Raw genomic sequence first — 144,179 nt, forward strand, 5'->3', positions numbered from 1 at the left:
CACTTCTCATAGTCAATGACCATACCACAAAACTACCCTAAAAAATAGGGACAAGCCAAAAAATGGCACAAAAGCCATAAAAGGCACAAAAGTGATAAAAGACATCAAAACCATCAAAAATACGTACAAAAACTAGTAAGAAACTCTTTGAATAGCTAGTAAAAAGAAACAAAACAATAAAAATAATAAAAATAAATAAAGAGTATAATTTTACAACACTAAAAGAAATACAAAAGCAAAATTCTTTAAGAAGAAAAAAACATATAATGAATTTATAATAAAAAGTAAAAAAGTTGACTTTTAACAAAAACTATAAAAATTCAAACGTGCCTTAGAATCCTTATAAAAGGTACCATTAATTGTTCTTAAATATATGGTAAAAGCAATTAGGAAATTAAATTTTCTTAAAAGATTAATATAAGGTATCAAAATAATAATCATATCAAATAAAGAAAAAAACTTTAGTATTCACTAAAAAAATAAACTGAATCATGTCCAAAAGAATAAAATAAAAAATTGAATTAAACATAAAAACAATAAAAGAAAATGTTTAAACTAAAATTACACCATTAAAATAAAATAAATATTGCAATAAAAACAGAAAAATAAATAAAATAAACATAAGAAATCTTAAGATACGAAAATTTAAAATAAATTGCTGTAAAAATGTGTTTGAAATAAATAATTAAAAAACGTCATATAAAAGGAAATTCATAAAATAAAATAAAAATAAAAATTAATTATAAAATTAATACAATTAGTAATATAATAATAAAATAATTAATGACATTAATGTACCCACCATTCACGGAATATAATTTAATATTATATAAATTGGATTATATAGAAATTAAAAAATACTTATGCCGAGATTTTTGCAACCATAAAAACTTTGACGTGAAACTCGCACCGCTGGCTGAAACGCGCTACCACACTCAGCCATGGCAGTCTTGTGTCACTATCTTCAACTAAGATGGACCGAAGATGGGAGAAAACTGATCGGACTGAGAACCGAATGAGAACCTTCCAGTTTGTGATCTGAATGTAAACAAAAGAACAACACATACTAAAGAATATAGAACCAAATCATCTCTATAGACACACAAAGAAAGTAAATAAATTGCCACTGAAAATCATCCCTAAAACTCTAAGAAATTAAAATTTGAACCTGTAAAGAAAAATTGAACCACCGAACAAATGAATAACTAAATATATATATATATATATATATAGAGAGAGAGAGAGAGAGAGCGAGAGAGAGAGAGAGAGAGTACGAGAACAGCCATTCCTGTATCTTTTGGTGTGATTTAATAGTAATGGAGCCCAATCTTTGAACACCAAAACTTCCGGTAAAGACGTGGCAGGAACTGACTGAACGAAACTCGGTATGGCGAACTCAGTGACGGAATCGTTCGCGAACTCAGAGGGATCGACGCCATTTTCGTAGCGGAGGGCTTGGAAATGGAAGAGGAGACCGAGACCTCAGAAGCGTAGTAAACGTAGCTAGGAACCCCAAACACCTCGGCCACGACCATCATCGCTGTACAGATTATATCGATGACGAATCCGGCACCCGAGTCGACTGAGATAACTCGCACAAAAGCAGGATATTCCTATGGAGCTTATTGTAGTATCGAATCATACAAAAATTCCTAAGAATTTCTAATAATTTGCTCTAATGGATCTGTGGTATCAATAATATTTTGCACTGCATATAAGCGGGTCGTTTGCAGTTAAGGAATATAAAATTAAATATGCAATTAAGATTTTGGTTTTTCTTTTTTAAAAAAGTAATTTTATGAAAAAAATTCAAGAAAAAGTTAAAACATCGAAAGTCAAGTAAGGATAACAAGATACCCTTAGGGCCCGTTTGGTACGCAGGATTGGACTGGATTGGACTGAAAATGATTGGACTGGACAAGATTGGATTATGCTGAAAGTAATCATGTGTTTGGTTTAAGAATGGACTGGACTATTTTATTTATTTCCTTTTAGAAAAAAAAAAAAAACTTAAATTAAATAAAAACATATAATAATAAATTAAAATTAAAATATATAATAATAAATAAATAATTCGTAGCAAAAAAAAAAAAAAATAATATATCATATATAATTAAGAATATATCATAAATATATAATAAAATATTTTGTCATATTTTTTATTTAATAAATAATTAAAATAGTAAAATAAAAATACTTGAATAATATAAAATTGTTTATCTTAAACACTAATTTAATATAAATATTAATTTTTTAAAATATTTATATAAATTTTTTAGTAATTTAAAAATAATATATAATTTTATTGTCATATCTTTTTTTCTTAGATCAATTTAAGTAACTATTATTTAATTAATAATATTCTAAATTTTAAAAACTTATGTATAATAATTCAAAATTATACATTTTAACTAATTTTAATGAATAAGTTTTTGATAAAAAAAATGTATAAATAAATGTGTGATAATTATTTCCTTTAAATTCTAATTAAATTTAAAATATATTAATAAAATTTAAATTAAAAAAACGATAAAAAAAAAAAAATCTCACATGCATGGGATTAAAATTTACTAAACTGGAAAAAAAAATCAGAATTTTTTAATTTTATTTACATAACTTTGAAAGGTAATCGAAATGTTAAAATTTAGCTAAATTGCCATTATTAAAAATATACTTGTTTTTTATTTATAGTTTTTGAGAAGACATATTTTCTTTTAGTTTTGTAATTAAAAAAATAAAAATAAAAATAAAGTAAGTTAAAGGGAAAGACATTCCCCATAAAAATAAGAGGAGAACCTTTTTTTTTTTCTAATTTAAGTAGACCTCTTATTACAAAATTAAGTAAACAAGAACAAGAATCTGTATAACTGATTTTGATTCTGACTCCCTTAAGTAAACATGCCATTCATAAAAATGAAATTCCAAACCCACACCATGCTCACGATTTATTATTTTTTTTTTCACTAAAAATGATGTAATGAGCTTTGTTAAAAATGCGTAGGCATTAAAATTGTATGAATTTGCACAAAAACCATCAGAAATCAGTGTTTTGATGGCCTAAGCCCATTTTGATGTTCATTTTTGACAATAGTGAACTCTCACAAACTAATTATATAGGCATTACGGTGTTGTATTTCCAACAAGGTCGTTGTAGTATAGTGGTAAGTATTCCCGCCTGTCACGCGGGTGACCCGGGTTCGATCCCCGGCAACGGCGAAAATTTTGAACTTTTTTCTTTATATTTTAAATTCATTTTAGTTAGTGCAAAAAAGATAATGATTCACTGGTTAACCGACAAAAAAAAAATAATTTATAAAGTCCACTAAATTCCCCTTCAAACTGAACATCACTTTCTCAATCTTTTAACATTTTTTTTCTTTACCATAGGATTTATTCCCATGGCTTCTAGTTCAAAATTATTTGAAAACCAACTCAAAAAAAAAAAAAAAAAAAAGTTTCAGCATGATTATATGAAAAGATGAGAAGAACAAAACAGAAGATCCAATCTTTCAAATGCAAAAAAGCTTTATGCCTATCATGGGACACCTTTTATTCCTTTATAATATATCCCCATCAAACCAAGCAAATCTCATAATAGTATTTCAAGCATCGGAATAACTATGTATTTTTTTATTATTGCTGTAAAAGCTCTCATAAGGTTGAAGCTAATAAATAAAATTACATCCCCACCGAAATGCAAATTCAAGAGTTGACCACGTGGGTCCAGTACATTATAATAAAAGAGATACAGTGACTTTGTAAATAATTCGAATAAACTAATGTGAAATAAGAATGATGGGATTTCAAGTTAACCAAAAACTTGTCAATTATGCACTTCCATTGGCCACTTTAGCTGAATCTCCAGCTGGGTTAAGCTCATCCCAGGCCTCAATCCATGTGACCATGGCATCTGCCAGCTTGTCAAAGTACGGATCCACCTTGCTGAGCTTCTCTTTGACCTGCTTAGACAGTTCAATATAGCACTGTTGGACAGTAGTGCATTCTTTCGAAAGCGTAGCAGCTTGGAAGAATGGAATGATCTCCTCCTGCCAAAAGATGCCCTTATATTCCTTCTTCAAGTTCACAAATGGGTTACTGGCTTTGCTGTGCCAGATGTATGGCAGACCTGTCTTCACACCCAATCCCAAATGATCACATATCACCTGATACAGCCATTAATCATAGATCTATCACTGTCAGTAATTGAATAAAGAAAATCAATTTTCTTACTTTAATTATGAAAAAGAAAAAGGTTCAAGATTCAACCTTGACACACCACCCGGCCCACATATCGTCGTAACGTCCAATTGGCTGACCATCACCCATGAGACCAAAGTACATTGCAGGGCCAATGAGTTCACGGTCAAAGGCCAAATTCATACCACACATGGGGAAAAGGGTGCCCTTTGGAATGGTAAGAACAGCATCAACGTACCTGATAAATCAAAACAAAACATAGAATTGAGACACTGCATCATGTGAAAATGGTAAATTGGTTTTAAGAAACTGTTTATGTTTGTTTACCTGGAGTTTCTCTCTCGAGGTTTCACTAGCTGAGTGGGAGCATCATAATCAGGGATGTTGAGCCAGAGGCCATGAGAAACGGCAGTGGGGACTCCTTCACGGAGACTGAATGGGTAGCCACGAACAAAATCTGCCCCTTCCCTGTATGGATCATAAAGGGTGTTGTAGAAAAATGGGGTTGATGGGCAGAGAAGGTTCTTGATGTGCTGCTCAAGTGCGTTGATATCATGCCCTGTTGGGTCTTTTGCAACCTATAAATATAATATATACAGATATTAGAAAAGATTTGGTAACATAATCATATCATATCAAAACAAGTTATTCATTTTCAAGAATGAATGATATCAAAACAACTACATTACCATTGAGGCATTAACTCAAACAGAGAGAGAGCTCTCGTAGTCACAAACAGTTTTGTTTTGGATAATAATAATCATTGAAAGGTAAAGATCGAAACCAAGAAAAACAAAAGACGATCTCAAGATTTCAGATCCAAAATAAAAAGAAAAAATCTTACAAAGCAGTCATCGTCAATTGTGTAGATGTACTTCTTCTTGGAGACCATGTATCCAAAGCAACGACAAGCAGAGTCCTTAAAGGAAATACAGGAGGACTTAGGACCCAGAATCCTGTTAATGTCGTTGCGGTTGTACAACTCGTAGTCGAAGCCTTCTGGGACATGAATGGTCTTGGTGGGATCACCATCTTGGACGATGATCAGATGGTATTTCTCAAAGAATGGTCTCCACATCTCAAGGAAATCAAGGTTCCTGATAGTGGGAATCACAATATCAAGTTCATCCGTCAAAAGGGGTGTTGCAGCAGTGGACGCTGCGGCAGCCATTGTTAGAGCAGAGCAAGAGAGATAATAAGAGTGAGAAGAGTCGGTGGAATGGTGTGTAAATGGGCTATGGAAGATGGAAATATATACGGTAGAGTACGTCGTGGCACGTGCGAACCCGCTCAGTCCGGCACGAGTGAGGGTTAACGTTACGACGTGTCGGAAAATTGAAGATTTATGAGACTTTTTCCAAAAAAAGCTAACCGATTAATTTGTCACTTTTTTGTATTTGTTTATTCTATAATTAATTGTTATAAATCAATTGTTCATTCCAACGTGCTATTATTTTTATTCCAAAATTAAATAAAATAAAAAATAAAAAATCCATCCCAAATTCGAAAAAAAAAAAAGAGAAGAAGATATTGGGTGAATTAAATATGGTTGTATTTGCTAAATCAGTTGATTTGGTCAGCTTCACCACTTGAGCAAATGGTAAATCAGATGAGTAATTTAGACAACAAATAAAATAAAATAGAAGTTTTGCTGAAATTGAGATTTTTTTGTTGTTTTTTTTTTTAAAAAAAATGGTTTTGGATTTTTTATTTTATTTTGTTTTTTTAAGGAGAAATGGTCTTGTATTTCGGTTACCATAATAACATTCATAAATGTGTTATGTGAGAATGTAGCAAACTTTTATATATCACGTGAGAATCATTAAAGAGGAAGATCCAAAAGAATAGAAAAGGTAAGAAGATCTAAGAATTTATGGCTTAATTGGTATAGAATTAAAAATAATTTTATTTTTTTTGGAAACTTAAAAATGTAAGATCTAAATATTTTAAATACTAAATCCATATTGTTTAAAAAATATATATATATAAAAACATAAAAAAAAAAAACTTTAAAAATATAAAAATGATGTTTGTTGTTTTTTTTTTTTTTAATTTTTTGAAAGGATGATATTTTTTTTTTTTTTTTTTTTTTTTTTTTTTTTCATTAGCCAAAATAACTCAAATATATGGATGGATTTAGTTTTTTTTTTTTTTTTTTAATATTTGTTAGGAAAGTTCAAATTTTGTATGGTCATAGCCAAATAATTTCACACTTCACCTCATAAAAGAAACCTCAAGTTGAAATCCTCACCTCAAATATATATGTTTAACCACTTTAAATATTCTCAACTTTTAAATTAATTTACTAATTTTCATAAAACTTGCTCGTAAATATCCAATTTAAACTTGAGTTGGTTATAATTTATTTTTTAGTAAAAAGTTATGTTAAGAGTAGGTGTAGGTGATGAATGGTTGGACTAATAAATAATAAGTGATATAATTATGAGTTAATTAGTTATAAGTTGGGTACACCCCTATATTATTGTACCAATTAGGGTTGTGTTGTACAATATTTTTTTTAATATTTTTGAGCTTCTCTAAAGTGCAATTATTGAATTGGCCCACTAAAATATCTCTAATCGAGCTGTACTCTTACTAGAGGTTGATGTCTAAGAGCACTCTCATTAATTTTTCACTTTATCATTTAAAATATATCACTAAATTTAATTTTTTTATTTTATCTATTTTTTTCTAATAATAATATATTTTTTAATATATATAATACACATAACAAACTAAGAATAAAATACTATTTATATATTATTATATGTAAAAAAGCACTATTACATTTTTATATAGTTTTTTAAAACACATCAGCTCTTAAAGTAGGAGTGAGTAGTAGTAGTAGTGGTAGAAGTAGTAATTTTGTTGAGTTGGGTTAGTAATTATCTGTAGAAGTAGTAATTAGTAAAACAGTAAAAATGATGTTTTTGTATGAAATAATTTGGTGCGGAGAGAATAGCGGAAAAAAGAAAGCTTAATGAATTAGAAAGTTACAGGTGGAGTAAAGAGCAGAGAAAGTTGATAGAAGAGGTGATAAGTAAAGGGAAGGTAATTAATTATATACATTTTCTTTTCTTCTTTTTCTCCATCTAACTAAGTTTTAGGCTTTCCGATTATTCTTCGCACCTTTTTTTATGCTAATAGTATTATTAGTATAGTATTTCAACTTAACCTTAATTTTCGCAAGTGATCTTGGTCTTCGGAAATGCCCCACGTGCCTTTTCTCTTTGGGCCTCTACAATTCATTCTTATCCACGTGTTCTATCTGTTTTGGGCCTTAGGCCTCTTTACTTTTGGAATAATTACATAAGACACTATTTCTTATAAAATATTTACATTCTTACGTTCAAAGAATGTTTTTTTACATTTTTACGGTTTTCCAAAAAATAACACGAAAACAACATAAAATCAACAAGAAAACAACATAAAAGTAACATGAAAATAACATCAAAATAACAACAAAAAATAACATACATATAACAAAAAATTAACAACAAATGAACAAAATTTCAACATAAAAAGACCGTATTTTATGTAAATAAAATCAAAAAAATCATAAAAATGTTCAAAATTCTGTAAAACCGTATTTTTGTTGTTTTTGTGCATTTGTGAAATTAACCCTTTACTTTTTCAGAGAGGGCGTTAAGCCTTTCTTTGAGAATATGCAACTATAGTACATATGGGAGTTTTTTTGATTTAAGCGTTTATATATTATACCAGCATAACCTGGGACTCGAACCCAGGACCTCCAACATACACGCACCCCCTATGGCCACTGAGCTAGCCTACATATGGGAGTTTTATAAAGTGTTAATATCACTTAAAATAATAATAATAATGAATAAAGTGTTTCTACTATTTTTTTTATTTTATATTTTGATTAATTCCTGTATTTTTGTATGTATTGCAAAAAATTAAATTTTATTTATTAAAATTAATCTTACATTGCTAATATATAAAATGATAATACTATATATAAGAATGAGCTATTCTTCTCATTTTCATTTTTTTTTGGGATAAGTTGAAAAATGCCTCTTTTATTAATCAATTAATCAAATTTACCTCTAATTTTATATTTATTTGAAACATACCTCTTTTTATATGTAATGTACCCAAAATACCCTGACATAAGAGAGTCACATGGAGAGTATCTTGAAGTGACAGGGGCAAAATTGGTACAATGTTTAAAAAAAGAGGTAAAATTGATAGATTTTAAAAAAGAGGGTAAAAATAAAAGAGGACAATATAAAAAGGGTATAGAGTGTAATTTCCTCTTTTTATTTTTTTTTTTTTTTGAGATGAAACTTCATTTACCCAATTCGTCTCAAGCCAATTGAGGGCCTTAGGCCAAAAATTTTAATTGGGCTTTTTTTTTATCAAAAAATTTATTAGGAATTATTTCATAAATACACAAAAACATAAAAAAAATACAAAAATAGAATTGTATAGATTTTATATACTTTTACGATTTTAATGATTTTATCATAGAAAATACAAAACAATTTACAACACTATGAGTAATTCAAGGATAATTTTGAACGTGATAAAAAATTTAGGGGCATAATAATGTATACATTCATAGTTTAGGTGTGAAAATCTTAAATAACCAAAAAAGATATATATTTATAAATAGAATTTTTTTCTTAAAAAAATCAACTTTTTTCGGGAGAATTATCCCATATATTATTATTTTTAATTTTCTTTTTTCCAATTTACAGTTTGGGTTTTTTCGGTGGCTTTTATGTGGCTTGTTATACGAATTTCGGTTGCAATTTAGGCTATTCCGTTAGTTGCTATATGTATTTATGTGTGAAATCTGTAAAAGGGCCAAAAAAAAAAAAAAAAAACTATTTTAAAGTATATAAAAAAAAAAAAAAGCGTTTTTTCTATGAGATTTATTTTTACAACAAATCTCATGTTCCTACAAATTCAACAATGTATAATTGGTCAAAAATATAATCATATATTCAACACAAGTTCAACAATGTATAATTGCAAGAACAACAACAATATAATCATATATTCATATTCAACATGAATATGAATTGAATTATATGTAACCAAATATCCGTTCATATTTTCCAGGGCTGACATTGTGGCCTTCCTGCGCATAGACCCACACCCAGCCCAGGATCTCCCAAAAAAAATTAAAAATTCTCTTATAATACACATATTTTTTTTATCAATTTTTTAAAATACCACACATATTTGAAATAAGGGCCCAATAATATATTTTTTTCGAAAAGGCCCCACAAATCTTAAGGCTAGCCCTTCTCTGGCAAAAATCTCTCCACAATTTTGGTGGCCCTTCTAATGACTGAGTTTTGTAATAGAAAAATAAGAAAAAGAAAAAAAAATTAATCGATATGCAATTCCAATCATATAAATGAATACATACAAATTGAATATGCAAATATTTTTCAAAATGTGGAAATCACTTCATAGTAACCATCTGCTAGTTTCCTTTTTTCAAAGTAATTAAAAATGTAGAAGAGGTGGTGCTAATTAATTAACTAGTAATGTATTAGTAACCACTTACTAATGTTTCAAAACATGGCTAACAGAAGAGGTGGTTGAATAATACTAATAGGAATCTCTTGCTAGGATTTATAAAGGGAAATTTCAATTTTTGGCCTTAATAATACAAGCCATATTAAAATTTATACCCTTCCTTAATTTGTACAAATTTAGTCCATTAATTACATGAACTTCCCATTTTACCCCTTTTTTTTTTTTAAAAAAAAAAAATAGCTAAAATTTGAAATTGATATTTCTCTCTCTCTTCCCTCTTCCCTCTCTCTCGTGCACCACTCTCTCTCTCTAGAAAAAAACTGAAAAATTTATCAAAAAATTTCCCTCTATCCGTCCCACTCTCTCGTCACTCTCTTTATTCCCTGTTGAATGGTTGTTTTCTCGGTGGGTGTTGGTGGAAAACCGAAGCACAACTCAATATCACTCAAGAATCTTACACCATTATAATGGGTAAGTTGTATTTTAAGCATTTTGTTTGACTTTATGTAGTTTAAAATTGTTATATGTGTGTTTTTTGTTGGAACTGCTGTTTTTTGGTCTGAAATTGTTGAGATCTGGCAGATCTGGTTTTCAGTCGAATTCTGGGTTTTCCAGTGTTATCGATGATATATCGATACTATGTCGATGGTTTGTCGATGATTACAAAAGGAAAGGTCAGTGACGACCATTATCGACGTTATGTCGACATAATGTCGACATGTTGTCGACATCATGCAACCAACATGGTATTTACTATTTGTCGACATTTTGTCGACAGAATGTCGACAACAAGCATTTTTCTTTTTTTTAGAAGTTGTCGATATTTTGTCGACATGATGTCGACAAAATATCGATGCAAATGAAAAAAAACCGTGAATAAAACATAAACATAACATAACATTAACATTAAATAAAGTTCATTAAAAACATAACATAACATAAAAAAACATAAAAAAAAAACAGAAAATAAAGTTCATAAAAAAAAACAAACATTAAATAAAACTCACCACAAGCCATAACATAAGAAATTATTTTTTTTTAAATTCTTTGGCTTGTGGGTGAGCCTTGCAATACTTGCATAATGTTCCAGGCTTCACCTAGGTTGTTAAAGATGCCTAGTTTGCAACGACGGCATCCTTCGGGGAACCCTGGTGGTGGAGCCGGCCATACACCAGTTTTGCAAAAATGTGCTTCAAGTTGCCTGAACCTGAACTCGTTTCCACATCGTTCTCTTTCGAAAGCTCTTTGGGCGTCAAAAACTTTCTGCATTTCAGGAGTAACTATGCCAACATCAGGCTCCTGCTTCAGCTCTTCAGGAGTTAAGATGGGGAATTTGCCGTTCTTTCTTGGGGCCATATTTAGAACTTAAGAATAAGAGAAATTTTTAAGAGTAAGAGAGAAGTATAAGACAAGAGCACTTATGAATAAGAAAGAGATTTGCTTTTATAGAGCTATAAACATGTTGGGAATGTATGAAAATTTAATGGTCATTAAATGCGTAACTGTACAGGTATAACGCATGAAATGGTGTATTTGTCGACTGAATGTCGATACTATGTCGACATCATGTCGACAACATGCCAATTTAGTGTCACTGCTAACACATTTGTCGATGCCATGTCGACGTCATGTCGACATTTTGTCGATAGGACACGTGTCTGACATGCAACGTGTCAGTTGGGAAGGGTTGTTGGGAACGTAGGTAAAATTTATTAACATTAAATGTGCAACCGTTGTTAATTGTCGATTGAATGTCGATGGTATGTCGATATTATGTCGATGGCGAGCATGCTTGGTGTGGTTGTCGACGTTATGTCGACACAATGTCGACAATTAGTGCCCTAATTTCTGATGTTGTGATTATCGACATTATGTCTATTGATATCGATGGGATGTCGATTTTTATTTTTTTTTTGGGTGTTTTTTCCTTTACTCACCTTATTTTTTTGGTTTGCAATTGCAGGAGACAAAGTGTTCCTTGTTGTATCGTACGATGGTGTTTTTTCCTTGGGCGATAGATACAACATCATGACGAGCAACGCTGCTGAAAGCTTCAATAGTGTCACAGAAGAGTTCAGGAAATATCCAATAACTACTTTGGTTGAATTTATCAGGTTCACACTCCAATCGTGGTTCGTTGATCGCCTCGAAAATGCTGACAAATGTGCCACCCCTTTGGCCACGCTCTTCGAAAAAAACTTGGCAAAAATTCATGAAAATGCAAGGTACAGGCGCGTCCAACGAAATGGAGCCAGTTTGTATAACGTTGGTAGGGGACCTAACGGTGAAAGAGGTGGTGATGTGAATCTAGTTGAAAGAACATCCACCTGCGGCGTGTTCACGTTATTGAAACTCCTTTGCCTTCATGCATGTGCCGCGGCATTGAAAACGAACACAAGTGTGTAAACGCTTTGCTCACCTTATTATTCAAAAGAAACGTGGAGGAAGATTTACGATGATACCATCAATCTTGCTGGTGACGAGGATGATTGGGTTCTCCCAGAACACATCAAGAATATGAAAGTTGGGGTACCTGTGGAAAAGAAGCCTGTAGGTCGTCCAAGAAAAAGCAACGCTGGAAGAAGACGGGAGAACCGTTTCCCGTCTGGTGATAAAAAAGGTTCTGTACCACGAAACTGCAGCCGCTGTGGCAGTTCAGGCCACAACAGAGCAACATGCAAAGCCCGCATCTGCGGCGTCTTGTACGTATTCGTTGGGAAATTTGATATATTGTAATGATGCATATTTTGTCATAGTTATTTTTGTTGAGGTTGAATATTTTTCAAATATTTTAATTATTTTTAGGTTTAATAGTTATTTTTGTTGAATAATATTGATATTTTATATTTGAAACCACGAATAATTATCAAAATTTGAACGAAAAGAAAATCTATATATACATAACTGTAATGTTAATTACACAAAATATACAATGTCCCAATAATTACACATATAATCAGCCGACATTTTGGTAAAATAAATCAACACATCACCGTTGACGAAACATAGCTATCCGGTCTGGCGTCACATCGGTCAATCCACGCTGCATCATGAGATGCTCCACATACTCAATGCAATAGACGCCACAATCACCACTAAATGCAAAATAAAATGTAAAGTCAGTCTAACGTAAAACATATTTTAATACTATAGTACTTTTTTATCGCTATGTACCTGGTTGCTGACTTCGGAACTAAGTCGTGAGTGGCTCGAGTCGCGTGCATTTTTGGAAGCACCGTGATGTCACAGTTAGCTAACGCCATGATCTGGTTGTTATGTGGAAATTCCCCGGTTGCAAGGATTAGCAAGGGCGGCGGTTCGCCCAAACCTTCGTGATGGGTTCCAAGGCGGTCCAATGACGGACGCCGGAATCACGATCTAGACATTAATTTTCCACGGCTCTATGTCGACTTCAACTGTGACCCAGTGCCTTGCCTCGGGAAGGTTCAGAACGAAGTAAATAAACTCGTTACCCCTCCATCTCTCAAAGACTTGGGACTGTAATTACAGAGAACAACGAAACAATTAACAAACCATATTAATCTTCCCAAACAATTAACATTTAAAATCTTACTAAAACAATACCTTATGAGCCCCTCTGCAGTAGTCCAGGATATAATCCTCCCTTTTAAAGTTTTTCCTCGGACCCTTGTGGCTCGTCCATGCACTGCTCATCATGGCGGTCACGAATGTGGAGAGAATGATACCCTTCTGAGGAAATGTCAGTGGATAGTCGGTGCGTCGCCTCCTCAGCATATGAATTGCTGCATCTATATGCTGCATATAAAGGGAAATGTCAGTTAGACAAAAAAATATATTAATTGCACATAAAGTTGTAAAGTGAAGTAATATTATAAAATACTTTACTTACGTCATCTGTAAGCCATTCCTTTGGTGTGAGCATTATCCAAAAGAATCCTGGACCGTAATCACCACTTCTCAAATCCCGAAGTCGGTGGTTCGGAATGAGTCCAACACACCACTTTCGGAAAGTGGTTAACAATTTCTCATCCGGTGGCTCCAGGGGATCAAAAGTCGAAGATGGCCTATGTCTCCTCTTCATCTCCGTATAGTCACCGAACCATACAGGAGGCTTTCTCTTCCTCTTCCGACTCTTAACCACTGCAGGTTGTGCCTTTATGGACAGAATCTCACCCTGCGACTCGGTGTCATGTACATGGATAAGAGGTTGTGCCTCGATCGGAGTCGCTGGAGCTCCCTCATAAGGATCGTAATCGTCGGGGAATACCTCATCCTCTTCTACTGGGGGTGAAGCAGCTGGTGGTGGGGTAGATGGATCTGCTGGGGCCTCCGGTGCTGAAGCTGTCGTTGGCGGACGATTCAACATGGCCAATATGTGTCTGAGCTGCTCCATAATTACGTTCTGACCACCCTTCAGCTACATGGCCGGTCTCGTATGCCTTCTTCGGCTCGACATGAGCGGCATACGGACACGAGTGTCAGCCTCGATCCTATCCAACCGAGCCACTAAATCAGTGTACTCGGCACCCCGAACGCCTGATGAAGATGGTGCACTGGGCTGAGGTTCTGAACCAGTGGCCTGAAAAAATATATATAAAAAAAATACGGTAAGCATACGATAATTCCACAATGTAACAAATATCACAAAACAAAAACAATAAAAAATAAAGACATAAAAAAAAAAGTTCTAAAAATTGGTACCTGAGTGTCTGTTTCCTGAGTGTCTGGGACCTGAGTCTCTGGTACCTGACTACCTGCCTCAGCCTCTGTGTCATCCACAACATCATCAACCAGGTTCTCCACACCATCGTAAGATATGGTCCTCACGAATGCCTCCTCCTCTGTCCGTGGAAGTAGCCCCTTCACCACTTCAAGATTCTGTTTATGGTTCAAAAAATATCAAAATAAAACCATTTAGCATTTATTACAAGCATTTATGTTAAATTATTATTCTGAACATAAGTGAAAATCATACCCGTCTAGAAAATAATGCGCTGACGTCTTTCTTCCCAATATCGCCTTTGCTCGTCCAGCTAAGCATCCTGAGGAACCGAATCCCGTGGTTCGTGCCATACCTCTTCCCAACCTCCAAAATGGCCTCGTACGCCCAATATTGTACTGCAGGTGCGAAGCCATATGCTGTGTATTTGCACTCGTGCTGAACATCCGAACTCAGCTTCTTCTCGTAGTTGGCCTTCTGTTTCAACATGTCTTTCTGAAGCGAGTGCATGAGTCTGGCGAATGAGTGCTTCCCCCAAGGAATCCGGAAGAAGAACTCGAGGTCTTCCACATATCTAAGTATGTGAGGCGTAATCAGCGCGTTTGCCTCGCGGCCCAGAAGCACTGACTCCACAAACAAGCACAAGCCGAGCTTGTACAAGTCTTCCGGGTTCTGGCAGTTTGTGAACTGAAGTTGGAGTGCTTCTGTCTTCACACTATCAGACCGGTTGAAATATCTGTTGATCAATCGGTCTGACCCCGAGCGCGCGACCTGCGCAGCCTTCTCCTCTTCTGTTGGCCCCGAGGAGAAGTCCAAACCCGTAATGAGTGCAAACTCCAGCACCCCGAATCGGACCTCCTTCCGACCAACATAAAACCTCATCCTCAACTCCTCCTGAGCATCCACTTTCATTTTGTGGAGCATCAGCTGGTGAAATAACACCGAGGAGAATGTCAATGGTACGACATTCCAGAAGTTCCCGAAACGACTTTCCTTCGCCGTGTTATTAAGGTTGAACTCCTCAAACCGAGCTTTGATTTTTGCAAAAATTCCAGTGCCCCTATATGTGATGCGGCCAGTAAAATGCTCGGGTGCTGGAATAATGAGTCTGGGAGCCATCTGAAAAAACAAAAAACAAATCAACATAACTGCCAAAAAAATAAAAAAATGGTCGACATAACATCGACATCATGTCGATATTCAGTCGACATTACCAAACAGTAAGTACACAAAAATTTCAAAACATGTCGACATTATGTCGACATTATCAAAAGCAGACACAATACTATTATGTCGACAAAATATCGACATCATGTCGACATTCAGTCGTCAATTCAATCAAATAACAATTACACAATATATCGACATACTGTCGACATACTGTCGACATTCAGTCGACAATACAACCTAACAATCAACAAGTTAATTTAATCGACATACCATCGACATACTGTCGACAAGTCGTCGATAATATAGGGCAGAAATACACTTAAACTACCAGTCGACATCCTATCGACATACAAGCGATATCCTATCGACATACAAATTACAGAAAAATTCAAACAGACACTCAATCTATCGACATCCTATCGACAACCTATCGACATGTCATCGACAACCCTGTAATATACACAGATTTCATTGAAACACTTACATCTACAACCTAAAGATCACAAAAGCTACAAAAAATCCACTAATCTCAACAACATGCAATAATTGGCATCCAAATCTATGAAAAATGTATTTTTTTCTCAAAAATAAACATTACCTTTTAATGATCACGGGTGGTGGTGGCGACGGGTACTGCTCGTGGTGGCGATGACCTCTGTTCGGTGTCGACGATCACGGGTGGTGGTGATGGCGACGTTTTGTGGTGGTTCGTGGTGGTTCGTGGTGGTTCGTGGTGGTCACTGGGTCGTGGTGGTGGTCACTGGTCACTGGTGGTTCTGGTCCGTGGTGGTTCGTGGTTGGGTCGGGGTCGTGGGTGGATGGCCGGAGTGGGTCGTGGTCGTGGTGGGGTGTTGTTGGGACTGTGATGTTGGGTCGATGTCGAAGAGGGAATAGGGAACGACAGAGAGAGAGATGGAACGACAGAGAGAGAGAGAGAGAGAGAGAGAGAGAGAGAGAGAGAGAGAGAGAGAGAGAGAGAGAGAGAGAGAGAGAGAGAGAGGGAAAGACGGAAAGAGAGTGTGAATAGGAAAATTAAATTTGAGGGGTATTTTGGGTAAAAATGAGGAATAGTGGAATTGTTTTGTACAAATTAGTGGAGGGTCTAAATTTTGATATTGAGGATTTTATTAAGGGCAAAAATTGAAATTTCCCTTTATAAACGCTTCAACAAACATATATAATCTCAAATTTAATCATGTGAAAATCCTAAATCATATTTTAATAATTTTTTTTGTTTAACTAAAAAAGAAGAGTATGACAAGAGTAAGGTCTAACTAATACATTTTACCCATTTCATCCCTGAAGTCACAATACAAAAAACTGCTACTTTTAGTGACAAATTTTTAGTCACAACATAAATTTTTTGTAACTAAATGTGACTTTTAAGCACAAAAAAAATGTTACTTGTGACTAAAACGTAGTATTTAGTTACAAGTTGTCACTAATTTAGTTTTAGTTAAAACAAGTATTGTGACTAAAAATACATTTAGTCACAACAAATTATTATTTTTGTGACTAATACTTTTAGCCACAGACTTTTTAGTCACAACATAAGAATCATGATTTATAATTAGTCACAATTTTTTCACTTTTAATCACAAATTTTGTTGTGACTAAAAGTAAAAAATTTTGTAGTGCCACCCACAAAGGAAAAGCCAAACCTTTCTCTCCTTTTCTTACAAACTTCTTGTGAGAATTGATGATAAGTTGGGAATTATTCTTTTGAAGAGATTGTTAAAGTTCAAGGGATGTCTTACTCTCCTTTGATTTTTAATTTTTAATGAAGTAAAGTTAGGTTTCATTAATATTTTAGAAGTGCAATACTTATTTTTCCTTAGTGTTTGAGTAAGGAAATAGCTAATTAAGAAGATTAAATTTGTTGGAACTAAAGTTCATGAAGTATTCAAAGCTTTATAGTCTAAGGTCATTTATGGTAAATTTTAAAATAATGAATAATAGTCTTTTAAGTTCATAGATATACTTAGAACTCATTAATATATTGTTAAAGTTATAAATTGATCAATAAAATGATTTGATCAGGTTAAAGAGGGTTAGAACTCGAAAATTTTTGAATTACAGAAATTGGGCAAAATCGGCGCCCGATTGGTAGCACCGGGCGACTGCTTGTGCTGGCAATGCCCAAATATTTGGGCACCCAATTGTAAATTTGATTGCCTAGTTGAGGATTTTGGGGAGTACCTCAATTTTTGTGTTAATTGAATATTTAGGGCATTGTCACCTTATTTACCGACAAGAAAACTTTAATTATGAATTTTAGTCTGAGAAAGTATTTTAGCAAGGCACTTACTAGCACGTGACTTAGGGTCTCCGATCATCGAGTAGATTTCTACTCATGTTTCTCAACACACATGATTATGAATACTAGGTAACAAAAGTATTCAGATGCACATGTTTAGATATACATTTTTTATACAACCAATTATCTAGTATATTAGAGATACAAGTATGAATGTACATAGAGTTCATTTAGACACTGATATCTAGTGATATTAGAGGGTGTAAGACAGTATGATACTGCCATATAGCTAGCATATTAGAGATATAAATATGTTTGCACATAGAGTTGCACCAGGATACTGATATCTAGTATGCTAGGTAGTATGGAATATGGATTAATGTTATACCAATATCAATACGACTAGAGTGTTGGAATTATGTTGGTATTATGGCTAATTATACTAAGGTGAAAATTTCATGAAATAGAAATCTAATATGAATTGATGCTGGTTTGTGAAAATTAACTATAAATTTGTCCTAACTAAGGAGTGTCCTAGGAGACCGTTGCCAATGTCTCAAAAAATATTCGGGGACAAATATGACTTTTGGATTCAATCCAAAAATAAGGCCAAATGCTTCATGCTTGTTAGCATGGACAATGTTCTACGTAAAATGCATTGACAAATAGAGAATGCATCTCAAATAATAAATTCTCTACAAGCTATGTTTAGGCAACAATCTAATCAAACAAGACATGATGCTACTCGTAGCTACATGAATCGTAAGATAAAGAAAGGCGTCCTTGTAAGGACTCATGTATTGCATATAATTGAGCTAATGCATGAGGAAGAGATACATGTGGCTATCATTGACGAAAAGATTCAAAGTGAGTGTGATCCTTGATTCGCTATCTCCTTGCTTCAAAGCTTTCACTACTAACTATGTGATGAACAAGCTAAAGTTCAACATGACTCAATTGTTGAACGAGTTGACCGTCTTTGAGAACCTTAACAAGGACAAATGCAAGAAAGGTAAATCAAATATTGTTTGAACAAAATCTAGCCCTCCTTCTTCTTTTGATAAGAAAAAGAAATGGGACAATAAGGACAAAAGTAGTGGCAAGCCCAAACCAAGAAGAAAGAAGGCCCTTAAAGCCAAGAACAACAAGGCCAGTCCTAAGTCCAAGGATAAGAAGGCGAAAGGCAAGTTTTTCCACTGTGGCATAATGGGACACTGGAAGAGAAATTGTAACAAGTATCTCTCCGATCTTATGAAAGTTTGTTCTTAAAGCTAACTTAGTGGAACATGATAAATATTTATGGATTATTAATTCTGGAGCCATTAATTATATTTGTTCTTCTATGTAGATACTTAATTTGTCAAAGGAGCTGGTTGATGGAGAGGTGACCAAACAATGACCTCTCTCGATAAACCAGAATTTGGTTGTCTATTGGACCCTCTATAATCAGCCAAAACTGTGCACACCAATTCAATACACCCATGTTCCTTGGCTTACTTCCACCATGAACAACACTATTTCGTACATGCCGCATATGCCAAGAGATAATTAGAAGATGTTTAAAGGTAGACTGATCTCATACCTTGTCTAATTTGATTAAAAAGGCTCATACATCTTCCTTACCATGTATATTTAATATTGTCTTCCACTCACTTAATTTTCACACCTCTTTATTTGCCTTGCATCCCCATATGGCGTGAAACATATTCTCTGATTTTCCCATTACACATCTATTAAAAGTAGAATCTGTCCCAACACTTCGGTGAAATTTTCAACCTCCACAACTGCCTCCACCATTGCACTCTCTCTTTGTCATCTGACTGTGCTGGGTCTTTATTGAGGGAAATAGCCATACAATAGCCCCTCTTCACTGTGTATTCCCAATTTTTGGTGTCGTGCCACATAAGTTTATCCTCAAATTCCAACCCGAAGCTAGCAATTTTTAGTACCAACTTAACATCATCTTAGTTAAACACTGCTCTAATAAATTTCTCATCACATGTTCCATCTATGTTGGGATTTAGGGTCCAGGTCTGGGGTTCAAGGTTGGGGTTCGAGTTCGGGTTCGGGTTCGGGTCCGGGGTGGGGTTCGAAGCCCAAGGTCCGAGGTTCGGGGTTTGGGGTCTGGGTTTTGATCCACGTCAGGGCTGGGATCTGGGTTCGGGTCTAAGTCCATGTTTGTGTATGGGTCTAGGTCTGGGGTCCACGGTCCGTGTCGAGGTTTGAGTCTGGGTCTGGAGTCCAGAGTCCAGGGTCCAAGTTGGGGTCCAGGTCCAAGATCCAAATCCAAGTATGTGAGCGAAAAATATAAAAAGAATGTGTTTGACAGAAAAAATGTAAATTGTTTTGCAAATAGAAAATAGTATTTTAATGTTTTTTATTTTTTAATTTTTTAAAATTCAGTTTTCAGAAAACTATTTTTAAAAAAATTAATCAACGCTCTATTAATTTTTAAAAGCTGTTTTATGTTTTTAAAAATTAAAAATAACTTTTAAGTTATAAAGTTAAACATTCTCAGGGTGTATGTTTTATTAAGGACTTCCATCAAAAATTTAATTAGTCTAAAATGACAATTTTTATTTATTTTTTTTTTTTTTATTTTTTAAAGTAATACCACATTTTGATCGGCTGTCAATATACCGAAGATTCGTTTGTAAATTTCGATGTATATTTCTACCTAAAATATAATCGAAAATGTAAATTTCACTCGTGTCGTGTTTATTATTATAAGGTGGGCTCTACCTTCCATATAAGATCCAAAAAACATCAAATTATTAGTAGAAAAAGTAAAACTATTACACACTCTATACAATTTGCTGCTCATTCTGTCTTCATTATTATTATCATTATTATTGTTGTTATAATGATAATGATGTGTTTTGCTCGTGGTTGATCATGAATATTCATTAGACATTTCTCTCTTTTGACTTGTTATTAAAAAAAAACACTAATCTCAGTCCAAATTTGCAATGTATTCTTGAACTTCATATAAAATTCAAGGTTACATAAAAGTTGACAAAGATGTACCATTTTGGTCAAGTCAAGTTCACCAAACTGTGTATAAAAGTGAACAACAAAAGAAAAAGATTGATTCTGCCTTTTTTTTTTGCTCTTGAATATAATTTACAGCAAACTTGGCCGACAAAAGAAAAATGCTCAAAACTCCTTCAATTTCCACTAACTTAACTTGTTAATTAGGACCCGGCTTATTCTACACCAAATCTCCCTCCTTTGAATAATACTCTATACTTTTTTTTTTCTCTGTACATAAATATTGTTGTTAATAGTTAGTATGATGAGACTCTAATGTGTAGTCCATTGGGTGCCTCTACTCTTGGAAATTTCATTAGTTTATCTCCTCCAACTTCTTCCCACCTGAGAATAAAATTACAAAATATGTTAAAATTACAAAGGTAATTAACAAAAAGGCCTTATTAAATCAATAAAGTGTTGGGAAGTGAAAAATCATTACTGACCTGTATCTAGTTACAAAGTAGTGTAGGAATGTGGAGATTTCAGCTATTCCAAGCTCTTTTCCAGGACACTGTCTAGTGCCTCCTCCAAATATAAAGAAGTAATTTTGAGACTCCAACCTCTTGTCCTGCATTTTAGTTATTTTTAATATTTATTAGTAACTTAAGTACGTAAATAAACGAAACAAATTGATTATAAGAACTAAGAAGAGAAAAAACAGAAAGAAATGTGTCACCTCTAGCCATCTCCATGGATTGAAAATTAAAGGGTCTGGATATAAAAACTGGTCGTAGTTGACTTCCCTTGTATATACATATATTCTCCAGCCTTTTGGAACCAAAAAACCTGAAAAAGTTAAATCAAAAAAAATTAATTTACGGGTATGAATAGATAACAATGAAATGACTTATGGTAAGTTTTTTTTTGGTGATGAACTTTAATGTGTATATAGCTAGCTATGGCCCACACTATCTAATCAATAAATCAGAGCCATTGAAAGAAAGTCTTCCATGTACAGTAAATCACACTGTAGAGTCTTTCTCCTCGTGTTAAGGGAAAAAGGGACATTCCCTTTTGTCAAAAATTATTCTTTAACCGAATGGTCTCTCTAGCTAGATCATGGGATAATTCTACGTAGATGATTATATATATAGGTTGTCTGTGACTGTGAACGGTTTTACTTATTAAAAAAAAAATGGTCAAAAAAGTAAATAAATGTCATCAGCAGAACAGTTCCTTGAGCCCACCAAAAAAAAAATGTAAGGAAGCATTAAATATATGGCTATGACCTATGAATCTAGGCTTGAAATCTTCCAAACTCACCATTTAGTTCCATGTCTTTAGTGGTTTTTCTAAGAACACCATTTACAATCGTAGCTAATCTCGAGGTTTCAAAAATCACCTGCAATTAAAAAAATTAAAGCAAAAAGATGTTAATGCTTTAAATTCTTAAGTGTCTGAATAAACCCAGATAGAGCATCTTTAAAAAGGCATTGAAATCTCTTACCGCACGAGTAAACCTCATTGATTTGAGATCATTTAAGTCAATGGGGTCCTCTGGTTTTTTCTTTTCTCTAATTGCCAAGTGTTCTTTCTGCAGATTGTAACAAAACAAATTAGAACAACAATGATGAGCAATAAAACATTAATGCTTTTTTTTTTTTCAAAATATATATATTATTATTAAACTTTACTCATGACTTAGTCCATTATTTAAACTTACTCTGAGTTCTTCAAGAACTTTAGGGTGATCATGGAGATACTTTACAGCCATCATGGAAGTGGTGGAGACAGTTTCATAACCAGAATATAAAATTGTGATTATTTGATCAATGATTTCATCATCAGAGAGTTTATATCTGTTTTCTTCAGTTCTCATTAGACCAGCAAGCATGTCTTGATGGACTTCTTGTGAAGTTCTTCTCTCCTCTATGAGCTGCCTTAACATGCTCACAATATTTTTCCTTGCCTGCATAATAGAACATTTTAATCAGTAAAAACATACCTTAAAAAAATTAAGACTTGCCAAGGGAAAAACGAAAAGAAAACAAACCTGAAATCCACGACGATAATTTGTACCAGGAAGATCAATAGGCAATGACAAAGTCCCCAAAACCAGCTTAAAAAATTCAGGCTTGAATGCTTGAGACATTGATCCAGATTCAATTCCTGCTAACTGCTTAAGCGAGGAGAGAAGTGCCATCTGGATTAAATAAGAGAAGAGTGAGTAAAGACTTGATTTTTAATGGAGATAATTTGATTACTGGAAAAGATGGAAAGAAAAAAGAAGAAGAAAAAAAGAAACCTCTTTAGTCTTTTCTTGAATGTTGATGACTTTGTCATTCCAATCAGTGAGATGGGTTCTCATAAAATGGTCGATTTTAGGCAAAAGCTGGTGCCTGATCATGGTGGGGCTAATGAGAGCAAGTAAGGCACCTCTCATGTACTTGTGGGTGGAGCCATGAACGGCTGCAATGTTGCATTTTCCCAAGATATCAAGCATTGACTGAGGGTACCCAGGAACGAGGCCTTTGGCTTCATTCATGAGGATGTATCTGTTGAGCTCTGGATCCATGGAAACAATGGTAGGACACCCAAGTATGTGGGATTTGAAAACACTACCGTACCTGTTACAAACCAAAGAAAGTGATGAATCAGATGAGAAATCTTTGCTGGTGATTGATGCAATATAGTTATCTCTTTTAGGGGGTTATCATGGGTAACCCTTCCCCTAATCATGACTACTCCTTTCTCTTCTCCTTTTCGCACCAAAAAGCTAGAAATAATGACAGAAAATAAAAAATTGAAATAAATAAAAAAAAAAAAAAAAAAGAAGACAACTCTTATTGGCTTAAGAAGGAACTTTCTAACCACTGAAATGAGATTTGCAGGTTTAGTTAAACAGTTTAAACCATAAACAGCAGTTGATTAGTATAATCAGTTATCAGACCTTAAACCAAAAACTAGACTAGAGACCATTAAAACAGCAAAAGCTTACAACCCCTTTTTAAAGAAATAATAATTTAAAGAAAAAAAAAAAAACAGAGCAATACCAGATAGTCATATAAAAGAAAAATAAAAAATTATGAAAATAATCACCTTGCTCTTTGGTTTTTCATGAAGTTTGGACCTTGTTTAAGAAACTCAGTGGTCTCTCCAAAGACAGGCCAGCCCATTGTGCCAGGAGGAAGACCTTTCTTCCTGTACCTAACTTCATTCCACCTTAACAAAGCAGAGCAAAAACAGAGCACAAAGATCAGACTAAGGACAACTATGAAGAACGCCATTGTTGTTGTTGTTGATGATGATGATGATGACAAAACTCTCTAGAAGTTCTAACCCTTCTACTCCCTCTAGAGAGCTGTAAAAATGTTTATGGGCATGCTCTAGTTTTGAACTTAGGCCAAAAGATTGTGCATATTTATAGAGGATGTCTCTGAACCACCGTATGAAGAAGAGAGAGAAAGGCACATAGGCCAAACCATGCACCCTACAAAAGGAGGAGGGACCCCAATCTATTAAGACTCTCAAGTAGTAAAAGCACCTCTCTTTCAAAATTTATTCAGAAAATAAATACAAATAAAAATTAAAATCTCTGTTTTTTTAAATATATATTTTTACTTTTTTTTATTTATTGATTAATTTTAGATAACTAACCAAACCGCGACTCCAGGCTTGACTAGACAAAGATTTGAATTACCGGCGAAATTAATAACCTTCCAATTAATGCAAGTTTATGTATTTAATTAATTAAACATGTTGTTAAAAGAACCCAGATAAAAGAGCTATATTATATCACTATATTATAATAAGAATAAGAGAGAGAAAGAAAGAAAGAGAGAGACAGAGAAGTTTAGTTGGAAGGACGTTGATAGTAACATGGGAATGAGTGATATGAACAATATACTGCTATGATTTTGTTTTATTTCTTTTTAAATTTATATTAGGTTTTTGGGCCATAGGGGTGCATTGTTATTTGGAATGAAATGATTAAGGTATTATTATGTATGGAAAAGAAACTATATAGGTGGCTAAACTCAAGGTATATAAATTCAAAGTTAAAAAGGAAAAAAAAATGAAAAAGAAAAACACAAATGCACATGCCTACCACCCCATTGGACCTAATAGAATAGTGACTCTAAAACAGAGTCTTTCACATGTTTATCAATAAGATCTACAAATAGAATTTACAAAAATATATTTTCACTAAGAGACAGTCCTTTTGCAACGTGAACAGAAAATAGTTTTATTTTACTTTTTTTTTTTTCAATTTTATTTTTTCCTATTTGGTTCCATTCTAACTGCAAGTTTGGAATTTGGACTACCCTTTGGAGAGAGTAGTTTGAAGCTGTGGACAGTAATTCCTTGAAGACCATCAACACTCTGTCATTGACTTTTTTGGACTCCTTATGATACGGTAAATAAAAATTGATAAAAGAAAAACATATTTTATTAATAGGAAAAACATGAAATGAAGGCCAAAACAGCTAACTAAGCCCACGTATTACGTATATATATGATAATATTTCAATCACTACATTTCAAATACAGGAAATTTTTTGGAGGCATATGTGAGAATGAGATAAACCTTATTGACTCTTCAAATTATTGCTTTCTTTTTTTTTATTCTTAATAGATGTATTTAATTAACTAAAGTGAAAAACTTTATTAATTTTCAGGCCTAATAAGATAAATACTTACCTTTCAGCTAATCACATCAATATACTCAAAATCATTAGAAGATTTGTTGGATTTTTTTTTCTTTTTTCATGTAATAAGATTTTTTTGAATTTTCTTTCTTTCTTCCTTTTTGCTTTAGTACTGTAATAAAATTCAAAAAACAACAAAAGTATATGCTAATGAAAATAATAAAAATAACCCTTTTTTTATATAAATGGTTGAGAAACTTTTGCAGCCCCATACTTCTACAATTATAGTCCAACCGACTTTATATATATGTATATTACCATAATTTACTTTGTCCTGAAATCATTGCGGATTCCCCTGATCAAGTAGCAATGAAAAGAATATTTATTAATCCCAAATTAATTAATATGTAATATATATATAAATACATTTTATTATTGCATGGAATAGAATATGCATATATATAGCCCTTGTATGATCATTTTTTTAGTACTTGAAGCTTTTTTGGACCCACACTTGGATTTTTTTTGAAATGATATTCATTGCACATACAAAACCCCAACTATATACATCGATTGTTAACTAATTGTTCTGCATAGGAATTAATATAGATTAATATATGAGGCATCTATATATTCTTGACATGATCATTAAAATGTTACGCACGTTGTTTAATAATAAGAACTTATAAATGTTATATAGCTAGCTCATGCTTGTCATTAATATTCTTTTGAGGGTCAAATTGAAAATTATAAGAAAAACAAAAAAGAAAAAAAAAAGTGCATTGGTTTGTGTGTATAAAAGATTGTCTTTTTTTGCCATTAAAGCACATAATAAAATTATGACATAAGAGTGGGAAGGGGAAGTACATATCTCTGTAGTGTGCTCTAAATATAAGGAACAATATCCCCTTTTGTAATCTCTTTTCATGGCTTAGGTAAAAGTCTTACACAAAAGAGTGAAAAGCAAAAAAGTAAATAAGCTAGGTAAAATATGTATATGTCATATTTATAGATAAGATTATAAAATAATAATACTATAGTTTTGTGTGTGTATATATATGCACATATAAATCGCAATAGTGTAGATGGATCATAATATGTATAGGTTTCATGAGTCTTTCATTTTAAATATCAATGTTTGGAACATTAATGTGTCCCACTAGTATAAGTAGCTATATATACACAATATATATATATTGTATATTATTAAATAAAATTGTGAATATATAGTACAAAAAAGGCCGGGGCTCAATCAATAGAGCATAGTGTTGTGGCAAACTCTCTCTCTGTCTCTTTCTCCCTAAAAATAAAATAAAATAAAATAAAATAAAGAAAAGTGTGTGGCAAACTAGGGTTTATCGTCATGGCGTACATACTACACCATTCATCTAAGTAAGAGGCTTGCATGGGCGGCTCCGTACAGTAGTAGCGTACATTATGATGATGGTGCAGGCAGTGGGTCTAATTAATCATGCAATCTTATATGATTGATTATATTATTTGTAAATAATTAATTGGTACATTGGCCTTTGTAATTTCTCTATATCTCATCTCATCCGCTTCTACATATGTTTCTTATATATATATAGACTACTATATATCTCTCTCGTTTTGCTTGTTTTTTTGACTTTGCTGTGGAAATTGATGGCTTTGTCTTCGAGTGCTACAAAAGATGGATTGGATAGCAACTTGTACAGAAGCGTGGATCCATGGGGTGATCCTTGGAAAAGGATTTGACACAGAAGGTACACGTCACATGTACACAAAAATATAAAAATAAATAAATAAATTATTATCATGAATTGGTTATAACATCTTTTCCTAAATCATATTAAGATCAAATATACATATATAGATGATAGATAATTATTGTTCAAGCAAGGTTATAGATATAGCCAAGAGAGATGTAATAAACGTACCTATATATAAGCCAGATAGGGCAAAAGAATATATATGGAAAAAGGTAGATGTGTCCTTTTAATATGTTTGAAACTGTTTGCTTCAAATTTTGAGCCCCCCAAACCCTAATGAAACCGTGCAATATTTCCTTTTTAATTGACACGACAAAGCCACTTCGTTCATACCTATGAGTCGTTCTTAGTTACCCCTGATTAATTAAATTGGTTTGTTGCCACGTCAGAGATTCGCTCGATCTGACGGTTGAAAATTCATGCATGCACATGATCATCATCTTACTTTATTATATATAGGAGTCGTATTCAAAGTCTCTTTAGCAATTAATGTAAGCCTATAGAGTGAAGCTAAAAAATAAGTGTAATCCATCAATGAGCTGTTACCTACGTATATTGAAGTAAAAGAAGACAATAATTAATGTTAATAGGATGAAATCCTCAAACCCAAAAAAAGAGTTGGGTTGTTCAACTTTCCTAAGTTTACAAAATTTATCAAATATATATATATGAACTTTTGTGAGGGCACTCATCATATTAATTATAAATTGCATGATACACGGCACTATATCTATACATATATATATGTTTGTTGAGAATTATGGGGTTTTATCTCAAAACCAATTGGCAATGAGTGAAGTAGTCCATGTTCTTATATATGGCTCAATACTTTCACATTTAATCCATATGTGACAATATTCTTCAATAATGTTATATATTATATGTAGTATAGCTCGAAACTTCTTCGAATTTTCTTACATATCTCTTTGCATATATTTGGACATGTGTACGTGCTTGTTGTATGTGACAAATGGCGGCAGAGCAGGCACCAATAAAAAAAGTTATAATTATTATTTTGAAAACGCACCATTTTATAAAATTACAATTAAGAGATTTTATCTTTAAAATTTTAAATGTTTTTTTTTTTTTGCTATATATTCAAATGATTGAAATGTATATACATTAAGGGAGAGACTTTGCCGACACAGTTTGATATCATTTGACTTTGTTTTGAGCTCCCGCTAGAGTTTGACATATATATAGTACATATAATATACATATCTATATAATTTGACTTGTACGATCTCAAAAATTAGATTGAGAAAACAAAAATCAATGGAAAATGATGTATCTACATATATATAATATAACAAAATAATTATCTAAGGTAAACTCTTATTTACATCATAATAAATAATAAGTGCGCGGAGAGAGAGAGTGGGGGCCATTTTGCCTTAAAGTGGGACCAAAAAGAGAGAAGGAATGTCTACCCACACGCACACATGCAGCTCATGCCCTCTGCTATAGCTTTATTAATTTACTTCACTAATATTTATAATACAATAATGGAAAAAAATAATAATATTGAAATAATATTAATAATTTTAATGAAAAATAATAATAATAATAATAAAGTTGTGATGTACATTGAAGCCCTCCAGTTGCACGAGGGCCTCTATTTTGTTCTTTTCTACTTTTTTTCCTGCCAGAAATGGGTGTCCTAAACATTATTTCCTCTAAATTATTGATCTTCCATCCACTACACCAAGATATGCACTACCATTCATTTTGGCAAATATTTATATTTTTTTTTTCATTTTTCATTCATGCACATATTTATACTTTTTTTTTTCGCTTTTTCAGATGATAAATATTAATGAAACTCTCGTGGAAATATATGATGTGTCCTTTTTTTAATGATAAAAATATATATATGATGTGTCAATTTTTTTTTATTAATTGACAAAATATATACATATTTCTTTTTTGGTGGAATGACAAAATATATGATATGTCATCTATCATCTATATGAAAGGATAGTACTAATTTACCTTGACAAAATTTTAATCTAAGATAACGGTTAGGGAGAACCTTGACGGGTTTTCATGTATTATTGTTTTATATTCTTTAATCTTTGTCTTGTCTTATAATATGTGTAAAAAACAAAGGGTTGGTTTTGAATTTCTTAGGAGAGACTAGGACAGTACAGTATTTCTATAATTATAATATACAATATATTATTTTAATAATATTATGTTTTTTCCTTTGATTATTATTGCATTGCATAGTACATATATATAATCCAATGTCATGATATAAATATTTTCAGCATATTTATCTAAAAGAAAATTATCATCTAAGAAAATGCATTAGCAAAATTAATACTCCTCTCAAATCGGGATTCAATGTTTCACATTTATAACATGTTTTACGATATTGGATAGTGTAATTAGTAAAACAAAATGTACTTTCCTAATAATATATTTTAAAATTTTGGGGGAAAAAACTACAAAAGGGTAAAACAAAATCATGGTCAAAAAGTTCAAAATAAAATTAAATATAAATAGAAAAAGACCACCTTGGGAATAACCTTCTGCCATAACTTAAAAGAGTGATACATTCAATGAGACCCTTCTTGAGACTCACAATCTCAGTTCCCAAACTCTTGAAAAACAGAAGAAAATAATTAAGCAATTAGCAACAAAATTCAGAAAACATAATAATTGTTTTCTTTTTCATTAAAAAGAAAAAGAAAAACTTGGATGGAATGAGAATTTACTAATTACATTAGACTACCTAATAGCTAATAGCTAAATAATTTAGTTAAAACATAAAAATTGAAAAAAAAAAAATTACTCTATCAAATGAGTTACTTTAATTAAAAAATTAATTACATGTAGAAAAATACTATTTATTGGTAGAAAAAATATTAATATAAATTAAAAATATATATTTTATATGAAATAAAATATATTTATAATTTATTTTATGAGGTGTAAATAAAACTTTCTAAAGAAGAAGAGTTCTATTTGCACCCCATAAAATTATAAATACACCTTATTATTAAAAAATATAAATTTAAATAATTTTAAAAAATTACTTTTAAATTTTTTTTAAATATTTTTCCTCGCATTATTTTATGTTAATTTCAATACTTATTTTGATTTTATTTTTATATTTTTTTAATTCGTGTATATATATAATTATTTTTTTTAAAAAAAAATTATATAATTTTTTATTTTAATTTTTTGTCATAATATTTAAAATATAATTTATATTTATTTAATATGTATATATTTTTTAAGAATATAAATTGGAATAAAAAATTAAAAAATTTTAGTATAACTAAAAATATGAATTTTAAAATTTCACCTTTTAAAAATATAAAAAATAATAAAAACTTAGGAAGAAGGAGTTGAGGTTATTTTTTTGCGGAAGGTAAAAAGGGGTTGAGGTTTTCAGAATTGACCGATAAAGATTGAAGATGTGTGGTTATTTGTTGTTTAGTTCTTGACGTCTTTATCCTAACAGGGAATGATGATTGAGTGCACGTGTGGTAGGTCTGTCCACGTGCATCTGTTTTATTCACTCAATTGATTGATTTGTCTCTTTTCTTTTCTCTTTCTCTCTCTTTATTTATTTATTTATTTATTTTCCATTCTCATGAAATTTCTTCTCTTTTCTCCTCTTTCACCAATCAACCAAACCAAACCAAACACCCCTACCCCTATTCTCTCTTTCTCTCTACAGAAACTGAAAACCTACAAAGCTAAAAGTAAGGTAACTTTTAAATTTTTTTGAACCTTAGTTTGTCGTTAACTGTGGTAAAATATTAGTGGTGAGACTACTGAGAATTGAATTGACAAGTGAACTGAGAATTAATTAGTAAATCTCTAACAATTTTACCAAGGGTGGTCACAACTACCATTCCTCTATAAATGCCTCTTTTTCTGTTTTTAGTATATGATCGAAATGCGTGACCTCCTTCCATTAATTCTTCTTTCACCCACCTTTTGTTTTCTTTCTCTTAACTCATTTCAAGAATATGCATTTATTAGAAATTTTAATTTAAATTAAATATTTACTTTCTACAATAATAATAATAATAATAATAATAATAATAATAATAATAATGGTAATAATTAATTATTATATTTAATAATTCGTGGCAAAAAATAATTAAACTTTTCAGTTTGTAGCACAAAAACACTTGTCTTTCTTTTAGTAGTAAAAATGAAAAGTAAAAATATAGAGGTTTTTTATTTTTACACTTTAAAATAATTTTTTTTTACATTTTTATGAAATTCTACCTAGAATTCTCTATTGCAACTGGCGCTGCAACCACTTTAGAAATCCAAACCATAAATTTAAAAAAAAAAGTTAAAAAAAAGTATGTGAGGTAATTTTCCCTTACAATTTCTTGACAGTCGTAGATACTTAACGTTAACTGGCTGGTAAATACCTACGTGACAGACTCTACTTTGTCCAAAACTAAAAAATTAAACAAAACTTAACTCTAATTTGAATATTAAACTTAAATTCAAAAAATAATTCATTACGAAAATACTTAAATTTTAGACTTTCACTATTATAAAATTATTCTTTCCTACAATATGAAGTTTAAATATTATTTAACTAAATTGAAAATTTTATATTAATTAACGGTCCTAGGCACTCTACAACAAAATAGTGTAACAAAACGCTGCAATCATAATTTAATAGAAATAGTAAAGTGTATGCCGAGTTACTAAATTTTGCCAACTTATTTTTAGGGACATGAATCGAGACTGTTAACAAAATTCTTAATGTCGTACCATCAAATTCTTATAATGTTAGAATGGACGTTAACTTAATTTACGCCATTATAGAGTTTAATGATGTTATGCTCATGCCTTCAAAAAAAAAAAAAGAAAGCTAGAATCATGAACTAAAGTTTGTATGTCTGTAATTAGTTATCCTAATAGGTAAAATATAATAATAATTATAACTATTACCTATAAGAATGTCGTTAGCAGCCTTGTACGATTCGACATAGGGCTTGCAACAATTTATAATTGATGACAAAGACCAAGTGACGATTGTAAACCAATGCGAAAGACCAAGTGGTGGTTATGCCTCATTTTGTAGTAGTGTTTGTGTCACTTAAATATCTAAGTTTTTTTTTTGGCGAAAATGACTTCCATACACTTTCTTGATAGTCGTAGGCAGGGGCGGACCCACATTGTAGTGAGGGGGGCAGTCGCCCCTCCTGAAAAAAAAAATCGAGAAAAAAATGTATATGCATTTTAATTAGTTACAACATATATTTGTATTAAAAGATGATATTTATAAACATAATAGTAACATTGGTGTAATGGTTAAGGTAGTTGGTAAATAAGTTAGAGGGTAAAGGTTCAAATCCTACTAACTACACTTTATATTTTCTTTTTAAATTTATTTACGCCCCCCCTCAATTTAAATTCTGGGTCCGCCACTGGTCGTAGGCACCTTGCCAGCTGCCACACAGACACATATGTGGGAGTCATCAATTAGTTCTGTTAGGTTATTTTTAGTATTAATTTTAGATTAATTTTAGTATATTTTTAATTAAGTTTTAATCGTGTTTGGAGCATTTTTACGCTTGTTATCTTTTATTTGTGCAGATTTAAAATAGAAGAAGATTAGAAAAATATCAGAGAAAAAGATGGGAAAAAGATAAAAATATCATGATATTTAAAATAGAGAAAATTGTGCAAGGTGAACCTTCAAGCCTGAATTCGACGGTGTTCTGTTTAGATTTTGGAAAAAGTCAAAACATAAAAGTTCTAGATCTCTCTTTTATCTTTCCGGAACATCTTGAATCGTCCAATTCCGAGCAATATCGAGAGAGTTATGACCAAAATATTATCAGTCGATGCAACAGAAAAAAAATATCTCGTTTGAGGTTTCCCAAAAATTTAAATCCGAATGGGAATTTAAATATTGCGTTTTTTCATATTTTTAGGCCTTCAATGCCTATATAAAGGGAAGAAGGGAATTGATTTCAGCAAGCAATTTTAGAGAGAAAAACAGAGAGAATACAGATGCAAAGTGGAGAGATCAACTGTAATATTGGAGGCATTCTTCAGAGGGTTTTCAGCATTCTTCTCTTCTCTATTTTTATCTTTTTTCTTAAAGTTAATATGTGTGATTGTGCTCTCATGAACATGTGTAGCTAAACACTTTAATTAGGATTAGATAGATATTGTTTAACATTGTTTATGGTTTTAGTATGATTAATTTTCCCCCTAATTTCTATGTATTCTATTTTATTTGTGCTTAATTACTTTTAATTGCCTGATCACCAATTAACTGTCTATGATTTTGATGCGAGATCTGAGAAGTGAGTGTCAAATATGCTATAGTAGAATAGAACTGAATTTCGATATAGGACGAGAGTACCTATATGGTTTAGATAGCTTATAGGGTTTCTGTGTTTAATGCCTGTTGCATGTTAAATTTATCACGAGAGTAGAAAGTTTGCATGTAATTGAGATTTATATATCTGAGAAGACTATAAATTACCTTAGTAAACCTGCTATTGCATAGAAATTAATATTAGGAAAATAATCATATTAGGCCATATTCAATAGAAACAATTGAAATCGAAGCCCTAGTTTTTATTAACTTTCAATTTTCTTGTATAATTGTTTCTTACTAGTTTCTTATTCTTAATTCTTTCTTTATTTTTTATTTAACCAAATAGAAGTAAGTTTAATTTTAACGTACTTAACTACACTCCCTGTGGGATCGACCTCACTCCTAGTGAGTCTACTACTTTAAACGATACGTACACTTGCGTGTGCAAAAATATCGCAACAAGTGCACATCATTTAATTTTATTTATTATTTTAAAATCAAATTTATTTACAAAATAATAATAAAAAATTGATGTTAAAACCATAATTAGAAAGAAAAGAGAAAAGAGTGAGAACCCTTAGGACTCCCTTCTCCCACACTATCTTTCTCGTTGGCTCTCTTCATGTGATGCCTTTGCCTACACCAATAGAGAACATTCTGGCGTCCATGGGCTAAATGGACCTCGAAACTATGATGCCCATACCTGTAAACATATAACCTCGATCTCCTCTCACTCGATTCCTCCTTCTTATCCCCTTTCTCAATTTCTCTTTCTTTGGCATCAATGGTGACTACAGAGGGCTCGCCTCTGACGGGCGCACTAGCACCAACACCACACAACACGACTCGTCACTTTCTTTGCAACCAATTGAGACCCCAAAAGCCTAAGAACCATGCTTTTGTTGGGGTTTGCCCAAAATAAAATCTAATTTCAATTTAATTTTATTTATATTCAATAAAGTTCAGAAATCATACTTTAACTTTGTTAATCGCTTGGTTCACATGTTTATGTTTACATGTGATAATTTAGAAACTTTCCCTAATGACGTAAGCATTAATATTTGACATGTGGCATGAAGGATGATGTCACGGAGCTGAGTAGACCCAAGTCATAGTAGGCAATCAGGAGGGGACCATAGCCCTGTGCCCATGTTGACTCCAAGAGCTCTGGGATAGAAGTACAGACTTTAATAACTTGAATCAAACTCACTATCTTTCAGTATTCTGTACCATGAAGACATGGAGTAATATAATACAAGGTCTTGGAGCTAAAATTACATGAACCTGCAACCTGGAAGCCAACTTGGGCACCTAAGGTTTTCACCCAGCGTCTAAGTTGACATCGTCAATTAGGGTTTCAGTTTACGGGATCGTCTTAGTGAAAAGTGACCAAAACTTACATTGAGACATTGACTTGACACACCATGAACATACTTGAGGCATCGAAATTATATTCGGAGCAAGTTGATTTTTGAGCACTCGAGGACCCGAGGTGTAATATCCTAAGGTTTAATAACCAGATTAGCAGCCCTAGCTAAGTTTATAATGTATTAATAAGAAATTATTATAGTTTATTGCATTTTAAGAACCTGTTGGTGTGTTAAGGGTATTTTCGTAATTTTGACCTGAGAAGGGTAAAATCATAATTTTTTTGATATATTGTGATTATTGAGTATAATATTATATAGTATGTTTATTTTGTCTATCTGCAGGTATTTTTTGACAAGTCGACGTGGTATAGTCACAATCGAGTATTTTGGGCTGAACTTGGTTCGGGGCCCAAAATACATTTTTCTGGATTTATTTATAGTATTTATATGATAAATGAGAAAATTTGAATTATTAAGATATATGTATGTGAGTGGTTTTGACCAATTTACCCTTGTTATGTTTATGTCTATATATATGCCATAGGGACATTTTGGTCTTTTGACCAATTATACATATATATATATTTCAATAAAATCTAATTTTTAGCAAATAAACTTTTTTTTTTTTGGGTTTTCTTCAGTCCCAAACTGCCCTCTTTCTCTCCCTCTTTCTATGCTTTTGTTCAAATACAATTTTAAGAGAAAATGCTTGATTTGGTGTGGATTTTGTGTGAATCTTTATTAGAAGCATGAGGAATTTGTAGTAAAACTTTCTAATCCCTTTTGCTTATGTTATTTATGATTTTATTTGAAGCTATAAAACCTTGTTCTTGTTGTTCTTAGATTATAGATGCATGTTGTGGTGATTTTGGTGGATTATGATGATTTTGGTGTGGCTAGATTTTTGTGTTCTTATATTGAGCATCTAGATTGAAGTAGGAGGCTTTTGATTTTATTTTGGGTATTCAAATTTTGAGAATTTACTTTGAAGTTCTGAGTTTTGGCTTTGAAGATTTGAATGTTTGAAGTGTCAAAACTTTTGAGATTTTGTGTTATATATGATTGCGTAGCATGCTTTGTGTATGATTATGAATTATGTGAAGTTAGGTTTAAGTTTGGGCATTTTAAGACCTTAAAAATAGGATTTCTGGGTTTTCTGGACCAAGTCGCCACGACCAAGTTTGGCAGTGAGCATGCCTGTTTTTCCTGATTTTATTTTGGCCATAACTTATGACTCGAGACTCCATTTTGGACGTTCTTTATATCGTTGGAAAGCTCATTTCAAACTCTATCTATTAATATATAAATGGAATTCAAATTATGTGTATATGTGAAAGTGAATTTAGGATTAACCCTATTTGTGTAAAATCTCGAGAATGTGTGACTAGGATTACCGACGCTTCCTCAGGAACACCTGAGATTTAGAATCTCCACGTACTTGGATTACCAAGCAAGACAGTAAACTAGCACGTAGAGAATAGTGCAGTGACGCTCATGTACGTTGTTTATATATTATGCGAGAAATCGAGATTAGGGTTATTATCCTAAGTTTAGTATAATGTGGTCTAGGGTTATTATCCTAGAATATATGTGAATGTGAATGCAATAATATACAATGTGATTAATTAGATGAAAGTGTGGAATTAGGATCATTACCCTAAGTATTTATTTTGTGGATAAGGGTCATTATCCTAAGTATTTATTTTGTGGATTAGGGTTACTACCCTAAGTAAATATGTTGTTGTGAATTAGGGTTACTAATCTAAATATATATGTATGGTGAATTCGGGTTATTACCCTAAATATGTTTTGTCTTGAGCGTGCTATGATATATTACAGGAGTAAATGATTAGTTATGCAAGTTAGGATTATTACCCTAAAACTTCATATATTGGAGTGTATATTGAAGGTATTGTATGTATTTATATATGGTAAGAGTTATGTGTATAAGATACAACTGGGTTACACCTGATAAATATCATCTGGATAAACTAATGTAAGAGCATAATGTATGGATTATGTAGTTATGCGGGTAAGGCATAACTAGGTTAGACTCGGTAATTTTAATTGAGACAAACCCTAGTAAGGCCTTAAATGTAAAATAGGCGTGTGAGCGTAACATGTGGGCCTATGCTATATAGACGCTAATAGACGTGTGAGCATAATACGTGGGTCTTACTATATAGACGTTCATAGACGTATGAGCGTAACACGTAAGTTTATACTATATAGACATTAATTATAGTGACATTATTATATATGGAATAATGTAATATAAAGTGCAGTGGCACAGTTTATATGCAGTGGAATACTGTATGAAGTGTAATTATTATTATAATTATCATATTGTATTATTATTCTGTCTTGCTGAGCCTTGGCTCACGGGTGCTCTAATGTGCAGGAAAGGGTAAGTCAGTTGTTGATCAACCATGAGGTTGAGGGCTTTCACGGTGCACTGTACATGTTCAGGCCAAACTAGACTATGAGGGTTGGGTCTACTAGTAGAAATTTTTTTATAATCTCCACCTTTGCCACTTAGGTTGGCGCGTACTAATAACTTGTAATATTTTGAAAAGTTTTATGGGATCCCGAGATAAAATATACTCTTTTGGATTTATGTTAACGTTTATTAATTACAAGTTAGTATTTTTATTCTGTATTTTTAAAGTTTAATTCTCGCTCTTGGCTTTGGTAGATTCCGATTTAGTGGGATTATTATATGTTTAGTAGCAGTATGTGGCGTTCCTTTTGTAAGGACGTTGCACGAGGCCCCAAACCCAATGCCCAGGTTGACAATCTGTCAATCTGAGCGCCTTCCAAGCATCCAATCGAAGATTTGACTTTTGCTTTGAATCTGTCTTCATACAAAATGAAAAACATATCCTTCTCGAGAAAAAAAAAACAAGCTCTTAGCATAAATAACAAGGCCCATCGCCCAGGTTGACACTTGGAGCTGGCTCTGGGCCCAGGTTGACACTTGGGGCTGGCCCTGCGCCCAGGTTGACGTTTCAACACTTAGGCATCTCAAAGGACTTCCCTTGGACATTTCAACACTTTTACAACATCCAAGTTGACGTCAGATGTCAACTTGGGCGATGGAATGTCAACCTGGGCGTTGTAACCTAAACTACCTTCAGTAAAATGATCGTAACTCACTCAATTTTCATTCGATTGACATGACTCAACTAGAATTTTGAAGCTATTTAAGCCCTCTATCAAGTCATGTCTCACACACGTGGCATAATTCTGAAGCTATCATCACCAAAATTTACCCCAAGTGAGTTATAAAAATAAGCTCTGGGTAACTCAGAGCGATACCCGCCAGATATAAAAAATTAGCCATCACTACCAGAAGCTAATTTCCACACCGTTAGATCATCATCAATGGTGAAAATTAATTTGTATGTATTTAATCTCCTTTTTTATGGGCCTTCTTCACTTATAAAAGGTATAGCTCTTTTAGTTCATTTTTTACACTCAGAAAACTACCCACAAGGTCAGAGCTTCTCTCTCTAGAGTCTGAAGTTTTGATACTTAAATAGTTGATGTAATTACTATCTCGTGAGAAATAAGAACTCAAAATAGACGTAGACGCATTACTATCGTGACATAGGGGTGAACTACTATAACTTGTTGTCTCTCTCTTATTAATTACTTTTTACTTTTCATTCTCGTCAATCTAGCGAGCGGGTGTGGCTTAGAAGTCTAGTCCAAATTTTTAAGTCAATATTTTGGTACATTCATTGAGAACCACATCTCAAGATAGTCACTAGTAAAGATAGTTGCAACACGTTCTACAAGTGTTGACAGACAGACTCCATTAGCTGGCTAATCAACTGGGGGCACACTGTTGATCGAGCTGCTCCTGAGACTACTTCTGTGCCCCATGCACCAAGAGTCGACCTTAGAACCATCTCCTTAACTCATCCTCCAAGGCCACTAGCAACAGCTCCTCGGAGTGGCACCAACAACCAGATCCCACTTGGGGAGCCACGTGTGGAGATAGAAGACCCTGAGGAGGCCATTCCTTAGGTAGCTCAACTCAGCCAAACTGTGGCTGACTTGCAACAACAACTGTGATACAATCTCGATAAGTAACACGAATAGTTTCAACATAAGTTCATGGAAAACTAGAAAAACATTGAAAGTCAATGCTTTGAGCAGAAGCATCGAAGAGCTAATCGTGGAACTGCTTCTCGAAGAGGTATTTTCGAGTTGGTGAGAGAGACACCCTGTTGACCAGCTGGTCATGTAGGAACTAGTATCCAAGGTGAAAAGGTGAATGCTCGGGCTACTAATGCTACACCTGGTAACCGAGCAGGCACTAGACAAACTTCAGGCATGGAGAGCTCTCGAAGGGAAAGTACCATCAATCAAGAGCCTAAAAAGACTCAAGCTAAAGGGCGCCAACTAATAGGTTCTCAACTTGATGTTGAACGACCTTGCAACAACAAAAGAACCATTAGGATTCCTCCACCAAGTCCTCCTCAACATTCTCAAGAGACCAAACCTTAAGACCCTACAAGGGGAAATGTACCTGCTACTCATCTTGATGGAAGTATGTAGGAGACACTACTTTAAAACTGGAGGCTACAGAATCGGACAAGTGAGGACCAATGCCCTGCTTCATACTCGAAAGTAATTTGGAGATAAAAGAGGGGAGTTGTGCTGGTACTTTACCCGTGGCCCCGATGGCCAACAATACGAATATTTTTCTCGAGTACATGGAGAGGAACTGAACTTGAGGGACCAATTCAATTCTCTTTGCATTTGTGATCCTGCTGAAGACTACTTCGAGGGAAGTAGCCACTACAATGCTCCAAATGAACACTCTTATAGCGCGTTGTCCTGAGACGATCCCGAGTTCATTCCAGAGGCTTCACCAGAGCTACCTTTAAGACCCGGTGCTCAGGACACAAATACAAGACCCTCGTTGATCAGAGTACATGATCGACTTGGAAGACAAAGAGACCCGTGTGACCTCTTCAACAATATAAGAACGATTGATGTTGGAACTTTTAGAGAAGACCCTATCCGGGTAATAGAAGCTCCATCTGAGACACAGAAAACCATTCACGGAGTTAATTGGGCAGAGTTTGGCACCTTAGCCACTTTAGTAAAGGGGATCACGACACCTGAGTTGTCTGAATTCGAGCTCGACAGAGAACAGCGCTCACCACTCTCCTAAAGAATCAAAACCTTCCTATTTCTCCAAAGTTCAAGAGCCCTTAACCTGACATCCACACACAAAGAAAGAAGATACACTGTCTCCCATCCACTACTTCAAAGTGCAGATCGATCTACAAGGTGTTAGAGACGACGTCAAGTGTAGAATCTTCCTTGCTACACTAACAGGCTTAGCTCCCTTCTAGATCAATCGACCTCTTGGAAAGATCTAGTGGATCAATCGACCTCATGGAAATATCTAGTGGATGCTTCTGGTAATTAGTAATTTGCTCATTCCTGACAACGCCAGATCAAGCCTAATGATTTGGTGGATGTCAAGTAACAAGAAGATGAGCCCCTCAAGGACTACATCCAACAGTTCTTAGAGGCAGACGCTAAGAAAAAAAGTCTTAGTGATGATGCAAGGGTTATGGCACTTGTAGTCGGGCTCAAGGAGATGAGTCATTTGTGGTCTGACCTTTGTCTCTAGGCGGTATACACCATGAATGACTTCTCAATAGAGCATATGGCTTTATCAAACTTGAAGAAGTCGTCACCTAAGTAAAGGGCACAAAGGGTGGTAAGAAGAAGTCGCCAGACACTAAAGCCCCTACTACTGAGTTGCAGGCCAATGAGAAAAAGGGAGGTTTGAATAGGGGAAAGAGAGCCAACAATAGTGGCAAGCAAGGAAACTCTCCCAAAAGAAAAAAGTCTAAAATTAGGGGCAAGCCCTTGAGAGATTATGAGCCTCTCTTCACCACCTACTCTATTCTTTTTACTCCAAGGGAGGAGATATATATGGCCACTCAGTCAATAATGTCGTATCGTAAACCTCTTCCTATCAAAGAATTAGGAAAAAGGGACATGAAGAAATTCTGTTGTTACCACAACAACTAGGGGTGTTCATTGGATCACATCCAATGAATTTGTACCCATCCGATCCAATCCAATTATTTATTGGATATTGGATTTTTCCATCCGATCCAATCCAATTGAATTGAGTCATCCGATCCGATCCGATCCAATGGATGTATTGGATTGGATCGGTTCCATCCATTGGATGCTTTAACTGGTTTTTATTAGATTGGATTGGATCCATCCAATGAATTCCATGGATGAATCCAATCCATTTTAACCACTATTTAGGCTAATTTCGTTAAAAATATATATATATATATGAAAAAATATAATTTAAAACCTAATAAATAATAAAATAATATATAAAATATTAAATAAAATAATTAAATATATAAAATTATAAATATTAAATATGATTGGACGGACATTGGATGATATTGGATTGGATTGGATCGGTTATCCATTGGATCGGATGTCTCATCCAATATCCGATCCGATCCAATTGGATTTTTAAAATTTGCATCCGATCCGATCCAATTATGATTGGATATCCGATTCTATTAGATCGGTTGGGATTGGATCGGTCGGTTGGAATTGGATTGGATGACTTTCTGCACACCCATAACAACAACTACAGTCATGACACAAATGAGTGTAACCAGTTGCGAGATGAGATAGAATTTCTCATTAGCCAGAAACATGGTTCTCTTCAGTGGTATGTATGATTGGAGACCCTCACTTAGCTTGGAATTCAAGGAAGGCTTTAGAAAGGTATGCTAGAGTAATCCGACATGAACCAAGAGCTAAAGTCCTAGAGGTGAACGACCTCCAACGATACTAAAGTGAATTGATCACCTTTGGAGAATCAAACTCTTATCATGTTAGTTACCCTCACAACGATCCATTAGTTGTCGAGGTCCAAATAGCTAATATGATGGTGGATCGACGATGGAGCGTCATTAAACATTCTGTTTAAGCAAGCCCTACTCACAATTTGACCCCACCTTCCATTAAAATCATATGCTGTTGAGGGGTTGATCCCCTTGATGTCGGCCAATGTCGACCTAATGGCCTTCATGTGGTTTCATAGAAATCTCAATAATTTTACTGTCTCCACATCAAAATGTGAAGCTAAAACAATAACTGGAAGTGTCTTGTTCTCACCTAAGAACTCATATCGAAGTGACCAGGAAAAACTTTCAATTCTAATTCTAGTGGCTTCTCAATATAGGGCAATGTTATTTATGGAATTACCCTAAGTTCTTCAAAATACTTTCTGTTCAAACGCCCATAAGAATCGAACCACATAGTATACTCCATTGCTTCCTTTCTATCGTGGTCAACCACTTCCTCTTGCACCAAACTTAGATTAAGAGAGCCTTCTATAGGCTTCCTGGTTTCCACCAATTTCTCCACCACATCAACCGAAAAATAGGTTTCACTTACTTCAGGATAAGTTATAGCCTTGAGTACGTTTAACAAAATTTCATCTCCTTATAGTACTTTTAGCTTTAACTCACCCTTTTCCACATCAATCAAGGCTTGGCCGGTTGCCAAAAAGGGTCTCCTAAGGATAATGGGAACTTTGCTATCTTCCTTCATGTCAAGCACAATAAAATCATCTGAAAAAATAAACTTGTCCACCTTGACAATGACATCTTCAATTATCCCCCTTCGATGAGCCAAGGAATGATCAGCTAGTTAAAATATTTTTGGCTTGGCTTCCCCTAGTTACAATCTCTTGAACACTGACAAAGGCATCAAGTTGATATACTCGCCCAAAATCACATAAAGCATTAATTCCCTCTATCCTTCAGATAGGGCAAGGTATAGTAAAACTCCCAGGATCTCTCAATTTAGGGGGAGCTTCTTTTGTAAAATTGCACTAAATTCTTCTATTAATGCCATAGTTTCAAAGTCTTTTATATTTCTCTTCTTAGACAAAATGTCATTCATAAACTTGACATAACTTGGCATTTTCTCCAAGGCCTCTACAAGTAGAAAGTTGATATGAAACTTTTTAAATACTTCCAGGAACTTACTGAATTGCTTACTTTTACGGAGCCTTTGAAGATAGGGGATCTTAACATGATGCTCAATGCTAATTGGTGGAGAAGCTTCTTTTTGTTTATAGACCTTCAGTAGTCTTCTTTTCCTCTTGTGCTGATGCTTGTGCCTATTGATCTTGATTCGCATCTTTGATTGACTTCTATTCACTAGACCCAACATATTCTTCCCACTTTTCAAGGTAATCGCCTTGCAGTTTTCTTTTGGATTCACTTTTGTGGTGCTTGGCGAATTTCCTTGGGCTTGATTAGTCATTTGAGTAGCCAACTGCCCCATTTGAATCTCAATGTTTTGAATAGAAGATCGAGTTTCAGCCATGAATTGGCTTATTGCATCAAATTGGTTCTCAGAGTTTCCACCTAAAAATTGTTGTTATTGATTAGCTGGTTAAAAATTTTGCTATTGTTGTGGCTTATTTCTCTACTCGAGGAAACCTTGTTGTGGCTGGTTATACAACTCCCCTTGATAGTACTGACGACATCCATCCACAAAAGTATACTCACTATCTTTTGAGTATCCAATGGCTTAATCTTGCTCCATAAGTAAATTATTCACATCAACTTGGCAACTGTCGTAAGGGTGAAGCCCTCCGCATAACTCACAAATCACTTAAGCATGTTGCACTTGAGTTGTCATCATCTTGGTCAAAGCTTCTACTTGGGCTTTTAACTTACTGATGGCAACAACTTCATGTAAACTCACCATTCTCTTTGATTGACTTCTCTCACTTGGCCATTGTTGATTATTCATGGCCATGTCCTCAAGTAATTCATAAGCCTTGTTAGCACTTTTCCTCTTAAGAGCCCCACGAGAAGCGACATTTATGATTGTGCGGTTATTACTAGTTAACCCATTGTAGAGGTTGTAGACTTGCATCCACTTCTCAATCCCATGATGGGCATACATTCTGATCAGGTCTTCAAATCTCTTCCAAGCCTCATAAAGAGACCCATTGTCATGCTGGATGAAATTGTTGATCTCTGATCTCAGCCTTAGGCTAAAGGAAAGAACTTAAAAAAGAATTTCAGGGCCAGATCCTCCCCATTGTTGATTGAGTTAAGTGGCAGAGACAATAATCAAGTATTTGCTCGTTCACTAAGTAAGAATGGGAACAACCTCAAGTAAATAGCAACGTCATTAACTTCATTCATCTTGAATGTTTGACAAAGCTCCAAGAAGTTAGTTAAATGCATGTTGGGATCTTCTGACGACAGTCCCCCAAATTTGACTGTAGATTGAACCATTTGAAGTATGGCCGAATTGTATCAAAGTTAATGGGAGGCAGGTGGTCTTATACAAGATTGGACCCCCGTTAATGTCAGTAATACATAGTCCCTCAGGCAACGGTCAGGTGGATTGCGACCATTAGCCTGGTCTTTTACAACACCTTTATTATTGCCATTATTTACTGTAAACACTTCTTGTTCAATCGTTTCAACAACTATTTCTAACCTCTTGTTTTTTCTATTTCGTCTGTAGGTCTTCTCAATCTTAGGATCAATAGGCACCCTTGCGCTTGGTTCTTGGCATCGCATAAACCAAAAGTACCTAAAATAAGATAAGAAGAATTTAAGAAAAATAGGCTGGAGTAAAAAAAGAAACCAAAGTAGAATTTAATCTAGTTATTGTAATATCAATTTACATAATTCCTTGGCAATGGCGCGCCAAGCAGTGCTCACACATGTGAGATCGAACCATAAGGAATTGAAATTGAATATGACTAAATTAGACTTATATTTTTTTGAGTTAACCAAAATAATCTTATAAAGAAAAATTGATAGAAAATTAGAAAAAACGATTAACGTTGTTTAAATATGGATGAGAGATTAGGAATATGAATGTCGTCATTTTAATTACCTAATTGTTAATACTATTTACTAATCTTCTTTCTTTAAGTGATGACAGATTATATAAATAACCCTAACTCTTCTCAGATCATTAAGGTCCTAAACAATATATCATCTATTGCATCTCTAAGAAAGAATAACATATAGTTTGCATTATGAAATAATCTAAGGGTCATATAATCTATGTGAATACTCTCGTTTCACATCAAAATCTTTGTTTCTTTAATTAGGATCATAGGGTCATAAATATGAATAAACCATGTTAAAGTGGACAATCTAAAACTTGTATTAACACAAATATGAATAAACTACAAAGATCCAAAATAAAAAAATAGTAAATCACATTAACAAATTAGAATAAAATCAATCGAAAATAATCATATTCTTAAATTTAGAAATTAGTTCATAACTTGATCAATTAAATTCGATCCATGTTTAAACTAAAAATAGAAATTAACATAAGAATTTAAAAAGAGAAAAGAAAGAAACTAGATGGAGAACTTGATCAGATCGCCACGCTCGTTTCTCAAGCCTTCTTTTTTTGTTTCTAGGGTTCCATTTCTGAATCATTGGCATAAAAGTTTGAAACTTTCTTATATAAATTAATTTTACACTTCAAAACGGCTAAATATAGTGACACCCTCGAGTCAAAAATTTAGTGTTTTCGTTGATGATCTCGCCGTGACCATAGGGTCTTCTCATCGCGGCAACAATTAGTCGCGACTAAATTAGTGCTCGCTGCGATGAGCTTCAAGCCTTTCAACTGATATTTTCTTCAGTTAATTCAATACTCATCTCATCCCTTCTATATTTGATAGATTTTGCACTTTAATACCCCAGGAACTTGAAATCAAGAAAAAAAAAAGCATAAAATTATCCAAAAAGTAACAACAAAGAAGAAAAATAACTCTAAAAAGGGACCCAAAACTTAGGCTAAAAATAACCTAACATATGTCGACGAGAACAACTTCGAAATTAACCTCCTTCTCGTAGAGGCCAACCACACCTCGTTGGAAGGCGGTGGAGAGACCGAGAGAGAGTGGAGGTGGTTGTGGTGGTTCGTTTCGTCAGGGAGGGTGGTCGACGGTGGAGTTTCAATGGTGGAGGGATTGAATCTATGAGAGTGAGAGAGGGAGGAGTGAGAGAGAAGATTGGAATGAAATGAATAGATCTATGAAACTTTGTGGATTTTATATTAGAAAGGGAATTACCGACACTTATTAAATGTTGCCCCGTACGTTTTAATTTTTGAAGTGTTTTAAATCATTAGCTATTCTCAATTACTATATATTTAAAACCGACAAGCCGTGTATTTTTAACACTCACTTAATTTTATTAGTGACAACCCTTAAAAAATACTAATTTTATATGTTATAATGCATATACTTGATGAATTTGCTTTTTCCACTACAAGAAATGTCATTTTTGCTAGCACATTTTTGTGCTGGAAAAAGTTAGTATTGCGCTGGTAAAATAGAATTTACCTATGATGTGTTGGCAAAAGGGGGCTGGCAAATCAATGTTGGTATTAGAACTTTTGCCAGCATAAAATGAAAAGCGCTGGCAAAAAAGACTTTTCCCAGCGCATAAATGCGCTCGTAAAAGTTAGATTTTAGCCACTGCAAATGTACGCTGGTAAAACTTTGATCTCTTTGCCAGCGCAGTTTGCGAAATGCGCTGGTAAATGTTACTTTTACCAGCGCAGTAGCGAACTGTGCTGGTAAAAGTGATATTTCTTGTAGTGTTCCTTTGATTAGCCTTTTCATTAGATCATCCACAGATGTATTCTTAACTCCCCAATCCACCTACTGCTTGATTTCTTTTAAACACTCATCACTCACATGACAATTGAAGAACACATGTTTTTTGCTTTCTCTGTGAGAGCCATACATAACACAATCTTGATGATCTTGGACCATTTTAAATATGAATATCAATTTAACCATGAATTATGAAAACATGAATATACATGTAATATTTGTATGTTTAATGTGAAAATAAACTAGATATCAACTTAAAAATGTTAATTAGACCCTTGTCTTGCCACTATAACCCCTGATCATATAATTAAATTATTTTTAAAAAATGAGCAAAATATAAGAAGTGGGACATTTGCAATGGTTTATATAATTCAAGGAAAGTTTTGAAAAAAAAAATATCAAGGCAAAACTCTAAGAATCATATAATTTAGGAAAAAGATTATATTTATTTTAATAAGTAATAAACCCACCAGTTATGGAGTCTATCTGCATTGCACTATAATTTGGCTTATATATCCATAAAATTTTATATATTATTTATAAGAAAATCATTTAATTAAATGTAATAAGCTTTGCCAGCCTAACTAATAAGAAGTTATAAGTAGTGACTTTATAAGGAAGTCGTAGTGCTATAATTTAGTTGAAGAAAAGATCCAATTATTAATTTCAGTTGACATTATAATTATGCAATATTGTAGTGGCTGGCTCTCTTATGAAAGTTTCGAAAGGTCGATCATATAGCTATTGCTAGCTAATTTGTACACTCATCATCAATGTTGTTTGTTGTCCTATACAACTTTTCCTCTATATATATTTTATATATGCATATAAATGTATTAAAAATTAAGCTTTATAGGATTCTTCAGACAATGATCAAAATTGGCAATCATGATCTTATCGACTTTACTTGTACAACAAAGTATAGTTATATTTATATGTATATATCATAATTTCTTCTCGTGTGTATCATCAACATGCATTATAACATTTTTCCCACGCCATATATATACAATATACTTGATATTGATGATTCGATCTTATGTGCAAGTTCTAAAAGATAATACCACATATATACATATGAATATGAAATATCAGAATATGAATAGAATGGATATATTATTTATAATATCCCTACTACATACACTTTAATAAAAAAAAGGGATATATGTATTGTATATAATTAATATAAAAATAATGGATAGATAATCGAGAGTGATGATATATATAGGTAGGTTTTGCCCCCAAGTGTGTGCTTCCAACCAACATTTTGCAAAAAGATTCTTAACTTTAAGTTGGCTCCACTTTCAGAAAGAAAGCTCTTTCATTTCAAGTCTCAACTCAAAACCTCTCTCAAGGGCATCCCCACCCCATGTGTTAAGGTCCCCCACATTTGCCTTTTGTTTTCATACAACAACAACTACTACAACCAGTGCTTGTCTTTGCTGTTGTTTCTTTCATTAATTCCTCCCACTCTTTATTTCTTTTCTCTTCTTTTTCTCATTATATTATTAATTAATTATATATTATTATGAATAAATTTCAATAAGCTCATGAATTAATCTCCAAATATCTCAAATAATCCCCAGATTATGCATTATTAATATATACATGAATACATGGGATACCCAAAATTAAAACCCCATGTGATGTGGTGACTACTACTACTGCTCTTGGCCACAACAAGAGATGAAACTTAAACCTCCTGTGGGCTCACTTTCTAATGTTTTTTTCTGCCTAACCAAACAAATTAATTTACAAACGATTCTTTCAAATTTCAATTTTCGATTCTTCCATGTTACCCCCTCGTGCCTATATCACATACATCTATATATATTGGTCCATTTCGAAATTTTGACAGCTACCAAACTGTTTCACTTTCGAAATTTCACCCCAAATAACTCTGTCTAACACTCCTTGAGTTTTCTTTTTTGTTTAAATTACATGATATTTCATTTTCTTAAATTCCCTAATATATATAGAGAATTATAATAATAATAAGAAAAAAAAAACAGATTAATCAATTATCTCAGAAAGATTTAGCCGGGTCAAGTTTGGATATGCGCCATTAATAAATTATTCCTTTTATATATATAATGTTGTCAACTTGGGCAAATCTTTATTTTAGTTAGCTGGATATATATATATATATATATAGTTATATATATACTGAAATTATTTTTTAATTAATAACAAATATGTTGGACGTCTCTTATCTTTTATGGCATTTTGTATGTATGATGAAGTGGGGGACCAAAAAACATGAAGAGCTGCTTATTTGGGCTTGTGTATATATTATACTTTGATGTAAAGAGTCTTCAAACTCATTCATTTACAAATTAATCAATGAGTATATATACATATAATCTTTCATGATCTTAATTAATTAGCTTATTGTAATAATTTGTTTTTCAAGAATAAGTTGAAAGACTCGAAATACAGCGATCACTGTTATATACATAGAACTTTGTTAGGCCATGGATTGCATGCACACAAAACCACTATAGAGTTTTCCACTCGTCCATTATTATTATTGGTGCGTTTCTTATCGATCCCTAGCTTGAACTAATAAACCTTATTAATCATTATATATATATATATAATATGTATACATGACCATCGATATTCGGAATCAATCTTCCTTCTTAATGATAAAGACGACAAAAGTTTTATTACAAGTTACAACTATATTAGTCAACCATTAATTAACAAACTATATATATTTATTAAATAAAACAAAAGTAGTGTAGATGATAATGAAATCTCCATTATATCCCTTTATTAGATATAGGGCTATGGAATTGGACTCAGTACATAGACTGCAATATATATAGTTCACCTAACTAAATTAGCGACCTATATATATAATTATATATAGCTTTAGCATAATACTGCTGTGTCTTTATATATATATTATTAGACCATATAACATGAAGCCCATTATTCTCGTCCGAAGCAACTTCGAAACATGTAATTATATATAAAATTATATCTATATATGTAAAGTAGTACTACTGATGTAATTAGTGTTTCATTAATTAATCATTTTGATTACTTGATTTCAAATCCTCGATTGAATAATATACTTAATTAACGACATTGATATTGTAAATATAATTAATATATATAGCTGCTAAGATAGCAAACATGTGTTAGATACCATCTAACCCACCAACTCACATGCTTCACACCAATTAATTAGCATGCACACTATGATCGATCGATCAGTCAATTGTGTGTATATATATATATATATATATATATTTTAAAAAAAAGCAAGGGCTATGAATGACACACACTCACTAATATTTGACCAAATTAAAATAAATCCAAATCTCTCATAAGTCACAATTACCTATGTAGTCGGTGGCATTAGAAATCTTGTTTATGACTAGTCATTGTTATTAATAACTCTTTTTTCTTTGCCTCGAGACATGCTTGTTAAATAATATGCCTAAAAAATAATTAATAAGCTATTTCTGTTTTTCCTCTTAAAAAACAGAAAATGAACATACTAGGACTTGACTCAATATTAGTCAAGGAATTTTTTTTTTTTTTGATTTATTGTAACTTTGCACATGGTGATGAAACTTTTATCGAGAGGTTAAGGAACGAAAATTTCAAAGTTTTATGGCCCTCAAAATGTATAGCCGATCACCAACCACAGAATTATCTGCTAATTTTCTAGGCAATCAATTTTTTTTTCTTTCTTTCAGAGAAAAATCATCACACACGATCTTTGATGATCATGTATGTATAGTAGTGGAGTTACGTCTTCATCATTACTTTCAAAAAAGTAAATAAATATTATGATTGGAAAATCATCAAACAAATATGTTCATGTATCCCAAAAGCATTTTAGAAAATATTCTTTCTCTACATGTACTTTTGAAAACTCCTTTTTTTTTTTTTTTTTTTAACATTTAGTCAAAGTGTAGAAGTTATCAATATTAGCTAGCTACTTGTTACTCTAGAGATAATAGATAAATACTATTGGAGCTGTCATTGTGGAAATTTTGCCATTTGAATGTGACATATCCAACATATGTATTTACATATTGATTATGACTAGTGATATGATTGTAGTGAGAATTATAATGAGAAAAGTGTTACACACGAGGACCAGAAGACACCATGCATGAAATGAAGTCCTATATATATTGTGATAATAACCAAAATATAATTCGAGTAGGAAATGATGAGCATGTATAAAATTAAGTACTATTTTAAAAAAAGAAAAAATCGACAAGTATAATAGTTATTGGGTATATCGACTATATAAATTAAACAATAACTCAATTATTTGGATCAGGTACAATCTCTTCTATTATTTAATTACTCCCACTCGAAATATCAGTCTTCCACTTGTAGCCCACTGTTCAAACATACACCACGTACGTATATCTATAATAGTAATTATATAAATAATAATTAACCTCTGAGAGAGATAGTAGAATGGTATTTTCTTTGCATAAAACGTTAAGCAAAACTTATTATAATATAATATAATTATTATTATACACAATAATGTAAAATCGTGCAAAATATATATTTCTTTTTTGTTGTCTTGAAAGTTGCAACATATATACTTTCCATATATTAGTGCTTGAAACCTGCATTCCATTGGCTCTTACAATTGATAGTACTAGCAAAGAAGAGTGTTAATTATATATATAATCAAATAATTATTACTTAATTAATATAATAATTAAAGCATAAACTAATTAATCTAAGAAGGGTCCAGATTTTCAACTTTTTGATTCCATGACGAGGCAAAAGAGCACTAAAAACTAAAGAAAAGGTTCCAAGTACTGGGGTTTTTTGCATCTGGATTCCATATTCTACTATAAATATGGTATATTAGTTGCCAAGGATTAATGAAGATAATACGACAAATCACATAACCATTAGCCATACCAATGCATGTTAAATTGTGCTAAAAGTATATAAAATATCTTATCTCAATTTATATTGTTGATTAGGTAAGCATCAAGTTATATAATAAGGCATGATTATTTATAGACCTCATATATCTTTTTCCATATTATTAACATAATCAAATTCTCACTGACACACATCAACATAAGAATATTTATAAATTAAAATTGCTCTAGCTAATAATATGCTTACGTATATATATGCAAAAGTATGAGTGGAGGCATAATTAAATATAATTAATTAGTTTGACGCATGAGTGAAGCAATTATATGATCTTAATTTCTTTGCTAATTATGGGATTACAAAGATCTGCGTGTTATTAGTCATATGTGTAGTATAATGCACAAATTATATATTTATATTATAGGAAAATTCTACAACGCACCCCTTAAAATGGATACATTGATATACTCTTATCTATTTTGGCACCCGAAATAATGTTTTAGTCAAATTTTTTCTCATGGTCATGTACGTTATAGTTATTTAAGACATCCTGCAAAATTTTAAGAAATTTAAAAAAAGTTTAACACGTCGAAAAATACGTTCAAACAGTGTGTTGCACGCGTGACTATTTTATTTTATACGCGTGTAAAATAGACTATTTGAACATTGTTTTCTATATTGTAAATTATTCTGAATTTCTCAAAATTTTGTAGGTTATTTTAAATAGCTATAACATACATGAATATGAAAAAAAAATAGACTAAAAAAATCTTCTGGATGCCGAAACAAGTTAAGGGTGCATCAGTACATCCCTTCTAAGGGGGTGCATTATAGAATCACCCTATATTATATTATGGCAAAATATTACTCGGGAATTATATTTACACCAAAAAATTGTATATATACTCCAGTATTTTTTTAAAACAAAAAAAAAAAAATCTACTTAAACTAATTTTAAAAATTCACGCTTATTATTATTTTTTTTGTTTGATTTTGTAACATTATTTATGTTAGTTTTAATAATTCTTTATCTTACTAAGATATATTAGTATGGAGCAGGATCATTAGAATTCACTGGGTTAGCAGGATTAGCAAGATTATCGGTATTGGCAGAATTTGCAAGGTTTGCAAAGTTTGTAGGATCTGCAGGATCTGTAGAATTGGTAGGATTGACGGTATTAGTCAAATTAGTAGGACTTTCCATAGTGGGAAGAACACGGACATCGGGATTGATTGTCATAGGATTTTGAGGAAGACCCGAGGAAGTGGAGAAAGTGTTCCTGGTTATTGATCAGAATGAGATGGATGAAAATCAAATAAAACTCTCAGTGAAAGCACAAAAATATTGACTTGAAATTTGGTCAACTAACAACGGAGTCTTATTAATTGCTGATAATCACCATGTGTAAATAATGATTATAAATAATAAAAGTAACATAGAAATTATAGAGGTTTAGCCTCCTTAATGAATAGGTAATGACCTACTCTCTTTTTTTTTTGTATTTATTCTTGAGATAATACAAGGCAGATTATAAGCTAATTAGACATTATAATTTCTAGCTATGGCTCTCTTCAATATTACAACAATGAGAATTGAGTGTTATAGATTCAGAACTTATAAGACTTTGTGAAGAAAATAGACTAAGTGTCTAGTGAGTGACGAAGCGTGAAAGACTGAGAGAGAGGAGCCATGGGGCGTGTGAGACTTAGAGTTCAAGTCTCTTTTCATGTGATCTAACGCCTTTTATATAATGTAGGGCTTACAATATATTCTAACTCAAAGTAATATCCCCTTTAAAATAAGAAAATAACTTTTTTTTTAATCTTATATTTAAAATACAAAAATAATAAGCAATAATAGGTTGATACTAGTTTGAGGAAGAATCCTTATTTTCATAAGCAGTTAAGGCTGTTCCGTAACTGAAATTTAGCTTAAGGACCTCACTATTCATCCAGCCTCTCTTCGAGGCTATCTGCACATGCTGGCCAGCCAGCTCTATTTTTAGGACCTAGTCGACACATAGGACTTCATTGGTCAGCCTGGTATGGTCCGGCCAAAGTTCCTTGCACCTCCAAGAGACGTTGTGGTGTGCCTTGGCTACGAGTCCCAACAGGAGATGACATGGGTAGTCATTCGTGAGCTAGTTTGCATACGCGCATGGGACAGATGCACCATGCTCGATAGACAGAGGTCTAACATATGGTGCCTTAAGGGCCTAGCAACATGCGTGGAGGGCTTATCTCGAAGGCCTACCAACATGCGTAGAGGCATGGTGCCTTGAGGATTGGACCATGGACGTATGGGAGTGTTCAAATAGTATAGAAAGGGGCATGATTAGAAGTGTTGGCATGTTAGCTTAGTGTTGGTATCTTGCTACACATGTTACCTTGGTCACGAGTGACAAGGTGAGTGACGGTGTTGGGGTTTTCCTTATCATAGTGGAAACCTATGGACAAGGCGAGTATCTTGGCTAGAGAGCCTCGATGCATGGATGCACTCATGGATGCTTGCGAGCATGACTTGGCAAGAGTTGTTCGAGAAAAGGAAGTGTGCACGAGGCATATACGGTCGCGCGAAAAATAAACCTATTGTTACTTGGATAGTTGGAAGGCTGACCTTGGCTTAGAGAAATCAAGGTTCCACATTGGTATTCCGCTGCCTGAAAAGGTGAGCCTGTGACACCATCCAAGGTGACTTTGTCCGCTTATTGAAAAACCATACCCCACATGGTTTCAGTTGTCTATGTGGACATGCCACGTAGGTAAGAATTAGGATAACAAAAATATTAGCTAAACGCGACTTGTGTTTTGAAAACTTTAAAATTTATTTTTTGTTCTTATTTCTAAAAATACTTCAAAACAACAGAAAACAATATCAAACATGCTCTAAGTTTTTCTCCTGATGCGAGACCCACAAATGCAAGTTGTATTCCCCTCCATACTCCCATCCACGTGTACATGAACGACACAGTCACACTTGGGCTTTCTCTGATATTCACGGTCATTGTTGGATCAACTTCCATCTCTTTTCGTGAAAGAATCTGCTATTATATGAAACAACAAAATATGGGCTCGTTTGGTACGCCGTATAAGAGTCGTACTGTATTAAATAATTATAACACTATGTTTGCATAAAACAATGTATTGTATTAATTATTACAACCAAATTTTTTAATACAATGTATGTTGTATTATTTAATACATAATAAACGGTATGTATTAGCTTTTATTATAATATTTACAAATGATTTGGGGTCAACACCAATCCAACCCGGACCCGGACCCAGACCCAGACCCTAGGGGTGTACATCAAATCGCTCAAACCGCCCACACTGCAAAAAAAATACGATTTGAAATTCTTCGCGGCGCAGTTGCGGTTTGAATTTTTCCCAAACCGCGCGGTGCGGTGCGGTTTGCGGTTTTGAATTAATAAACCGCGATTCAAACCGCACCGCACCGCATGTTTTAAAATTTCAATTTTTATATTTATTTAATTAAGCCCATACATATGAGCCCAACTCAAGCCCATAAATCTTAGGGCAAAATCCATAACTCTTCACAAACCCTCTCTTCTTAGCAACAAACTCAAGCCCATACATGTGTATTGAAATTTGGAGTTGGAAGTTTGTGTTTATTTTATTTTTACTCTATTGCTAAAAGTATGTTAGTTGTACATTTATATTGTTGTTGGAATTTAATTAGTTTCAAGTTTGTTATTTTGATTTAGGTGTGTTGTTGAAACTTTAAAAAGATTATTGACTTATTGTTGTTGTTATAACTTTTATTAGTCTCAAGTTTGTTGTATTTTTTTAAGTGTTTTGGAATAATTATATTAATGATAGTTTAATTATTTTATGATGATTTCAAAAAAAAAAAAAATTGTGATAGTTCAAACCGCATAAACTGCAGAAACCGCACTGCACCGCATCTTTTTTTGCATTGCGGTTTTTGCGGTTTTTTAGTATCGCGGTGCGGGTGCGGTTTGGAATATTGGAAAAACCGCATGTGCGGGTTGGTTTGAAAAAATGGTTAAAAACCGCACCACCCGTACTGCGAACACTCCTATCAAACCCAAACTCGACGTGGACCCGGGACCTAGACACGGACATAGACCCAGACCCAGACCCAGTCTGGGACCCGCACCCCGCACCCGGACCCAGACCCCGGACCCTGGACCCACACCCGGACCTAGACCCAAACTCGGGCCCGAACCCGGGACTCGGACCCGTACTTGAACCCAAACTTTGACCCGGACCCGGACCTAGACCTAAACCCAAACCTGAGACGTGGACCTGAACCGGGACCTAAATTTGGACCCAGACCCGAGACACAGACCCAGGACTTGGACCTGGACTCGGACCCCGATCCGTACCCAGACCCCGACCCCGAACCTGGAACCAGACCGAGACCCCAACCCGGACACGAACCCTGGACCTAGACTCAGACCCAGGACACGGACCCGGGACCCTGACCCAAATCCTAGACCTCGGACCTAGACCTAGAGCAGGACCCAAACCCGGATCCGGACCCAGACCTGGACTCAAGACCCAAACCTGTAGTTGGTGTTGAGATTGAGTATATTAAAAATATATTATAACTTTACACAATCAATTAATACAAGTCAATACCACATATTGTATTGTATTAAATAATACTAATACAATACAATCTAACACAATATAATACATTACAATACAGCGTTACAAACGAACCCTATATGTACATTTGAATGTTTCTCTTTTAATTGGTCCAAATAAGTTCTGTATGGCATGAAGAAGAATGCAGCCGTCCTTCATATATAAATTTCTTCCGATTGATAATTTTAATATTATGAGGAGACGTGTCATTACCCAACATATTCTCTATGCTTTAATTTTGACTGTTTTTTAATTCAGCGACGTCAACACACCTGTGTATATAAATTAACTCTGAAAGAATATATACCCACCCACCTTATGAGTATAAATTTATGAATTATGAACCCACCTTATGAGTATAAATTTATGAATTATGAGTGTTATTTACCATTAACACCCAATTACAATAACTAATGCATACTATTTCTCCTAGGGAGTACAGGCTGCTGAAGATGATCCTGGCTGCAACCAAAAAAAAAAAACTTGTTTAGAAATTCGATCTAATTAACTTAAAAACTAAAAAACAACTTAATAATTATAGATAAGACATTTAGTAGTGACGCTAATTTTGTCTCTACTAACTAGTAGGAGCAATTTTGTTTTCGTACTATACATACAAATATATATGATGTATTGAAGTGATGAGAAGAGACATTCCATCCATTTTTTAGAAAATAACGTCAAAAATAGCGCCCAAGTATAAAATTGCCAAAAGATTATATACATATGATGTGTATATAATTACAACTACATGTACAAGAATCATTATGAGCACTTACCACGCATGAGTGGACATCATCACATCCACATAAGAGCTTCCCATTAAGCGTATCTACAGCCTGAAATGATCCTCCCCCCTCACTCCTCTGCACATATACATAATAAATGAACAAGACATACAATTTAATTACCAGAGATAAAAAGAAAAATCAACATGAATACGAGTGTGTGGTGTGCTCAAGAGTATGACCTTGTAATAATCGACTGCTACGAAATTAGCCCATCTGTTTCCAGCAGCACCGTAACAAGTACGAATCATGTTAATGAGGTCCCCTGAATTGTGTTTACAAGTGGTTTGTTTAATGGGAACTGACTCAAAATAGTTAACCAACACTAAACGTTTACTCGTGTCATCAAGTGCTGGAGATTCTGCTCTGTTGGGACAACTTCCTGCTTTCATTCCTCCATCCCCATCTAAGAAATTATAAACATAATAAAATCAGAAAATTACGCTTCAATACTTTATCTAATTAACTAAGTATACAATGAGGATTACATTGATTTTCAACCATGTAGTTCCACTGGTATGCAATTCCTTCAGTTTGTTCCTTTGATTGAATTGAAGTGAACACTATAAGCCTTTGGCTATTAGACACCATGTCACTGACTAGTGGCCAGTCTTGACCATTTTTGGGCATGTTTTGTAAGGGAAACCAGTATTTCATTAGCCCAGCTTGGGTGAACACATTACTCAAACCTTTTGGGGCTTTAACATAATCTTCTAAGATCAATGTCACAATTTCTGATGGGTTGGCTGCCAAGAATGCTTCTATTTCATTCAATGTATCTATAGCTGGTCCCTACACATTAGTCTTTTATTATATTATGCAAATAAATGATTTTACATATATTTATCATTATCAAAAACTTAATAATTGTACATACAAAAGCAGTGTAGTCGTAGCATTTTCCTCCGAAAGAATGGCACATCCAAACATCTCCTCTAAAATCATAGGTATCAAGCATTAAGGCTCGTACTCCGTTCTGTAGGGATGATATTGTAATAAAAGTTAAAATTGGGTCTAAAATGAAGAGTGAAGATAAATAAGTTTATCTTTGCTGAGATGAAATGCTTATATTTTTACTTGTTACTGTGTGATATTTACCGTACATTTAGCTGCTGAGTAATGGTATCTTCTTGATTTGTAAAAGTGAAGCGAGGGACCCCAGTGTGAGATGGCTCATTCTCAATTGCGTAAGCGTTGTGGGTTGTCAAAAAAGCATATTTGTTGAAAGGAAGAGAATTGTTCTATTCAAATGTACACAAAAGCTAGTAATCATTTTAAGGCCTCAAATATCCTAACCCAACACTATTTAAAAAACTCTCACCAAAAAAAAAAAAAAACACCACTATTTAAAAAACATATTACTATTTGTTATTAGGATAATTTTATATCAGCTCTAGCTTATTTTAAATTAATATATAATATAGAAAAAAATTAATCACTTATAAGTTATTATTGGTACCTACTAGCAATGCTTTAGATATAAAGATACATTCTAATTTGCATTAAGAGATTTGTTACAATAATAATTAAAAAAAAAAACCTAAAGTGCACCACGAATAATCATAATGAGAACTTAGAAAGTAGCCAAACAAGTAAACGTATATACACTAATTTATCAAGTTATTGGTTTCTTACAAAGATCACCAAAATGTATATTCACTGAATTTGGAGCAATCTTTATTCTCTTTAACAATTTTTATCACTTATTTTAATTTTTTATTTTTGAAGTAAACACTTATTTTAATTGATAACTGAATACTAAACTAATTTATTGACACTTGGTTTACTTGTATAATTTCCTGATTTATTTGCATTCTCCTAATATGACTAAGGTCTTTTTATGATTAGTTAGCTAGTAATCAAATTAAGCTTCATCTCTTACTGTAGAAGCTCAAAGGCTAAAAGAAAAATTGCAGAGCAAGAGAGCAAAGTGCAGAGCACAAGAACAGAGAATTAGCCAAAAGAGCTTAACCAGAAAGTGGTTAGCTATGATCTTATTTATATTGAGGAGAGTTACAAAGCAAGAAAGGTGTAACAGAATCTGTTACAAAACTAATTACAAGAACAACTATCTTAACAGAAAGCAGAAAAACTAACTAATGGAATTTACACACGTGTTCTGGTTTACATCCCCCCTCAAACGGAATGGGGACACTGCCATATGAAGTTTGCTTTTGAGATAGTTGTAGCGATCTGTAGTGAGAGACTTGGTAAGAATATCAGCAGTTTGATCCAAGGAAGGAACAAACCGAACTGCTAACTGCTTTGTAAGAATAAGATCACGAACAAAGTGCAAGTCAATCTCTATGTGCTTGCATCGAGCATGAAAAACCGGGTTGGCAGCCAAAGCTGTTGCACCCTGGTTATCAACCCACAGAACAGGAGCTTGAAAAAGAGGGACTTGAAGTTCAGAGAGAAGGTGAGTGATCCATTTGATTTCGGCTGCTGCATTAGCCAAGGCTCTAAATTCACTCTCGGTACTAGACCGAGCCACAACCTGCCGTTTCTTGGCAGACCAAGACACCAAGTTATCACCAAGAAACATTGCATACCCCCCTGTCGATCTTCTATCATCCATACAACTAGCCCAATCAGCATCACTATAACCATGAAGTGTGAAATGATTAGAAACTTGAAGTTTGAGCCCATAAGGTATAGTCCCTTTGAGATAACGAAGTAACCGTTTGCAAGCTTCCCAATGAATGGTTGTTGGGGCATGTATGAATTGACTCAACTTGTTGATTATAAAGGCCACATCAGGTCGAGTAAGGCTAAGATATTGTAGAGCCCCAAGAGTACTTCTATAGAGAGTAACATCACCAAATGGATCTCCATCATGTAAGCTTAGTTTAGTAGAGGAGCTAGCTGGATTGGGACATGATTTTGCTCCTTCCATGTGAAGCTTTGTTAATAAGTCAGCAATGTACTTGCTTTGACTTAGATACATGGAGTTGGCATCTCTGTATATCTCCACACCAAGGAAGTAGTGCACAGGTCCTAAATCTTTAAGAGAAAAGGCAGAGTTGAGATTAGTGATAATAGAATCAATAAGAGAAGAGTTAGGACCAGTTATTAAAATATCATCCACATAGACTAGGAGATAAACAAGAGTATCATGAGAGCCACTAATGAACAAAGACGTATCTGATTTGGAAGCTTGAAAACCCCAACGATAAAGAGTTTGTTTAAGCTTGTCATTCCATGCTCTTGGTGCTTGTTTGAGCCCATAAATGGCTTTGTGTAGTAGACACACATGATGAGGTTTGTCTTTGTCAATGAATCCGGGAGGTTGTTGCATGTATACTGTTTCTTGAAGTGTTCCATTAAGGAAAGCATTACTCACATCGAGTTGTTTGACTGGCCAATTGTGAGTGACTGCAATACTCAACACAATTCGAACAGTTGCAGGTTTAACCACCGGGCTGAAAGTATCCTCATAATCAATGCCAGGAGTTTGGAGAAATCCCTTGGCAACCAAACGAGATTTGTATCGATCTAATGAGCCATCCCTGTTGAGTTTAACCCGATGAACCCATTTGTTAGTAATAACATTCATATGGGGTTCATAAGGAACTAGAGTCCATGTCCCTTGTTTCTTTAAGGCAGTGAACTCAACATTCATTGAGGCAAACCAGTGAGGATGTTGAAGGGCAGCTTTCAAAGACTTAGGTTCTGTAGGGAGTAATGACTCGGGGAGAGGGTGTTTAGTGGCTAAGTATGCTTTAGGTTTGTGAATGCCATTTTGAGACCTGGTAGTCATGGGATGAACTCTGGTTTTGGGATTTTCAGTAAGGAGAGAAGGGAGTGATGGAGATGTATTAGTAGGAGTTAATGTTTGGTGTAGTGGAGAAAGTGATGTCGAGATAGTGGACTGGTTTGGCTCAGTGACAGGAACAACACCTTGTGATATGTTGGGTAATGGATTGGTGGGTGGAGAGGCTAATGTTTGGACAGGTGGCTGATTTGGTGTTGTGACAGGGACAACACATGGTAGTGTTTCGGGTAATGTATTATTGGGTGGGGAATTTGATGTGTGAACAGCTGGCTGGTTTGGCTCAGTGAAAGGGACAGCACATGTTGTTATTTCGGGTAATGGTGTAGTAGTAGCATGTGTGTCAATGTGTGGTAGACAAGTATCACTCGGATGTATAATGTTGTGTGATGCAGCAATAGTACCAGGAGTAGGTGAAATAACATGCTGCTGTCTATGAGCATCAGAATGGGACAAACCAGTTAATGAACCAGCAGGTATATCCTGATTTTCAGCATTGGCAAACCTCGACACAGCAGGTACAGACCCAGTATGGATGTCCTCAGGTGCAGCAGTGGTACCAGTATGAAAAGTAGAGTTAGCAAATGTACTAACTGAAGGATAAAAGGATGAATTGCAAGTAAAAGGTGTGGGATTAGGTGATAATACCTGCGAAGTTGCTGCTGATGTGGAGGCAGAGGCAGCTTTGTGAGGATAAAAATCCTCATTAAACACCACATTTCTAGCAATATAAATCCTTCCTTCAGTAGTTTCACATAGGTACCCTTTATGATGAGAAGAATACCCAAGGAAAACACATTGTTGAGTTCTGAAGTTAAGCTTATGCTTGTTGTAGGGCCTGAGGTGTGGAAAGCAAGCACACCCAAATGGCTTGAGAATGTTGTAATCAGGCTTGCTATGAAATAGAGTTTCATAAGGAGTGACAAAGTCCAGAACTCTTGTGGGGAGGCGATTAATAGTGAAAACAGTTGCACTAAAGGCATGCCACCAATATGACAAGTCAAGACCTGCATTTGCCAATAGGGTAAGACCAGTTTCATTAATATGACGATGCTTCCTCTCAGCACGGCCATTCTGCTCATGAGTATGAGGACATGGACTTTGAAAGTGAATCCCTTGATCAAGTAAAAACCTTTTGAATGGCCTATACTCACCACCCCAGTCTGCCTGAACAGCTTTGATTGGTAGATTGAACTGTTTTTCAACTAAAGCTTTCCATTTAATAAAAACTTCAAAGGCTTGTCCTTTGAGAGTTAGAGGAAATATCCACGTGTACCTGCTATAATCATCCAAAACATGGACATAATACTTGTAACCATCTTTGGAAAGAGCATGAGAGGGCCCCCACAAATCAGTATGTATTAAAGCAAGGGGTTGAGTGGCACGGGTATTTGATAATGGAAAGGGAAGGGAGTGGCTTTTGCCTTGTTGACAAGCATTACAAAAATGAAGATCTTTTAGAGTGCCAGTATGGGGAAGATGTTGTAATAGCTTGGTCAAGACTTGGTCATTAGGATGACCAAGTTTACAATGCCATGTGTTAATATTTTTACTAACTGCAGTATGGAATATAGATGGATTGCTAGACATATAAGGAGAAGGAGGAGTCTTATTATTAATATCATCTGAAGTACATGAGTTGGTTACATCAGAATTGAAATTGGAAGAATTGGAAAGTGAAAAAAGTTCACACAGTAAGGCTTGTTTGGGTTGTGAAGCAGACTCATCTCCAAGCATGTAAAGCCCATCTCTAACCTTCCCTCGAAGTAGAACCTGGCCAGTATCCTTGTCCTTTACAAAGCACCAATGTTTGTGAAATTCAAGAAAAACATTGTTGTCTGCAGTTAGTTTAGAGACACTCACAAGATTTTTAGTAATAGATGGTACTTGAATAACAGACTGTAAGTTTAAAGGACAATTATTAGATGATGGTAAAGATGCTGAACCAATGTGAGAAATTAGAAGTCTCTTACCATCTCCAATAGCTAGAGTGTCTTGGCCAGAATATGGAATAGCCGAATCCATGTTTGTGAGAGTGGATGTAACATGATCAGTTGCTCCCGTATCAGCAAACCAGATGGAATCATCACCAAAATCAGGCAGTATAGTGGTGGATGAGGGGAGAGAGTCAGCTTCTGAGTCATGTTCAACAAGAAAAGCACGATGTGTGGAGACTGGAGGCTTCGGGGTGACCCAATTCTTGTCGAATCTGTAGTGGCATACAGCTGCCGTATGCCCAGATTTGAGACAAACTTGACAGATAAGGCGAGAGGGAGGGAAAGAACCACGACCTCTGCCTTGCATACGATTTGGGGAATCACTAAGAGAACCACGACCAGGTGGTTGGTAAGGACGGGAAGAACCAGAACCAGATCTTGAATTGTTGTACGCAAGATTAGCTTGCATTTTGATGGTAAGATCAGAAATGGAATGATGATGCTCGAGTCGACTTTCGTGAGCAAGAAGGAGAGCTTGAACCTCCTCGAGACATAATTGGTCACTTCTTGAGGTAATCCCAGAAACAACGGAGTCATAATCAGGTCCGAGGCCATTAAGGAGTTGTAAAATAACATCTTGTTCATCAACAGATGAACCAGCGATTCCCAGGGAGTCGGTGATGGTCTGCACTTTATCAACATAGTCAGAGATTGATAAAGAACCTTTACGAATGTTAGAAAACTGACCTTTGAGTTGCAACAAACGAGCTCGAGACTGACTGGAAAATCGCTGTTCCAAAGATCTCCAAACAGAATATGAGCTTGTGAATTGGGCAATAGGAGTTGATCACGGCGTTTCCATTGCTGGTAAGCGGGGTTGGGTGCTCCTGTAACCAAGTTCTGTGGTGGTGGGATACCAGCAAAGAGGATGTCGTCAAGTTCATGGCCTATTACAGTGGGAACCACCTGAGATTTCCAAGCAAGGAAATTGGTTCTGTCAAGTTTAATGGTGAGGGAAGCTGAAAGAGAATTAGAAAAAGGATTCCATGGTGATGGGGTATTAGTTGCAGGAGCAGGAGTTGGGTTAGGGGTTTGAATGTCGGAAGCAGAGGCATTATCAAGGGAAGCCATTAACGACGGCGGTCAAGGGCATCTGATACCATGTAGAAGCTCAAAGGCTAAAAGAAAAATTGCAGAGCAAGAGAGCAAAGTGCAGAGCACAAGAACAGAGAATTAGCCAAAAGAGCTTAACCAGAAAGTGGTTAGCTATGATCTTATTTATATTGAGGAGAGTTACAAAGCAAGAAAGGTGTAACAGAATCTGTTATAAAACTAATTACAAGAACAACTATCTTAACAGAAAGCAGAAAAACTAACTAATGGAATTTACACACGTGTTCTGGTTTACACTTACTCCACTTTTAAATAGAATAACTGAAGAAAAGTCTTTCTAGTAACTATTTGGATAGTCTATCTACGTGGACATCTACCCATTAAAATAGCCTTTTAACTCTTAACAACCCAAAAAGTAATTTTAAAAAACTATGCAAAAAATTATCCAAATACTCTCTCAAGTAAGCTTTAGAAGTGCTTTCAATTTCAACGGTATGCTAGACAAATCCCTAATATGTGGTTTCATTTATAATTTACATTTTATTTAGAACACAATTAAATTTAGATTCTATAATTTTGAACTTGGTGAAGTAAAATCCAATTCAACTTTTGAAAAATAACACACAAGCCACCCTAAATGCTCTATGCCCAATCATTTTTCCATAATGAGCTACATAGGAGTTGTGGGCCATGGCCCATAATAGCCCAACCAATAAGATTCGATCTCCACACCATCACCACACTGTTTTTTCATCTTTATAGTTGAGTCTAGTAATAGATAACCAACAACTGAGCATCACGTTTGGTTTGTTTTTGCACTTTGCAGTGAATACGTCACTGTCTACTTTGTTATGTGAAAAAGAGAAACTCAAAATTTGTTTTCATTTATGAAAGAAAGCCATATGCATCTACTGGAATTTTCACAAAGAGATCGAATATCAAAACTATAGCTATATCATATGAGAAGATTTTTAATAATTAATTACCAGAAGCTTGAATTGGTCTGTGATTTTCGATCTCACACATCTCAATCCTGAAAATCCTTCGATGCAAGAAAAACAATACAATCCAGGAGCACAGTCTCCATCACTTGAGCATTCATCTAGTAACTACAAAAACAAAAACTATGTATATATTTATATTTTGTTTCATTTGTTTATATTCAATTATAAAGATTTCAATTTTGTTGCAATGGGATTAAATAAATAAAGAAATAAATAAATAAATCTTACCTGGCACTGCCCATCGGAACATGAAGCTGAGGCAACAGTGAATATGAAAAACAGAGCAACTATGACCATAACAAAGCTTGGCTGAAAACCCATTTAAAGAGAACTGAAAGTTCAAATGGGTTTTGGAGTTTGAAAATGGCGAGTTTATTATTTTGATTTTCCGGGAAAATCCAAGTATGGGTTTTGATTTTTGTCTGAGAAAAACAAAGAGGAAACTCTCTATATGGGAAGGGAATAGCAGAAAAGAATATGAATTAATAGGATAATTGGGATATTACTATCCAAAAAAGAGGAGAGGAAATAATTACAAGGATAAATATTAAAATGGCTCGTCGAATTATAATTAATTTTAAACGACGACGTTTGGGAAAACTAGAAGCCAAACGACGAAGTTTCAGATGAATAGTTGGTAAGTGTAGGATTGACTCTATGCTCAGATATGGTGATGTACTTATATTTTGCTCATACAATTATACAAACACGTAGCTGGATAGTTATTATCGGCAATCAAGAAAGGGAATAATCAAATGTGATTTAATACATTGTTTTTTTGCTAATTAACTAATACTCTACCATTGTTATTCACTATAAAGTTTTGTATTATTTTTTTTTAACATATACTTACTATAATTAGTTACCATAAAAAATTATTACTCAATTAGATGATGACATCCTATGATAACTATTGTAAACGGCCCCCAATCCTTGTATATTTATATATTCGGTAAATACTATTTTAGACTATATATTTTGTAAAAGTTATTAATTGAACTCTCTATTTTATTAAATGACAAAGTGAGTCCTGTATTTTCTAAATGTACAAATAGGACTTTGAATTGATTTTTTGTCAAAACAAAACTTAATATTAAACTGATCTAGAGATATTGTGATAAAATTGGTTACATTTTCTGTATCTGTTTGTGTTAGAAATTGTCTTAAAATTGGTTATATTAAAAAAATAAAATTGTTAAAAATTGAGCTCAGAGTCCTATTTTTACCATTTTAGAAAATATAAGGTCCATTTTATCATTTAACAAAACAGATGGTCAAATTGATAACTTTTACAAAACACAAGTTTTAAAATAGTATTTACCATTATTTAGACTAGGAAATTAATGCCGAAAATTCCACAAAATTAGCAATATGATTAATCATAATCTTCCCTATAATTTCTGATATCAATAAGAATATTCACTATTATTATGGTAATAATATCATTGACCAAATTTACATTTATTAGCAACTATCAATAGACAATATTTAAGGTATAAATTTTTTTTTCTTTTTTTTTTTTAAAAAAAAATAAAATAAAATAGCAACTTCATTAAAATTTAGTATTCAAAGTACAAAAGGCCTTAAAGATCAGGCGGTAAATTCTAAACATGAATGCTATAACCAGATAAAAATCGAGAGTGCCTAGCCACATAGCTAGTGGGCAACTTGACTAACTGATCGTTTAAGATATCACTTGTCGGGAGGTTTAGAAATGCTGGAACCGTGTGGGAATCGGCACCATAGTGAATGCTGGTGCGAGTTTTTTTGACTGGTGTGCTGCTACTTTCTGCAACAACACGGCTGAGGTGAACTGCAGAGTGGTGGCCATCTGTTGGGCCGTTTGGGGAGCCAGAAACAACCTGGTTTGGAATAATAAACCTTTTGTTTTTGAAGATGTTGTTGCTTTTGCGTTTTGCTACCTTGATTAATGGAAATCTGCTCAGAAATCCTCGGATTCATCTTGGCCAATCCTTATGGCTACTGATGTTTGTGAGCAGTGGACACCCCCGGTTGATAATAGCATCAAGGTTAACGTGGATGCGGCTATCTTTGAAGATGGTAAGAGCTTTGGTTTGGGCATGGTTGCCCGAAACTCTGTTGGTTTTTTGGTTGAAGGAAGGTTGAAGCTTACCTCGGCTCAAGTTGATGTGGTTGTTGCAGAGGCAATTGGCATCCGTGAGGTGCTGAGTTGGTTAAAAGATAGACAATGGCCCCAAGTCTTCATCGAAACTGATTCCCTATGTGTGGTGCAAGCTCTTCATAGTTCAATTCATATGATATCCTTGTTTGGTAGTGTCATTCAAGATTGTAAAAATTTGCTTGCTTCTTTTCATAATGTTGTTGTGTCTTTTGTTAAGCGATCAGCTAATGTAGTGGCTCATACCTTTGCCAAAGCTGCTAGATTATATTGTACTTTCAGTTTGGAGTCTATTCCAACTGAGTTGCTACCTTGTTTGGTAGCGGATGTGAGAGTTTAACTTTTCAATAAAAGATGAAATTTCCATTAAAAAAAATATAATTTTTCCAATAGTCAAATAGCTAAATAGATTATCGTGATGTAAATATATTTGTGACATGCAACCACATTAAAAAGTTAGTAGAAAGTAACAGATATAACACTACATTGTAATACTTTCTAATCAAATTTTTTTTTTTTTTGCAATAGAACAAAAATTCAGGCAATAGAACAAAAATTTAGAGGACCAAATTTAACAAGTGTAGTAGTATTGGGGACAAATTCTTATTTATCCTATAAAATTATACTATATTTGTATGTTTTGCCTACAATTTACTATTTATCACTTAATTGAAAACTAATCAAAATTCACTCAAAAAAAAAAAAAAAACACTATATTGTCTATTGTCAAAATATAATTAAAACATCAATATAGTTCATAAATTTTATTATTAAAATATGAAAAAGATTAGACCAAAATATTTGATAAAAATAGTAAATGAAATAACATTATAATCATAATTGAAAATTAATTATTATTTTTTTACAATCAATTTTATTATAATTGTATTTTCAAGTAGGATGAAGTTATTTTTATGATATTAATACTATTATTTTAATAATTTTATTTAATTACTATTTTGTAATTTATAAATCATATTAAATATGTTGAACTTTCCTAATTTTTTATTATTATAAAAAAATCAGTTCATGTGATACTGTTACTAATGATTTGGTTTTTTGGTCACAAATAATAATAATAATAAAAAAATAAGTCTGCATTTAACTATTTAAATATTATTTTTGAAAATATAAATTATTGAAAAAAACTATTAGATCTCTACTATAATTATAAAACATATAAAATTAAAAAATTATGTTATTGTAATTATGGACGGTCATGATTTTTTTTTTAAAAAAGGAGCCACAAAATTATTATTAAATACATATTTTTCTATTCACTTAATTGTTATAGTTGCATACAAAATTATAGCATATATAATGTTGTGCACTTTAAAAACAACAAATAACAACAACAACAACAACAACAACAACAACAACAACAACAACAACAACAACAACAACAGCAACAACAACAACAACAACAACAAAAACAACAACAACAATAATAATAATAATAATAATAATAATAATAATAATAATAATAATAATAATAATAAAAGTGATTTGCATAGAACAACCAAATTCTTTACATATTAATGAAACAGTAATATCAATTCTTTCCTGTATGAGGCCAATTTTAATTTTAAACGCAAATAAATGAATAATATTACATTACATGTGACGTATATTCTATACAAAGAAATGAAATACTTGATTTGTAATCAGTCTTAAAGGATAGATAATCCCTGGTAATGTTATCGTGCCTGGCGCCATTAAAATTTTTAGGCTGTATTACCTATATATTATACGAAGAAATATACATAATTTTAATCTCTTCTTATTTACATCATATTATTAAATATTAAAAATAACTTAATAGAAAACACATATTTTAATATTACCATAATTTCAGAAATATAATTAATGAAAGAAAACTGGAACAACATGGAAAACAGCTAATAAAAAAAACGAATTAGCAAAACTATAAACAACTTATATATTCTAAAAGTATTTGAAACACATAAATTCTTAATAATTTGAGAGAGAGTAATAAAATTATCAATATTGATTAGTGTTTGTCTTGGGAGAAGAAGTGATTGATGGTGGGCATGACTTCTGGGGGCCTTGTTCGAAGGAACCTCCTCAGACTATGCTCTGCATATTTCTCTCCTTCGTCTTTGTTATCCAGTACTCCCATGCTTCTATTAGCTTTATTCACCCTGAAAATACACACGTGTTATATATATATGTAACAATATCATATATGTCACATCAAAATTTTCATTACTAAATTTAGAATAAGTGCACTCATAATATTTTGTATTATTATTACTTGATGTAAATTAATGAAATCACTGTTGAATTTATAAATTGAAAATGTACCTGACATCAGGGTTCATAAACACATTCCTCGTAAGCTGAAATACGCACATGCTTGTGACGAAGGTCATTGCAGCCATTAATGGATAAACCTATAGTAAAATGAAACAATATTTAGAGGGGAAAAAAAAGAGAGCATAAAATTAAATAAATGGTTATTCGTTACCTCTGGTCTAACCCAACGCCCCATGATCAACAACAGCAGCAAAGTATATATTATTTTAAACCTTAATTTTGTCTATGTTTATATATATCTTATAAACCGTTACACTGAAATTCTTTGCATATTATGTATATATAGATAATATAAGGAGCTAACGTATTAGAATAATAACGACCTGTAAATTGAATTACAGTGGGCTGCATGCGTTTAGCAATTGACTAATAAAAATATGAAACCAGGGGCTTAGCCACTTGTTTTCTCACCCATTGCCCAATGGCCTTGCCTTTTTTGATTTGGAATGTTCTTTGGTACTTGTGACTTCTGTACAGTACGTAAAGAATGACTTGACTCTTTAGGATTTGACTTTTTTTTCTTTTTAAACTATACAAAATGTTGTTGTTTCTAATCCGACTTTGTTGTAAAAACCAAAAAAGTTTAAGCATATCGTGTAAGTTTTGTTGTCTTGGTCAATTAATGCATAGTTTGAATTTGTAAAAAAAAAAATCTATACATACTTAAAAATGTATAGTATAAACTTAATAAAAGATTCAAATTTGGATAAGTATGTAATATATATATATTTTTTTTTTGGGAAAAAAACAAAAAAATACAAAAAAGGAAAAAAAATTACAAAAATACTTTGGGCCGGCCCATTAAACATTTATACAGTCCACATACAAATATTTACAAAAATACCACATGCACTAAGTCTTCAGCTGTACAGAGCGAACCATGAAGATGAAAAATACGCGCTCGTTTCAAAACTGCAAAACAACCAAAATGAAACCAAAACGAGAAAAATACAACTATTAATTCAATTGATCTGATTCAAATAAAACTGATGAAAAAGCACAATAACCACAACTATATTAAATTGAATTAAGTGTTGTGGTTTTTCAAGTTGATTTACAGTTGCATCATTATTTTATATTAGTTTAATTCAATTGTTTGCAAGAATTTATTTTGGAAATAAGAAAAGGAGAAAACACTTTGAGAAATAGTTAGTTTCTGAAATAAATTTAAACGTTTCTTAATAGTTTCATTTTAGTTTTATTATAGTTTATTAACAGCAATAAATATAAATTGTAAATAAACAAGTATACAAACTATAATAAAACTATAAAAAAACTAAAAACAAACTGACAAGCAGAAACAACTCTACGAATATAAACTACAAACATCTAAATCGAATTGTTACCTAAAAAAGAACAGCAAACAACTATACCTAATAATATTCCCAAAACACATCATACATAAACATATTAAACTATTAAAAAACTAGAAAAAAAAAAAACTAAAACCCACTGATTAGAGACACTAAAACAAAAACAAATGTTTCAAAATATCTAAAAAAAACTAGAAACACAAACAGAACATAAAACACAACAAAAATGAAACGAAAGTAATAAGAAACAAACTAAAATGCCAAACCCAAGAACAAAATAAAATTGATTAAACAAAATTAAAGTCCTAAAAATCCAAAGAAAACCAAACGAAATTTTAAAATGAAAAACCTAAAATATCACAAACCAGAAAAAACCAAAACGATGAAATGGAAATACAAGAAAATGTTTAAAATGGGGGGAAACGAAAATGAAACCGAAAACAAACCTCGGTTCGAACAGCAGCACCAACATTATTGTTTTTCCCATAAACATCTTCAGCCATTTTTTCTTGCACACGGACCTTTGTTTTCTTCTTAGGAGGAGCTCTCCCACGCTTCGTTAATGGAGGAGCAAAATTAGAGTCTTCCTCCTCAATAAAAGGACGTTTTTCCTTAGCTTTATTAGCTAGTGATTTCAAACCCATTTTGAATTTTTTTTTTGAACAGGGGAAGGAGATGAAGAAGAACGGGTCACATCCATTTTATATAAAGATTGGGAAACAAAAAGAAAGAGAGAAAAAGGTTATGGGATGGTTTAGTGGGAGTTGAAAAAATTTGGAAGAACAAAAATGAGAGGGAAAATGGTTGAGGAATCGTGGGGAGTTAAAGGTTCAACAATGGAGGTTATTTGTTATTTCAAAAAAAAAAAAAACTGAAATGAAATAAAAAAATCAAAGGAAAACAAAAGAAAAAGAGAGAGGGAAGTGATTGAGGGATGCATGATGGTTGATAGGTGAGTTGACGTGACTGGTGCATAGATGTGATGTGTATGTGGTATATGTGTAATAAAATATAAAAAAAAAGGTAAAAAAGTTGCTTTAACCGTGTGTAGGTTTATATGTAATAAAGTGTGTAATTTGTATTTTTGGTGTAAATTTTTTTTTTTTTTGACGTGGGATAAGTATGTAATATTGAATTATGATTAGATGATAAACAATCTCTTTAACTTGGTAAGTAATTTAAAAAAATGGATTTTTCTTTTCATCTATGCTATAAACACTAATAAAATACAATATGATATATATAGGGACACGTTCAATGGATACAAGTTTTCTACACAATTTTTGACATCATATTTTGACCATCGAGATCAAACTAAATTAAGGGCTATGATTAAAACATGTAATAAAAAATAGTAAATATAATAAGAAACAAAGTCAATCTCATTTCATTTAATTTGCACGACTTTCTTTCTTCATTGATATTGATTAATAGAAAACCCCCTATATATATATATATTAAATTTAATAGGTTTGATTTCCCGTTAATAAATAAACTCAATAATTAAACTCAAAAATTAAAAAAAAAAATTAAATTAAAAAAAATCATCCCACATATCTCTCTAACTAACAAACGTATATATATATCCTTAGTTATCAAATCCAATTCTCTCACTTTGGTTTACGATCAACCAAACACAGCTATGACTAGATCTCTCTTAACGGGAGGTGCATATAATAACACAGTTCAATTATCCCGTTGACACTATGTAGTTCTTGGAAACGAATCCTGAATTGGGAAATAACTACAATGAAGTAATTGCGCCACAAGATGTTGCAATATACGGTGGGCTTTGTGCACTCGCGAGTTTTGACCGGACAGAGTTGAAGGCATTTAATTTTTCTTCTCCTGGGTCTACAGATGCTGAAGCTTTTATTTTCTAAATGTTCATTTTTAGTTTATTTTGTAATAGTTGATGTTTTCTCTGATTAAACTTTTTGTCCCTTTTCTGACAGAACAAAGTTATAGACAACCTTAACTTTAGGAATTTCTTGGAGTTAGTGCCTGAGGTCAGGGAGCTTATCAATGATTTCTACTCAAGGTAATGTAGTGGTATCTTGTAGCAGTTTAGCTATTTACTTTCACCTTTCATTAAACATGTCGTTATTGTGAGTCTTGAACTTGTTACTTCAAAGTTGCTCTCACATGTAAAGTATTTTAAATTAAGCTTATGTTATGTATGAATCAATGATTCATGTAATGTTTTGTGTACAATATGGTTAAGTGTATAATATGTAATACTATGAAGAATTTGATAAATCTTTTGTATGCATTTGTGTGTGTGTTTAGTGGAGATTCTTCACCAGTGTAAACCTAGATTTTATGATCATGCATTTGGATATTAATTTTTATGGTATAGGTTTTTCCAAGATCCTCGTCATAGCCGGAACATGTATTATTAATTTCATATCATATTTCACACTTGCTTCCCCATTTAAAAAGACATATCTTTCGATCTTGTTAATTTCTTCTCTTTAGGGTACACTGCCACTGTTTTGCTCAATAACCATAAATTATCGGACTTGCTCGGAGAGCTTCAGGTACTCTTTTAATTTTCTTGTTATTATTCTTAATTTCAAATTTAGCTTCGTATGTTAAATTATTGAAGCTTACGTGTTTGTTAATCTACTTTCTTCTTATTGTTGGGTGGACTTGATTAATTTCGATTTTGTAGTTTGGGTTTTCAAGTGGCTTTGTAACGATCCTATGGAGTTCCACATTAGCATATAGGATGAATTAGGTCGACAAATCTATAGTTTCTGCGAAAATTTGAGCCACCATAAACTTGATAATTTTTTTAGTTTATTTGTGTATTTATGCGATTTTTTTTTTTGATGAATTACTCCTTTTAAAAGTAAATATGTTTATATAAATTTAAATTTAAACGATCTATATAAAATAATACATTTTTTTTTCTAGAAACATAAAGCTACAGACTAATTTCATTAACAATCATCAATATAAAATTTAAACTCTATATTAAAAAATACCTTTTTTTTCTAGAAAAATAAAACTACAGACTAATTTCATTAACAATCATCAATATAAATATTCAAGCATGAATAAATTAGAACAATTCAAAATCAGAACAAATAAATATTCAAGTATTTCAATAAATTCATAAACAAATAAATCAGAACAATTCAAAATCTCAAATCAAGAAAATTAAAAGTTCAGATTTATAATCTTTACAAATATGAAAAACTTAAATAGATCTATCTACCATTGTTGTTATTGTTGCTTAGTTATTGAATTCTTAAACAAAAACCACTAGAACTTATATAAAACTAATATTTACGTGGCTCGCCACGTAACTCTCATCTAGTATATGTATATGTTTATATAATGAATGACCTTTAATTATTTTAAAAAGTCTAATTAGGATGTTTGTCCCTCAAACTTTGATATGTACTAAATTGTATCTCTTGAACTTTAAAGGTCATTAAAAATACCTCTCAACTATTAAGATTGTTAGATTTAAGGACTTTTGTCTAATTTTAGTAAAAAAAAAGTAACATGGATGAAAATTCAGGGGGCACGATCATTTAATATGTATATGTCAAATTTCGAAGGGCGTGATTTGGTAGATATCAAAGTTTGGGAAGTATGGTTTAGTACATAAACAACCACTGAAATAGTAAAATATAATGAAATTAGACAAAAGTCCTAAAATCTAACAATCTCAATAGTTTAGGAAAAAAATTATAACAGTCAGAAAAGTTCAGAAAACATAATTTGGTACATATTAAAGTTTAAAAAAAAATCCTAATTAACCTTTAAAAAATAAAAACAATATACATGCTCGTCCACTGCAACAAGATAAGTCTCAAATTCAATTTTATTTTTGGTAAAGAAACACGGGCAATGTAACTTTGTGGTTTATTAGAGTCTAATCTATATATATATATATACAGGCCCGGCCCTGGACATAGGCGGGCTAGGCCTGTGCCTAGGGCCCACTCAGCCCAGGGGCCCAAATTTTTTTTTTCCTCTTTTAAAATTATACATTTTTTTACCGATTTTGAAAAATACCACATTTTTTCTAACATAAGAGCCCAATTTTTTTTTCTCTATGGCCCACTTCGTTTCAGGACCAGCCCTCTATATATATATAATAGATACAATATTTAGGCCAGAAATATATGTGTTAGAGTTTAATCATTATTACATTATCTTTTGTATAAATGTGTGTTTTGCAATTAAAAGTACTATATAGTTGATTAGGTTTTGCCAAAAATGAAAAAGTATAAAAACATGCTATGGTTCAAAAACAATTTTTCATATTCTTTTTTCTATATATATTTTTTTTGTATTGCAATCAATAACAATTTCAATAAAATACTTGGTGTTTTTTAATATTTTGTTAAATATATAACTCTATGATAATATTTAAAAATATTATTTATAAATTGTACTTTTTTAAGGGATTCAATTTTTAAAATTAGAATAGGGCCTCCACGACCCTAATTCTGTTACACTTTGTTATAGTTTGAAGATGATCGTAAAAGTGTTTACTTTTTGAACCATAGCATGTTTTTACTTTTTCATTTTGGCAAAAACTAATCAACCATATAGTACTTTTAATTTTAAAATGTTTTCAATGCAAAACACACATTTATACAAAAGATAATGTAATAATGATTAAACTCTAATACATATATTCCTGCAAATGGCGTGAATATTGTAACTAATATATGTAGCTTAGACTCTAAACCACAAAGTTACATTGTCTGTGTTTCTTTACCAAAAATAGAATAAAAAATTAAAAATTAAAAATTGAAAGAGATAATTTCGAGTGTAAGATTGAAAGGTAGAGAGAGAGAGAGAGAGAGAGAGAGAGAGAGAGAGAGGTGCAGAGAAAAGAGAAAGATTGGGTTTTGGGATTTGTATGAAGAAGTTTCTGTAGATGAAGAAGCTTCTTATGTAAGAGTGTGAGAGATAAACACTTTGAGAGAATTCTAACAGAGAATTGATATTGACTTTGTTAACTCAGAAACTAGCCCTAATAATGTGAACATCAATGCTTGACATGTGGCAAGAAAGATGACATCTCGGAGTTGAGTAGTCCCAAGTCCTAGCAGGTCAACTTGGGAAGGGTCCTAGCCCTGCGCCTAGGTTGACTTCAGGAACTCCGAAATGGAATAGTTCAGACTTTAATAACTTGAATCCAACTCACTATCTTTCAGTGTTCTATACCATGAAGACATGGAGCAACCTAATACAAGGTCTGGGAGCTAAAATTACACGAACATGCAACCCGAAAGCCAACCTAGGCACCTAGGGTTTCCACTCGGCACCCAAGTTGACATCCTCAACTAGGGTTTCAATTTTCGAGATTATCTTAGTGCAAAGTAGCCAAAACTTGCATTGGGACATTGAATTAACATACGACAGACATGTTGGTGGCATCAAAATCAGATTCTGAGCAAGTTGATTTTTGAGAACTTAGGGCCCCGAGGCCCCGAGCACCCAGCGCCCAAGTTGACAATATGTCAATCTGATTGAAGATCTGACTTTTGTATTGAATTCGTCTTCATCAAAAATCGGGGAAATGGGTCATTTCAGAGGGAAAACAACAATTCATGGGTAGAAAAAATGGGGCCCAGCGCCTAGGTTGACAACTTGCCAACCTGGACCTCAAAAAATGGAGTTTTCCCAAAACTCTTTCGAGCATCATCTCCGTATTCAGAAGATATTGAGAATCAACTATTTCTGGGGACCAAATAAAACTCCTGAAAGGGCAAAAGAGGGACCTTGCGCCTAGGTTGACATTTTGTCAACCTGGGCTGTTTCTAATTCAGATCAGCAAAAAGTGCTATGGGCATCTTCACCGTCATAAAAAATAACTAAGATCAAGTAAACTTGAAGAGAAAAACACAAACCCAAGTCCTTGGAAACAAGGCCCAGGGCCCAAGTTGACTTGGTGTTGGGCCCAGCGCCCAGTTTGACAATTAACTTGGGACGCTGCCTTCAATTGCTCGAGTGCCAAATCTAATGCAACCATTAATTTTGAAATGGTCAAAAATAGGGGGAGAGACCTCGTCCTCAAGTTCAAAAACCTTGAAAGTATCAAAAACAGAACCCCATAAGCTCGGTTTGAAGGCCCCAGCACCTAGGTTAACATTTGGCTTGGTTCGCTGGTTCTACTTATCCAAACCTGATGCCATTTCAACTATCTATCAAATTTTTCACAAGTGCAATGATCCATGAAGTCATATCAATCAAATTCACAACTTCAATTTTGGCTCATTCAAAATTTGAAAGTTTCGAGTCTTCTATTTTCGCAAAATAGCAACATCTCTGAGAATGTGTGACCAGCTTCACCAAACATATAAAAGGTTTAAGGGATGTCAAACTATCACCTAAGAGTCTCAAAGGACTTTCCTTGGGCGTTTTTACACCTTTTTAGCGTCCAGGTTGACGTTAGATGTTAGGCATTGGAATGTCAACTTGGGCATAAGGACCTGGACTGTCTTCAGTAAAACGGTCATAACTCACTCAATTTTTATCTGGTTAACGCAATTAAACTTGCGTTTTGAAGCTATTAAAGCCCTCTATCAAGTCCTATCATACACACTTGATGAAATTTTGAAGCTATCATCGTCAAAATTCACCCTCAAGGGAGTTACGAAAATAAACTCTGGATAATTTACAGCGGGAACCACCAGACATAAAAAATCAGCTATCACTACTAGAAGCTAATTTTTCAAGGTTAAATCATCATCAACGGTGGAAAAACTTTATTTGTATTTAATCTCCTATATTTGTGGGCCTCCTGAGAGCTCCCTTAGCTTATTTTTCACATTCAGAAAACTACCCATAATGTCAGAGCTTCTCTCTTTAGAGTTTGGAGTTTCTTATACTTAGTCTATTGCTATACTCACCATCTCGTGAGAAATAAAAACTTGAAGTAGACGTAGCCCCATTACTATCACGACATAAGGGTGAACTATTATAAATTTTCTGTGTCTCTCTTATTAATTACATAAACAACCTATTCATTCTCGTCAATCCAACGAGCTGATGTTGACCACTTTTTAGCGTCAATAACTGTAATGCACCTTTGTTCTTGCTCAATCAATAAAGACATTTTGGTAGTGTTCCAGGAGTGGAGTAGAGTCATAGATCACATCGATCTATAGGACTTAAACCAATATATATCTTGATATTGTTTTTGTTGTTTTCGTTCTTTATTTGTTTATATGGTTTTAATTATTCTGTTCTACCCTGTTTTATTTCCGATTCTTACTTCATCATTTTGTTAATATTGTTATTACTAATTAAATTTTGATTTATCTTTAAGTTTGACTTGATTATGCACGTTGTAAATTTTCTATAAATTCAATTTATTGTAATATAATATGTGTACTAAGCACATAATGTATCAATATGAAATTTTATGCCCATAAAATTATCAACTAACATTTTTTTTCCATATTTATAAATTCCCCTCTCTCGAATAAGTAGTGTACAACGTACCACAAATGTGTAAGTTCTTCCGTCTAGTCACAGAAGTATGATATACGCTATAGATACACATTAGAAGAAAATGAATTGTTACTATAGAATTGAGATTAATAGACATTTGATGGTTAAATTCCTACTAATTAAGATAAACTGAAAAACAAAATATTTAATTAATTAATTAATGTGCATTTTTTTTTTTATAATTTATGCTTGGTTACAATATTCAGCATTTGATAGCTAATTAACACTTGCTTATACTGTCTGTCCCCCAGTGATAAATATAGGAGAAGCTGTTTATTATTTAGAATGTTATTATCAACTTAATTCAATAATTTATGCCTTTAAAGTTGTAACACAGCTACGTAGCTAGGTTGATGTTACGCCTCAACATCCTTTCATTAATTACTTTGGTTCAGGTTTGAGGCTGAATCAAATTTAAAGAAATGTATAATTGAATTGTCATCATATCATATGTATGGAATGCATTTATTAATTCGGTGTGTATTCAATATTCACTTTAATTATAATAAAAATAATTAAGGTTGTTCATTTTACTAATTGTGTCTATATAAAAGTCCATAATCACATCTGTCCCTACACAAAATTATCAACTAAAAAAAATACCTAGTAATTTACACTAAGAAACGAGTCTACCTTTTTTTTTTAATTTGGGTATTATTATATCAAAGATATGTTCGTTACTTTGTACGTAATTAATCTCACATATACAATTAAAACTAATATATTATCTAAGTAAATAAGCCTTTTCAAAATAAAATTAAAAAGTAATAATAAACGAACTCTAACTAAATATTACATTTTTTTAGATAAAGAGATAATTAAGTGGAAGACATAGCAAAATATAAGTCACACTGCAACTTCTTAGAGCAGATCACTAAAAGAAACAAAATGACAATAACAAAGAAAGGAACAATATCTTAATTATTAATTAGTTCAAATCCGAATAATAATTAATTAAAAGAGAATCGTTTTATATATATATATATATATATATGTTTTAATGTAAGTTGTTATGTGAAATAAAATTGTGATTTAAGTTGCTCTCTGTTAGTTGTGTTGTTATATAAATTTTTGTAAAAATGCAAAAAAAAAAAAAAAAACTTTAAAATATAAAAATAAAAAAAAAAAACTCCTTAATTAAATATATTATATATCTCGTTGTGCTGTGCTGTGTGTGGATGCACCATTAATCACTACACAAATCCTATAGAAAATAAATTGAAATTAATGTGAAGAACAGTGTTAAGAAACATAAGCAAATAAACTTACAGAGTACTTATTTATCTTTTCTCCTTTTTCCTCATCAGATGGTATCTATTAATCTTCTTGTTTTTCTTCCTACATAATAAACAATGTTGAGTAGTCAACAAGGTTAATTCATTCATGACTGATGGTATTGGTAAGTAACTATAAGGGTCGAATGAGTCGAGGGCCAAATAATATATCATGAGATGTTTTACTGTGTAAGTAATATAATAATTAAGCATTTGATTTTGTTCAATGCCAAGCTGTTGGGAGGTCTTTCTTTCACAAGAGGTAAATAACTCACTACTACGTGTCTCCCTAGCTACTTTCAGTTGTTTGCTTGCTTCGAACTCATTCTTTCTGACTCAAAAAACGTGTAAGGACTCCAAAAAAGCTAAACGTTTTTAAAGAACCACTTTTGATGTTCCACCATTCCATGTTAGTTGGCAAAACTCTTCATGACCATCAACCTAAATTGACCATAATAACCTTGGTAGACGTAGTTGAATAAGGGAAATATTGACCAGGGTTATCAAGGTAATTTCATTATACCCGTCAACTTCGCTTCCAACTAAGAGGTTGGTATGTAGTTCTCACTTCATATGTATCTCCCGCCAAAGTCTAACTTAGCCGTTGCTTTAAGATATGGAAAGTACTGTAACTCTGCACCGAGAGAAATTATAGAGACTTGAGAGAAAAATATATGTATATATATATAGTTGTAACAACCATTAGGTAAACCATTCTAAAAAACCCAACAAGGAATTTCTCTGCGGTCTTTTTCTTTCTTAAATACACACCAATTAACATAGTGGTCTCAGAATGCTTATGATTGATCTCCCTCATCAGTTGTTTAGCATTGAATATAACTAACCTCTAAAACCAAAGTCACCAAAAACAGGACAAGCTTTTCAAGCCTAAGCAAAACAACTAAGTGCAGAGATGAGATTTTTCATCTCAGCTATCTTCTTTCTAGTCATATTTTCTTCTGCAGGTAAAGATTGTTTTTTTATCTCAGCTCTCTTCTTTCATCTTTAATAATAATATCTTGTATTATATATTTATGTATATGTATACACTCTATGCAGCTGCATACGATCCTCTAGATCCAAATGGTAACATAACAATTAAATGGGATATCATGTCTTGGACGGCAGATGGCTATGTGGTATGTCATTTGTTAGCTTTCTCAATTAAGTGAAAAGTGTAAAAACAACACATATAAAGACACTGTTTTTGTTTTCCTTACTTTGCAGGCATCTGTGACAATGAACAACTTCCAAATGTACCGACATATCATGACCCCTGGATGGACCTTAGGCTGGACGTGGGCTAAAAAGGAAGTGATATGGTCCATAGTTGGGGCGCAAACAACCGAACAAGGAGACTGCTCGAAGTTCAAAGGCAACGTACCTCATTGCTGTAAAAAAGACCCCATAGTTGTGGACTTGTTGCCTGGAGTACCTTACAACCAGCAATTTTCAAACTGTTGCAAAGGCGGTGTTTTGTCTTCATGGGGTCAAGACCCTTTATCCTCTGTCTCAGCCTTCCAAGTCAGTGTTGGCTTAGCTGGAACTACCAACAAGACTGTGAAGCTCCCCAAGAACTTCACTCTGCTCGGTCCAGGACCTGGCTACACCTGTGGCAGAGCCAAAATTGTGCCTCCAACCACTTACTTGACTCCAGATCGCCGTAGAAAAACTCAAGCTCTGAGTAAGTCTTGTTATCTCTGCATGATTATTTTTGAAGTACTTTAATCATTAGAGATTGCTAACATCTTAATATAATTCACTATGCAGTGACATGGAACGTTACATGCACTTATTCACAGATTCTAGCCAGGAAAAATCCCAGCTGCTGTGTCTCTCTGTCATCATTTTACAATGATACAATCACTTCTTGTCCCAATTGTGCCTGTGGTTGCCAGGACAAGGGAAATTGCGTCAAGTAAGTAATAGTACAAATATACATGCCGAAATGAATCGAATCAAATTCTGTAGAGAAAAGTGTCTAAATCATTGTGATGAATATGTTTGATTTCAGAGCTGGGTCAAAACTTCTCCAGAAATCTGGAATAAACACTCCAAGGAAAAGCAATGCTCCATTACTGCAGTGCACACACCATATGTGCCCCATTAGAGTTCACTGGCATGTGAAACAAAACTACAAGGAGTATTGGCGTGTGAAGCTTGCTGTTACAAACTTCAACTATCGCTTGAATTACACCCTTTGGACTCTGGCCATCCAACATCCTAATCTCAACAATGTCACCCAAGTCTTCAGTTTTGATTACAAACCACTTGTCCCCTATGGATCCATAAGTGAGTCTCTCTCTTGAAAGTATTTTCTCCCATCTTTTTCATATATGATAAAACGCATATCTCATATAAGAAATTGTTGTTTGCAGATGACACTGGTATGTTCTATGGCTTAAAATTCTACAATGATCTGTTGATGGAAGCCGGGCCATCTGGGAATGTTCAGTCTGAAGTGCTTCTTCAGAAAGATCAGAACACTTTCACTTTCAAGAATGGATGGGCATTTCCTAGAAAGGTCTACTTTAATGGTGAAGAATGCTTGATGCCTCCACCTGATTCATATCCATTTATGCCCAACTCTGCTCGTCAGAACACGATCGCCTTCTCATCACTGATTTCTTCTTTGATTTTGTTGTTGATAGTTATTCAGTGATTGGTTACCTACAATTTTTCAATTCTTCATATGTGCTTTACAAAATTTTGAAAAACTGAGCACGAGGATATATACTTATACATGTTGAAGAAAAAGAATCCTTATTTTTGCCTGTGGAAAGAACAATACTTCTAGGGTATGTTTATATGTGTCTATGGAAATAGAGAAATTTAAGCTTTGAAAAAGATAACGCTAAGTATTTGGTAAGATTTCCATGGCTGCTATAATTCTAACTTCAATATGAAAACTTTCGTCCATATGATTTGATTGAACAAAGTAGCAAATAGAAAAGATAAAAGGAAAAGTCTGTGAAAACCTCAGATGGAATTCATTTTCAATATAATTTTTAACTTCTGTCACATATACAAAAATGAAACTTGATCAGCACACTAAAATTTCTTGCTCAAAATTTGCAACTATTTCGGTATCATGGACTATGAGGTTGAAAGTCCTGAGAAACCAGAACTTACATATTTACTAGTACACTTCAAGCAAACACAATTATGAAAACCAAAGTTGTCAAAGAAATTATTATTACAGTAAGCAGTGAGAAATATTGTTTGGAACCGGCATTTGGAAGCCATGGATAGTCATCAGGGGGTGGCATGACACAATTTTCGCCATTGAAATATATCCTTCGAGGGAAACCCCAACCTTTCTCAAATCCAAAGCTTGACTTGTCCTTCCGAAAAAGTAGCTCGGTCTGCACATTGCCATAAGGTCCAGCTTGCATGAGCAAATCATTGTAGAACTTAACTCCCCATAGCATACCAGTATCGTCTGTAGGAAATAACAATAAATGTTTAACAGAAAAAATTCCAAAAGGAAAATAAACAAGAACATCTAAGTAATTAAGAGTGACTTACTTATTGATCCATATGGTGTTAAAGGCTTGTAGTTAAAACTGAATATTTGGGTCAGATTGTCAAAATTGGGGTGTTGTGCAACTAAGTTCCACATCGAGTAATTCTTTGCATAGTTGAAGTTTGTAATTGTAACCTTTACTCTCCAATATTCTCTGTAATTGATCTTTAAATGCCAGTGAACTCGAATTGGGCACATATGGCTAGTACATTGCACCACAGGTGTATTCTTTTGAGAGCCTGAGACAACTGAAGCTATGTATGGTGAATCTGGCCTGTAAATTTACCATGAAAATGAAGCATACAAAGAATTATTTTACAATTTAGAATGAAAAAAGTGAAAGAAAGTAATAATGTTCTGGAAGAGAGAAAGAACTCACTCAACACAACTTCCTGGTTGAGTTATGTTCTTTTTACATCCACATGAACATGTAGGGCAGGAAACTATTGTATCGTTGTAAAAAGATGAAAGAGAAACACAGCAAGTTGGAGCCTTGGAAGCTAGAAATTGTGAATATGTACAAGTAACATTCCATGTCTCTGCCATGACAAGAGAGGAAAAATATTAGTCCAAAATCTCACCAATGGGGTTACATATTATTATCGCCAATTAAGTTTTTGCTCCCGAACTTGACATGTACCAAATCATAACCTTTGAATTTTTTAGACCGTTAAAATTCTCCCCGAGCTATTAAGATTGTTGAATCCATAAACTTTTGTCCAATTTTACTAGTGAAAGTCTAATGTTGATGAAAATTCAGTGGGCACGATTTTGTACTTATCAAAGTTCGGGAGGTATGATTTGGTATAATCAAATTTCGGGAGGCACAATTTAGAACATGGACAATCGTCACGTTAGTAAAATCAAACAGAATTTTAGAGAAGCATTTGAATCCAATAATCTCAATAGGCTTGAAAAGTTTAGGGGAGATTTGTTACACGTAAAAGTTTAGGTGGCAAAAATTCTAATTAGTCTATTATTATTATTATTAACGGCTTAATAAAGCTGAAAAATAGTTCCAACAGTTAGCATTCAACTTACTCAAGGCTCGAGTGACTCTCCTTTTGTCCGCAGAAAGAAATTTTGTTGGTTGAACAACTTTTGCTGGTCCACAAGTATAACCAGGCCCTGGTGCTTTAAGAGTGAAGTTCTTTGGCAAAGTGACAGCCGAGCTTTTTGTTCCTGCTTGGCCGACACTAAGCTGGAACGAAGCTGCAGCATTGGCAGGATCTTGCACCCATGAACTAAGTACTCCCCCTCTGCAGCAATTTGCAATCTGTTGATTGTAAGGAGTCCCAGGCAATAAATCAACTATTGTGGGGCTTTTCTTACAGCAATGTGGAATGGTCCCTTTAAACTTTGAACAATCTCCTTGCTCTGTGGCTTGGCCTCCAACCATGCTCCATATTATCTCCTTTTTGGCCCATGTCCATCCCAATGACCACCCTGGTGATTCGAAATGACGATATGCTTGGAAGTTAGTAATCGTCACAACAGCCTGTTCATTCAATGACAACCCAAGTTAAGTGTTCTGAATCCAATCCAAGGATAAATGAATCAGATAATCACTTAAAAGATTACAACAAAAAAGGTACTAAATAATATACAATTGAAGACTAATTAACAATTAAACAGATATACATAAACCACAAATCAAAACTTAGTTCAAAAAGCAAAATGTAGTATCTGTAACATCAAATTTTGAAGAGCCTCATGTTGCTTTTCAAAACTTATCATTTGCTTGGTATATGAATCATACTTACAACATAGCCATCTGGGGTCCAGCTAATTATGTCCCATTTGATTGTAACATTTCCATTTGGGTCAAGTGCATCATAGGTCTCTGCCACAGAGAAGGAAGGAAGAAAAAAATGTTAGCATATATTTCTGATTGATAATTTAGTACTTTTGACTAAGGGAAAATGGATGCACGTGCAGAAAGTATAAAACAGACTACAGAGGAAGTTCCCTTTGGTTTTGTGATCGTTCAAACTTCAAAGCTCTTAATACAGTGCTTGAGTTTATGGACCAATCAAATTATATAACAGGAGCAATTTTCAAAATAAATAAAGAAATAATGCAAATTTAATTCAGCTTGGGGAAGATTCAAAAATTAATAAATGGCAAATCATTTGAATCAAACCAAACGCCACGCCAAGACTCAGAAAGAGAGTAAAAAGTAAAAAAGTTTAAATAAGAAAAAAAAAAGGTAAAAGTGTCTTCTGGAGACACGGGCACTTGTTTGTAATACCATAATTTAAGGTTTAAGCGTTATATTGATTTTATTTTATTTGATCTCTTCTAAATAAAAACAAAATTATACGAATTACAATCAAAACCTATATGACCAAACTTGGCTTTTCATGGTTGCCAAAATAATAATAATAATCATTAATTTGAAGAAAAGAAAACTTTTCTTCCCCAGGTAAACTTTTTGAAGGAGTCTTTGGAAGAGGCTAAGTTAAATAATGGTGGCATTTAATTTTGAAGGAGGACTGAAAATCAGTAATGCCCAAGTTTCTTTCAGAAAAAAAAAAAAAAAATCTCAATTTCTTCAGGAAAGGAAAACATTTTGAAGAAGGATTGCAAATATCAAAATTCTATAATGAATATATATATATATATATAAATAATTATTTCATGCAATGACCAATGAGATGATGGCCTATATGTCACTAAGTAATAAAAATTTGTGACAGAAAAGGAGAGAAAGCTAACCTGTTGAAACGAACATGATTGAAAAAACCATGATGACGACGAGGAAAAAACTCCAACTTGATTCTTTCCATGCCCAATTCATCTAGGATTGTAACAAAGCAAAAAAAAATACCCACTTCAGGCGTCGAGTTTTCTTCTCAATAGAATGTTTGTTCTTCTGTTTCAGTCTCTGGAAGAGAGAGAGAGAGAACAGAGAGTCTATTGCTTACAGAATAAGGTGAGTTTGAGTGGATTAGTGGACTTTTTGAGGTTGAAGCACTGTTAAACGTATATATATATATATATATATATATTTATAAGGTTCCACGCCAGTTAAGCAAATGGGGATACTTTGGTTACTTTCCCTTTCGTTTTCCCTTTTTTTTCTTGGTTAGTAACGTTTATTTTAATAGTTTATTACTTTATTTGTGTGCTCTGCTTGTACAAGTTTTGCTTTTGTTTTTATTTTGGGGTGTATATTAATGAGAGAGAGTTAAATACGGCTAATATAGTGAATTGGAGACAGTTGTAAGGATATAAGAGGAAAAGATGTAGCAACACTTTCTAGAAAATAACAACTGTGCCATTAGAGTTTGACTGTGTCTGTCTCTGTGTTCTCGAGAAAACTAGAGTTAATACAAGCACTTTCCCCCATATAATGCAAACTCACTCTTCAATTCTTCATGTCTTCTTCTGCAATGTTAAAACTTGTAATTCTTTTACATTTTCACTTCAAGTGTTTTGGTGTTAGAATTTGGTGTAAGATGTCTCGGTCCCCTTAAAATTAATTAGTAATAAGAATAATAGTCTCGATAATTTATTTCCACATATTGGAACCGGGACTAAGTCTATAATATTTGGTTCTTTGTATTTACTTTTACTTTTTCAACATCTCATTGCTAAGATTAGGGGAATGGAATGATGTATATTTTTCTTAATTTCCAATATAGAGATAGAGATAGTCCAAGCTGTTTTGGTTGATTGATTTTTCTCCTATTAGAAAGAAAACGTGGGGGTCATTTTCTCCAAAATCCCAATGTTATAGAAAATTGCTCTTTTTTTTTTCTCTTGCCTAATATTTTGTTAGGAATTTTTTTATAACATTGGCCAGTGGCCACTGAATAGCTATTGAAAAATAAATTAGAAAAAAAAAAAAAAGAGAGAAAGAAGGAAATCTTGAATAAATAAGGAAACGCGGCGATTATGGAGGTCTTGGGCCAAATGAGTACCACACAAACAAACAAACAGTGGAAACAGCTCATGTGAATTGTGATGACGTGTAAATAAAAGCGCCGCTAAACTCCGGTATTTGCCAAGTGTCATTCATATAGTGGTTATCTATTTGGGTTTGCCTAACATATACTAGTGACCTCCCTGAGATCCTTTGTCCTCAGCTTCTCAATTCTTGCACTTGATTATTATTATTTTATTTTTTGTGTGCTAAGCCTAATTACATTATCTTTCTATATAGTTGGTTTATTACTAATTAAATAATAAAGTCAATTTATGATATGCTTATTTTTAATTGGGTGCTAGTTTTTTTTTATGTTTTGATTTAAATTATTTATGAATTTACAATGCAGAAATTTGTAATTATTGTAAGAACCTTCTCAAATCAAAATAACTCATCGTGTAACCGAATGATATGTTTTGTCAAACTATAAATTGTTGAAATAAGCGAGCAACACGAGACAAAACTCCTCTAAAAAATTTTGACAATAAAATTATAACATTCTCTAATAGTACATCAAAAGAGATAGAATTTCGGCTTATACCATTAAAAAACTACACTTCAAAATAAAAATTAAAATATAAATTGTATTAGAATAGCTATATAAAAAAATATTACTCTCATAAAATACTAAATTCTTAACTCTAGCACTTGATTCAATCAACTAAAACATAAACTAATCAAATTAACTTAAAATAACTAGCTAAAAGTGTTACTCTTTCGTTAATTCTAATCCGCTAAATTTAATAATCATACTATATTAACCGCTCGCTAAAATAAGATAATTTCCTAAATTATAATTAAGGATTATATCATTTCCCAAAAATAAACAATTATTGTCTAAATTTTTTTAATGTCTCACATTTTGAAAAATACTAATTTAATTTGAAAACTCAACCTAATACAAATTAAAGTTTGAAAACGGCCATAAAAAACGGGAAGATGTATTTCAACAAGTTAGGAGCGTTGTTTGAAGATGTTATAGCTTTATTATCTAAATTTTCGGGGCAGTTTTGTCCCATGTAGCTCGCTCTGAGAATTTAGCGGCCCATGGCTTGGCAAAACATGCTCTGCGGTTAGACGATGAGCTATCTGGGTTCGAGGAGGTTCCAGCGCCGATGGCGAACGTCTGCATCGTAAATTCATAAATGATTCTAATCACTTTGTCAAAAAAAAAAGAAAAATTTCATTATTTTTTATTTTAATTATAAACATATATATTTTTTTTTTTTAAAAAAAAAAAAGAAAGTACCATAAATTACCTTTAGATCAACTCGACCTGCTTGTTGATTGGTCTATGTCACCTATTGAACCCTTGGAGCTTCAAAGGGTACGAAATTATCTCTGTTTTGCAGAATATAATCCTCCACATTAATTAGCTGTTTGTTGGGTGGATGTACAAAGTGTCTGTCCCAGTTTCCTCTCCTACGATTCAAATCGTCTCAAAGATTAGCCATGGGCGCCATCCTTTGGAAGACAGAGTCGCCTAGAGCTCTTTTGTTTGGTTGGCTTGTAGAGCGAGGAGGATTAGCACCATGCAGAGGATTTTTCCAGTTTCTTTCATGGGTATGTCGATTATTACGATGACGATTGTTGTGCTGTCCATTATCAGCTTTGTCATCATTCTTACTCGTGTACGATTGTCTACTATGAGACCTCGTTTGGTCTTGTCAAGGTTGTTGGTCGGTACACTGAGTCTACCTATAGACTTGGACCCATCCATTTTGGTTGTATGCTATCACATGTCCTCAAGACCGCCCAGTTGGTCGGTGAGGTACATCGTCTCTTCATCCTTCAGGCTAGGGATGAAATTTGGGTTGATCATTCATTCCAAGATAGTGACCAAGTAAGACTTGGTTGTCTATTGGGTTGCCAACAGTTTGACCTTGGTACCTAGAGTTGGAAGGTCTGTCATGCTGGGGTGATTGCACATAATTACTTGGGCATGCTTTCGGGTCGTATTCTTGTGTCCCGCTCGGGATGTAAGGTGCTTTTCCCTGATTAAGATCTCTTCTGAGCATGAGTTTTCTAGTACCCACACTCTTAGTTTGTTGATGGAATCGCTTGATCAGGTCAGTAGTTTCCCTTGATTGACGATTGATTTTCTCTTATCGAGCGCACATGGACTCAACCTGTCTATCATTCTATTCTTGACATTCATGCCTCTATTGTTCGAACACATAATTCACTACAACACGTGTTTTTTCCTGATTATGGCAGAGAACATTGGTATGATTCTGAACTTAACCTACCCCTTATGGTCTCTATGATATAATTTTCCTCCAAATTAATTTGATATATTTTAGGATCGACCCTAACTATATACTAGCAATGCTATCAGTATTTTTTTCCTCCCCAAAACCCAAGATTAAGTCTATAGTCAAACAAGAGACTTTTTGTATCAACTATCAAGTATATCACCCCTTAAAACTGTTGGAAAATGATTTTTATTTATTTTTTTCATTGAAGGGGTAATTGAATTCTTCTCCGTCCTCCTTTTTATTTATTTATTCTGTATGATGAAAATCGGCTTATTTCATGCAATCAACTCTCACTAGTTCTACAATATAATTATCAAAAATTCATAGAGAGATTGTCTTTCTTATTTCACAAATTATTAATAATAAATATGGTGCACTAAGTCCCACCACCATCAGTTACGTAAATGTGTTTTTTTTCTTTCCTTTTTTTGAGATAATAGTTACGTAAAAGTGTGAGTGTATAGGGTTGGACATATAAAATTCTTACGACTCCAAGAAAAAGAAAAGGACAACTAATAAAAATTGAGTTGGGTTTGGGGCTATTTGCTTAATCACATAACTATATCCACTAATTAGTTATTGGTATTAGAGTTGTAGTAAGTTTTAAGTAACAAATTGTATGACATAATTAAGAAACGCGGCTCTAATTCTTATTACCACAATTCGCCGCCGCCAAACAAGACCTAATTTTATAACAACATTACCAAAATATTCACAATTCTCAACCAGCCGCGTCCACACCACTTAAATTACAGTCAAAACCCAATAGAGAGTTTTTGTTTTGTTTTGTTTTATTTTCTTTTTAAATTATTATTAATTATTTTCCCCAAAAATAATAAAAATAATTAATCAATAATATTTTCAGGGGAGACTGGATTTAGCTCCAAGAAATCTTGAAGAGCCAAATCTTGAAGAAACAAAAACCCATAATTTGGCGGTTTCAGATTTAACAAATTGATTTCAACAAGGAAGTGTGTTACCAAAGTTTCTTCTGGGAAGAATGCGTTGTTGATCTTCATTTCTGGATTCAGTTTTTCTTGGTAACCAGTGCGATTAAGGGAGAGAGTCCATGGCTGCTACATCGAACGCTGGAGCCCAATCGTTTAGTCAGACCGAGATTAACTGGGACAAGTACGATTTTCCATCTTCTTTTTATTGGTTTGGAGTTTAAACATTGTTTCTTAGCGCCTAATCGCTGTTTTATTCTTTCGGTTAGGTCTCTTGTATGGTGCATTTTAATTTGTTGGGTTCTCTTTTGTTCTCGTTTTCTTGTACGAAAATTGTTGTCTTGCTATCCTTTCTTTGAACCCTTTTTGGGTTGACTTTAAATTGTAAAATTGCACCTTTGATCGATTTGAGACGAAAAATATTAGAAATGAATGAAATAAAAGAGAAGATTTTCCCCCAGTTTATTTCGCTTATAGCCATTGTTAATTACTTGCGAAAATTATGAATGTTTTCTACCTACTTACATTACATATACTCTTAATATAAAATAAAGTTAAATTCAATTATATGGTTGTTTCCTTTGAATTTGTGGTTTCTTGATTCTTCTTCGAGTTTGATATTTTGCTATGAGAAACACTATGTGTACTTGTGTAGATAGGGTACAGGGGAAAGGATGCTTAAACTTTTGGTTGATGTTAATCGTTAAAATTTATGATGTCTTTTCTTTTTGGTCATTTGGGAGCTTTATCTTTGTTTTGTTTGTTTCTATTTCCTGTGTTAGTGTGTCCTTGTTATTTTGCCCGCCCTCTTAATGTTAGTTTCAGCCTCTTGTGCAATTGATTGATTACTGTGCCTTTTTGTTGGATTATTTGTGTTCCTGATTTTTGTATCTTTTTCATCCACTTCTGCAGGCTTGACAAAACTAAATTTTATGTGGTAGGAGCTGGTCTCTTTACAGGAATTACAGTTGCACTGTACCCTGTTAGTGTTGTGAAAACCAGGCTACAGGTTGCTTCAAAGGATGCTGTTGAAAGGAATGCATTTTCTATTGCCCGTGGCTTACTAAGAAGAGATGGGATTCCTGGACTTTACAAAGGCTTTGGCACAGTGATCACTGGTGCAGTTCCTGCCAGGATAATATTTCTTACTGCTTTAGAGACTACAAAAATTGGAGCCTTCAAGTTGGTGGAACCAGTAAAATTGTCAGAACCAACCAAGGCAGCTATAGCAAATGGCCTAGCGGGCATGACCGCTTCTCTTTTTTCTCAGGCTGTCTTTGTTCCAATTGATGTGGTAATGTGTTTATTTGTTGCTTTATTTTTGATGCCATCTCATTTGGAGTGCTAAATAATATACCTAATGCAATGAAATAAAGAACAACCAAAATAGTTAACAAAAGAATAGAAAAAGTGGAAAAGTGGATGCCTGTGATATGCATTGAGAACTAATTTGGATTTGGTGTGGTCTACTAGGATCTTTTGAGCCACCACCATATTCAACATATGTGAGAAGTAAAAAAATGGGTATGCTAATGCAATTTTTATTATGGTTACGATTCTTATCAGATTAGTCAAAAGTTGATGGTACAAGGATATTCTGGCCAAGCAAACTATAATGGTGGTTTGGACGTTGCTCGTAAGATTGTGAAGGCTGATGGCATCCGAGGATTGTACAGGGGATTTGGTCTTTCCGTTATGACTTATTCCCCCTCCAGTGCTGTTTGGTGGGCAAGTTATGGTTCAAGTCAGCGCTTGATCTGGAGGTGAGCAATGGAATTCTTTCATATTGCACTTTATACATTATGCTACTGGAAGATTTGACAATTTGGTTGGAAGGAATGAAAACATAGGAATAGAAATGAGAATGAGAATAAGAATAGGAATGGAATGGAATCAAATTTAAAATGCATAAAAAAATTGATCAGAAAAATATTAAGTTTTTTCTCATTTTGCATTGGAATGGTTTTCCTTCCATTTCAAAATGGAATGACTATTCCACCAAAATGATGGAAAAGTCATTCTATTAGAATGACATTCTAATACTTTAAAATACAACCAAACAAATGAATGGAATAAAGTGTTTCGTTTCCATTTCATTACTTCCATCTAAATGCCACCTAACTTTATATACTATGTTTCCAGACTTCACCAAGTATCAGTACAACAAAAGGCGATGATGTTGATTTTTGAAATTTTTGGCTAGTAATTAATTAGTGGCTATAATTGAAAGGCAATGCTGTTAGGCTTCACTTTGATTTGGAGTCTACTCCATACTTAAGTTATTCCTATTTAATATGTACAAGAAGATACAAGATACTAGTTTGTTCTCTGGGTTGGGAGTAGTGGAAGTAGAAGAATGAGAATAAGTAGAGAAAATGAAATAGAGTAAAAATTAATAGAACAAATTTTATTTTATTTCTTTAAGAAATAGTGTATAGGCATGGTAGTATTTTCTCCTTATATTTGTATGAATATCCATTCCACAAATTTTTGTGAAAATGTTATTCTATTATAAAAATGACATTCCTGTATCTTAAATTGCAATCAAACAAAAGAATGAACTATAAATATATTCTTTTCTAGTCTCTTTTTTGCAACCAAACATGATCTGAATGTCCAAATAACTTTTGAGCAACAGGAAATAGGCATATGTATTATACTTATGGATGATTGCTTATGACTGCAGTTTCTTAGGCCACGGGTCTGATTCTTCGTTAGTTCCTGACGAAAGAAAAATAGTATTGGTTCAAGCTACTGGAGGAATTGTTGCTGGCGCAACAGCATCCTGCATAACGACCCCATTGGACACTATCAAGACACGATTGCAGGTAACTTGCATTCTTGGAATTCAGCTGATGTCAAACCTTATGTTTTTAATTTTTTTTTCTTTCGCCTTACAAGCCATCTTGATTCATTAACTTGAATTTTTTTTTCATTTTTTATGGTAATCTTAGCTATTTATTTTAAGAGGCATTTTGACATTTATTTTAATGTTACTTTTAAGATGACATTGAAAAGTAGCTTTTCCTACACGCTCAGTGGACATTCTATTGGGAAGTCTACTCTGTAAAAAATTATCAACTTTTATAGAGCCAAGAAGGGAGCGACTTTATATTGTTTCAGAAACTTTTATTTTAAAATATTTTGCTGTATAGATATATCTTTTCTGTTGCTGTATTTTAATTACCTCTTGTACCAAAGGTGATCGGACATGACAAGGGACAAAATGCAAGGCAAGTTATCAAAAGCTTGATTCATGACGAGGGCTGGAAAGGTTTTTACAGAGGATTGGGTCCAAGATTTTTCAGCATGTCAATGTGGGGAACTTCAATGATCCTGACTTATGAATATCTAAGTAAGCACCAAACCTTTATTCTATTTGCGTTCATTTCTTTCTGGCACAATTGTCTTTTGCATAGTATTTCTGTGTTTTTGGTGGTTATCATGAACCTAAAAGGATTTTTTTCACTTATGCATCTTTTGTTTTGTTTACATGTGTATTATTTTCAGAGCGCTTGTGTTCAAAAGAATGATGTATGCGAGTAATAAGCCATACGCGAGATTAGCTTCTAGCTGTGCAAGAGGCACAGATATTTGGTTTTTTTTACTAGGTAGGATCAAACATGTTCTGTGGGATACTACTACAATGGTTATTTTGAAGATTCATTCTAAAGTTCATATTGCAAACACACTTCCAGGACCAGGAATGCTGGTTTTGAAGCTTCTGGTTATATTTTGGAAGCCCATAATATGATTTCATAATTGGTTTACTTACTCATTTTTGGGGAAGGATTTGGAGATCATTACCAATTTTTTTAGTAGTTAAAGTTACTTTATCTTGCACACTATTAATTAAATTTTTGTACTCCTTCAGCAAGTGTATATCAACTAAGCAACGAAATTTGATGCTTTTTCTTCAGCAATAAGAAATTCAGGAATATAACGCTTTTGTCTTAGCATCTTGACCCATGTATTTGTTTCTTTTATGGTTACTTTAAAATGGCATGTATAAAAATGAAATATACTACAAAATTATGTCATAGTATGTTATTTAAAGTTTTTTATGTTCTAATAAGTTACTATCAAAGAATTACTGTTTATATTTGGCATGCTAATCATCCTGAAAACTCTTTTTTTGCTAAAATTAAAATTAACCACCCTTTAAACTCATTTGATAGTTGATACCATTCAACAATAAACTCAGAACCTCGAGCAAAAGATCCATAGCTTAACCTTGTTATGCTATCTCCAAATGCTTCATGATAATAATCAATGACAAAGCTGCTGGAATTATTATTTTAAAAAACAATGACAAACTTTTTAAACTCTTAAAAAAAGAAGTGATTTAAAAAGAGCCTTCGTTGAAATTGAAGTAGTTGATGCAGTAACATTCTGCTCTTTCATTATAGTTGTAGATGTACAAAAGATTAGGTTAAATTCAAGTTTACCTCTAATCTCCTTTGGGTTTAAGCTTAGAACTTCGGTGAATTATTATGAGGATAGACTCATTATTTGGTATCAACCCAACTTTGTTGAGTGATTAAAAATTTGAAATTGTATACTTGAAGTAGGTCATTTTCTCAGTCGTGAACCATGTTCTTGGTAGCGGTTTACATCCATTAGCTATTAGTAGATTCTCAGCAATTGTCCCAAAAATAAGGGAAAGTCCCATAGATCTTATGAGGCCAATTTTGGGGAAGTTAACCTGAAATGAAGACATTTTATTCACTGAAAATGATTTTCATTCAGAAATAATATCTGCTTCCTATGTTCATTTGTATCTTTGTTCACATTACTTCATTCATTCCTTAACTGCCAGAGAATAGGTATGCTTTCTGAAAGCTCTCTAAGACATGTGAAGAACTTGATTAGAAACTCTGGTAAGTGTTTTTGCTATGAAATTTTTTTAGGGAGAATATTTGAGTGAAATTCTCAGTTCGGTTTGTGGATGCGACAAATGCACAAAATTCATCGGAAGTGGCATGCAACACTGGAGTTGAAGAGTAGGATAGTGAAGAGGTTGACAAAGGTAAGAGCATATAACATGAAGAGAAGAATAATTGGTAGTTCTCGTGTGAATCATGTGTCATCAAATTATTTTATTTTATTTTCAGTATTCAGTGAATAGTTGGAATTAGTATAGGATTAGTTGTTTCATTTTGGTTGGTACGTGGCCTATAAAGGCAGGGATATTGTTTTATATAATCTGTATATATGATCATTCAATAAAAGCAAAGGGAGTTGTAGAGTATTTTTCATAAGTAAAATGTGTCTTTATTTGAAAGAAGTAAAGGATCTCTATAATCCTAATTCTATCGTATTTTATTATTATTAGTTTCTCTTAGTAATTAAAACATGTAGAACTAGTGTGGTTATATCAAAATGGTATTAGAGTCATGCACCCTTAAGTATGATTGAGCTCGCGAAAAAGGTGACTTGTGAATTAAGCCTAGAGTGGTGATTGTAAAGTAGGCCCGTGGACGTTGGCTCCAAATGGGGGTGTATTGTTAGGATCCCACATTTATCAAGTGTAGAATTGATCAGTAGTATATAACTACTTGGGCACTCTCCTTTCTTAGGTTAACTTTTAAGAGTTCTACCTAAGTGGTATTTTGGTACAACTACACTAGTTTTACTTATTTTGATAACTATTAAGGAAAAACAATAATTATAAAATACGATATAATTAAGATAATTCGAGACACTTCCATCAAATAAACACATATTACTTAAGAAAAATACTCGACAACTCCTTTTGTTTCTATTGAATAACAATACCCCCACTTTTATAGGCCACGTACTAGAGCTAATCCGAGACTAATTCCAACTATTGACTTAAAAAAATACTTTTTAATAAATATTAAATAATTTAATATTAGAAAGCAATCAATTCAAAATAATCGATTTAATCTGCATTTATTGAATTAGATTGGATTTAAGTTATTATGTAAATTGGTTTGGATCCAAAATATAAAATTTGCACTTAGCACGAATCAAGTGTACTTAATAAGCAAAATAATGTAGATTAGATTAGATGAACACTCCTATCAACTCCCCTCTCCGTGAAAATAACCTTGTCCTCAAGGTTTTGCTTAAACAAAGGTGGCCAAGGAATGTCTTCAATAATCTCCATTTCTCCATCTTCATCACTTTCATTAAAATATGCTTGAATCATGAATAATTGTTTGCAAGTATAATCATTTTCTCGTCTTTTCAACTTTCTTCGTTTGATAATTTCTTGATTGTTGTTAGATCATTTTGAACCTCCCCATATGTTGATGAAACCTTGGACGGAGTGAGATCTTGAACTTCATATAATCAGGCCAATCCAATGGCAAATGACAAAGTTAGTGGTTTGTTGGCTCTAATATCGGTGTAGATAGACTCTTGAAGATCTCCAATGAAAAAACTCACTTGACGAGCCTGTTCTAATGCTCCAGCTTTAGATAACAACTTCTTGAACTTGTCTTGGTATTCTTAGTTGATCCCATTTGTTGCAACCGTGTAAGCTCTCCAAAGAAATCAAGATTTTGATTTGGCCCATATCTTGTGTTCATCCCTTCAGTGAACTCTTCCCATGAAATTATTGTAATCTTTTGTTGTAGCAATTGGTATCATTGGTGTGTGTCACCCTCCAAATGAGAGGAGGCCAGAGCAGCTCAATCATGACGAGAAATGTCATGTAATTGAAAAATGCTTTGCTTTAAACAACCAATAGAAAGGTCACTTTGTCCATCAAAGTGTGGGAAATTGATTTTCAAAGATTTTGGCATGTACAATTGATTGGATTGATGCACCCAACTCCCTCTAGTATTTTGATGAGCATTTGGTGTGCATAATGCCCGTAGAAGGCTCCATCCATTCTTCGTTTTAGTGAATGTGTTCCTTGCAAACTTATTTGTCTTGCTTGATATCTCCTCCATTCTGATGTCAACTTGTTGAGAATTTCTGTCAATTGATGTAGAAGTCCTCCTTGCATGTTGGCAACTTCCTTATTTTTTTTTAACTTCTCTACTCGTTTACCACTTGGATAGAACTCACTCTCAAAAACTAACCTACCAGAAGAGAGTGTCAAAGTACTTGTATACTACTGCAGGAGGAGAGACATTTCAATGGCTTCGGTGTAATTTCTGAATGCATTAACCAAAAAGATTAATCATTTTAGCTACCAGCAGCTGTGTTTTCCCAGAAGAACCAGTATGAATCGATGACATTAATTATGCAGTTGACTCTAGGATTGTTTATTGTTTCTTTTTTTGGTTGCCTGGTCGCTTCATAGTCGTTTGGTAGTGATGCGGTAGAGACACCGTTTCTTTGTACTAATTTTTATCTTTAGTATAGAATTGTCCTTTGGCCCTTTTACAATCTTAGGTTTCTAACAACAATAATAGTAATCAATAATAGGCTTTCGAAATCAAAAATAAAAGCTAAAATCTTAGTTCCGTGGAAATCCTCTTAAGGCCATCTAAAAACAAGATAAATAATATTAATAAGCTCAAGCATAATTTATGATCTTGATGATCATACCACCTTTTCTGCATTTTGCCAGAGAAAAAGCAAAATTCATAACATAAAGGTGAATGTCAACCACGAAACAGATTGCACTTTCTAAAGGACAAAAAAGCTACAGAAATTCACTTCAATATCAACTCTCAACAAATTAATAAATGTCTTCCAACAGGGAAAAAAATTGAAAGACAATAGATATCTGTAAAAATGAAAAAGAAAAATTATTTGTTGAGTTTCTATGCTTACAGTACTTTCTATAGATGGATAGTGAAAACAAAGACTTTCATACGGTTCAAGATGGTGAGAGATAATGGTCTGCCTCAGAATGTTTCTTTATCGTTGAGAGAATGCAACAAAGCAGGCACTGCTCCCACAACATGCACCAAAAAAGTCCAGCACATTAGATAAAGTGCTCGTATTGATTTCTATCTGTAAAGACAAAATTCACTTCTTAAGTAATCTGACAAAATGAAACATAGTAAGTGACCCCATGATCCATATTATTGATACGAGTTTATACTGAACGCAACAGCTCAAACATTGTTTTTACCTCTTTCATTACAAAACTCTAATGGCATTTTCATTATCTTCATTTTCAAAATCATCTCTGTTTAGTTCTGCATAGTCATCCAGTGATGCTGATGGAAATAACTCCCCAACCTTATTTCCTTTTTCGGTTGTAGTATTAGCTGGAGTGCTAGATTTTTCTTTGTTCAACTGTTCCAGAAGGACATAACGAAAAGAATGAACTTGATAAAATACCTCAACGACAAAAAATGATATCATAGACAGCCATTGTTAAGTCTGTTTGCCTACTAAGCATGAAAATTTACATAGAAAAGATTAAAAACCATCCATATACATTTTTCAAATAATTAGCTTTGCCATAACGCATTCATTCGCAATCATAATAAACTTTCTTTAAATAATACCAAAGAAAAAGTTAGAAAGTTAGCGGATGATTTTAAATAAAAAGCAAGAACTTACAGTTCGCAACAGAGTCCTTCTTTCTCTCTCTCGAGCATGCTTGATAGCCTGATGACAGAATCAACAAAATCCCATCAGTCTTGGAATTTTTAAAAAACAAAGCTTTTCTACATATAATGCTCCAACTCAAAATATTAGAACTAACCTCTTGAAGCTCTTTTTGCTCAGCTTCTACCTCTGAAATATCCCTTGAAAGAGAATTCAAAACACATTTGAAACAACATTTAGCATTATAACTTGCCATGTTCAACTTCAAACACAAACTAGCTGTAAAGAGGTGTGAGTATCGACATTCAAAACTAACCTTCCAACTATTTGTTTAACATTGCAGCGACACTTGGCACAAACACCTTGCTCCTTGGCACAACCTAAAAACGACAAGACAAAAACCCATTAAACTCCCATAGATAGCACATCCAAAACCCATTTAAGCTTCACTCAAAAACAGACTACAATTGAAACTAACCATTGCAGAGATTATGGTAAGCTTGGCGAACAGCTCGTTTAGTACAACTTTGGCTAAAACATTTCAATTGTATATTAATCACATTAATATACCAAAGCAAAAAACACCAGAGAAAAAAAGAGCGAAAGATACCATTTAGCAGGTTCAGTAAGACCCTTATACTTTCCGTAGCGGCGTTTCCACTCAATCTGATCTCTACAGCGAGGACAGACTCCAGTAACTTCCGATAACGGCCTGAACCTCCCTCCAACTTCCTGAAAAGAATATATAAAATAAAAATAAATACACTGAATTTTACTTCCGTACTTTAATAGATGAAGAGAAGAATGAAACGGCACCGTTTCGTTGATTTTGACGCCGGCGTTTGGTTTCCATGCAACCTTGTTTTGGTGCTTCGGAGGGCCTTGTTTGCCGCTCATCTTCTTCTTTTACAAAACAAAAACACACTCGACGGCGAACTGGACCGGTTTCGGGCGGCTGCCCTAATTTATATGTTCTCTACGATTTGTGCGTTTGGGCTTTTCCAGTACTTCATGGTCCGGCCCAATAATAAATGGGCCGACGCAATGTAGGTCCATACTCCTTCGATTCACATTCTTAAAGACACTTGCAATGATGAATGAACTTCTTCTGAAAAATAACAATAACAGAAATAAGTGAAAGATATTATTGTCAGAAAAATACAAAAATCTGGAAATTTAAACTTACGCATGACTTATTATTGTATGGAAAATGTTGAAGGAAGGAAGGATACAGTATTTCAGATCCCACTACTTCGTGAGGAAAGAGAAAATATATGCGGGTCAAATTGAGTTGTCAATCGGGTCGGAAAGATCCGATAGTGACCGTTTCATCTGTATTAACCACCCACACCGAGTAGTCTCCCAATACTGAGGATTCAGTTGAGGAAAATGCATACCAATACGATAGAGTATTTGTCGTTTACAACAACCCACATTCATCTTCCATTCACAGATCTCTTCCTCTCAATCCAGAATCTTGATCAAATTTACCAACACTTTCAGTTTCTGCGATCAGATTGATTAATAGCAAGGATGCAGCGTGTTCCAGCGACGATCGAGGAACAATTGGAATCGAAAGCAATCAAAGAGGAATGTCCATGGGAGAGCTTACCCAAAAGGCTTCAAGCCACCTTATCTTCCAAGGAAGAATGGCACAGAAGGGTTGTCGAGCATTGTATTAAAAAAAGACTTCAATGGAACGCTTGTTTTGCTCGCAAAATGTGTAAAGAAACTGAATACTACGAAGATTTGATGCGATACTTGCGAAAGAATTTAGCTCTGTTTCCTTATCACCTTGGGGAGTATGTTTGCCGTGTAATGAGAGTATCGCCTTTCAAATACTACTGCGATATGATTTTTGAGGTCATGAAGAACGAGCAACCTTATGATAGCATTCCCAATTTCAGTGCTGCAGATGCATTGAGACTTACAGGTATAGGAAGAAATGAATTTATTGATATAATGAATAAGTGCAGATCTAAGAAAATTATGTGGAAGATTAACAAATCAATCGCAAAAGAACTTTTACCTACTCATCCTGTGGATTTACAGATTGAATCATGGTGGGGAGTTTGTCTTGTCAACTTTACATTGGAGGAATTTAAGAGACTCTCGGAAGAAGAATTGGCCACCATTGATAAAGTTTGCAAGGAAGAAGCCAATTCATATATCGTGTTTGATCCAGACATTATCAAAGGTCTTTTTCGGAGGGGATTGATATACTTTGATGTGCCTGTTTATTCGGATGACCGCTTTAAAGTTTCAAGGCTTGAAGGGTTTGTTTCAAACAGAGAACAGTCTTATGAAGATCCTATAGAGGAGTTATTGTATGCAGTGTTCGTTGTTTCTAGCGAAAATGCCACTGTTGCTGAGCTTGCTACGACATTACAGGCTGAGCTTTCACAGCTCCAAGCTGCTGCATCTTTTGCTTGTCGGTTGGGATGGGCTGAGAAAGTGATTGATCCAGCTTCTATTCTTCAAGAAACAAGTGTGCCTCGTTCTCCTAGAACCATTCTTAGTGATGAAGAGGCTTCACAACCTAATGCAAGCTCATCAGATATTTTCATTGATGGTGATAATAATAATGCTTTGGAAGGGGAAGCTTATTCTTCAGGAGCAGAGAAGTATGGGGCAGCAGCAGGTTCAATGTATGTTCGTGTTGCCTTCATTGTTGATGCTAACATAACATCATATCTTATGATGGGATCTGTTTCACCAGGCTTGAAATCTCATGCTGTGACACTCTATGAAGCGGGAAAACTTGGTCATGCTAGCATTGCTGATCTTTGCAAGGATTTGAGTACACTAGAGGGAGCTAAGTTTGAGGGAGAACTTCAGGAATTCGCAAATCACGCTTCTAGTCTTCGTTGTGTTTTAGAATGTCTTCAGTCAGGCGGAGTTGCAACTTATGAGAAAACAGATGAGCTTTTCAACAATATAAATGAAATAGCTTCAAGCAATGAGGAAACTACTTCTATGGTTGCTGATATTACCTTAAAGAACGTATCAGAACCTGCAGGCTTGGACCAAGATGGGCCTAGTGGTGATGATCCCATTAATAAAGAGGTGTCTCAGATGGATTCTGAGGTCTCAACTGAAGTCTCTGAATCCATAACTCTTGAAGGATCAGATGTAAATGGAAAAGAATTGTCAAAGAAGATAAAGAAATATCGGGTAGATATACTTCGTTGCGAAAGCTTGGCATCTCTTGCACCCACAACTTTAGAAAGGTTGTTTTTACGTGACTATGATATTGTTGTGTCTATTATTCCACTTCCACATTCATCAATTCTCCCTGGACCAACGTTCCCTGTTCATTTTGGTCCCCCCTCTCACTCATCTATGACGCCTTGGATGAAGTTGGTGCTGTACACAACTGTGGCTTGTGGTCCTCTATCTGTTGTTCTAATGAAAGGGCAATGCTTGCGCTTACTTCCTGCACCATTGGCTGGTTGTGAGAAAGCTCTCATATGGTCTTGGGATGGTTCTACAGTAGGAGGCTTGGGAGGCAAGTTTGAAGGAAATTTAGTTAAGGGAGGTATACTTTTACACTGCTTAAATTCACTTCTGAAACACACTGCTGTGTTAGTGCAGCCACTCAGTAAGTACGACCTTGATGAATCTGGACGAGTTGTTACTCTGGATATTCCATTGCCGCTGAAGAATTCTGATGGTTCAACTGCTCGTGTAGAGAAGGAAATGGGGCTGAGTGAAGAGGAAAGTAATAAGCTTAACTATTTGTTTGCTGATTTGGCCAACAGTATGGAGTTGTGGACAGTTGGTTATATTCGGCTTTTGAAACTTTTCAAGGAAAAAGAGTCGGAACAGTTTTCTCCTGATGAGGAAAAGTATGAATGGGTTCCGCTAAGTGTGGAATTTGGTGTTCCACTTTTCAGTCCAAAATTATGCAACGATATATGCAAAAGGGTTGTATCATCTCAATTACTTCAAGCAGATTCACTACACGAGCATCATGATGCAATGCAAAGCCTAAGAAAGAGACTGAGAGATATTTGTGCAGAGTATCAAGCAACTGGTCATGCAGCAAAACTTCTTTACCAGAAAGAGAAATCAAACAAGGAGCCATCTCGACAACATCTCATGAATTATGCAAGTGGAAGGTGGAATCCACTTGTGGATCCTTCTTCTCCCATTTCAGGAGCCTTGAGCGAACATCAGAGATTAAAACTGGCTAACAGAAATCGTTGCCGAACTGAAGTGTTGAGCTTTGATGGGAGTATCCTTAGATCATATTGTTTAGCACCTGTGTATGAGGCTGCTACAAGGCCAATTGAAGAATCACCTTCAGGGATGATCACAACGAAAGTTGAGCAAGAAGAGCCTGATAACAGAGAAGTTGTCCTTCCTGGTGTTAATCTTATTTTTGATGGCTCTGAGTTACACCCTTTTGACATTGGAGCTTGCCTGCAGGCTCGTCAGCCAGTCTCCTTAATAGCAGAGGCAGCTGTTACCTCTGCTGCTTTTGCTGCTATTAAATAGGGAGTTTCTGGTACATGCTTCCTTGGATAGATTTTCTGTTTTTATTTTTTTTCCCATTTGCTAGCTTATTTTGAGAATGGCAGAAATCACTGGCGTGTAGTCAAAATCAGATCTAAGGTAAACATACTTTTCCCCCTTTTTGGTTTGTGCTATCAAGTATCCATGAAATCAAAATCAATTTATAGTATAACAACAGTTTTGATTGCTTAACTACACTGATTTATGACAGAAACATTATCATGAAAGACCCATTCTTTGATTCTGTATATTAGTTGGATTTAGATTACATTCATTCATGAGGTTTAGCCCTCAAAACTCTTTGCTTGTATTAATAGAATTTGGGGCTGTTAAGGCCTTTCCAGACCATATAAAATGGTACTCACCCTAGTCTCCAGGTTCGGCTTATAGATTTCATGACAAATTTATAACATAAATTTTATTTATATTATAAGAATAACTTCTTAATTTAATTGCAATACTTTTATCTAATTGAAACACCTTTTCGTTCCAATTACAAATTAAATAATTTTTTGAAGAACTAACTTAGTTTGATATTTTGAAGTAAATGATCTCACTTGAAATTTTTAAGATAAGAAAACATCCTTTGAGATTTTAAGGTAAAAGACATCACTTGAAATTTTTGAGGTGAATGATTTTATTTAAAATTTATTGAGGTGAATATCCTATTTAGAATTTTTGTTGAGGTGAAAAGCCCCTTTCAGAATTTTTAAAAATTGTGATTATACTTAGCAATTAAATTGATTATTTATCCTTTAAAAGGAATCTAACTTAATTCTAAATAATCTTTTGTGACGCTTTAAAAATTAAGTGAATTCTCTTTTTTGAGCTATTATTATGGCTGTGTACATTTCTAGTTTTCTACTAAGGCAGATCATTTTCATATTTAAAAATTAGAGAAGACTATTTATTTAGTATTTACATTCAAAGTTTTGGACAGATTCCAAGTTTCTACGAACACATGCATCTATCTATCTATGTATAATACTGATCTGAATCATCAGACCTCTCCCTACCACTACTCCTCCCATTACTACTACTAAACAATTTTGTCGTATGACTAAAATTCAAAGAAAACGAGTCGTCACTTCCTTCACCAAACGCCGTACTAATCGCCGCCGTCTCTAATCCACAAACATTAATGGTTTCCTCAGCATTCACTTGAAGCTCCAAGGCGAATTCAAGCCCTCCCACCACATCATGCATTGACGGCCGTTCACCCCCGTCATCTTCCAAGCAGCTTAGCCCTATCTCCACGAACTTCTTTAAACACACCGCCGAAACCATCTCGCCAATCAAATTCGGGTCAATTATCTCTTCAACCCTTCCATTTCGGCAACATTTTTGGGCCCAATTCGCTAGGCCCACTTCCTCTTTCGGCAAATTACGGCCCAGAGCTGGCCTAGCACATAAAATCTCAAACAACACCACTCCGAAAGAGTACACGTCAGATTTCTCAGTCAACTGTTGCCTCCTGTAGTACTCTGGATCCATATACCCGAAACTACCCTTGACTGCAGTGCTGACGTGTGTAACCGACGCCGAAATCGGACCCGTCCTGGATAACCCGAAATCCGAAACCTTAGCCACCCATTTCTCGTCCAATAATATGTTAGTTGACTTAACGTCACGGTGAATAATCATGTGTTTCGCACCAGTATGAAGATAATGCAACCCTTTAGCTGCACCAATACAAATCTCGAGTCTTCTTTTCCACGTAAGAGGAGGGTTATCAGTCTTGTAAAGGTGATCACGGAGGGTGCCACGTGACATGTACTCGTACACGAGAACCATCTCGCCGTTATCGTCACAGTAACCGAGGAGAGACACGAGATGCACGTGTCTCAACTTTGAAAGCATATCTATCTCGGTAAAGAACTCTTTAGCTCCTTGCTTGGAAGAAGGGTTCAGTCTCTTAACGGCGACGATAACGCCGTCTATATCTCCCTTGTACACGTTACCAAAGCCTCCGAAGCCTATGACGCGTCGCTCGTCGAAGTTGCCTGTGGCTTCTCTGATCTCCTTAATAGTGAAATGACGACACAAATCTGAGGGTAGTGAAGAAGCTTTCGTTATCCCCGATGAGGCTTTCAGCGATGTCCTTCTCCGGCGGATTATAAAGAAGAATTTTACTGAAAGTAAACAGAATAACAAACCAAGCACGATTCCCGAAACTGTAATAGCTTTGAAATCTAACAACACCTTCTTTTCGCTATTCCTTAGTATTGGGCTAAGCATTGGTTTGTGATTTTGGGCCGGGCCGGCAGGGTTGGGCCCAGCAAGACTACCGTCAGATCGATTCAGTTTAAATATCTCGGCACCGTTGAGCATGGCGTTGTAATTCTCTGGATTTATCTCGAAAGAAGGTTGCAACTCGAGGAGTAAAGAATCAGAATCTTTTTCGATATATATGATATAATCTATGTATTTGGGGATTTTTGAACCACCGGTGAAATGTATAACATCCATTTGTGTGTGAGCAATCATTCTGTTCATATAAATATTAAACACTATTTGGTTCTCTCGAGTTATCTCGTTAAGAATGGAGCAGAAGTGAAGCCTAACGAGATAGTAAAAGGCCGAATCCAATGGGAAATACCAAGTGAGATTGTACTTGGTGTTGTTATAACTTATTGGATCCATTTGCCGGAAGGTGGTGTAAACAATCTCAGGTGCAGTGTAAGCCGGTGTATCCTCGCTGTAGTGGATCTTCACATTAGGAAGATAAGGAACTGTACCAACATTGTAACTGTGTATGTAACTCAAGTCTTGTTTCCAATTTCGAAACATTGAAACGGTGTCGTTTATGCTGAGTACATCTGGACCCCCTACGTTTAACCTGTAAACGTTTTCAAGAACAGTGTTGTTTGTAACAGAAAAGAAAGGGTTTGAAGGGTTATTTACGAAGATTTTAGGTTTATCATCATCGTTGCTTATGTAGAGATTTTCTGGTATGGAAACGATTTCAATGCCATTAATGAAAGCGTAAGAGTTTGGAGATGGATTGAAGGTTATGTTGATTAACTTTTGATTGTTGTTGATAATGAATTCTTTTGAGAAATAGGGTTGAGCTTGTGGATTCTTGATAGCTGAATAAGCAGTGAGGTAAACGCTGAAATTGTTTAGAAGAACGAAGTTATTGGCTGTGACAGAGAAGAATGAATCGGATTTATTGAGGTTATTGGAGTAGGTGGCTGAATAGAAGTAAAGACGGAGAAACTTTGGTCCTGGGGTTAAGAGAAATGAGTAGGTGAATTTGGAGAGAAAGATTCGAGCTGTCTTGTAAGGGACTTGGGGAACAGAAGAGTCTTGTTCTTTGGCAATGGATTTTGATGATACGTCTTCTATGTTTGGTGGTGATGAAGAGTAATAATAGTGTTTTGAGTCTGAGTCGCTTGCCCAGAGACGGCCTTGAGTATCAGTTTGGTGATTATTAGAAGATGATGATGATGATGATGATGAGCCACAATCAAGGAAAAGATAATCTGTAGGAGTGTTTGGTGTTTGATTAATGGCAGTGGAAAGTGTAAAGAGAAGAAAAACTGAGATATAGTTAGCTATGGCGTCTTGCATGTTTTGTAAACCGTACTTAGCTAGGATTTGAGACTTTTTATGAAAGAGATTATAGTAGCTGCTTATATAATAATATAGATAGCTGAAACACAGTATTGGGGTGGTTGATTATCATGTAATGCCTCCCATGATATCCATTTCTTTGACTTTCTTTTTGGCCACCACTTGCAGTGCACTTTTTTCATAGGTAGTAAGAAGAAATGAAGGGTTTTAGACTAAGATTGGGTTTCTCCCGAGTCTCATGTTACGAGTGAGAAAAGTTAATAAAAAAGAGAAAAGGGCACACAAATATCTAATATGATATCGTACACATAATATTTCTAAATTTTAGTTAAGGAAACCATTTGTCTTGTTTGGAGGAAGAATCTTCTTGGTCAAGGAAGGAACTCGTCTTATACATGGAATATGAATGACATGCAATGCCATAATTTTCTTATTTTATTAATTTATGTTTTACGTTTTAGAGAATATTGTACTTTATATTTTAGTAAAATATAAGTGATACTATTTAATATGAAAAATGATTTTTAAGTATCCTCTATTTATAAAACTATTAAAAAAATTGTACCTTCTATGTTTTTGGTCAATAATCTTTTCATAATACCAAATTTGCCTTCCATTTTAATTACTTAAGTTATTTTATTATTTTTCATATTTTAAAAATAATTAATATTATTTTAAAATAAAAAGATAGCATGCATATATATTTTTTTACACATATATTTTTTTTTGAGAAAAAAGAAAGCACATATATTAAGATAATTATGTATTAAATGAATTAAAAAGATATATAGAATTTTATCGTATTCTTTTTTTTATTTGCTATATCGTATTTATTATTATGTTTAAAATTATTAAAACTTGCTACATATTTTATATTAGTTTTCTCGACATTTTTAAGAAATATGTAAAAATTAACGTGTAGAACTTTTTATTGTAAAAACTTCTAATTATATACTAATACATGTAAATTAAGAATGATCTAGAGAATATGATAAGAGCCACAAAGTGTAATGTGGGTTTGGAAATGTCCAGCACCTATAAATACTAAATTCAAAGTATTAATCCCAACTAAGAAACTAGAAATCAAATAAAATAATTTCTTTACTATTAAATTAGTCCTCACCTTCTATATACTCATACACTCACGTATAAACCTCCCACTTGTTCCATACTTATCATCAATCCATCTACTTACTATCATATACATTACTACCCCGTAAACATATGGGGTAAGTTGAAAAATACCATTTTTATTAATCAATTAATCAAATTTACTTCTAATTTTATATTTAATTGAATCATACCTCTTATATATATTGTATCCAAAATACCCTAACATAAGAGAGTCACATGGAGAATATCTTGAAGTGACAGGGGCAAATTAGTATAATATTTAAAAAAAGAAGTAAAAATGATAGACTTTAAAAAAGAGGGTAAAAATGAAAGAAGACAATATAAAAAAGGTATAGAGAGTAATTTTCTCTAAACATATTACTACCTCATACACACTTCACTTTAATTCTACATAACTAAGCAATTTTTTTTTATCCAATTATAATCCTGGTATCAAAATTCCGTTCGATCAACAGTGAGCGTAATCTCTCCCGCTCATCAACATGAGTTTGGAGTCCAACTGCTCTTCTCTACCTCTTCTAATTTTTCATGGAGAAAACTATGATTTTTGGTCCATCAAAATAAGAACATATTTTCGATCACAAAATCTATAGAAAATTGTTGAAGAGGAAGTCACTATTCCGGAAGACATTACATCTCTTTCAGAAGATAAAAAAAAAGCACTGGAAGATAGCCAACAAAAATATTCTCGATCATGCATTATACTGTTTACAGCAAGCTATGACAGACAATCTTTTTCCATAGATTATGGACACATCAACGGTAAAAGAAGCGTGGGACACACTGTAGGATGAGTTCCAAGGAACAATTAAGGTACACACAGTTAGACTACAAAAAGTTTAGAAAAGATTTTGAAAATTTAAGAATTAGAGATAATGAGATCGCAAAAACTTACTATTTTAGAATTAAAGAAATGGTAAATCAAATGGGAGCTTATGGAAAAATAATTTCTAGCGGGAATATAGTACAAAAGATACTAATTTCTTGTACAAAAAAATATGATTCAATAGTTTCTGTGATAAAGGAAACATAAGATCAGGAAACTCTATCACCAATCGAACTAATGGGCTCTCTTGAAGCATATAAAAGTAGACGAGAAAGGCATAAAAAAAGTGAAGTTGAAAATACCTTTCAGTCTAAAATCAATCTGCAGTCTCATAAACTAAAAGCTTATTGAGAAAAGACAAAGAAAAACAAAAGGAAAATAATGACAAGTATCCTCCATGTGGCATTTGTAAAAGAAAAAGTCCCTTGGAGAAAGACTGTTGGTTTAAAGGAAAATAATAGTGCCAAAATTGTAAGAAATTTGACCACACTGAAAAAACTTGTCACTTAAAGAAGGTTCGGTCACTTTAACTTCCACAAGCTAAAGATGCTTTCCTATATAATGGAGATATGAAAATAGTGTGACCATACAAGCACAAACATATGAGTCGTGGTTATGGTATAGAAGGTTCGGTCACTTTAACTTCAACGGGCTAAAGATCCTCAAGTAAAAGAATATGCGAGACCTCCCAACAATTAAGGATATCATCACAGTCTGAAAAGGATGCATGCTCAAGAAACAACATCATCAACCTTTTCTGTCAGGCAAAACTTGGAGAGCCAAAAAGCCATTGGAGATGGTTTGTACAGATGTTTGTGGGGCAATGTGCACTCCATCAAATGGTCAAAATAGCTACTTCATTCTCTTCATCGATGATTTTACTAGAATGACATGAGTTTATTTTTTCAAACAAAAATCACAAGTTTTTTATATTCTCAAAAAATTTAAAACTTGTGTTGAAAAACAAAGTGGTCACTACATCAAGACAATTAGAAGTGATAGAGGTAAAGAATACACTTCTAATGAATTCAACAAGTTTTGTGAAGATGAAGGGATGAAGCACTAATTCACTGTTGGATACGCACCAAAACAAAACGACGTATTCGAAAGGAAAAGTAGGACTATTGTATGGTGGCAGCAAGAGCCATGCTACTAGAGAAATGTCTCCCAAAAAGTTTTTTGGTAGAGACAGTAAACACTGCAATCTACTTGCTCAAAATAGATGTCCAACCAAAGTTGTGCAAAATAAGACGTCGATTGAAGCTTGGAGTGGACGTAAGCCACCAACAAAGAATCTCAAAGTCTTCAGTTGCATATGCTACAATCATATTCCAAAGGAGAAAAGAGACAAGCTTGATGAGAAAACTGAAATATGAATCTTATTAGGCTATAATACTCAATCAAAAGGTTATCGAGTCCATAACTTAGAAACAAACAAGTGTATAATTAGTCTAGATGTAAAATTTGACGAAGATGCTTCATACAATTGGGAGACACATGAAGTCGAAACAAAGACAGCCAATATTCCTCTACCGCCAAGATAAGAACTGATCAAAATGAAGTTTCAACTCAACCAACCATAGAGGATCCAGCACAATCCTTAACAAGACCACTAGCAGAGAAAAACAAATAATTTATTCCCTTTTTATTAGGGTAGGAAGTAAGCGTGTTGGTAGGAGTATCCTATATTACAATAAATTTTTCAACTACTATCAAATTGTAATGCAACATCAGATCCTATTATGCCACGTCAATAAATTAACAGCTAAATGTTAATTAAAGACCTAATGGTTGGGGCACGTTTCTATATATACTTGTTATGTATTAAGGGATTTTTTACAAGCCGTATATTATAGAGTGTACGATTTGGTAATTACATAAATTTAAGGGATAAAATTGCTAATTAATCTAAATTAATTTGTACATGCACTTATAACTGATATAGTAAAATATATTTTTCTTTTGAGTAATTTGCGGCATAAATACCTAAGTTTAACTCGCAGTTACAAATAAATACCTAAGTTTAATTTTTTGCGGCAATAATACTAAAGTTATAATTGTAGAACTTTTACCTAGCTGTTAAGTATTAAGTAAATTGCCACATGTCAATTTCTAATTGGTGCAAGTTATCAAATTTTATTTTTTTAAAAAAAATTATTTAAATATACCAATAAGAAAATAGCACCTAGATAATGACTTAAAATTTAACAATTAGGTACATGCAGAGTTCTAAAAATATAATTTAAGTATTATTACCCCCAATAATTAAACTTAAATATTTATTTACAATTAAGAATTAAAATTAAATATTTATACTTTAAATTAATCTTTTCTTTTTTAACATATTCTTAACTATTAAAAAATGTAGTATAAAGGGAGGACGTTACTTGGTGATATTTTACCCATTCTCAAACTAGATTAGATAAAAGGTAAAAAGAGAAAAACAAAAGAGGATTAAGTTGAATAAATAATCACACATTAATTGTTTATAGATAATATACTATCTTAATTTAGGAGATAATAATATATATTAGTCTAGCAATACATAAACACATACATTAACCGGAGTCGACAAGGACTAAATTAATTAACATATATTACACATATATATGCACTTCGTGATCTCTCTCGTACCACGTACTACAACTTTCACTACGTAAAACAGAATTAATACACACAAACATACACACATATATATATAGCGCATATCTCGCGCGCGCGGGGCAGCGCTTAGAATCCTGGACGTCCACGATCGCAGAAATTGTAGACAGTGCATGCTCGAGAAGGTCGACGGGCATTCTTACTTGGCCGTATGCATGACTGGTATATGTGGGCATCACAAAACGGTCCTCTCTTTCTAGTAATATCATAAACAATGTACTTACCATCATCACCACCACCAATGGCCTCGTCCTCCATCAAAATTAACTCTTTTATATCTCCATTTTCGCACTCTTCAATAGTACAGCTAGCATTGAACTGTGACTGTCTTGTGGCTCCCGCAATCACTGAAACAGCTTCCATTTTTGGTGCTGTACTACTTGCTGCGGAAAGTGTCATTGTGCGAATAAGGACTATTAGTATTGACAAAAATACAAGGATGGCATAATTAGAGATGGCCATGTATTCTCTTCTCTTCATTTTTAGTCTTCTCTACTATCTTTACAGATCTTTAATTAGTTGAGTTTGTTCAGGGACATCTGCACCTATTTATAATATGCACATATTTGTTATTGTTTTTTATTTCCGGCTTCAATTAATTAATAAAGCTGAAAAGAAAAGAAAAAATAAAATAAAAAGCTACAAGTATACCTAAGACGTATTTATTGAGCGGCTCTTTATTATTTTTGGACTAGTAATAATGTGTGTGACTCGTTTAGAGCCCGTGAAAAGTTGAAGCTCAACAATCGTAATCTCTTACCCAAAAAACAAAAAAGCAATTAAAGAATTCGTGATGAACTAGCCTGAACGAAACTGTATACGTCTGTACCTTTTGCTATATATATATATATATATATATATATATATATATATTTTTGTGAATAAATATGTGCATTGTTATTTGGTATTTTAAATACTACACTGATGTAGTGCCTTATACTATTGATTATCGTTTTTAATATTATTTATTAAATCAAAATGTGTGAGACCTGATATTAAAATAAACGATTTGCCAATTATAATATGTGGGAAAATTGCAATTAATATACAGAATCAAATTAACTAAAACTTAATCAACAAACAATTAATTATGACAAGATTAATAAGTCACAATCAATAATCAGATATTAAAATAAGGATGAACATAGTATTAAAACTAGAAACAATTAAAGTAGTAAAACAATAAAATTAACACCAAGATATATACTAGTTCAAATCCTATCAATCGATGTGATCTATGACTCTACTCCAATTCTAGAACACCACTGAATCTTCTTTATTGATTGAGTGCAGTCGAGATCGATTATCTTTTGGATCATCTTAAAGTGTTTATCTCGTACACTCTTACCCAAAAATCTTTTTCATCTACATAAAATTCTTTCATACAAAATTGAAACCCAATCTCTCTCTTTTCTTTGCACCTCTCTCTACCTCTCAATCTCTCTCTTCTATCTCAATCTTTAACTACGAAGTTACCTTGTAACTCATCTCGAAAATCACTCTCTAAAAGATAAATGTTGGTGGTATTTATAGATGGGGACGAGGATCCCAAGGTCGGTGGCTGTGAATGCTAAATTGTTAAGTTATTTACAACTTAACGAACTCTTTGTAACAATATCTCCATGTCAACACAAGTTGAATTGCTTCTGGATGAGACGTATACTTCCTGGAACAAAGAGTGCATGCTGAAGGAACTTCCCTGAATAACAATAGTTGAGTCGACTATCTGAAACTCCCTTTGAAAAGGGAACAACTAGCCATCGGAATTTCTAGAGGAAGACTAAATTTCTTAAAGAGTCCCTCCGGTGTGGACATGATAGACTTTTGGGAACACCCAGATGAAATCTTTATCATTCCTAAAAGACTTCTTTCGGATGGACAAGTTAGACTTTTGAGAATGCCATTCCGAATATCATCTAACTTTCCATAACTAGAACAACTTTTAAAGATCTTTTTCTTTAGAGGAACTATACCATAAATTTCACCTAAATTAATAGGTGATGAAAAAAAAATAATGCAGCCATCATGGTTGGTGTTCGAGATATCTCAGAATACTAACTTTTGAGATTGATCAAGTACTCCAAGCAGTGATTGAACTTGTTTATGGTTAAGATCTTTATAATGCCCTGATCCGCGAGGGCGCCACGTGTGTATACTTTTAGTAATTAGTTTATAATAATAAACTTATATTTTAAGAAAATGCGGTTTAATTAAGACTTTTAGGAAAAATTATTTAAATTATAACTTAAACTTTGTTACAAAATACCATTAGTTTCGGGGATCCCCTTAATTACAAACTTTTATAAAATACTACAAAACAACTTATTACAAAATATTGTTACATTTTCAAAACACAACAAAAGGAAGATCATGTCCACTAAGAACAAAATATGGCAGGTTGATATGTATATTGCTGGAAGACCTCTGACTCATGGCTGGTCGAGTTTCCCTTTTCCCTTACCTGGACTGCAGAGCACCCGTGAGTCACCAAAACTCAACAAAAAAAATAGGCAAAACATAAATATCACATTTAGCATAACATTTTAATAACACAAATCATACATTACCACATATAGCTTAAGCAGATATTCAAAGCATAATCAAATGTTAATAAACAACCATTTATCTTATAAGACAAAACGAACTCGATACTTTATAAAGCATCCTTAACTCTTGTTACCAACGAGTCTCTAATGTCACTATTATTGCTTAATTAAGCAACTGATCATAAGTAAGAAGCTTATCAGCGGTTTCAAAAGAGAGTAATAACTCATTTTTAACAATGGTAATTACCGTATTTTATTTTGACATGCAAAGCAGTGCAATTGACTTTTTTTACCTTAAGTCCAAAGTCAGGTGTGCAGGCTAACCTGAGTGGAATGATGCTTGACATTCTTGGGTCCTCAAGTATGGATAACTCCTAGGGCTGAAGAAATTGACAATAAGTTGCTTAAATTAAGCTGAGTTTCCCTTGGGTTCTGCTAGATTCCTTGAGCCGAAAAGAGGAAAGAAAGATAATGATAGGTTTGTGTGATTTTTTTAGTTTTTTTATTTGATCCACTAATTATCTAATCTAATAAACATAACTAAATAAATAAAAATAACCTTAAACTCAGCCTAAGGTTACTAGAAAAATCAAATAGGAAAAAAATCTAAAACCTAATAAAATTACAAGTTTACCCTCAATTCTACACTTAAGCTAGTTTATAATCTAGGGGTACTTTGGTCACTACTAGCTACCCTGACTAAACCGACAACTCAACATACTAAACCAATCCGGTACAATTCTAATAAATCTCATTCTATTGTCGTCGTGACATCTTTGACCAATCCATTGAGTTTCCACGGTCGTCGAACACACAAATATTCTATTTTAAAAATGGTATACATAATACCCACATGTTTTAATAAAATCTCCATAATTAATAAATTACGCTCAATTATTCATTTACTCAAAAATCACTAATTATTTCATAATTTGCTTAAGTAAGATTATAATCTTACTCTAGTATTCATAAAACTACATATTTAATAAAATATGTCCTATTAAACATAACTATAATTTTCAGGATAGTATAACTATCCCCTCCTTACAAAAATTTTGTCCTCAAAATTTACTTAAATAACTCAGGATACTGCTGTCACATCTACAAATCTAACTCCCAACTCGCTTTTTCAACCTTGTTGTTTCTCCACAGCACTTTAACTAGCGGAATGATCTTATTCTACAATACTTTTTCCTTTCTATCCAAGATCTGAACTGGTTGTTTCTAGTATGATAAGTTCGTCTGAAGCTTAATGTCCTCATAACTTAGAATATGGGTCGTATTAGGCACATATTTCCTAAGCATTGAAATATGGAACACGTTGTGAACTCTAGATAAAGTAGGGGTAAAGCTAGCCAATAGGCTACTTGACCTACCCGTTCCATTATCTCAAAACTTCAAAAGGACTAATAAATCTAGGACTTAGTTTTTGTTTCTTCCCAAACCTCCGAATCCCCTTCATTTGCAACACTCATCGAAGGAAAATAAAGTCCCTAACCTGGAACTCAATATCTCTACACTTAAGATCAGCGTAGCTTTTCTGTCTACTTTGTGAGGCAAGCATACGAGCTCAAATTTTCTCAATAGCCTCACTTGTTCTTTGGACTGCGTCGAGTCCAAGGTATCTCTGTTCACCTGCTTCATCCCAATGAATGGGTGAACGACACTTCCTTCCATATTGTATTTCACACGGTGCACTACAAGAAATGTCAGTTTTGCCAGCGCAGTTCGTTACTGCGCTGGTAAAAGTAACTTTTACCAACACATCTCGCAAACTGCACTGGCAAAAAGGTCAAATTTTTACCAGCGCACATTTGCAGTGGCAAAAATTTAACTTTTACTAGCGCATTTGCGTGCTGGAAAAAGTCATTTTTGCCATCACTTTTCATTTTGCGCTGGCAAAAGTTCTAATACCAACATTAATTTACCAACACATCAAAACTAGATTTCATTTTGCTAGCACAATACCAAACTTTTGCCAGCACATTTTGGCGAAAGTGATATTTCTTGTAGTGGTGCCATACCAATAGTACTCTAATAACTATTGTTATATGAAAACTCAATCAGAGGAAGGTACTTGCTTCAGGAACCTTCGAAGTCTAATACACACGCCCGTAGCATATTTTCAAGTATAGTCTTATCGCTTAGTCACCACCACTCTGGCAAGCTTCGATTATTGCAAAGGTAAAGATCTCTCTCTCTCTCTCTAGCTTCAATTGTGAAGCATCATTCTATCCACTCTCTTTAATTTTTTATTGTTGACTTTTTGATCTTATTTCTCATTGTAAAATATTTTGGACTTAACGTGTATACTTAATTTTTTGGATTTGATTTTAGATGAGAATATATGTATTTAGTTTGTGAGCAACAAAAATTCAATATTTAATTTTAGTGATATAAGTATTAAATATTTATAAAATTATAATTTTTTTTCTAATTTCATCAATACAGACTCTATTTTAATTTATTAAAAAAAAATTTATAAGTAACTAATGCTACATGTTTATATCTAGACTCAATGATCTAAAATTTGGGCCTTATATATGTGCCTTATTTAAGACAATAACAGAGTCTATACTGACGAAAATAGAGAAAAATTACAGTTTTACAAACATTAGGTACTTATGTTGCTAAAAATAAAGAGTAATTTGCGGCATAAATACCTAAGTTTTATGCCGAGTAGCAGATAAATACCTAAGTCCTATTTTTGGCGGTAAAAATACCTTCCGTCACTACTCTGGAACTTCCGTAAGTACCTCTCCGTTATGTGCCAAGTTAGTGTCCACATGGCACATTGTGATTGGTCCAAATAGATTTATTTTTATTTTTTATTTTAAATAATTATTTAATATTTTAAAAATTAATTTTAAAAAATAAAAAAATATTTTTTTCCTTTTACTCTCTCTCTCTCTCTTTCTCTCGTCTTCTTCCTTCCTTCTTCATCTTCAGTGCTCTCTCTCTCTCTCTCTCATCAAAATCAAAATGAAACCCCCTGCCTTCTCCCTCTCGCCCATGTCTTCTCCCTCTCGCCCCTGCCTTCTCCCTCTCCCTGCCTTCTCAGGTATGGATTCATGTTTGGAAGAGAATCAACTCAGAATAAGCTCGGCGATGTGATTGAAAGTCTTCACCATGGAGATCCAGATCCAAGTCCTCCTCCGCCACATTCTTGATTCTATCGTAAGAACTCTCTCTCTCTCTCTCTCTCTCTCTCTCTCTCTCTCTCTCTCTCTCTCTCTCTCTCTCTCTCTCTCTCTCTCTCTCTCTCTCTCTCTCTCTCTCTCTCTCTCTCTCTCTCTCTCTCTCTCTCTCTCTCTCTCTCTCTCTCTCTCTCTCTCTCTCTCTCTCTCTCTCTCTCTTGGTCTTTCCCCTTTCATTGATTTAAAATTAGACTAGTTTTTGTTGTTCAATGAGTTTGAATTTTAGTTTCTAAAATTTGTATGTTTAGGGATTTTGAATGAGTTTCCAGTGTGAGTAACAGAGAGGTATTCAAATTTAGTTATTCTTTGCACTGCATGTTTCAATTTGGGTCATGAGTTTTCATCAATTAGAAAGTCATGAGTTCTATATGTTCAATTTTCGAATTCACATTCAATTTATGAGAACCATTCTGGGTATTGCTCACATGCCACATTCAAATGATGCCTATGTTTGTATCTAACAACAGCACCAAATGATGTTAAATTTTCTTACTATTGCTTATTTTTTCTAGTTTTAATAAGACTTGAGCCCCAAATGATGAATCTCCAAAACATGACTGCAACTCTTAGTCTTGATTTTGAATCTCTGAGTTTTGTAGTTTGTTTGGAAAGTGTATCAATAGAAGAATTTTGAGTCTAGTCTTATTTATTTATTTTTGTTTTGTGTTCTTGATAATTTTCTAACAGTTCTATATGTCATTACACCAGTTCCACCCTAATCTATTAGTTTTAGGTTTTAATTAATGATTTAGAGAGAGAGAGAGAGAGAGAGAGAGAGAGAGAGCAGTGAAGGTAGGGGCGAGAGGGAGAAGGCGGAGAAGGCAGGGGCGAGAGGGAGAAGACATGGGCGAGAGGGAGAAGGCAGGGGGTTTCATTTTGATTTTGATGAGAGAGAGAAAGAGCACTGAAGATGAAGAAGGAAGGAAGAAGACGAGAGAGAGAGAGAGAGAGAGAGAGAGAGAGAGAGAGAGAGAGAGAGAGAGAGAGAGAGAGAGAGAGAGAGAGAGTAAAAGGAAAAAAATATTTTTTTATTTTTTAAAATTAATTTTTAAAATATTAAATAATTATTTAAAATAAAAAGTAAAAATAAATCTATCTGGACCAATCACAATATGACATGTGGACACTAACTTGGCACATAACGGAGAGGTACCTACGGAAGTTCCAGAGTAGTGACGGAAGGTATTTTTACCGCCAAAAATAGGACTTAGGTATTTATCTGTTACTCGGCATAAAACTTAGGTATTTATGCCGCAAATTACTCAAAAATAAATATTGAATTTATGCCACTTATAAACTTAAAAGTTTAGGTACTTATGCCGCTATTTACTTTTTATTATTATTATTATTATTGTTGTTGTTGTTGTTGTTGTTGTTGTTGTTGTTGTTGTTGTTGTTGTTGTTGTTGTTGTTGTTGTTATTGTTTAAGTCCATTTTTTTTCGTGTCGTACAGTGTCAATTTACACTATTGTGTCATGTCGTGTTTAAATTCGTATTTTTTTTATGTTGAATCGTGCTCGTATCGATTTCATGCCGTGGGAAAAAATTCAACACGTATTTACAGCACTACAATATTAAATAATATTAAATGTTTTCTAGATACGTAAATAAACACAATTATAATGAGCATTGCTATGAGGCATCAGTGGTGCCTAGCACCTTCTCGACATGTCGCGCTGTGATTGGCCAGCGATACTCCCTAAAAACTATTATATTAAATTATATGGGACCCACTACTTAGTTGGACCAATAGCGATATTGACACATAGGAGGGTACTAGGCACCACTGGTACTTTTTAGCATTTCTCAATTATAATTTATTATATTCAGTAATGGTTTAACAGAATTATGTTTTAAGTACATGATTCCCAACATGTGGGCTACTAGGGATAGTCAATATGACCTGAGCATCAGGTATTGTGAAAAATTAATAAGCTAAGAGATTCTAGTTAACAAATCGGATCTGATTTTGCTAATTGAAAAAAAAAAAAAAAAAAAAAAAAAAAAAAAGAGGATGGTAGCATCTTGCTTCTAATTAAATTTTTGTTGCTTTTCAACTAGTCTTGTAGTGAGAAGATGTCTAGTAAATGTTTAGTTAAACAAAATTTGAGAATCCCTATTTCTTATACTAAAACTTTCTAAGCTCCACACAGAGTATTTTTTTGAAGAAAAAAGGTATTTACAAAAATATGGTAGAAACCCAAATAAAATAGCCCATTACCCAATAAGCCCACTGAAAAACAGCCCAACCCTCAAAAAATTATAAATTAAACAAACTAGTTTATAAAAAAGTCCAACCTATTGAGCAAACTCTAGTAAACACCAACAAAAAAAAAGCCCTTATTATAAAGATCTTCATGTTTGATAAAATTAAGACCAGCAAAACTTAGGTGGTGTTTGATAATATCTTTTCAATCAGTTTTCTGTTTTTAAAATTAGTTTAGTGAAAATAATTTTTAGAAAAATGTTCCTTTAAAACTATTTTTATTTTTCAATTTTTTAATTGAGAATCAAAATTTTGAAAATAAAATAATAAAATCACTTTTTCAATATTTTTTTAAATAGTTTTTTTTTTTCTTAATCAATATTTTAGATTTCGACCAGACCCAGACTCAAATCCCCCACACGGCCCTAACGCTGAACCCGTCCTCTGACCCGAACCCAAATTTGATCCCGAACCTAAAAATGAAAATAAACTTTACAGAACACACTATTGTTTTCTATTTTTAAAATTAAAAACAAAAGTGGTTATAGAACGCATTTTTATTTTTTAAAAATAAATTTTTAAAAACAAAAATTTTACTTTCATTTTGTGATTAAAAACTTAGAAAACAAAAGTGTTATCAAATGGTACCTAAATAAATTATATAAACTAAGAGTTAATAACGGTGTAAATACACAAAGTTTTAAGTTTATAAGTAGTATAAATTTAATGTTTATTTTTAGCGGTATAAGTACTCAATGTTTATGAAATTGTAATTTTTCTCTAATTAATTTCTTCACTGCTGACTCTGTTATTGTCTTAAACAAAGTACATATAAGGCCTAAATTCTAGATATCATTGAGTCTAGACATAAACATGTAGTATCGTTTACTTCTAAATGTTCTTTTTCCAAATTCAAAATAGAATTTGTATATTGACGAAATTAGAAGAAAATTATAGTATTACAAACATTGGTTACTTATGCTACTAAAAATAAAAATTGAATTTATGACGCTTACAAACTTAAAACTTTAAGTACTTATGCTGCTACTTACCCATAAACTAACAACTCAGTAAAAAGGTTGCATCAAAAAGAAAAAGAAAAACCTAAGTCAGTAAAAGAAATATTTTACAAAAAAACGTGAAATATAAATTAAAAATAAAGTTTACACACACACACGTGTATTTTTAATATGTGAAGGGAGTCGTCTTTGTTTATTTAATCAAGAGATATTTGCAGTATAAATATTTTATATTTCAGATTTTATACACTTATATACTACTAGGGAACTAAGCCGCGCTTCGCGCGGTGTTGTCTAATTTTTGTAATCTTTATATATATTGCAATTATATTGAGTGATATAATCTAAAATATAATATTTTAATTTGTGTTATTATAAACAAAGTAATAGTATTAAAATTATAAATATAATTTACTATTTTTAAAATACATATAGAAAGATAGTGATTTTATGAGAAACATTAAAGATTGTAAAATTAACAAAGAAATTACATGTACTTTTATAATAAAATAAATGAAAAAGTTAACTATTTCTAAATTTAATAAACTGACCTTGTATCTGATGATGTAGTTATTTTTAAAAGACTATCTAGACTTTTTTTGCTTAATACAAAAAAATTTTATTAAAGTTTTTATATTTTGTTTTGTGGTGTCGTTTGAATATTTTCTCCCTTTGTGCTTTTCTTTATATATATATATATATTGATTATTAGAAAATAAATAACTACTTATACAAAAAATATATAAAAAAAATTTATTGGGTAAGACATTAATCAATCACCTATAAAAAATAATATTTTTTAGATAAAAGAAAGTAAAATAATAAAACTACTACTTATAACCTACATGGATAACATCTAAACGATTTTTAAATGATGTGAGACTTTTAATTTGTATGTGTAGTGTATTTTTCAAAGAAAATAAAAGAATGTGTCATAAAATAAAATAAAACAGGAAGAAAAAAAAATATGCTTTCCTTTTTATATATATATATATATATATATATATAAGAGAAAATATTTTAGTTATAGAAAATTATTTTTAATTCGATCACTTAACAATATATAAATCTAGAATAGTAAAATAAAATTCTTAAATTAAAATTCATTTCATAAATATATAAAATAAAATTAAAAATTATTATACAAAGTTAATTATTAGAAAATAAATAACTACTTATACAAATATTTATAAAAAAAAAAAATTATTGGGTAAGACATTAATCAATCACCCATAAAAAAATAATATTTTTTAGATAAAAGAAAGTAAAATAATAAAACTACTACTTATAACCTACATAGATAACATCTAAACCATTTTTAAATGATGTGGGACTTTTTATTTGTATGTGTAGTATTTTTTTTTTCAAAGAAAAAAAGAGAATTTATCATAAATTAAAAAAAATAGGAAGAAAAAAAATAGGTTGCCACCTAAACTCTTCTTTTGCTTTCCTTTATATATATATATATATATATAAATAAATATATATATTTATATATTGATTGATAACATCTAAACTATTTTTAAATGATGTGAGACTTTTTGTTTATATGTGTAGTGTATTTCTCAAAGAAAATAAGAGAATGTATCATAAAATATAAAAAATAGGTTGCCACCTAAACTCTTGTTTTGCTTTCCTTTATATATATATTGATTGATATATTGATATATATATATATATAGTGATGATTGGTAAATTAATTTTAGTTATAAAAAATTATTTTTAACTCGAACATATAAAAATTTAGAATAGTAAAATAAAATTTTTAAACTAAAATTTATTTCATAAATATATATAAAATTAAAAATTATTACTACAAAGTTAATTATTAAAAAATAAATAATTACTTATATAAATAAATATGTATATAAAAAAAATATTGAGTAAGAAATTATTCAATTACTCATAAAAAAATAATATTTTTTAGATAAAAGAAAGTAAAGTGATAAAACTACTACTTATAACCTACATGGATAACTTCTAAACGATTTTTAAATGATGTGGGACTTTTTGTTTATATGTATAGTGTATTTCTCAAATAAAATAAGAGAATGTGTGATAAAATAGAAAAAATAATAGGTTGCCACCTAAACTCCCTTTGTGCTTTCCTTTATATATATATATTGATATATTGATTGATTGATATATTGATATATATATATATAGTGATGATTGGTAAATTAATTTTAGCTATAAAAAATTATTTTTAACTCGAACATATAAAAATTTAGAATAGTAAAATAAAATTTTTAAACTAAAATTTATTTCATAAATATATATAAAATTAAAAATTATTACTACAAAGTTAATTATTAAAAAATAAATAATTACTTATATAAATAAATATGTATATAAAAAAAATATTGAGTAAGAAATTATTCAATTACTCGTAAAAAAATAATATTTTTTAGATAAAAGAAAGTAAAGTGATAAAACTACTACTTATAACCTACATGGATAACTTCTAAACGATTTTTAAATGATGTGGGACTTTTAGTTTATATGTATAGTGTATTTCTCAAATAAAATAAGAGAATGTGTGATAAAATAGAAAAAATAAGAAGAAAAAATAATAGGTTGCCACCTAAACTCCCTTTGTGCTTTCCTTTATATATATATATATATATTGATTGATATATTGATATATATATATATATAGTGATGATTGGTAAATTAATTTTAGTTATAAAAAATTATTTTTAACTCGAACATATAAAAATTTAGAATAGTAAAATAAAATTTTTAAACTAAAATTTATTTCATAAATATATATAAAATTAAAAATTATTACTACAAAGTTAATTATTAAAAAATAAATAATTACTTATATAAATAAATATGTATATAAAAAAAATATTGAGTAAGAAATTATTCAATTACTCATAAAAAAATAATATTTTTTAGATAAAAGAAAGTAAAGTGATAAAACTACTACTTATAACCTACATGGATAACTTCTAAACGATTTTTAAATGATGTGGGACTTTTTGTTTATATGTATAGTGTATTTCTCAAATAAAATAAGAGAATGTGTGATAAAATAGAAAAAATAATAGGTTGCCACCTAAACTCCCTTTGTGCTTTCCTTTATATATATATATATTGATATATTGATATATTGATATATATATATATATATAGTGATGATTGGTAAATTAATTTTAGCTATAAAAAATTATTTTTAACTCGAACATATAAAAATTTAGAATAGTAAAATAAAATTTTTAAACTAAAATTTATTTCATAAATATATATAAAATTAAAAATTATTACTACAAAGTTAATTATTAAAAAATAAATAATTACTTATATAAATAAATATGTATATAAAAAAATATTGAGTAAGAAATTATTCAATTACTCGTAAAAAAATAATATTTTTTAGATAAAAGAAAGTAAAGTGATAAAACTACTACTTATAACCTACATGGATAACTTCTAAACGATTTTTAAATGATGTGGGACTTTTAGTTTATATGTATAGTGTATTTCTCAAATAAAATAAGAGAATGTGTGATAAAATAGCCGCTCTTCGCGCGGCTGATGTAATTTTTTTAGTATTATAATAAATAGTTACTTAAAAATATAAAATTAGAATAGTAAAATTATAAATATACTATTTCATTTCATATTATTATAAATAATTTATTTATTAAAAACTAAATGCACAATTTTATTAATTATTTTTTAGAATTATTTATTAAGAAATTTAAAATTTATTATATATGTAGTATTTTAAATTGCTTTGTTAAAAGAAATTATTTTTATAAAAATAAATAAATAAGATGGTATAGAAAAAAATTATTGTATCTCATAATGCATTATTTTCATATCTCGATCATTCAAAACTATTGTTATTAGTTTTATTTAAGGTTTTGATGTTTTTTTTTTATTATTTTTTTAGATTTCAGTAACTAAATAAAGTATGACTATAGCAGTTTGTTTTATTAAATTAAACTAATAAAATATTGTTTACATTATTAATAATTGTATGGATAGAGTGCAAGTGAATCATCCAAATACTTTTTGTCATCATTTTTTATCAATTATCATCAAAAACTTTTCAATTTCTTTTTCCTCTACTAAAAAATATTTCATAATTAACCCATAACCTTAACTATTTAATTTATAGCAAAAATCACTGTGGTAAATAAAAAAAAAAATAATAGAGACAACTATTTCATTTATAGCATAATATCAATGAGAAATAAAAAAAAAATGAAAAGAATCTATTATTTCATGATTTTTTTTAAGAAAATAACCAACCGAAAAATATATAGAGAAAAAAGAAAGTACTATAGTTGCATGGAGAATAGCTATCCAATAGAAAAAACAAAAATAAATCAATAGCAAATTTATTATACAATGCTAGAATATGTAGAGAAGGAAGGTGAAAATATTAGATAAAAGATTAATAATATTAGTAATATTAGATAGATATGGTGATAGAAAGCTTGTATCAGACAAATTTATTTTTATATATTTATATTGAGTTGTAGGTTTAAAGAGGTTATATATGATATTAGGGTTATAAATATATACATGGAGATTTATATCCGTTTAAAATATTTCCTAAGAATATTATTTTAATTATAATAGGGTAGACTTAGGATATTTTAAACTTAATAAAAAATTAAAAAAAAAATGAGAGAATTAAGAAGAGAAGAGATACTGCTATTATATATAAATAAAAAGTGACCATGAATTTTTCATAAACCATTTTATTTTTAATATTTAATGCTTAATAATCTCTTCACATTCTTTTTTAGTTTACTATGATTTTGAACTACATTTGTGTTTTTGCCACTTTTTCTGTTCATTGTGATCTTGAACCACAATGAATTATTCTAAATAATATAAATAAAATGGACGATTATTTTATATATATATATATATTTTTAATTTCTAGAGTTATAGTTATATAGAGTTGAAATATGCTAAATATCAATTCAAATATTAAAACCATTTTATTTTTAATATTTAATGCTTAATAATCTCTTCTCATTCTTTCTTAGTTTATTATGATTTTAAACTACATTTGTGTTTTTGCCACTTTTTCTGTTCATTGTGATCTTGAACCACAATGAATTATTCTAAATAATATAAATAAAATGGAAGATTATTTTATATATATATATATATAATTTCTAGAGTTATAGTTATATAGAGTTGAAATATGCTAAATATCAATTCAAATATTAATAGGATTTGTTTTATTATTATTTTATTATATATAAATAATATTTTATTATTTTATTAAATAAAAATAAAAAGCCACCCATAAATTTCTCATAAACCAAGAATTTCAGTTATATAGACACACTTTATATAGAATAGATATGTTTTAATCATGATATTAACTTATTTTAAAAATAAATAACATAACTATAAAAATTCACCAAAAAAAATCTCTGGATCCCCCTCTCTTCGTTTCCCTTATTGTAGAAACTCTCCTTCAAAAAATTCATCTCTTTGTTTAAAAAAAATTGTCTCTCTTCGTCGTTATTGTTCGCTCGCGCTTGTTAATTTCTTTTCTCAATCGACTAAGGTTTTGAATTTTTATGTGAAAAAGTTATGAGATTTGAAGATGTTGGTTTGCTTCAGGCGGGGTGCCCAAGTCTCGTTCGATGATGTGCACGACTCTCTCAATCTCTTTATCATATAAGTGTATAAAATTTTAAATATGAAATATTATTATGTCGCAAATAATTCTTTAATTAACATAACAAAGAGTTATATTTGAGTTTTTTTAAGTAAAAAAGAAAATTCGATTAAACGATAATAAAGTGAGTGAAATAAAATTATATTTCTCAAAAATATACTTCACATATTCATATATAGATAGAGCACAAATAAATTTGATTATCAGAAAGTAAATATGAGAAATGATAACAATCCATTTTCAATTAATTAAAAACACACACAATTTTTTTTTTAGATTTTTTTCTATTTCTTTTTTTTTTTCTTTTTGGATTTAACCCAACTAATTACAAATTTTTTGTCCAATTACAAAAATTATTTAAAGGAATTTTCGCAAATTATAATGTAACTTTTGCTTAAAGGAAATATATATATCCCATAACTTTTTATTGTATTATTAAAATCTGCGTTTAAGTTCACTTTTATTAAAACTATATCATTTCAGAATAAAAAAACTGCACTTTATTTTTATTATATTATTTGAAACGATTTTGTGCACTAACAAATACAAACCATTCATTTGAAAAGGGTTTCAATCTTTGAATTTTCCATGAACATACGTACAAGTTTCAGTGATGGTGGATCCCATAAATGGCAAGGCACATGTTCAATTAATGCTTTAACGTAGTATACATGCTTTTCCTTGCCACCTTTCCAATTTTATTTTATGTTTTTGTATGTATTGTTACATTATTCCAACACCAAATTTTCAAAAATTGACTCTTACTACATTTCTTACCATTAGTTTTATTGAGCATTGACATTAAGCACCAGTGCCTAATATTTTTAAGACGTGTGGTATCACGATTGACTAGCGATACTTCCTACAAACTATTATATTAAACTATATAGATACTGATACTAAATTAAACCAATAACAATATTGACACGTAAGAAGGTAATTGACACCACTGATGCCTTTTAGTATTTCTCTTTTTTATATATGTTATTGGTTTTTCTTTTGGGAATAGGACTTGACTGACTCAGTAAAGTGGAACAGCAAAAAAGAAACGACTACTACAAGTCTACAACTACTAGTAGTAGTAGACTAATGCAAAAATGGTCCCAATCCCATCACCATTCCCATTAATTAGTTTTCATTTTTTATTGGATCTTCTCTTTTTTTTTAAAAGATTTTTTATTGGATATTCTCGAAATTATTTTTTGAGGGACTAATCAATAATACAATATCTTCCTTACAAAAAAAAATTAAAAACAAAAAAAAAAATTAATAAAATAATACAACCCCCTTAAAAAAATCCATAATAAAATATAAAAAATAGTGGATCAGCATAATAATTAAAATAATAAAAAAAAACTTCACACTTACTAAAATAAGTTTATGGTACATATTATATCTATTTAAATTAGAATATATTTTTTGGTCCCTCATGAATACCTACATAATAATTAATATAATTTTCTCGTCACTATATATTGTATAGTTAAAAAGCTAGTTTCTAAAACCAAAAAAAAAAAAATATTAAGAAATACTTCAAGTAAATTCTAAATAGTGCATTTTAATATCGAGTCTCATACATTTTAATTTAATAATTAATAAGAAAAATCGCTAACTAATTTTAAAATGTTACATCAGTATAATATTACACATTTTAAAATACCAAATAATAATACTAAAAATAAAATTTCCATAATGACAAGAAAAAGTGTAGATAAACAATTTTTTTAATAAATTGTATATTAAAAAGAAAAGAAAAAAAATTGTTCAAAAATAAAATAAAATATATAATATACATTGGATATTATAATTTGCATTTTTTAACTGATAAATGTTATATTTTAATATTAGTTTATTGTATTTAATAATTAAACATAATATTATCATCTTATTACAATTATACTCTCTCTTTTGTAAAATAAATATATTAATTATTTATAGGTGGATAATTATTTTAAAAAATTATTCTTGTTAAAAATAAGATAATATCTACAATATATATGAATATATAATCTTTTCAAAACTGATAACCTTAGCTTATCTTAAAAAAAAAAATTGCATTGTTATTTTCAAATACGTACAAGTGAATCCAAGAGAAAAAAAATATATCTTAAAATGGTCAAAATATTATTTTTACATTTTATAATTTATTTTTTCAATTTTATAGTTTTTTATTTTTTTTTAATTAGAATTACAGTAGAATATCTATCCAAGAATACATTTGGGACAAGCAAATTATATTCTAATTAAGAGTTTATAACTAAAAAGAGTTACACTAGAAAAAATAAAAATTGAAATACTGAAAAATATCAATGTAACAATAATAATAATAAACAATTATTAATACTATATCATAATAGAATTATTTTAGAGTAAATATAATATTTATATATGCATTATAATTTGGAATAATTTTTTTAATTTTACATAAATAAATTTACAAAATATATGTATATTTTATTACATTTTATTATTCTTATATAAATGTATACTTTGTTAATACGAGATTTAAGAAAATGTATAATTAATTACAATTTAAAGGTTATTTTTATTTATAACTAGCCCAAATTGAAATTTGATTATTACGAGATAATTACATAAGACACAATTTTTTGTAAAAAAAAATTATATTTTTACGTTTAAAGATTTTTTTTATATATATTTTTATAGTTTTCATATAAACAACACGAAAACAATAAGAAAACTACATAAAAATAATATGAAAATAACATAAAAATAACAGATAATAAAAAACCAACAACAAATTAACAAGAGTACAATATAAAAAGATTGTACTGCAAATAAAATTAAAAAAAAAAATCATAACAATATTTAAAATTTCGTGAAATTGTATTTTTGTAATTTTTTTTTTATTTTTTTTTTTTTGTGTAATTGTAAAATAATCCTTTTCTTATACAAAAATAGAGATTATTTTCAAATAAAATATTTTTAGATTGAGATTATTCTTCACACACAAATTATTGGGACGATTTATATATGAGCATGTTGATTTAGTTGGCGTGGGTCCATAATTATTCCAAGACGACCTTGACTTCATTTGTTTTTCTGTCGTTTTTGGTTTTGCCATGATCACATAATTAACAATAAAAAGAAACGAGTACGTACGAATAGTGAAAAGAAATATATAATTTAAATGGCGGGACCAGTTCCCTCTATTCAATTATTCACTTTGATTCGATCTGTTTCTATAAAATAGAGATGTCGGCTACCATTTGCAACATGTCATCAATTTTAAGTAATTATGTATTTTTTGATACAATTTTTTCTTTTTTGTTTTGTAAATAGCTTGAAAATAAATAAATTAGTTTACAAATATTATTTAATTTTAATTGTTATTATTTTTAAATCGGAGTACATATATTTTAATTTTAATTATGTAAGAAAATGTTTGGAAAATTTTATAATGCACCTATCCCCATTGATGTAATTTTTTGTTATCTATTTTGGCATTAAGAAAAAAAATTTAGTCTTTTTTTTTATGATCGTACACATTTGTATTTATTTATAACATCCTGCAAAATTTTAAAAAATTTACAAAATTTTAACACAATAAAAATATGGTCCAAATAATCCTGCCCGCCTGACCTTTTTATTTTATAGCGTGTTAAATGTGAGCCTCATACAAGTTTTGTAAAATTTTAAATAATTATTGCGGAAGAAAAGGAAAAGCATTAAAGTGGTTTTATTGAATTGAATGAATTAATGTTTACAAAGGAAATAAGCCTATAAATAGGCATGAATGAAAAGAGGAAACAGATCTCCTCAAATCAGGGAGAGCCGTTAATCAAGGGACCAAATCAATCAAATAACTTAACAGCCTAAACAGAACATTTACAACTGGTATATGTACATAACAGAACCACTAACAGAGTATAACAGTAATACAACTAACAGTAATACAATATTCTTGTTACCCCCCCTCAAGATGGACCATAGATATCATGAATGGCCATCTTGAAGAGATGAGAATTGAGGATGGTAGAGGGGAGAGGCTTGGTAAAAGCATCGACAAGTTGTAGATTACTGCTAACAGGGATGAGTCTAATGGCAGACTTGGGGATTTTTTCACGAATGAAGTGGCAATCTAATTCGATATGCTTTGTGCGTTCGTGAAAGGTTGGATTATTGGCGATGTGGATTGCTGATTGGTTGTCACAGTAGATGAAAGCAGGTGTAGGTTGTTCGATGTGAAGGTCTTGTAGTAGGTATTGTATCCATGTTATCTCACTTGTGGTAGAGGCCAAGGCGCGGTACTCTGCTTCAGCTGAACTTCTAGAGACCGTTGGTTGTTTCTTTGTTTTCCAAGAGATAAGGCAATCGCCAATAAAAATGCAATATCCTGTAGTAGATCGACGAATGATTGAGCAAGTTGCCCAATCTAAATCAGAAAATCCTTGGAGATGGAGAGATGATGTAGAAGAGTATAAAATTCCTTGGCCAGGTGATCCTTTGAGGTAGCAGAGAAGATGGTGTAGAGCTGTCAAATGTGTAGTGCGAGGGCAAGACATGAACTGGCTGAGAGTGTTGACGGCAAATGTGATGTCGGGCCGTGAGAGAGTCAAGTATAGGAGGCGACCAATGAGTTGTCTATAGTGAGATGGATTATCGAGAGGGTCCCCATCTTGATCATTGAGTCTTAGTCTCAGATCCATGGGAGCTTTGGCGGGTTTGTTGTTGGTGTATCCTGTATCTGCAAGTAATTGAAGTGTGTACTTGCGTTGTGAGAGAAAAAGATTAGAATTGGCTCTTGCAATCTCGAAACCAAGAAAATACTTAAGAGGTGTAGTCGGCTTGTGATTGAGTAAATCCCTCTTCAAGAAGAGCATCGATGAGTTTCTTATACCATTGTCTTGAGGATTGGCGAAGTCCATAGATGGATTTATGGAGTTTACACACAAGATTGTCACCCGAGATAGAAGGGGGAAGTTGGAGTCCTTGAGGTATTTATTAGAATATTTCTAATTAAGGAAATAAAATAATATTATTGATTCTGATAAATGAATATTTTATATTCATTGAATCTGGACAGAATCAATTACGTAATATTCTATATATGGTCAGATTTCTATATTCATTACCTGATTTGATTTCCTGAATTAATTGTCAAAATATTCTGACAATTAATGTGGCACAGATACTGATGGAGTATCTCACCTATAAATATAGGGTCTCGGTCCCCGAGCTCCTCACTCATTCTGTTCATAACAGCAAATTCCATCTAAAGAGAGTTGAGAGAGCGAGGAAGCCCGATTACCCATGGTAGTCAATTTCCTTTGCAGATCAAAGCTTATGTGGGTTTGAAGCTCAAGATTCAATGGCTGGAGGTATTTCGATCCTTATTCATAGTGTATATATGTTTGATTAATTCCGCACTTAATACTTAAACATATACATTTCAGTTTATACATATAAAAGTCTAACAGTTGGTATCAGAGCGGTTTTTATCTCTGCCTTGATTTTAGTTTGAGTTTCATATATATATATATAAATACTCGTATATACAGTGTTTATATATATATATATTTAATTCAGTGTTGATATATATATTTATTTTCGTTTGTGTATATATTTATATATTCATATTCATTCAATCCCAATTATATATATACATATATATTTTCATACATATATACTTGTTTATTCATTCAGTTCATATATATATATATTCATATACATATAAATATATATATATTTTCTTCATTTCATTACGTATATATGTTGTATATATATATATTATTTATATATCTAAATGCTATATACAAATATATACATATATACATTTCATGTTTATATATATACATACAGTATTTTTATTTTTCTGTATATATATGTATATATATTTATATATATATTGTATATGTATTAATACATTCATATATTAATATAGATTGTTCTAAGCATGAAAATCCACTTTGAAAAAACAAAGAAATCTCAAAATTATTTTTCAGAAAATTTTGGTGATTTTTAAAGTCTTTGTTTTATGTATTTTCGATGCATAAAATCTATATGAATGTCTTAATTTTTGCATTTAGATTCATTTGGAATTGATTTCATGATTTTTGAAAGTTTAAGGAAATTTTATCATGTCGTTTATGGCAGTGTATTTTTCAAAAAAAAAAAAAAAAAAAAGGGAAAAATTTCGATTTTTTTTTATATATATATTTTTTATTTATTTGGAAATATAAATTATTCTCCTATTGTTAATTTAGTCAATAAATTACATTCATTAATTTCCATTTTTAATTTAATACATATATTTAGAATTAATATGTTATTTAGTATAAACCGAAAATGGAAATTTGTTTTAATATGGTAATTAATTACATGATTTATTTAGGCATGTAATAATTGTGCAATTTGTATAATTGTGCATTTAATTATTTATTACCAAATTTATGTAATTTATTGTTTAAATTAATAAAATTTGAAAAATACGCCATTAAGTATAGTCTTTAATTTTGCATTTAATTCATTCCATATAATTAATTGTACTAATTTGTATAATTACCTTATTTATACAAATTAATTATTAGTATAAATATTTAAGATATTATATGGTCATAAATGCATAATTAATTATATATTATGGAATTAAGCATTTAATTTATTATCATACAATAATTGTATTAATTTGTATTTATTTGGCAAATTTATGTTTAATGCAATTAATTTAGATTTGTATGATTTAAATGCTATACATAAATTCCTTTTATAGTGCTAGATATATTTAGAAATATTCAAACATTAAGATAGGTTGAATATTTTATATAGCACATTAAGTTTCATAAAACTTCATAAAATATTCATAAAACTTCCTAAAATGAATAAAATATGAATAAAATGTAAGTAATTTTGTGGTTTGACATAAGAAAACATGAATTTGGGACAAATGCTCATATCTAGAACGGTTTTTAATGATCTTCGGACGACCACACTAGGAGCATTAATCTCAGTGATTGTCTACTATGTTAATAACGAAATTACTTTTAGGTAGAGCCCAATACCTAATGTCAAAGTGAAAATATAATTTTATATAATTAGGGAGTAGCCACAGCATCCTTATTTGTATAAAATTATATATTAATTAAAATTTACCTTAATGGACATAACTTGTAATTAATTATATAGGTATAATAATTTTACCCCACGGGGATTTTATTATATTTGTATAATTAATTAGGATAATATGTTAAATTAAATTCTCTTAATTTACCCCACGGGGAGTTATGGGGATTTAATTTAATAGTGTTATCACAAATTTAATTAAAGATAGATAATAAACCTTCATTTTCCAAAACTAATTGTTTAATTAAATCTATCATAAAGTTCATCTAATTTTATTAAATTTAAAATTTAGCCCACATGTGCAATTTTGGATTTAGTAAAATTTTAATCTTCGATTTATACTTTGGTGTCTAGTGAACCACATAATTTTAAATAATTAGGGAGTAGCCACGGCATCCTTAATTATATAAAATTATATATATTAAGTGGATTAAGATCACATAATGGACATGAATTATGTGAACATAATAATCTTACCCTACGGGGATTTTATTATATTCACATGATTAATATGTTAAATTAAATTCTCTTAATTTATCCCACAGGAAATTATGTAGATTTAATTTAATAATTTTATCATAAAGTATAAAATTTTGAAACATTTATAAATAATTAAGTGTTTCATACCTTTCATTAAGATAGAAATATTAAACTTTAAGTTTTTCATAAATTGTGTAAATCTATCATAATCTACATCTAAATCTAATCTTATTAAATTAAAAATTTAGCCCACAGGCAATTTTTGTTTAATAAGATTTCATATTTAAGCATGTTTATTCATTGGTAAAAACATGATTCATTTAAACCTCAAAACTATATATGTAATTTTATTACATCACTATTCATAAATTTCTTCCATACTAGTAGAAAATTTCTTCCATAACGGTAGAAATTTTCAAAATTTATTACGATAATTTCATCTAGCATATACGGTTTTCTTGTATAATTAAGAAAAATAAATCACACTTTATTATCACCAATAAATTTTAATTTATTGTGTATGAATTCATTCTAATATAGTTAATGTGATTATTAACACATAGTGGATTATTTTAGATTGTTATTCCACATTCATAATTTCTTGCAAGGTTTACAAATAAACCTAAGAAAGTCGAATCGTGAGCAAATCTTATCCACAGACAAGATAACTTCTCACATTTAGAAGTTTAAGGAACAAGCAATATAGTAGTGGCTTTGTTTTAAAATTGGCAAAGATCCTTATGTTCCAAGATTCTATTGAAACTTGATTTAGACACATTTAGAGGTCTTTACTACAAATGATGTCACTCATAAAGATATGCAAGTTCAATCTGACAATAAGAAATGTGTTATTAATAAGAATTCTTCTACATTATAGCACCAAAAATTATGGAACATATCTCCATAAATAGAATAAATGTTAGTAAATGGTGGGGATCTTCATTACACTTGATTTTACTAACTTTATTTAGAACTTGTGTGAATTTCATTAAGAATATGTATTCCAACAAGTCAAAATCGGTGCATACTAGAATTCTATCATATTAGAAATCATACAAGTCAATTAATTTTGAAGACATGGACTCAAATTTTGCATCTCTTTTTTAACGATTACTCACATAAATAATTTTTCTACAAAAGTATGGATTTATATGTTTCAAAGACATTTAAATCTTAAGTAGAGAAATGGTGCATTTTGCATATTAAGATAGTGAGATCAAATATAAAATGGAGAATACTACATCAAAATTCGTGAGTATGGATAAACTCCCGAGTGTATTTGTAAAGTTTCTTTAAAAGCATGGGTTCATTGCCCGATACATATGCTTGGTACACCCAAATTATAGTGTGTAACAGATTTAAGAAACTAAGCATTTTTTGGACATGGGGTGGAGCCTACATAGCAAACTCCAATCTTTTCTAAATCTTTGTCTATTGATACTCAACAATGGGGTGTACATATCGAATCGTGTTCTAACCAAAGTTGTTTCTCAAACATATTTTGAGTTGTGATAAGGTTGAAAACTGACTTGATGACATGTACACATTTTATAAATACCCATATATAGTTAGAGTACAATTGTCAAAGAAAAGATCTGGGCCCTAAACCATAAATGAGCATATTTCATTTGAAAAGCTATAAGGTTTAAGGGTTACATATTTTATTATCCATCTCACAACACTAGAATTGTGGAATTAAGAATTGACTTGATCAGTGGGAGTGATCAATCTAGGAACCTAGTTTCCGAGAAAGATCATTCATATTTTCTCAAACTTCCACCTCAAGTGTTAGATTAATTATGATTCACAACATCCCTTAAGATTAATGGTTTTTGAGAATTCATTACTAATCATTAATAATATACAAGTCATTGGTAAAATTCTAATAAGTTATGTTATTTAGTAATTGCTTACAATTTCTAAAATAACATGTTATTGAACCATTTGCTCTTTTAAGAGTTTGTTGGTCCATCCTTAAGATGACTTATTAGAACAGTAAGATCAATGTTTTCTAGTGATTACATTTTGTACAATAAGAGTTCAACTACAATATTAATTTGAGACACAAATTAAATTATAGAATGATAAAGAATTGAAGTTGTAGTACAATATGCCATGAATGAAGAAATGAATATCTTAAATAGCAATAAAGTTTATCTTTAGTAAAGTTGTCTAATGGGGTGGAGAACATTAATTAAGCATAGGTTTTTTCACCAATAATATTCATTAGGCAACATTGAGAAACATAAAGATATAAAAGAATATTCATTGCTAAGAAGTTCATTTTGAACTAAGAATCAATAACAAATGAGATTTACATTCTCACTTGTTTTTATAAAAGATTCTATTATAGACCTTGGCATTTGTTGCTTGTTTCAATTCATTAATCAATTCCAAACGTGAACTAGAGAAGAAGGTATACGAGTGCCATAAAGATTTTTCTCTAATAGTGGTGAACATATGCAAGCTTAAGATGTCTACCTATAGATTAAAACAAACATCTCACAAATTGGTATTATATCATCTTTTCCTTTAGGTTTGAAAAGAGAATTATGGAAATAATTATATACCAGAAGGCTAGTGGGAGTAATATTTGTTTTATACGTAGACAATATGTTACTTGCAAATGATGATAAAAGTTTTCTATATAAGTTGAAATAATTCATATCTCAAATTATTATTTTGAGATAAGGAATATAAATAATATATATATTTTTAATTAATTAGAGAGTAGCCACAGCATCTCTGATTAAATAAAATTATGTATTATTCATATGATATAACTTTTATCTTTAAGTGTGATAAATTCAACTCGAACCAAAGCATACGAAAAATGATCGGAGTGAGAATAAATTAAGAACATTCATTTGCTTCTATTTTAGAAGCCTAATGTATGCCTAAGAGTACGAATAAGACTTTGCATTACATTTGTTTCGGGATCGTTAAGTAGTATCGGAATAACTAAAGTTAAGACCACTTTATTTTTCATACAAAGTGATGAGGTATCTTTAAGATACTAAAAATTATATTCATACATATTTTAAGATGAATTGACCATCCGGAAATATAGTTAACCAATTAGATTCTAACATACTTCTTGGTTGTATTTATTAACGTAAATCAATATTTTATTACGTCCTTAAGATTACCAGTAAGTTATATTGTAGAGAATCTTGATTGTTATTTCACTATAGAAGTCAGATTCATTTATTGTTTTGAGGATACATCTCGTATGATGTATTATAGAGTTTCATAGTAGGCCTAGAGTTCAGAATTACAGTTTCATTAGGCCATTAAGAAAATTTTGCGATAAATTCAGCTACAATATTTATGGCTAATAACTCTAAGAGTACTGGTCGAAGCTAGCATATCGACATTAAGTATTTAGCCATAAAAAGGCGTGATAAGTGGTCATTAATCACGCAAACTGAATTGGGTGATCGCATAGATCCTTGACTAAAGGCATGCCGCAACACAAATTCAAGGATCATAAAGTAAATATGGGATTCAGTTAACCCATATGCAGTTTTTTTTTATTTGTACAACCAAAAATTATTTAATGAAACTCTAATTTCGATATTTTCTCATATTTATGTGCACCTTAATTTCATCTGAGAAAATTATCGTAAGAGGACCTGAATAAACATAAGGGTTAGGGTTTATTCACTTAAGTACATTGCCACATAAAGTACATTGCTATATAATAAATATATCGTAATACATGGAAGATAATACTCGACTTATAATGAGGACATGTCGCTATGATTCGTATGTTTATTATATAATGAGGAACGTTTGGGTTTGAATGTTTTAGTTTAAATGCTGACCAAGTGGGAGAATATTAGAATATTTCTAATTAAGGAAATAAAATAATATTATTGATTCTGATAAATGAATATTTTATATTCATTGAATGCAGACGAGAATCAATGACGTAATATTCTATATATGGTCAGATTTCTATATTAATTACCTGATTTGATTTACTGAATTAATTTTCAAAATATTCTGACAATTAATGTGGCACGAATATCGATGGAGTATCTCACCTATAAATATAGGGTCTCGGTCCCCGAGCTCCTCACTCATTCCGTTCATAACAAATTCCATCTAAAGAGAGTTGAGAGAGCGAGGAAGCCCGATTACCCATGGTAGTCAATTTCCTTTGCAGATCAAAGCTTATGTGGGTTTGAAGCTCAAGATTCAATGGCTGGAGGTATTTCGATCCTTATTCATAGTGTATATATGTTTGATTAATTCCGCACTTAATACTTAAACATATACATTTCAGTTTATACATATAAAAGTCTAACAGTATTTGCATGTAGACTTCTTCATCCAAATCACCATTGAGGAATGTGTTGTTTGTATCAAGTTGTAAAGTGGACCATTGTTTAATAGTGACAATGGCAAGTAGGAGTTTGAAGGTAATCATCTTGGCCACACGTGAGAAGGTGTCAAAAAAATCCAAGCCTTCTTGTTGAGAGTATCCTTGAGCGACAAGACAAGCTTTCAGTCTTTCGACATTTCCATCACTGTTGTACTTAATTTTGTACACCCATTTACATCCTATGGCGCGCTTGTTAGGTGGGAGAGGCACCACGGACCAAGTTTTGTTGGTGATGAGTGCTAGAAGTTCATTGTCCATGGCTTGGAGCCATTTCTTGAACTGTATGGTCTGTTTGTAATTCTGAGGTTCGAACTCGGCTGTAACTGCAAGAATAAACATTTTATAAGCCTTTGAAAGTTTGGAATAAGAAACATATTTTGAAATAGGATAAGAAGTGGAAGTGTTATCGTCCAGCATGTTGTAACACTCGAAATCCTGTAGGTAACGAGGTGGCCGTGAAACTCTAGTAGTCCTTCTAGGCACGGGTTCTGGTGTAGGAGATGAATCGGGTGGAACAGGTGGTTCTTCATGATCCCGAGCATCAGTTTCTGGTGTGTTTTCTGCAATATCCTGCAGAAAAGAATCAGTAGAAACCGGACTGGGATGTTGAACAGGATAGTCATCAATATGTGTGTTAGTAATATGTTCATTTGGTAGAATGAGAGGTAAAAAAGGATCAACATTATTACCAGTAGGATTAAGTTTATGAAAAGGAAAAATATGTTCATGAAAAACCACATTTCGAGATATAAAAATTTGTTTTGAATTTAGATCATATAAACGATACCCTTTAACTCCTCTTGGATATCCCAAAAACACGCATGTTCTTGCCCGAGGCTCGAACTTTGTTCGATGGGAAGTAATGGTTGATGCAAAAGCAAGGCAACCAAAACATCTTAAGTCATCATATTTGGGTTGTTTACCAAATAAAATTTCATAAGGCGTTTTGTTCTTGAGATTTAGTGTAGGAGTGCGATTGATCAAAAAAACAGCGGTAAGAAGACATCCTGTCCAATATTGTATAGGCACTCTAGACTGAAAAAGTAAAGCTCTTGCAACATTTAGGAGATGTTGATGTTTTCTTTCAGCGACGACATTTTGTTCAGGAGTTTCAATGCATGAGAAATCATGTAGCATGCCATGTTTAGAAAACAAATCTTTGAAAGTAAGTTCAGGTGCGTTGTTAGATCTGAAACGTTTGAAAACACAATTATATTGGGTTTGCACATAAGAAATAAACTCAGGTATAATAAGAAGAACATCCGATTTTTGTTTAAGAAGATAAATCCAAGTAAATCTTGAATGATCATCTACTAAAGTAAGGAAATATTTGTGATTAGAGTGGGAGGTAACATGATAAGGTCCCCATATATCACAATGTATAAGATCAAAATAATGAGAAGTAAAGCTTTTATTATTAGGGAAAGGAAGCTTTCTTTGCTTTGCTAGAGGACAAATGTAACAAGGTTCAATAACATGTAAATCTTTTATTTTACAGTGTAAAGAATCACTAAGCAAATCAAGACATTTATTAGACAAATGACCCAATCTTCTATGCCAAATTTCAGCGGAAGTGAAGGCATTGATAGGAACGGTAGTGGTGTCTAAAAGATATAGACCATTGGCCGATTAACCTTTGCCAATCTTCTTCTTGGTGTGTATTTCTTGTATGTAAAACTCATTAGCAAGAAATTTTAGATCATAGTTATTGTCTTGAGTTAAAAAGCTAACAGAGACAATATTATATTGGAAAGTAGGAACATAGAGTACTTCTTGTAGAACCAGATCTTTGCTGATGCGAACATTGCCACATTTGTGAACCAAGACATGATTATTGTTAGGAAGAATCAATCTAGTAGTATGGACAGTATGAACATTTTGAAAAAGCTTTAAATCTGAACATATATGTCTAGTGGCACCTGAATCCACTATCCAAGATTTTTCTTTAAGTAAAAAATCATAATTTGTTAATACAATACCTGAACTACCTGAGGAGGAATTAAGATCGGTAGCAGGCAGGTTAGTGGATTGAGAAGCTAAGAGATTGAGTAGTTGTTGATATTGGTTTGGTGTTAATTGAGGCAGCATAGTGTTGTTGTCATTAGCATCCGAACTAGTTTCTTTTTCTGAAATTGATTGGCTGCAGCAACTTTCGATTTTTCTGGTTTGTTGTATCCAGGAGGGTACCCGTGTATCTTGTAGCATTTTTCAATGGTGTTCCCGTGCATATTGCAATGAGTGCAAAAAGGTCTACCACGTTTCTGTCCTTAGTTCTTGGAAGCTTCGGATTTCCCAGGGTTTCTTTCTCCTTGAAAGGCAAGCCATGTTGGAGTTGGGATCGGCAGTAGCAATTTGCCCCCCTCTTTGATTCTCTTCCTGTGACACTAAATGGAAAACCCTATTAATTCCAGGTAAAGGATCCATAACAAGAATATTACCTCTCACTTGTGAATAAAGATCAGATAATCCCATAAGAAAGGACATGATGTACTCCATATTGTGGTGTTCTTGTAATTTCTTGACTCCTCCACATGTACAGCCATTACAAGTGCAATTACGTCTGAAGTTGGACAATTGCTCCCACACTGTTTTAAGCTTGGTGAAATACATACTGACGGACTGGGTTTCTTGCTTCAGATTCATCAAAATCTTCTTGAGATTGTAGATATGAGCACCATTCCTCTGCTGAAATCTAACTCTTAGATCATTCCATATTGCAGCAGCTGACTCGTCGTAGAGAATACTAGAGGAAATCTCCTTAGAAACCGAGTTGATTATCCAAGAAATTACAATATTGTTGTTCCGAATCCAAGCATTGTATAGAGTTTGATCAGTTATAGGAGGTTTGGGTATGGAACCATTCAAGAACCCCAATTTGTTCTTGACTAAAATGGCCAATTCCATTGCTCGACACCAAGCAATGTAATTGTCCTGTCCAGTGAGCAATTGGGATACCAACACATTTCCAGGGTTGTCTCCATGATGCAAAAAATAGGGATCGGATGGATCTTCATAAGGATTTCTAGGTCTGTTTATTTGAGTATTCAGTCCCGTACCTGGCGTTTGAATATGATTGTCACCATTGTCGATTTGGGTAGTGGCTTCGTTGTCACGTCCTGTTCCTTGATCATCGGACATGGCTGGACAGAAAGAAGCTGGAGAAGCTTCTCAAGAACTCAAAGAGAAGTCTGTGAAGGAAGAAGAATGTCGATTGAAGAAACAAATTCTTCAACTGCGGACATCGAACGTCGCCGGAGAAGAACAGAAGACACGGCGAGGAAGAAGGAAAAAGGATCAAGATCGAAAGGAAGTATAGCTTCCTTGCTCTGATACCATACTGCGGAAGAAAAGGAAAAACATTAAAGTGGTTTTATTGAATTGAATGAATTAATGTTTACAAAGGAAATAAGCCTATAAATAGGCATGAATGAAAAGAGAAAACAGATCTCCTCAAATCAGGGAGAGCCGTTAATCAATGGACCAAATCAATCAACAAACTTAACAGCCTAAATAGAACATATACAACCGGAATATGTACATAACAGAACCACTAACACAGTATAACAATAATACAACTAACAGTAATACAATATTCTTGTTAATAATTTATGAAAATGAAATTGATTTCAAATTGTTTTTTTTTTTTTTTTAAAAAAAAACTAATTTTTATATTTTTAGCACATAAGTTATAATCTTTAATTATTTAGATCCTACCACAAAATTTTAAATTGATATAAATAATTTACGATAATAAGAAGAAATAAGTTGTTTTTATTTTTAATATAATAAATTATTTAAATTTTTTTACTATCATATCACAAAAAGGAATTGCATGCTGAAAATAAAGAGATGTTTTTATAAATATTGACAATTAATTCATAAAAATACAAATTTATAATATTAGAAAATTCTGTAATGCACCCTTTAAAAGGGATGCATTGATACATATCTCTATCTATTTTACTATTTGAAATAATTTTTGAGTTAAATTTTTTTTTCATGGTCATGTAAATTATACTTATTTAAGACATCTTGTAAAATTTTAAGAAATTTAGAAAAATTTAACATGCCAAAAATTATGTTAAAATAGTGTGTCACATGCGTGACTATTTTATTATATACGCGTGTAAAATAGACTGTTTGAATATTGTTTTCTATATTGTAAATTATTCTAAATTTCTCAAAATTTTATAAGATATCTTAAATAGCTATAACGTACATGAATATGAAAAAAATTATACTAAAAAATTCTTCTAAATACCGAAACAAGTAAATAAAGATGCATCAATACATCCCTTTTAATGGAGTGTATTGTAGAATTACTCTATAATATTTTCAACTTATTTATGAATTTTTTTTATGAACGGTTGTTTTTACGTCCATGTTGTTTTTCATAAAACTGTAACTAAAAAAACTTGTAGAAAAAAAATTGTGAAAATGTATAAAAAATAGTAAAAATGTGAAGAAAAAAAAAATACAATTTTAAATATTTTGTGTAAAAATTCTAAAATAAATAAAGTTTTACCCACAGAAGCATGGTTACAAGGTAAAGGAATTTAATAAAATGAAATGGTTGAATAATAATAATAAGGAAATTCTATAATACACATCCTCAAAAGTAATGTACCGATACATTTTTATCTGTTTTATTATCCGAAATAATTTTTTAGTCAAATTTTTTCTCACAGTAAATTATAGTTATTTAACACAACCTGCAAAATTTTAAGAAATTTGGAAAAGTTTAACATGTCGAAATTTATGTTCAAACAGTGTGTTACAGGCATAACTATTTTATTTTTTATTTTATACGCGTGTAAAATAGACTGTTTAAACATTATTTTCTATATTGTAAATTACTTTGAATTTCTCAAAATTTTGTAGGATATCTTAAATAGGTAAAACTTACTTGAATATTAAAAAAAAAATTAGGCTAAATTTTTTTTCTGAATGCCGAAACAAGTAGAGTGTACATTATCACATACTTTTTAAGGGATACATCGTAGAATCACATACTAATAATAAGATTATTACCAAAAAAAAATGCATTTTAATTTTTTCTACGGGTCAAAATTAAATTTTTCTACAAGATATTCAAAATTAATATTCTATACCGTAGCCATGAAATTGCAAAATTTTACCCGCTTTTATTTTGGACTTTTTATTAAATATAAAATACTACTTACACAAAGAAAGTGCAACAATATAGAAAACCAATTACTTAATTATATTCTATCCTAACGAAAAACCATTAACCCTTTCATTAATCACCTCCCTTTCGGATCATAAATCTCGGAGAACACAGTCCCAGACAACCCTTTCATGGACTCCTTCGTACTAGAATCTTCCCCACTACAACTGCTGAGTAGTTTAGACATGCCACTACTTTTTGACTCAGTCCCATACTCCCTCTCCCAGTCGCTATTATTATTACTATTCATTAAACCGACGTCGTCCTTGTCCTTATCCTCATTCTTACTCTCATTCTTTATTATAGATAATCCACCACCAATGCTGTCGTTATCCTCAGCGTTCTTCTGTAGCTGCATTGCAAATTCAAGGCCCCACACGACGTCGTTCATCGAAGGTCTTTCGGTACCATTATCAAGAAGACAATTCACTGCAATATCGCCATATTTTTTTAAGCACTCTGGGGCAATCCTACCCCTTAAATGTGGGTCGATGATCTGATCAAGTGTCCCCTTATGATGACAATTACGGGCCCACTCCGCTAAGCTTACTTGTTTCTTCTCTGCGTTTCTTACTATTGGTGGCCTACCACAAAGAACTTCAAACAAAACGACACCGTATGAGTACACGTCGGATTTTTCAGTCAGCTGTTGACGCTTATAATATTCCGGATCCAAATACCCAATACTACCCTTCACCACTGTGCTAACGTGCGCCTTAGACATTCCAGTGGGACCCGTTTTTGATAACCCGAAATCGGAAACCTTTGCCACCCATTTCTCATCCAGCAAAATATTTGTCGTTTTCACGTCACGGTGGATGATCGTGTATTTGGAACCCGTATGGAGGTAGTGTAAACCACGCGCCGCTCCGATGCATATCTCGAGCCGTTGTTTCCACTCGATGGGTCCGTTTTCGGTGTTGTAGAGATGGCTTCGGAGGGTCCCTTGAGCCATGTAGTCATAAACGAGGATCATTTCACGGTCGTCGTTGCAGTAGCCAATCAGAGAAACAAGGTGGCGATGGCGGAGATGAGTGAGCATCTCAATCTCAGTTTTGAACTCGTTGAATCCTTGTGATGATTCCGGTTTCAGTCGTTTGATGGCGACTTGGACGGTCCCATTGTCTATGTAGCCTTTGTACACGTTACCAAACCCTCCAACTCCAATAATGAAAATTTCTTCAAAGTTGTTTGTGGCGGCTTTAATCTCAGCCAATGAAAAGTAGCGACACAAATCGGACGGTAATGAAGATGAACCACGTGTTT

The 144,179-nt window shown here is 32.4% G+C and overlaps 13 protein-coding genes and 1 non-coding gene across 17 annotated transcripts in view; 4 read left to right on the forward strand and 10 right to left on the reverse strand.

Annotated features, from left to right (window-relative positions):
• Positions 1-3,144: 3,144 nt before the first annotated feature.
• TRNAD-GUC (transfer RNA aspartic acid (anticodon GUC)) lies at positions 3,145-3,216 on the forward strand. Its single transcript has one exon. It is a non-coding gene; the product is annotated as a tRNA-Asp (tRNA).
• A 384-nt stretch (positions 3,217-3,600) lies between these two features.
• On the reverse strand, positions 3,601-5,494 carry LOC115701148 (probable UDP-arabinopyranose mutase 2). The gene is made up of 4 exons (XM_030628855.2): positions 5,042-5,494; positions 4,525-4,775; positions 4,267-4,435; positions 3,601-4,163 (listed from the first exon to the last, which is right to left on the reverse strand). The coding sequence occupies exons 1-4, from the start codon at positions 5,366-5,368 to the stop codon at positions 3,828-3,830; spliced, it is 1,083 nt and encodes a 360-aa protein (XP_030484715.1). The 5' UTR covers positions 5,369-5,494; the 3' UTR covers positions 3,601-3,827.
• An 8,679-nt stretch (positions 5,495-14,173) lies between these two features.
• On the reverse strand, positions 14,174-15,874 carry LOC115696517 (uncharacterized). Its single transcript, XM_061102289.1, has 2 exons — positions 14,395-15,874; positions 14,174-14,272 (listed from the first exon to the last, which is right to left on the reverse strand). The coding sequence occupies exon 1, from the start codon at positions 15,557-15,559 to the stop codon at positions 14,663-14,665; it is 897 nt and encodes a 298-aa protein (XP_060958272.1). The 5' UTR covers positions 15,560-15,874; the 3' UTR covers positions 14,174-14,272; positions 14,395-14,662.
• A 4,919-nt stretch (positions 15,875-20,793) lies between these two features.
• On the reverse strand, positions 20,794-24,385 carry LOC115698729 (cytochrome P450 85A). Its single transcript, XM_030625875.2, has 9 exons — positions 23,913-24,385; positions 23,119-23,440; positions 22,867-23,016; positions 22,537-22,782; positions 22,321-22,407; positions 22,137-22,215; positions 21,550-21,659; positions 21,317-21,441; positions 20,794-21,215 (listed from the first exon to the last, which is right to left on the reverse strand). The coding sequence occupies exons 1-9, from the start codon at positions 24,098-24,100 to the stop codon at positions 21,128-21,130; spliced, it is 1,395 nt and encodes a 464-aa protein (XP_030481735.1). The 5' UTR covers positions 24,101-24,385; the 3' UTR covers positions 20,794-21,127.
• A 31,707-nt stretch (positions 24,386-56,092) lies between these two features.
• LOC115698682 (PI-PLC X domain-containing protein At5g67130) lies at positions 56,093-65,375 on the reverse strand. Of its 2 annotated transcripts, XR_009684186.1 has the most exons (9): positions 64,958-65,375; positions 64,712-64,834; positions 58,007-58,144; positions 57,781-57,879; positions 57,392-57,695; positions 57,086-57,309; positions 56,895-56,981; positions 56,465-56,577; positions 56,093-56,430 (listed from the first exon to the last, which is right to left on the reverse strand). XR_009684186.1 is itself a non-coding variant. In XM_030625817.2 (8 exons), the coding sequence occupies exons 1-8, from the start codon at positions 65,048-65,050 to the stop codon at positions 56,545-56,547; spliced, it is 1,101 nt and encodes a 366-aa protein (XP_030481677.2). In that variant the 5' UTR covers positions 65,051-65,374; the 3' UTR covers positions 56,093-56,544. The 2 variants fall into 2 exon arrangements, 1 of the variants encoding a protein (XP_030481677.2); XM_030625817.2 differs by having other exon boundaries at positions 56,093-56,577; positions 64,958-65,374.
• Positions 65,376-68,528: 3,153 nt separating this feature from the next.
• LOC115700768 (uncharacterized) lies at positions 68,529-69,483 on the reverse strand. Its single transcript, XM_030628409.2, has 3 exons — positions 69,358-69,483; positions 69,195-69,283; positions 68,529-69,031 (listed from the first exon to the last, which is right to left on the reverse strand). Exons 1-3 carry the CDS (start codon positions 69,379-69,381, stop codon positions 68,881-68,883), a joined length of 264 nt encoding a protein of 87 aa, XP_030484269.2. The 5' UTR covers positions 69,382-69,483; the 3' UTR covers positions 68,529-68,880.
• Positions 69,484-79,922: 10,439 nt separating this feature from the next.
• On the forward strand, positions 79,923-82,063 carry LOC115700725 (COBRA-like protein 4). The gene is made up of 6 exons (XM_030628355.2): positions 79,923-80,246; positions 80,341-80,420; positions 80,509-80,965; positions 81,052-81,199; positions 81,296-81,573; positions 81,660-82,063. The coding sequence occupies exons 1-6, from the start codon at positions 80,195-80,197 to the stop codon at positions 81,941-81,943; spliced, it is 1,299 nt and encodes a 432-aa protein (XP_030484215.2). The 5' UTR covers positions 79,923-80,194; the 3' UTR covers positions 81,944-82,063.
• Positions 82,064-82,248: 185 nt separating this feature from the next.
• Positions 82,249-85,954, reverse strand: LOC115700724 (protein COBRA). The gene is made up of 6 exons (XM_030628354.2): positions 85,526-85,954; positions 84,571-84,650; positions 83,849-84,305; positions 83,187-83,346; positions 82,810-83,081; positions 82,249-82,723 (listed from the first exon to the last, which is right to left on the reverse strand). Exons 1-6 carry the CDS (start codon positions 85,605-85,607, stop codon positions 82,431-82,433), a joined length of 1,344 nt encoding a protein of 447 aa, XP_030484214.2. The 5' UTR covers positions 85,608-85,954; the 3' UTR covers positions 82,249-82,430.
• Positions 85,955-89,525: 3,571 nt separating this feature from the next.
• On the forward strand, positions 89,526-93,899 carry LOC115700726 (uncharacterized). Of its 2 annotated transcripts, XM_030628356.2 has the most exons (6): positions 89,526-90,127; positions 90,856-91,237; positions 91,510-91,706; positions 92,630-92,771; positions 93,145-93,298; positions 93,454-93,899. In XM_030628356.2, exons 1-6 carry the CDS (start codon positions 90,066-90,068, stop codon positions 93,474-93,476), a joined length of 960 nt encoding a protein of 319 aa, XP_030484216.2. In that variant the 5' UTR covers positions 89,526-90,065; the 3' UTR covers positions 93,477-93,899. The 2 variants fall into 2 exon arrangements, with proteins under 2 accessions (XP_030484216.2, XP_060958000.1); XM_061102017.1 differs by having other exon boundaries at positions 89,698-90,127; positions 93,145-93,899.
• Positions 93,900-97,568: 3,669 nt separating this feature from the next.
• On the reverse strand, positions 97,569-99,384 carry LOC115699434 (uncharacterized). 2 transcript variants are annotated; one of them, XM_030626833.2, is made up of 8 exons: positions 99,244-99,384; positions 99,038-99,159; positions 98,906-98,958; positions 98,744-98,807; positions 98,585-98,627; positions 98,440-98,487; positions 98,003-98,169; positions 97,569-97,816 (listed from the first exon to the last, which is right to left on the reverse strand). In XM_030626833.2, the coding sequence occupies exons 1-7, from the start codon at positions 99,322-99,324 to the stop codon at positions 98,011-98,013; spliced, it is 570 nt and encodes a 189-aa protein (XP_030482693.1). In that variant the 5' UTR covers positions 99,325-99,384; the 3' UTR covers positions 97,569-97,816; positions 98,003-98,010. The 2 variants fall into 2 exon arrangements, with proteins under 2 accessions (XP_030482693.1, XP_030482691.1); XM_030626831.2 differs by having other exon boundaries at positions 97,569-97,881.
• Positions 99,385-99,960: 576 nt separating this feature from the next.
• LOC115699433 (uncharacterized) lies at positions 99,961-103,219 on the forward strand. Its single transcript, XM_030626830.2, has one exon. It carries the CDS (start codon positions 99,961-99,963, stop codon positions 102,925-102,927), a length of 2,967 nt encoding a protein of 988 aa, XP_030482690.2. The 3' UTR covers positions 102,928-103,219.
• A 583-nt stretch (positions 103,220-103,802) lies between these two features.
• On the reverse strand, positions 103,803-106,908 carry LOC115701514 (receptor-like protein kinase FERONIA). Its single transcript, XM_030629331.2, has one exon. The coding sequence runs from the start codon at positions 106,516-106,518 to the stop codon at positions 103,921-103,923; it is 2,598 nt and encodes an 865-aa protein (XP_030485191.2). The 5' UTR covers positions 106,519-106,908; the 3' UTR covers positions 103,803-103,920.
• A 33,067-nt stretch (positions 106,909-139,975) lies between these two features.
• Positions 139,976-140,863, reverse strand: LOC133030637 (uncharacterized). Its single transcript, XM_061103440.1, has one exon. It carries the CDS (start codon positions 140,861-140,863, stop codon positions 139,976-139,978), a length of 888 nt encoding a protein of 295 aa, XP_060959423.1.
• A 1,986-nt stretch (positions 140,864-142,849) lies between these two features.
• The window catches only part of LOC115701254 (receptor-like protein kinase FERONIA), a 3,310-nt gene continuing 1,980 nt past the window's right edge, over positions 142,850-144,179 (reverse strand). Inside the window, exon 1 of the mRNA XM_030629003.2 lies at positions 142,850-144,179. This exon is cut by the window's right edge and continues 1,980 nt beyond it. Within this exon, the coding sequence (XP_030484863.2) occupies positions 142,990-144,179 (1,190 nt within the window). The 3' untranslated portion in view covers positions 142,850-142,989.

Source organism: Cannabis sativa, chromosome 8 (assembly GCF_029168945.1).
Source record: "Cannabis sativa cultivar Pink pepper isolate KNU-18-1 chromosome 8, ASM2916894v1, whole genome shotgun sequence".
NCBI lineage: Eukaryota > Viridiplantae > Streptophyta > Magnoliopsida > Rosales > Cannabaceae > Cannabis > Cannabis sativa.

Coding starts and splice junctions, on each gene's coding strand:
- LOC115699434 (XM_030626833.2), bottom strand. CDS start 99,324: ATGAGCGGCAAACAAGGCCCTCCGAAGCACCAAAACAAGGTTGCATGG. Junction 98,959..99,037: donor CTTACTGAACCTGCTAAATG/GTATCTTTCGCT, acceptor GAAATGTTTTAG/CCAAAGTTGTACTAAACGAG. Junction 98,488..98,584: donor AGCAAAAAGAGCTTCAAGAG/GTTAGTTCTAAT, acceptor TTCTGTCATCAG/GCTATCAAGCATGCTCGAGA.
- LOC115700726 (XM_061102017.1), top strand. CDS start 90,066: ATGGCTGCTACATCGAACGCTGGAGCCCAATCGTTTAGTCAGACCGAG. Junction 90,128..90,855: donor ACCGAGATTAACTGGGACAA/GTACGATTTTCC, acceptor CCACTTCTGCAG/GCTTGACAAAACTAAATTTT. Junction 92,772..93,144: donor CTATCAAGACACGATTGCAG/GTAACTTGCATT, acceptor CTTGTACCAAAG/GTGATCGGACATGACAAGGG.
- LOC133030637 (XM_061103440.1), bottom strand. CDS start 140,863: ATGTCCGATGATCAAGGAACAGGACGTGACAACGAAGCCACTACCCAA.
- LOC115701148 (XM_030628855.2), bottom strand. CDS start 5,368: ATGGCTGCCGCAGCGTCCACTGCTGCAACACCCCTTTTGACGGATGAA. Junction 4,776..5,041: donor CAATTGACGATGACTGCTTT/GTAAGATTTTTT, acceptor TTATATTTATAG/GTTGCAAAAGACCCAACAGG. Junction 4,164..4,266: donor GGGCCGGGTGGTGTGTCAAG/GTTGAATCTTGA, acceptor TGGCTGTATCAG/GTGATATGTGATCATTTGGG.
- LOC115700724 (XM_030628354.2), bottom strand. CDS start 85,607: ATGAATTGGGCATGGAAAGAATCAAGTTGGAGTTTTTTCCTCGTCGTC. Junction 84,651..85,525: donor AATCATGTTCGTTTCAACAG/GTTAGCTTTCTC, acceptor TCTCTGTGGCAG/AGACCTATGATGCACTTGAC. Junction 83,082..83,186: donor CAACCAGGAAGTTGTGTTGA/GTGAGTTCTTTC, acceptor GTAAATTTACAG/GCCAGATTCACCATACATAG.
- LOC115701514 (XM_030629331.2), bottom strand. CDS start 106,518: ATGCAAGACGCCATAGCTAACTATATCTCAGTTTTTCTTCTCTTTACA.
- LOC115700768 (XM_030628409.2), bottom strand. CDS start 69,381: ATGGGGCGTTGGGTTAGACCAGAG. Junction 69,284..69,357: donor GGCGTTGGGTTAGACCAGAG/GTAACGAATAAC, acceptor ATTTTACTATAG/GTTTATCCATTAATGGCTGC. Junction 69,032..69,194: donor TTTATGAACCCTGATGTCAG/GTACATTTTCAA, acceptor GTGTATTTTCAG/GGTGAATAAAGCTAATAGAA.
- LOC115696517 (XM_061102289.1), bottom strand. CDS start 15,559: ATGTTGATTTGTTTTTTGTTTTTTCAGATGGCTCCCAGACTCATTATT.
- LOC115700725 (XM_030628355.2), top strand. CDS start 80,195: ATGAGATTTTTCATCTCAGCTATCTTCTTTCTAGTCATATTTTCTTCT. Junction 80,421..80,508: donor GGACGGCAGATGGCTATGTG/GTATGTCATTTG, acceptor CTTACTTTGCAG/GCATCTGTGACAATGAACAA. Junction 81,574..81,659: donor TGTCCCCTATGGATCCATAA/GTGAGTCTCTCT, acceptor TGTTGTTTGCAG/ATGACACTGGTATGTTCTAT.
- LOC115699433 (XM_030626830.2), top strand. CDS start 99,961: ATGCAGCGTGTTCCAGCGACGATCGAGGAACAATTGGAATCGAAAGCA.
- LOC115698682 (XM_030625817.2), bottom strand. CDS start 65,050: ATGGGTTTTCAGCCAAGCTTTGTTATGGTCATAGTTGCTCTGTTTTTC. Junction 57,880..58,006: donor CCATTACTCAGCAGCTAAAT/GTACGGTAAATA, acceptor TCATCCCTACAG/AACGGAGTACGAGCCTTAAT. Junction 57,310..57,391: donor CTACATGGTTGAAAATCAAT/GTAATCCTCATT, acceptor ATAATTTCTTAG/ATGGGGATGGAGGAATGAAA.
- LOC115698729 (XM_030625875.2), bottom strand. CDS start 24,100: ATGGCGTTCTTCATAGTTGTCCTTAGTCTGATCTTTGTGCTCTGTTTT. Junction 22,216..22,320: donor CAATGAGGTTTACTCGTGCG/GTAAGAGATTTC, acceptor TTTTAATTGCAG/GTGATTTTTGAAACCTCGAG. Junction 21,442..21,549: donor ATCCATGGAGATGGCTAGAG/GTGACACATTTC, acceptor ACTAAAATGCAG/GACAAGAGGTTGGAGTCTCA.